This window comes from Oreochromis niloticus, linkage group LG14 (assembly GCF_001858045.2).
Source record: "Oreochromis niloticus isolate F11D_XX linkage group LG14, O_niloticus_UMD_NMBU, whole genome shotgun sequence".
NCBI lineage: Eukaryota > Metazoa > Chordata > Actinopteri > Cichliformes > Cichlidae > Oreochromis > Oreochromis niloticus.
In genome coordinates, this window is record NC_031979.2 from 2,326,900 (window position 1) to 2,471,078 (window position 144,179).

Genomic DNA, 144,179 nt, shown 5'->3' on the forward strand with positions numbered 1-144,179 from the left:
AGAGTCGCTCTTAACCTCAAGTGGGTTTTAAACTAACCTGCTAACATGCTAAGGTTGCTGTTCGGGGTAGATGAACACAAACAACAAACTCTTTAGACGCCTTTATAACAGACAACATTCTGAAATTTAAACCTATTGTGTTACTCTGGTCAACACAAGTGACTCAGTATTGGCCTGTGAAAGCCATCTCATTGGTGCCTCCATGTGTACCATTAGAGCTCCTATAGCGCCTGCAACCATAAGCAGCTAATGTACGGTGGTATAGTTTCACATCCACCAAATCCTCTCCCTAGACAATGCTGCTTCGCTTGGCTTGTTCTGGCTGCAAAGCAGCTTCCTATATTAAGAAACTGAGAGAGAGGGAGCACAAATGTCTGCTCATTCTCCCACTTTTCACGGACATAATAGCATTCTTAGAGTGAGAGAGCAATCTGGGAGAAAGTCGCACCCTCTTCACACTTCAGTGGTCCTCACCCCTTTCCCCTCCCTTGTCCTCTTCTTCTTCCTCCCCCCTACCTTTTTTCCTTCCCCTCCAGTACACACACTTTTCTTCTTAGAGGATTCTTTTGAAATCAGACAAGGGAGACGGTGAGATCAAAGGAAGCTAACTACCACACACAGCATTCCCAATCCCGGCTGTCTGCGTGCACGACACACACACACACACACACACACACACACACACACACACACACACACACAGTGTTGCTTTCATTTCCTACATACCAAGTTTATATTGTGACAGCCAGATATTTAAAAAACACTTTTATGTCGTTTCCCTCAAATGTCCATCTGTAGTAAAAAGTTGTCAGATGGAATTTCTGGAGTATTGTCCCCGTGTCCCAGCAGGACTGAGACAGATATTTAAGCACAGGACTGAGTTGTAAGACAAACCTTTAATAGTTAAGCCACAGTTAGTTAATAGTATGATAAGTCATCTACTTTCATTTTGTCACACACAGTAACAGGTCGAATTATAAGACATTATGTCTTCTTTTGATTGTAGCTGCTTTGTGCAGGTCCAGAGATTACCCTGTTACCACGTTGATAGCTCTATGATCCAAACATTTGGCTCAGCTCTACAGTGTTTTCACCTCCCGTCAGCCTGTTTAAACAGCTTATTGTTTTCATAGAGGTCTATCTCAGCTGATACTGGGCACCAGTTGAGGTAGAGCCTGGACAGAGTAAGAGATAACCGTGTAAACCTGGGAGGTAAACTGGGCTAGATCGATCCAGAAGACGATTTAAAGCAGAGGTTCCCAAAGTGTGGGGCACAGAGCGCAAATCACGGACAAACAGTATCGCACATTCTTGATTTTTAGTTCACAATCACTTCTTATAATGACTAACTACTCCTGAAATTTTGGAGATGTTAGCTCTTTATGCAGTAAAGTTACAGCGGGATACAAATAATATCAGGCTGATCCTGCCGTAATTTGTTCCCTCTGTTCAAATCATGGACAAACAGTATCCCACAGCTGTTTGTTTTTGAACACATTTTGCACAGAGAGACATTTTTTGAAAAATGATAGCAAAGTTGAATATTATTACACAGGAGAAAAACAACTACATGTAAAATAATGACATCATGACGCCGCTGCCTTTCTAAATGGAGGGACAGTAACTGCGTGTGTGTATGTAAGCGTGTAAAAACTGCAGATAGTCAGATTAACAGTATTTTGTCTCTATCCGCCAGAAATTCATCTCATGTAAACAATAACGTGGCGCACAGCGTGACGTGAAAAAAGGCACATACCTTTGACGTTGCCTGCATTCCTCGTCCACATGTAAACGCAAATCTCCAACCTGGCAGGAGTTTTAAAAAATCTCCGTTTTCGGTGATTCATGCCGTTTACGTGTGGATGAAAGGCCAAACGCATAGAAACAGCTGCGAAAAGCTGCGTTTTCAAAAATACCCGTGTAGGTGTGGACGTAGCGTAAAAGAGTTAGCAGTTTAATTCATTGCTGCCCGTAATTTATTGCAGTTTTCTCCTATTTGTTTAATTGTTTACAAAAGGTTTGAGGTTTGAAATAAACTTCAATGGAGTTTGAAAACAAAATATGGGCGTGTGTGTTTGGAGGACGTGTTTGTGCGGGGGGTTCAGGTGGTGGGGGGCATGAAGATTTTCTTGTAAAACAAAGGGGGGCCTAGTGAAAAAAGTTTGGGAACCACTGGTTTAAAGTAACTGTAATTGATGCATAATTTACAGTGCTGACGGTTTAAAGTAACTCCCCAAACAAACTGAAATATATTCATTTTGTGTTATTCAGATGGTATGAAAATACCAGGTGATTTAGTGCAGGCTAAATAGGTAAGTTGGCAGTATTGTGATACCTGTCACTGCGCTGGTGGAGAGCAGGCTGTGGGAGCTCTTAGGTTATTGGTTACAGTGTCTAAGAACATAAATTAGTTGTTCCATCCGTGTGTTCCTTGTGTTCTACCCTCACCCTGGTAAGTGGAAGGAAGTGGAAGGATAATTCTCATCAAGCACTCAAAGAACTTTTTACATTTTTATCCACGTTTCAATATCAGACTCCAGTGGGCGTGTCAGGGCATCAGCATCCTGGAAGCTTGGAAGGAAAAGCGACTGGACTTGTTCCACCGTTCGTCTGAGACACCTCTTCAATTCTTCTTCAGACCCAGGGAAACATGATGCTCCACCCATATTCAGTATTGTTATTAAATAACTGAACAATAGTATATAAATAAACTCCAGTAATTTAAAACTTTTAAGGTCCACTGTTGTCAGAGATGCAGGAGTGATGAACCGTATGTTTGTTGCCTTTGTCAGCAGTCATGTTAAATTTGTCGGCTGTCTTTGATGTTCAAATAAAAGGTTTTTATCAAAACAGTGATCATAAAAGAGCGTATGTGCCATGTTTAGTTATTTGCTTCTCTAATAACAGACTGTTGTCCAGTATTTAACTAACACATGACAACATATGATGCTAAAATACTTTATATTCACTTCAAACAGTTTCTCAGATTATTCCTTTGTCTTTGTCCACCAAAGAAAAATACAGATTTTTCTGTAGGTACATGCTGATCAGTCGCTCACTCTGTCAGTCGCACTTTTTTTAGTATTGTTTGCTCATCCTTTGAATTTCACGATGCAATCAGTTCAGCTGGTTCAAAGTTAGTCTTTGGTTTGTCCCAAACCTTAGATATCTGGGTCACTGCTGAAAAGCACAAAGACGGTTCATCACCTCTTTAGTCAGTCGTGTCATCTTCTGTCAAGTTTACAAACTCTACATTTATAAATTTACTCTGTTGAATGTCCACTCATTCTTTTAACCCACCTAAAAGTAGTGAGAGACACTCAGTGTTGGTTGAGCCTAGAGGGAAAGGGAGATTTGGGCAGAGTCCTCTCTTCTACATCCATTTCAGCAGCTAGCTGAGAAGAAGTTTGAGTTTTCTTTAATAACCTCAGAGACTATTTACCGTCTCTTTGAAGCGCTGTCATTGCAGAGAAATGTCAGCTGCTGATAGGCCGTGGCTAAACCTATATTCCTTCCTGTGTTCCTGTTCTATGATGAATACTTTGTGTTAAACAATGCACACAGAGCTCTTTCCACACTTCTGCCCTCCACCATCAAATGTGGAGAGAATCTAAATCTGACTTCACACCTGCTGAGACACCTTCTGATACCTGACTGCATTCCTCGGTCACTGTGTGCCACCTCTGCTTGTTAGAGTCCTCCCACTAGTTTCAGGGAAATGAGATGTGGCTCACAGACAGCTCGTGCTCCATGCTGGAGTTAGAGACCAATGTGATGTCTGAGTATGATAACAACTGAATCAAGTCCAGGCTGGAAACTCCTGATTGTATTTTAAGTGTATAATAATAATAATAATGATAATAATAATAATAATAATAAGTGCTTTAATATTACAAAGGGCTTTGATAGTCTTAGTGAGAATGAGAATACAGCTAACGTTAGCTCTCAGGACAACAGCGGCCAACTCTGAATCCCCCACAGCTGCCTTAAAAACAATCAAAATCCACGCCACTGTCATTTTTCTTTTTGATCCTCAGGCCGGAAATAATCATATGATGCCAACACAAAGTTACCAACCAAACAGCCAAAGCTTTGTTTCCAAAAGGTAAACAAAGTGGAGGTGAACAGTGAGCAGCTGTTCTCTGGGTGAAAACGTGTTGTTGATCTCAGGAGTCAGAAGCCAAACTGCTGCAATAAAATAACCACTCACTGCAACCAGGGTTTGGAGAAGATCATCTCTGAATGCACAAAACTCTAACTCTCCGTGAGCAGCACCAATCACATTTTGTCATCATTCTCATTTAGTATTCAGAGTATAGCACTGACAGAGCGTGCCCTCTGCACTGCAGACTGTAGGAGAACAGAGGGATGTATGAGTAACCAGGTCAAACAGTTATAATGAAGGTAACATTGCATTTGCTCAGGTGTGTCCTCACCTCGGGTCACGTGGGAGTCAGTGACTCAGTAGGTTTAACAAAAGAAGGTTTTTAAAAAGGACGAGCGCTCTACAGCCCCAAATTAAGATGTCACTCATGTCACGAGACAACACATCCAAATCTAAATTTGCTCTACAGTGAAGGCAAAGTACAAACTACACCTGAGTGTAGTTTGTACTTTGTAGCAATTCTCCAAATGTTACAAATGCTTATAAAGTTGTTGCTTTGCTGTGGAGAAGCAATGGCGGCAACATTAAAGGTGTGGTAATAGACACTTTTCCCCACAGCGGTCCATTTGACTTGTCACAGCAGGAAAAGAACACAAAAAGTAACTCTAAGTACCAAGTAAAGAATGAGCAGTTAGCTCTTTATGCGCCTCACTGACTGGATCAGAGTTCATCAGAACTGACATTAGGGCAGCATAACAGCTGTGCAGGTCATTTTGGAGTAACCATTATATAGTTACTAGTATCTACTTCCTAATATGTACTCATAATATTTACTAATATTCTATTATTATAACGTTATAAAGGAAGTGCTTGCGTGCAACACATCAGCTAGAAGATTGTCCCACATCTTCAGTGAGTGACTTTTGTGTGTCGTATTGTGAAGGCTTCTCTCCGATATATTTAATATATGTGATGATGATGATGATGATAGCAGCTCAAAGATCAGACAATCTGTGACAGTCACCGCGTGAAGATTGTTTCCATTTTTAAAGATGTTTCAGCAAAACAGTTAAGAGCAGCTGAGTTTTCCATCCTGTCTCTTGGAGCTGTTATATGTGTTCATGTTCATAAAGCAGAGCAGTGACGAAGGGTTCACAAGCTGCTTCATCTCATTACTGTAAGTCACCACACTCTTAGCTTAAAGGCCACACAAGGTCTGAGTGCATTTAATGCCAGATGTATTTTATGTATGCTTTTATTCTGAATCCTGAATACATTCTTCAACCTTTGTCTTCCATTACAAAAATAAATACTACATGATCACGCTTCTACTGTAGCCTGTTCTGATTCGTGTTTGCTATATTAAGCTCAGCCTAAGGGACTGCTGGAAAATGACTAGAGAGAGAAAGCAGTGAAACTTTAATAGGAACAGGCAGGAAGTAGAGATGGGGGTGCTTTTTAAATTCTATGCCATTTATTTCTGTCAAAAAATAAATAATAAATAATCAAACTAACATTTTCTTGATGACAGCAAATGGACACTGAGTGATGACAGTGTAAAGTAAATGGTCTGGTACTTATACAGCACCAACTCAATCCGAGCACTCAAACTACAATCTCACACAGATTTATGCAGTGCTTTTATATATGTGTGTGTGTGTGTTTTATCTCACAATCAAACTCCCATGGATGTGCTGTGAGCAGCTCGGGGTTCAGGATCTTGCCAAATGATGCTTTGACACTTGAATCAGAGGAACCAGGAATCAGTCCACTGACCTTCTGATTGGTAGACGACCTGCTCTAACACCTGAGCCACAGCTGCCCTAAAAGTACATATTAGCACTGTCAACACACTAACGCTAGGTTAAAATGAGAGAGGATGAAATCGCAACAAACCCTCTACTTCAGCGGTTTGTGTGTGACACGGGCAGAGAAAGGCAGGATTCTATTCTGAGCGCCGTTAACAGCTCTTAGCAGACATGTGAAACATATGTGCAAAGACTGTCAGACGCATTAAACTGCAAAGTCACACTTCATGTTAAAGAAAAATTCATGCTAGCCGCAGCATGGATTCGGAATAGAGTCCAGGACTCCAGAGAGGCTGCAGGCTGTTACTGCTGCAGAGATTTTCCAGCAGAGATAAATGCCTCTTCTTTAGTCATAAAGGACAGATTGTACATATCAGCGTTTCCCAGTCATTTATGGACCTCTCTGCTATATGGCTTTCAAATGGATGATTTAACACAATAGGAAGACATGCGTTACCTTTTTCGCCATTTTAAATGATAAATTGGTGTCTGACTTACTTAAAACATACGTAATCATTTACATTAATCCTTTACATGATCTACCTCAGTGTCAGGTGAACATTATTCACTCCAGTCCACATTAAATAAATTTATTAATAAATAGTAATGTCAGATTCATTTCAATTTTATTTATATGGCACCATATCACAACAGCAGTTGCCTCAAGATACCTGAAATTGCAAAAACGCTACAATAATACAAAGAAAACAGAAAAAACCCCAACAGTCGAGGACTCCCTGTGATCAAGCACTTTGGTGAGAGTGGAGAGGAAAAACTCTCTTTTTACAGGAAGAAACCTCGAGGAGTTCCAGGCTCAGTGTGGAGCAGCCACAGCCGATACAATTAAATTCTGATTCTATTATTGATATCAATCGTAAATTAAATTCATTATTGATGATTGGCTCTGCTTTGAGAGTGACCACTATTGCTAAGCAGGAAAGACGTTCATGCAAATTAATCGCACGTTTAAATGTTTGTTCAAGTCTTTGTTGTGATCACTATTGGGGTCATTACTCAAAAAAGTAATGACACATATTACACGAAACACTTTTCTTACAATGCAGTACAGAACTTCATTACTGCCAGGAGAAAGTAATTCATTACACTACTTGTTGCATTACTTTCAGGTTATACTGTAAAACAGGTTAAACACGTTGTCCCATGATCACCAAATAACAATATAAGCCTACAGGCTACAGCGCCACACACCAACACAAATCCCTATCCTGATGAAGACGCACATGTATCGTCTTTCTCTTAGCACAACACAAAAAAGCGATCACTGCAGTGATTCGACTTTAGAAACATGAACAGGTCGAAACAGGCTGCAGTCTGACAGCTCAGCAGTGTGTTACCTGTTGAAGTTCAGGGTCTGGCTGCTGGGGGTTCACTCAGATTTATCATCGCTCTGGGCTTTTGGGTAGCTTAGTGTTAGCATGCTGCCTGGCTAGCTTAGAATTAGCATTCTACCTGTGCAGATTTGTCCTTTTATGCAATAAAAATTGAAGAAATATTAATTTCCACACTTTAGACTGCACCACTATTTCCGTCTACCACCATGAGAACTGACATTAAACGATCGTTGCTCAAGTACAGCTGGATTGATGGACGAGCAGACTAACAGTTCCAAAGAACTGGACTACAGGGAACTGGTTCCCTACAAGAACTGGTTCTCACCCCTAATCACAGTAAAACAGGAAATAACCACAAGCACAGACTCCACACTAAACATAACAGAACAGTCGGGAACAGAGAAGATAGAGTGACATCAGAACATTAGAAACACCTGAAAGAATATTAAGAGAATCAAAACAAGAACAAAATAAAATAAACATTAAACTAAATCTCAGGACCATTATGTTTGTTTCAATTATATCAGTTGCCTCTTCAGCACATTTTGAGCACCATTTGTCATCAGGTCTATGCAGATGACATTCAGTTATATATTTCTTTTAAGCCCCAAGATGTTTCTTAGCTGCATATCAACTTAATGGAGAAAAAACAGAAGCTGTTTGTGCCTCTGACAGATTTGTGGCTGAGGCAATGAAAGCTCCTGGGCCCCGTCGTCTATCTAAACCTCTGTAAATCATCTCTCTTTGGGATAACTTTTAACTCTGCTCTCACTTTGGATGCTCGTGTCAAATCTCTGGTCCACTCTTGTTTTTATCACTTAAGAAATATTGCCAAGTCCTTTTATGTCATGCTCTGAAATGGAGATTGTTATTCATGCCTTTATTTAATGACATTTTGATAACTGTAAATCATTGTTCCTTTGTCTGAGGGGAAACTCCCTGAACATCTGCAGGTTGTTCAGATGCTGCAGCGAGGCTTCTGACTAAATCTCTCATATCACAGTGTCACGGATTCAAATTCATTTTAAGATTCTGGTTCTGACTTAGACTTCTTCATAGACAAGGACCTGCTTGCAGCAGTGAACTGTGACATCAGTACAGGTCCCTGACGTCATGTGATCAGGGAGACAGCGCTTCTGCCACCGTGTCCCCAGAATCAAATCTCTCGCTCTGAGCTTGAGATCTGTGGCTTCAGTCGTTTTTTTCAAGAAACAACTACAAACTGTTCTGAAGCACTTTGTGATCTTTGTCTCAAAAGGTGCAACAGAAATAAAATTAGACTCACTCACCTAGTTGCATTCTTAATCAATATAATCAATATATTTATATATATATATTTATTTCTTATAACTATAATTATTTGTGCCCTATATATAGAAAAAGTTTGGGAGTTTTTTATATATTTTGTATTGTCCTGTCACTTCATTGATAGATTTGCTGTCCTTTGTGTAATTTGCCAGGTTGTTTTGCGGTGTGTTGTGTACAGTCCAGTAAAGATTTCTTAGATTAAATCACATTTGAAGTCAAACCAGACAGATGCACTTTCCAAAAGCAGATGAACTCAGGCCAACTCTGTCAATAAGTTTTGCACTAATGTGTCATGAAAAGTGGCCGTTAAAGGTCTCCTGCATAGATGAATCGAGGTTGTCTATTAGCAGTGGTGACATTCCTGCTCCATAATAATAGTTATCGATCAACATCTGCTCTTTCAGGTAATCAGGAAGTGAAAACAGTGCAGTCCTTAATAAACTGAGAGTTTGTGTCACACTGCTGTTAAGCTGTGCTTGAATTTAAAATATTATATATGTGTGTGTGTGTGTGTGTGTGTGTGTGTGTGTGTGTTTGAACTTCTCACTTGCACCACCAGAAATCGGCACCAATTATGCAATAAGCTGAAAAGACACACGAGACATGTTACAAAACAACAGCACACATCAAACACGCGACGCTTTCATCACTCACAGCAGATCAAAAATCGTCTGTGTTAGCCGGGGGAAATGGTGTTAAAGCACAGGAAGAGCCATCTCAGCTGTCTAGACACACTGACAAACAGAAAACCCCGAGCTACAGAGGGGTAGATGGAGGAAGTCATTTGGAAGAATCATGGCTCCCCAGTATAAATAGCCTGTACGGGGCATGTGTACTGACAGATTAAACCATCTTTGAAGTCTGCCATACATCAGTTGAAACCTCCCTTCCCCTGCTCTTTAAGCTAATAAGCTTAAATCTTCCAGCAGCAGCCAAAGCTGCTCCTCCATAGAAAAAAAAAATATTAAAAAAGGACGAGAAGAGAGAAAAAAAACTTTTAATCCTGGCTTTGATGATACATTATGTGCTGCTGGAAAGAACACTCAAAGTTCCCCCTGAAACTTAAAAGTGACACGGACCCCGTCAGGCTATTCTGGATTGAGGAAGCAGCAGAAAGAGCGTCCACATGACAAAAGCTCCCGCAGCTGGAGGCAGTGTGTGTGTGTGTGTGTGTGAGTCTGTGTGTGTGTGCTGGTGGTGGCTGTGGGGAGGGATATTTCCATTCTACACTGTCATATTATCATTTATATTTCAACTCGTCCCACTCCTCAATACGATGGCGTATGTACAAACACAAGCATAAACTCGACATGACCCTGCTTTCTGCATGTGTAGCACTTGGCAGCTCAGCGAGCGGAGATTAAGCTTTGAGGAGAAGTAGTGTTGGGGTGGAGAGGTAGGGGGTGAGGGGAGGAAGAGGGGAGGGATGAAGAGAGCATTTTAAAAAAATTAATGGGGATGGAGAAGGAGTGAAAACAGAATCGTGGAGCGAGATGAGCTGCGAAAGGGTGAGAAACGAGAGAGAGAGAGAGCTGTGTAACAAAGATCTGCTTTCTGGTTTCTATGGAAACAGCAGGCTATTATCCTCAAACGTCATTTGTTATGAAGGGATCTGACTTCAACAAGGGTGGAAAAGACCGAATGAGAGGCAGAGGTCAGGACTCGTGTTTACCTTTGGGAGCTGAAAGTGATCGGTGAGGTCAGACGGGCCGAGGCGAAGCACAGCAAATACATCAAGTCACATTAAAGCATTTAAACCTGCAGCAGCAGATCAGGCTAATGGCATTCTGCATCTCAAACAAACAGCATACATGTGCCATGTAAATGTCAATTCTGCTTCCATAAATGTAAAATTACAAGTGCTGACTGTGTCTTATCTCCTGTTCCTAAAGACCAGGATGTGGGAATGACTCCTTAAAGTGCTGCATTTGTGTGTAAAAGAGATAACACAAAGGGACGCTTTCCACATGCACATCAGCCTTATTAGACTTAACCCAGAAAGATGCACTAAAAAGGTTGCAGTCAGATCCCACATTACACAGCTTCAAACTGCCGGCTCTCTTCTAAACATCGATGCTGGACCGATATTCTGCTGCACCAGCTGATTGTGTCCTCCCCTTTATGATGCTCTGCTGCCTGAACCACACGGCAGCGCTGGACTATTTCCTGCTACTTGTGGCCAAAACTCTGTTAAAAGCTGTTTTAGTTATTAAAGGATGTATGAGGAATAAATCGGGAATAACCTGATAGTTATGACTTCCCTAATAACCCCTGCTTCAGGACAGCATGGTAAGTAATGATAATTCACTAACTAACCATCTGATTGATATTAAATTACTGAATGATTTGTAAACTTTTTGTAATAATTATCTGAAAGTTGGTGCCATAATCTTTGATTCAGGCACGATTAGCTGCTGTTTCTGTGCCAAAAGCATTCTCACTCCGATACCTGAGGTAAAAACATTCGAGTAGTGCAGCTTAGCTGGCCTTAGCTTCACGAGAGCATGAAGTTTCACAGTACAGCGTGTATAGCACACAGTACAGTGATGCCGTCAGTATACAGTAGCGGCGACTGTTGCCGGGACCAAGGTGGAAATGATTATGGAACAGGAAGCAGCTATTCCAAAGTGAAATGGAGAGTTCTGCTCTTACTTAACTGCTAACACATAAAGAAGGAATGTTCACTTTACATGTAGACATGCACATCTAAACGGGTTTTGCTATTTCAGAATAGTGAAAAGAAGAGCTGGGTGCAGATAGAGGGAGGGGGTAGTGGACGAGAAATAAGATATGAGGAGGTGGGAGGTATTTGGGTTGGGATGGAAATATCTCCCTCTTGTTTTCCTCTCTCTCTCCCTTCACTCCTCCCTTCTGACCGGCTCCTGAGAGCGCTCCAGGTGGCCCTCTCTGGAGCCCCGCTCACAACGGCCAGGACAGGGCTTTCATGCCAGTCGCTACCTCGAGGTCAATGGGTTTGTTCTGGCAGGGCCTGTTGCAGTGAATGGGCATCATTACAGTTTCATTATAGCGGGAACTGGCTGGAATGAAAGCTGTATTTAACATCCAGAAGAGCCCCTGCAACTACTTGAAAGCTAGAGGGGAGAAAAGGAGAGACAGAGAGGGTGAAGCGAATGTTGATGGTAAATGAGAAAGAAGCTTTTCAGGTATCACATCTGGAGAGATCAGTTCAGCTGTGAATGAAGATATAGGCAGTAACCCATCACCAGCTCACGTGTATCACATAAATAATAATAATAATTTATTTATACAGGACCTTCAAAACACAGAGTTACAAAGTGCTTCACAGTTCAAATAAAAGCCGTACATTGAGAAACGTGCACATGTTAAAACACGAGGACACACTGACGACGTTCATCCCAGCATACACAAATACATGCACGCCTGGTTTCCAACCATGGTGACCAGTGTTGGTCGACTTACTTGAAAATAGTCATTAGTTACTAATTACTGATTACTTCTCCAAGAAACTAATCCTGTTACTTTATTGATTACTTATTTTCAAAAGTAATTAGTTACTTTATTACTTAGTTACATGAATATGTAATAAAGCAAAATACCTTTCAGCCCAATTCTATTTTTTCTGCATAATGCATCATATAAAACTGAATCAAGTGAAAAAGTCTCTTTTAAAAAAATTTTTTTATGAGTTTTAATCTTTTAACTTTAAAAATTAAACTATTTGCAACAGTCTCTGACTTGAAGAAATGTGTTTAACAGTTAAACCTATTGTGTGCATATTCCAGCATATAAAATGAAATCATGTTTTGTGTTTACACTCTTTCACATAGATGCAAGTAAAACAGCAGAAAATAAATAAAATCAAAGCCTCAGCAGCTCTGAGTCCTGTCGCTCTTAAATCTATTGTCAGCTGTTTAGCAGGAGTGGGGCGGGTGGAGGTTTGCCCACAGTGGTCATGTCAGTGGGGGGATCCGGGGGTTTCTCTGTGAATGTCACATTCCCGTGGCGGCGTGCTCGCTGCTCGCTCAGATTTGAAGTTTTCTTCCCACACAGAGTGAACAGCGGACGCTAATGTTTGTGTCACTTTTTACAGAATCAAACTCAAAGTAATGCGAGTACTTCCATGCTTTAAACGCTGCATGGTCGTACTGTCTCCATCACTCCATATTATCCATTGTTGTTCTGCACACGTCTGTCGCTGCCACGGACGTCGCTGTCATGAAACACTCACAAAGAAAATCACGGTTTAGTAACGCAGCGTGCTTACGGCAAAGTAACAGGAATCTAATTGCAATAGTAATCCCTTACTTTACTCGTTACTTGAAAAAAGTAATTGGATTAAGTAATGCGTTACTTGTAACAACCTGACTGACTGAGGAAGGCTGTTCCACAGTTTGGTAAATGGTAAATGGCCTGCATTTGTATAGCGCTTTACTCAGTCCCTAAGGACCCCAAAGCGCTTTACACTACATTCAGTCATCCACCCATTCACGCACACATTCACACACTGGTGATGGCAAGCTACATTGTAGCCACAGCTGCCCTGGGGCGCACTGACAGAGGCGAGGCTGCCGGACACTGGCGCCACCGGGCCCTCTGACCACCACCAGTAGGCAACGGGTGAAGTGTCTTGGACCTATAACCTCAAAGTGAGGTTAGTGAGGGACAGTTCTAAGGCCCCGGCTAGTTGATCGGAGAGCTGCATTGATAAGGTGTTAGAAGCTCAGCTAAATAAGCAGGAGTGTCCATGTAGCATCTTATATGTCAATAATAATAATAATAATGATAATAATAATAATAATGAATTCTGAATTTCACTGGGAGTAAATGAAGGGATGCAAGAAAAGCTGTAACATGTTAGCAGCCTTGCTGCTGCGGTCTGAACCAATTGGAGACGAGCTGTGGAGGAACGAGAGATGCACGTGAGAAGTTAATGCAATAATCAAGATGGGAGAAAATTAAAGTGAGTATTCAATGTTCAAGATGATTGACTCAGACTGGGTTCAAAGTGGTACCAAGGTTTTTCGCAGAGGGTTTGATGTTATTGGCCGATGTACTGATTAATTGCCAGGCCGAGTGCTAGAACCTGAGTTCTACCAGAATCCAGATGGAGGAAATCAGAGAACATCCAATCAGTAATGGCAGAGAAACATTCACTGAGGCAGGAGAGGCTGCTGAGGCTGTTGGGCTTGACAGAAAATATAACAGCGTGTCATCTGCATAGCAGTGGGAGGAGCTTCTTTACAAGCATAAATCAGTGGAAACATAAATAAACAGAATTCACCCAAGGACTGAGCCCGGGGGCACTGCACATATGAGCGGTGCATATGAGGACATACATCGATTGATGCGAGTTATATCTGTTTGATAAGTATGAAGAAAACTGAACACACTGGATTCAGTAAACACTAAATGAAGCAGGGCCGGAAACATGTTGCACTAAATTAAATGCCTTTGCAAATTCTGTGTCAGTGCAGTTAGAGGGATCATCAATATGTAAATGATCAAAATTACCAATAACAGATTCATTCAATAAATGATTGCAGGATTTGGGAGGTCGATAGATTACAATACAGTAAACTGGATATTCCTATTGAATTTTAAAGATAGTAAATCACAGGAGTTAAAAGAACCAGGATTAAATGGGACACAGTTGAGATAATCCTCATGAATCACTGCTATTCCCCCACCGTCAGCTTTAGGAGGCAAAGCTCTCGGTTCAGCTTTGAGTCTCAGTGACAAAGAAAATGTCTGATTTCTGAGAGGCGACAAAATTGTTAAGTATGAGAGATATTTTAGATCTGGATCTACTGTTAAAAAGGCCAATAAGTGAAGTAGAGACAGGCTGAAGAGGAAGAGGCTTACAGCACACAGTAATTAGATTACTGAGTCTGGGTGCACAAATATGGACAATATGAGGGTTTTTCTGTTTATGCCGTATATTCAGGTACATAAAGTCTAACACTACTATACATGGCTCACATACAGAGTAAAATGGTTTGTGAGGAGTTGAAAAGAATAGAAAATATTTACTTGTAAACCTTCCAAATAAATTATTAGTTAAAAATGTTCCTTCATGTGTGGTGGGCCCTGTTTGTGGAAACTCGATTTGTTGAGCTCAAAGTATTTTTAAAAACAAAAGACATAAGTAAAGAAATTATTAAAGCTCAAGAAAAAGGAACGTGTACATCTTTACGACATGTTTCTAGAAACTTGTTGATGGGAGCACTGGCAATGCTGGTTAGTAAACTAGTAACCAGCAGGCAGGCTGTCAGCCGACACATGATGTTCTTGAGACTGATTTCCTTCTAGTATTTATTTCATGTATAATTTAATCTGTAATTAATGAATCGCCTCGAGCTGACTGTTGTTATGTTTTGTCTGTATAAATGTACACACACACACACACACACACACACATATATTTATTACAGGAGGTGATTGTTATTGGGAGGAAACTGAAATAGGAGATTTTTTCTCTACATGAAAGTCTATATGTGGAATTTCTTTTCATCGTTGGCTTTATTAAATATATAAGTATAAAGTTTGAGCATTTCAGATGGTTCAACGCACTCGAGGTCATTAAATTCAATTCCAGCATCATACATGCTCAGCATTTCTTACCACAGTTCTTGCAGTTCACACATTTGTTGTGACTTTCTATCATTTTATGTTCTAATATACTTACATGTCAGCACGTGCTGAGAATTATGAAGGTTTTCTGTCACAGTTTCTGTTGCTCCTCAACATCCCTGCAGTGGCCTTTACAGCCTGAACTCAGAAGCTTATGTGTTCTCCAATATTTGATCATTTCCAAAAGTAAGAAATAAAGTCAGTGGATGGTTTAAGGAAAGAAAAAAGATCCGATTTAATGACTGATTTAATATCTTTGGAAACTATTTCACTAATATAATTTTTCAAATAAATTCCCATATAAATAAATTATATATAACATTTCTGTGTATGAAGGAATATGAAATGTTAAATATGGAAAGGTAATTAAGTGAAACAGAAATTAGTTCTCAGAAGAAAACATTATGATCACTAGATCATAACAAAAATCTGAGAATTATGAATAACTTAATAATGTAACACTTGGCACAGTTTAATCAATTAAAACATAAATTTATACAACAAAGTTTGATGCTGCACAATTCAGCAGTTTTTCTTTCTTTCTTTTTAAGAATATTGAATTTGTTGAAAATCATTTAATATTTATAAAAATGTTTATCTTAAGATTTAAAAATTAAGACTATTTTAATAAAGGCTTAAAGCTTTTTGACCTGATAATTAGACACAATTAATGTTTTTTTCTCCTGTAAATTTTGTTGTAATAAATCAGAGTTAATGTAGGAAAACAGTGAAATGATCAAACCTGAGCATTTTAAGCTGCTCTGTTCGTTTGAGCTGTTTGAGCCTGTGGGAGACAAACAGACGGCACTCAGCTGTCTGATCTTTGCTAAAGTTAACAGTTGATCCCACCGGACGGATGTTTCCAGATTCTTTGTTCCCTGAAATTAAAATACATAAAGAATGAAGCTTTGATGCTGTAATAAATGTTACTGAGCTTGAACAATAAGAAAAAGCACAAATATGTATGTAGATGATTTTTGACTTTTGTCCAGCAGCAGAAAATCTGACGACAAATAAAAAGAGTTTTAATTTTATAATAACAGAAGTTAACATAAAAAGGACACACACATACTCACTACTGCTTTACTTTACAATTAAAACAAACAACAAAAACAAATATAATGAATAGAATAATATAGTAATAATATATAATGAAATAATAATAATCTAATCGAATGCATTTTATTACTTTTATTATTGTATTGTCTGTGTGTTACAGTATAAAGCCCCTCGAGGCAGCTGTTGTGATTTGCACTATATAAATAAAAAACTGAATGCTGTCATATCCTAGTTTATATAGTTTGAATGTTTTAGATATTGTGTTTTATTCAGTTATTTTTATTCAGATATATTGTGGGGAATTTTCTTGCCACACAATGAATTGTTATATCAAACTGTTAGAATTAAAGAAAAAAACTATTGATCTAAGTGAAATAATAACCGTCTGTAGAGTATTTATAACAAAAAGATTTTTTAATATATTACATAATCTGATCAGAAGCAGCTAAAAATGAACGGGACTGAAAGGTGCACGAACGACAGACTCATATCCTCCCTCATGTAATGATCCCTCCCTCGCCCCGTCTCTCCCTCACCCTGTCCTCAGATGCCTTTTGGCCTACTTTCGGCTGCAGAGAGCTGCAGTGTGTGTGAGCCAAATCTCAGCGTGGATTTACAGGCAGAGCGTGCGAGAGATGGAGGCAGAGCGAGAGACAGCGAACCGGGTGACCAGAAAATATCATGTCAAATAAGGTATTCGGCTCTGGGCTGTCGGGACGCTCGCTGTGCCTCCTCATATTTGTTCCAGTGGTCACGGCTGACAAACAGATTTAATCAGCTTCTTTGGTGCAACAGTCCTAATCATCTTTGAATCATTAAGACATTAGAATCAATACCACGAGAAATACATTTGATAAGATGGTAATCTGTTTTTGATTTTTCCTCATTTTATATTAAAAAAATGCAGAAACTGAGCCTCAAGTGACAGTTTTGGAAAATAAGCACGACTCTAAAACCAAACGTCAAAATATCCTGTTAAAAATCATGTTTTACAACGAATTTCCACTTTGCTGTTTGTTTTCTATAATTCAAGTGTTTCATGGCAAATCACAGGACGAGTGTTAGAAGGACTCACGTGGAGGTGAGAGGGTCGGGACATCCAAGTGTGGAAACAGTGAAATACGTCCAGGTTTGAACATCTCAGGTAAGTTCATCAGGATTGACATTAGTGGCTTTCTTTACATGCAGAGTCATTTAAAGAACGAGTATCTGACAGCTCACACACACTAACTGTGAGCAGAAACCGACATGATTCATTATTATTGGCTGACTCTGGCATTCAGCTCACTGAGAAAAATGTGTATTTACAAATGTGATGTTTCTTTAAGAAGTGAAAATGAAAAGAAGATGCATTAGTGCGTCACTTTATTCAAAAGATTATTTCAATGAACACACAAAAAAAATGTTTCCTTTATTCTAAATCGAAATTGTTTGATTTTCCCAAAAAATACATTATTATTTACAGCATCATCTTCCCTGTGTGTGTGTGTGTGTGAAGCTATAGCTATGATCGGATTTCACCAACCATAGGATGAACTCTGGAGAAGGTACAGGCCCAGTGTACTCTCATACCATCTTTGCACTCACTAATCCTTTTGCAAAAGAAGCTTTATGTGTCCATAATCCGTCTCGTTATCACCGTCCAATATTAAACCAACAGCTATGTGGAAGTAACAAGTCCAGACTGAACTCTCGGGGTGTTCAAAGTACTTCTTGGAAATGTGGTGAATCAGTAAGGATGGGGAGGCAGGATGAGGTAGAAGGAACTATGCTGCATGGACCGGTGGAAGTACTAGTACACTGCATATATTTTAGCAGTACCACTTAAAGATACTGTGTTGCATTGTGCTTAAACCGGACTAGACATTTTTTCAAAGTGTATAAAAATTTACCACGTGTGGTGTTGGACTGTTAACCATGTTAGTCTGACATGCGACCAAAGATGCTGGGGTACGTTAGCACTGATATCTTAAACACTGCACAGCTCACAAAATACTGCATGCTAGTGTTTGCATGCCAACAATTATACTGAAGTTTGAAGCAGAAAACTAGAAATCGCCCAACACAGTGAATAAGTTTCATATGTGAATAAGAAAAACCGTTAGCTAACACTAGCATATCTGTGTTAGCATGCTTCATTTGCCATAAATGTTAAAACGTTGGTACATTTCATCAAAGAACAGAAAACAAGGACATTTCATTAATACTTTATTTACATGTTTATATTACAGAGACATGTGAAGCATTAAAAAGCAGCTGCTACTGTCACAGATCACACACATGTCCTGGTCAAACTATAAGATATAAAACAAAGATGTCTACACGGTGTGTGGGCAGCTGGTTGTTATATGCGTCTCATGTTCATCAACTGTTCCCCGACATGTCCTGACCTGGTCTAAAAGGCTGCAAGAGAGAGAGAGACAAAGTCATTTAGAAGCTGTTACACAACGAAGGCCGAGCACCGCATGTAAAATACAACCGCTACACTGAAACCAAGAATGTGCTGATTTTCCTCTAAAAGCAAGAAAAAAAACACTTATTGATATCTGCACACTTTTAATAAACCATCCAAACATTAATGTAGGTCCAGTCAGAAACAGACTCATGTTTCACAACAATATAAAAATGTCTCATTTAAAGACATATGGACAGAGCTGAAAGAAGACTGACATCGTCCTCGTCAGCTGTCTTATCTAATTTATTGTTTTTAAGAAGATCCTGTAACACGTCTCCATAACTCACAGAAACAAAAACAACAGTCGGAGCTTTAATAGATCTATGAAAAAAAGAGTATAAAAATACTCCCAAAGATGAAATAAAAACACGTTAGATGGTCAAATCTCACGCTTCACACAGAGCTTCTATTAATAAGTGTAAGAGTTGAAAGAATTGACAATCACGTGAAATGACAGCAGTGAGGTTTTATTTAGACACATAAGAAGGAAAAAACTTCTATATTTATTCAGAAGAAACTGAAATATCTATATGAACAAACGTGGCGTCGGTTTGAAATAAACAAATAATTCCACAAACTGAGATAACACAGGAGTTTACATCAGAATATAATATCTAAAAATAGCACAACTGGATCATCTGGAAATATCCAAAAACACACGTGTGTGTGGATTAATGGAGCACATTAACCAGTCGGAAAACTGGGTTTGGAGAAAAAATGGTGAATTGAGTCACACGAGACTGCTGGGCAGGTCGTAACAGGCTCTGTACAGTATGTCGAGCTGCAGTGCTGTTCAGTAGCTTGGCTTAAATCTGAGAAGCAGCATGTTTCAGTATCGTGTCGGTTATAAAAAAACGCCGGCTTTGTTAAATGATCTAACAGGAAATTCACACATGATACAAATTCTGCTCTTCGCTTCGTTTCCACTGGAAGCACATTGTGAAGGCTACAACAAAAGCATCACAGCCACCACAGATGAGCAGAGCAGCATGCAGCTACAATACCAAGAAAGTTCACTGAGACAGGAATTAGATGGAAGTTTATTGCACCTCAGACAGCTCCAGTACGCACTGGGACAGAGTTTTAAGCTTTAAATCGCGCCCTCTATTTCACATTGAAGGTAACAGACGCCAAAGAAGGATCGCAGCTCTGAATGTTCTTCATGAACACACGTCAGAGGACACCTGTTCAGTTTGAACAGAAAGTCGAAGGTGCCTCGTCCAGGTCGGCGCGTACATCCTGCAGATCCACATCCACTGCAGATCCTGCAGGATTTTCTGCTTTAAAAGAAAGAATGAAACGATTCAGTGTTTACAGCATGACTGTTCAGTTTATCTTAATCAATAAAATGCTTCTGTATGTGTGTCCGCTCTGATATGTGTTAGTGTTGTTGTTTAAAGCTCTACAAAATAAAAGCTTCTGCTTTAATAACATTCTGAAAAGATTTTCACATTATCGCTCAAACAGACGGAGTTTTTATGACTTTTATCGGCTCCAGCTTCAGAGCACAGACTGAAATACAGGACAAGTCATTTTTACCGTTATAAACAAAGCTCACAATCACTGTTATGTTGTAATAGGAGGCTGCACTGATTCATAGAAGCAAAAGCCTCAAATTGTGTGTCACAGACTTGATCTCATCCAGACCCAGCTGATGCATCGCTCTCCCACCAACAAATATGTTTCTGATATCGTCTCCCCGACCAATTGAAATAAATATGTTAACAAAAAGAAATGATGAGCACAGCTTTCTGGTTCGTGTGCTTCAGCATGTTTTCCTTCAAATGTACAAAAACCACCAAAAACACACAAAGATGATGATGATGCACAGGAGGGTTACACGTTGACTCATCGGGGGATTTCCAGCCTTTCTTTAAATCCAAAGTGACCTGCAGCAGGACGACACAGATGGGCTCTGCTGCTGCTCCTCACTACCTGGCTCTCTATTGGAGGAGCTTTTTAATGCACAGACGTGCGCCTGCGTGTGTGTGTGCCTGTGTGTGTGTGACTGTTGACATACTGTGGGCGACTCTCAGATTAATGAGGTTCGTTAGTCTGTAGTCTGGTTAATCTGCTGCTGTAATGCGGCTGTGCGTAAAGCTCCTTTAAACTTGCCTCGTTCACACAGGCTTGCGCACCAACACACCCAGACAAACGACAAGTGATGCTGAAAATGCACCGGTCCATCCCACCAGCGCATTTCAAAGCCGCCCAGATGGCAGACAAAACAGCGTACAGTTTGGCAGTCGGTGCCCAGACCGGGCGAACAGAAATGAGAGAAACAATGAAAGCTCTGGACGTGCCCCAAATTCTAAATCTTTGGCCAAGCTGCAGAGCCGAGGAGAGCCTCAGCAATTCCAGCTACGCGGTGAGAAAATCGGCCCCAGGTGTGCAACAGTTAGAAAAAAGCAAAAAAAATGCCCTCTGCTGCTTTCAGACGCCGTGGGTAGCGAGCATTGGCCGGCACGGGGGGACCCACGTGGAGCTGCGACGCCATCTTGTTTCACCGACAGACTTGGAAGGAAGGGGCAGCGATCCCCTCTGCAGTGTGGGGAACACACACACACACACACATCACATTACAGACGTGTTGACTGATAGTGTAGGAAGCACACTGGTTATTGATGAATGAGTTTCTCCCGCCTGCAGCAGAGAGCGGCTGTGTGTCGAAGGGAGTGGCAGAAAAAAAGCTGCAGATTGGCGAGCGAGGCTGATGCAGAGGGAAACCATCCCCGCTGCCACAAAGAGGCTCATCGCCAGCCGTCTGTCGCCTACGTCGATGCATTTTCACAGCGTGCCGATCGAGCCTTCTCACTTTTACTCTGAAATAAGCTGACTCGATTTTCACGAGACGGTTCAGGCATAGCCAACAGACCGTCCTCACAAACCCACACCAGGGTCGGCCTTCAGCAGTCCGTCTTAACGGAAAGCTCGTCCACATTAAACAGGATTACAATCAACTGTTGCCATTCCAGGCTGAATTTTGCGAGTCTGAAGACTGAAACTAGACTAGAGTAAATCCCTGGGATTGTGTGGTGCAGCAGCTTTGTAAGGCACACGTTATTCCAGACCACCACTCCAGACTCTGCTGTGGAAAAGCAAGCACAGAAACACATTTTGTATAAAGATCCTAACGTAATCTGGGTGATGGAGCAGCTTATCGTAGCTGGTACATGCCCAGCAGTCACACTGTAAGTGTCTGTCCTCCACGTCTGGCTCAGCTTTGGGGACACAGTGTACAGACAGTGTGCAGAGGAGCCGAACAATGGACGGCACAAGCCTGCGGCTCCTTTGGAGCTTAGCGGCTAGGCGCTAACTTGCTCCAGGTTAGTGTGCGCTCAGTGAGCTGAGCGAATCAAAAGCGATTTGGAGGCAGAGAGAATGTAGAAGAAGAGACGGATGGGGCTCACAGAGGCGTTACATAAGACAGCAGGGTTCAAGCTACAGTCCATGTTGGTTCATCAACAACACGATGGAAGCTTCTTCTGATCGGAGGCGATGCACTGAGAGGGTGAAGCTCAACACATCAGCACATTGTACCACATAACTGTCAATGCAAGAAACACAGGTGAAGTGGAAACTGTTACACTGAAGCATTTACAAATGAAAATAAGTTTAGCATTAGGGTCACCACCGTACATCGACCCTGCTAATTACCTTGCTAAAATATGAAATGCACAAATCTAGCACTGAACCTTCTGCATGTGAAGGGAAGTATCCATGGAGATAACTTATCATCGATACCCTGCTACGCCCCATTAAAGCCACGACACGGTGGAGTAGGAGTTCAGGCAGATATCGAAGAATCAGGTGGTCAAAGAGCTGCTGCTGTGCTGCAAACGGGTATCGCGAGAGCGACCTGCAGGGTGGCATGGATGTGCAGATCTCACCCATTAACCAGTAGGTGGGTGAGAAATGAAGCTCGTGCAAAAAGAGCCACCACGTGCCTCTACGACCAAGTCAGCGGGTAGGATCCTCGTTACTATCGATGACAAAGTGTCGCAGCTAGACACCAGAGTCCAATCAGAATCGACTCAGCAGCTGCACCGTTCATTCATGGATCGCGGTCGGTGGCGGTATCATCGTAGTTTAGAAATGCCCCGGAGATGGCTGCTAGCCGCCTGCCAGTGTTTTCACGTTGTCACCTTTGCTTTGCATTGGCACGCGCGAATAAGCGTTAATGTTGGCGAGGGTTTGCTGAGGTCAAGCACATCATGTACAGAGCTGTCATAGTCACGCTCTCGACATCCCTCTGTGCTGCTCTCAAGTCACGGAAGCCGAGCAAGTATCCAGGCCTGCTGCAAAAACCAGGAAAAAAGGGCTGCAAGACTTATCGCTGTGCACATGACGAGACTGACACCATCGCCACGGCATTAGCACCATCCATCACAAGCTACTCAGCAACACCTATTGGCTTTAGCAGGAACATGTATTGGTTTTAGCGAGCATTGTTAGCTTCAGTGCTCCACCTGAAGCTGTTTTTAAAAAATTTGTAACTAACAGTTAGTATTAGTGATTATTAGCCATTACAGCTCTGAGTGGCTCTTTTTCAGACCACGTGACACGAAAACTCAAACACAGAATCCTGCAGAGATTCATCGACATGCTACTTTAGCGTAAAGCTTTTCTATGCGGTCCAACATGGTGCTTGTGGTCCATACTGCAAGAATCGAGCCTCAGCTGTGACAAGATGATCGCTTCCTGTCACCCCTCTGCACACCTTTAGCTCAGGCGGCCTCAGCTCTGTCACATGACTTTAATAAAGCGTGCACGATGCTACACTCCCATCAACTAAAGCCCAGATATTTGACCAGCTCTACTTGATTTCATGTGCTGTGAAGCAGCGAGGTGGCAAAGCGGGCAGACGGGAAGAGCGAAAACTCCAGGTAACAACATTATGCCGGGGTGTGAGCCAAGCTGAGAAGTGTGACATGGTTAACGCCTTAGCTCACTGCGCCACGGCCTCCCCCCCCCCTTCGGTCGCCATTGTTGGAGGCAGGAAGGTGCGGGAGATAGCGCTGTCTGTGCATCTCTCTCAGCTCCCGAGAGCCTAACCCGTGGACATGAAAGCACAACGTCACAAGTTAGGGTCTCAGGGATGGAGAAAGATACGTATCCTAATCGAACTCCTCTCCCTCGTTGCAGAGCTGCTTTAAACCCTCTTGGAAATCGTTCGTATTCCTGCACAGGAATAACCTCCGTGTGCTGGACTTGCTTCTAAGTCAAATGAGGACTCAGAGCGTCTCCTGCATACAGAGCGAGTTCTGCCTCGCACAGCCTCCGAGGCAATGCATTAACTGCAAGCTCCACAGCCCCCTATGCATTTGTGAGCATACAACAAGTGCAAGCCTCAGCCAGACACAACACTGGCCAGCCCCCCTCCCTCAACTATCTCTCTCCCCTCCCCCACCTCGGCTGAACAATACAGCACTTTAAAAAATGCCTCCTGCCATCAGGTACAGAGCCTGCTGCCATACTGTACGTCCAACGATCTGCGAAGGTCTACGTCTGTCCTTTATTGACCATTACTTGCAGGAGATGCACAAGACAAAAGCCCCGCGTGGATGCATCGACTTCAGCATTGAAATCTGCAGCCAGACCAGCGCAGCATCTTACAGTCCATCTGACACGATGACTTGCACGCTCGTCTGACCGACATGCCTTTTGCCCGGTGCAACAAAAATCGTTCAGCGAACGCTCAGTGCTTACAAGTGCACATCCCTGTTCAGCACAAGCTTCCCAATCCTCCCGAGAGGCTGCGCAGGGAAAAAGACAAGCCTGATGACAAAGCTCTACAGTTCCTTCGTGCTACCATGGTGGTCTAAAGCGTAGGAAACAGATGGGGAGCGGAGAGGAAGAGAATTTGTTGGTATGGACTCACCCTCCCCTTTGGATCCAGGATGCCCCAATCGCTCGCTGCTCTCCGAGCTCACTGCCTGCTCAGGGAGGGGAAGAAAGAGGAGACAGAGAGAAAGAAAGCTCAGATTTAAACTTACAGCAAGCCAGCGAGGCTCCGGTAATGGTCAGAAAAAGAGATTTCCTTTTATTTTATTTGAAGAAAAAATGATGAGAGTGGTACAAAGCCGAGGCCGGTCAGTCCTGCTGGAGCTCAGGCGGAATAAACAGCGAGCGGCACGGAGACGAGAAAGATGAGGATGGGTGGTAGGACTGAGCCGGAATGAACCATGTGCACATTCCCTCTCCCTCTATCACTTTGCTCTCGCTCCTCTCTCTCTCTCTCTCACACACACACACACACACACGCACGCACACACGCAGTCCGGTCAGGACAGTCGCTGAGACCGTTTCCAGGAAAACAAAGCGCTGCAAGGATGCAATAGTTAAGGTTAGATAGGACAGGTAGGCGAGGAGGGAAAGAGAGGCAGCGAGAGAAGGAGGTAAAAGAAGAGAGCTGAGCCTCAGAATCAGCGCTCGCAGTCAGTGAAGCATGCCAGCTTCTGCCTCACCGACGTGAGGAGGGGCGAGAAAGGGGCGGGGGTGGGGGGGGATGTGCGCGCACACACACACACACACACACACACAGCCTCTACTTACTTTGTATCCAAACCTGCAGGTCCCAGGCGCAGGTTGGCGACAAAGGGGGAGGACGTGCACGCACACCCAAGTTAAGGGACAAAAACCAATGTGCCTGCTGATCTCTTGTCTCGCTCCGCTTTATCTTTCCAATCACATGCAGAGGTGGAAAGGAGGGAAGACAGGAGAAAAAGAAAAAGCATACCTCCCTCTCCCTTCTCTTCCTTCCCAGAGCGTCTCCCTCAGTCTTTTTCTTTCTCCTGCCCGTGCTGATCGAAGGAGAACGAGGAGAGAGGGAGAGATCATCCATTAATTTGCCTCACAGCTGTAATCGCTTACAGCCAGAGGCCCACTTTTCCTCTGTATCAGACGGGGTAAGGGGGTGGGGGGCGGGGGTGAGGTAGGGGCAAGAGAAAGTCGTCCTTTTCCCCTTTTTTTCTCCCACCTCGCTGCTGTCCATTTTCCAAACAGAAAACAAATCCCCTCTTTTGCTGGCATGCAAAGAAAAACCAACAAAAATCCACTTTTCCCGTCTTTCTGTCTGCTGTCTTATTCTGCGCCTCACACCAGCCGACCTCTTTCACACTATCCTCTCAGAGAGAGCGAGAGGGGCCATAGAAACATTGCTACATGATGTGCTTTGGCTTATACAGGCTACATTTAATCTCCACTGGCTCCCCCAGGCTTTGGTATGGAGAGAGAGTGAGAGGGAGAGAGAGGGAGGGAGGAGGGAGGGAGAAAAAGAGGAGAGGTGATGGGGGGAGGGACAGATGGAGCGAAGCGAAGGAGAGCAGCGACCTACAGCTGGCTGCAGGCTCAAATCAGCGACGGGGCCCGGAGAGGCTGGGAAGGAGAGAGGAAAAAAAGGAAGAAAAGAAAAATCCCCGAGACCACACTGCCCTCTTGCTTTTCTTCTGCGAGCGATCGACCGACTGCATCTGCAGCCCGGCTAATCTCCCGTCTGGCGGAAGGCACGTCATGCTGCTTCGCAATGCAGCTGCAGTAGAAAACCGAGCATCTGGATCTGCAGCACGATCCACCTCCGTAAGCCGGCCGTTGTGAAAAATAATCATGCTACATATTTTACAGTCTCCCCGTTGACACGTTCGCGTACGTGCGCACACGCAACACACACACACAATGCAGCAATCCTCATTTATCACCTGCTTTGTGTCCAGATAGAGCCAGTCTTCTGTGAGGTGCTAATATTAGCCTGCTTTGATGGTGAGAGCCTGCAGCAGGCAGACAAAGGCGCACACGCGTGCACGCTGAGGCATGTAGGCTCAAATACAAGTATGGTTAAACTTCACACGCGTGTGGATAAATGTGCAAAAGGCAAAATAATAAACTCCATCCACCTGGCTAATGAAACTTTGCATCCAGCTCAGGTGCCACCCATCCCATTCCGCTCTCTCCAAGTATTTGTTATCTGCTGGTAACGGCCAGGAATCTGCACCCGGCCAGCCAAGCGGTACGTCAAGAGAGACCCAGATCTGTCACGCTGTAGCCCACGTGCACGACAACAAAGCAGCAGGACTGCAAACAAACCTGCAGCAGCAGGTCTGCAGAGCCTGAAACAAACACGGCCGCTGGGTGGGGCAACGACGGGCACGACACGCTCCCGGCCGGAGAGCTTGATTGACACCTGTCACATCAGACTGTCGCAGCTGAGGTCGGGAGGTCGTTGCTATGGCAACGGGGATGGCGAAAAGAAAGGTTCAGGAAGAGGACGTCTGACCTGTGCTGACTGGATTTCTGCGAAAATCATAAATGTTCAACTGGAAACGGTGCACAAACATTTTGTAGTAATTAGCACCGTCAGAAGGTTTTTCTGTGTGATGTCAGTAACCTGATGGCGTACTGACCCAGAGCAAAGCTGGCCGACAGTCGTTCTGCAGCAAAGGCAGATGCAGAAGCATTAAGCGTTGTGTGAAATGTTCCTAAACTACTCACCAACACAGTTAAGATGTGAGATAACATTAAGCACAGGAAAATGCTGAAAACCAATAACGAACATGCTCAGGAGCAGCACTCAGCAGTGAACACAGCTCACTCAGAAACCATCGACAAATGCAAGTTTGAAACCTCTCATGCATAGAAAACACATAAATAAATATGATTCAGAAATGGAAGCACTTTATTTACTGAAAAACTCCCTGTGGTCTGACTAATTACAACATCTCTGGAAATTACAGATGCTGCATTCTGTGGCCTGAGAGCCAGTGAGCGCTCATCACTGCAGGCTCACGTGTGAAGGCACCGCGCATGCTCAATGATGTACACAGTCTGTGGAGCGATACATCTGCAGCGTTTCTTTGTCACTGAAAGTCTTGCTCATTTCAGCAAGACAGTGCCGAAGCACACTCTGCACTCAGATTTAGCCTTGAAATGATTAAAGTACCCACAATCAATCTTGTTTTCATTTCACAGAGCATACAAGCTTTTGTAGAAACTGAGTTTTCGTGATTTTAATCCTGATTTTATTTTTTATTTTTATCAAACCTGATAACAAATAAAAGCTTGACTAGAACAGGTCAACTAAAAAGGTGCACATATACTCTTGACTTCTTTAATGTATTTTTAAAAGTGTCAAATTCTGCAAAAAAAGATGGAAAACGTAAATAAAACTTTCTCCTGGGACTGCCCACTGATGTATGCACACATGGTCAATGTAAAAGCACACATGCATTTGTACAAATGAAATTATTGCAGTCTCCTAACATGAGGTGGAAACTTCACATGGTTAACCAACAGGGGGCAGCCTTATGCTCCTCTGCTGTAAACATATGCACTTGTAGACGAGTGCCAGGCCTCAGAGTACTGTCAGTATATAACATATGAAGGCCAGTGCGCTCATGTTACTGCTGCTGAAGTGGGAGTGTTGGACGCTGTAAATCCAGCAGGTTCACTGCTGCCAGCAGAAAAGAAGAAGAGGCAAAACGTCAGCTAGCGTTAGAAGAAAGCCGCAGAGGGAGGAGACGGAAGAGCTGCTCGGTTTGCATTCATGATTAGAGTTCAAATATTCCCGTTTTGATTTCTTTGCAGATCCACTCCAAGGCTGGAGAAGCCAGCCCAGAACCATGAAAATATCTGTTTTGCTGTGCAGTAATCATTTCAATCAGTTTATTTCCTGTTCCTCCCTGACTGTCACAATATTTCACATGTCACACAGAATGACAGCAGCAGTCTGCATCTGCCGATTGGAAATATTGTGACAATAATTGTTGAGGCTGACAGCAGACGTTACTGATGGCGAGCGGACTGGGACGCTACCGTGACGGGCTCCCGTTTGAATCCCGTGCTTTTCTCCCCTTCGTATCCATCATCGCACAAACAGCAAGAGCGAAGCAGCCGGCCTCCTTCCACGCAGTCATCAGCACTAATGAGGTTATCGCCATTGCCTCGGAACGGAAACCCGCTGACGCTTCGGTGCACGTCAGTCCTATCGGCCACGCAACAATGCAGCATTTCTGATCTCACAGGCCAACGCTGCTGCCTTCACATCAAACACAGAGTACAGATCCCCGCTGCCAGCTGGCACACAAACAGACCGGAGTCGGAAGTACACAAAAAAATACAGGAAGAGATATTCACACGTTGGCTGTGGACATCCGTTACACTGCAGCACAAGCAAAACATGTCAGAAAATTACTGGCAACAAATTTTGGGAAGAAATGAAAAAAATGTTTCTCAGCTTTTACTACTGAACACTTTCTGTGACTTTTGGATAGTTGGCGAGACAAAATAAGAAGTTTATTGAACCCAAAAGAAACATCAATGAAACCAGAAAGAGGCATTTCAAAATATTTTCCACAAAGGTCCCAATTTAATGCTTCACAATATTAAAATGCAAACGGGCATCTGACTCTGAACAGCCCACAGACCAACTCGTGATGTGCAAACACACACACACACACGCACACACACGCACACACACACGCGCGCGCTAACAGGCCAAAAAGTGTCGGGAAATGTTATTGACTACAGTGAGTGTGCGGTACCTCGATTTAGCACGCGTTAAATAATAACAGTGGACTATATTGATCCAGCTGTGCAGAGTGCCGTGCATACCTCAGGGAAAGCTAGGAGGTTGTACAGTTATCTCCCGGGGTGTAATTCTCAACTATACAACCTACTACCTCAACCTGGGAGCAAGCAGACCTGGCCAACAGGGCTCAATGGCGACAAACACGTGAGGCAGGAAAAGGAAGCTGCTCGTGGGCTCAAACAGTCGTATTTCAGTCTTATTTGTTGGTGACATCACTCCATCCCATCTGTCTTGGCAGTGCAACTTTGTATCTTAGATACGGTCTCTATATACAAAGCAGATAAACATGGCTTACTCCACAGCTTCTCCAAACCCCTGTCTTCTCATTGACCCTCAAACACACACACACACACACACACGCACACACACACACGTGCACGCACGCACACACGCGCACACACACACACACCTCTGCCCAAATGCTGACCAGATTGTTAAAGTCGCCTTCGAGTCAGAAATGTTGCATCTCTCGCTGCGTTTGGCCATTCGAGCTTTCCTACGCAGAGAGGAAAATGACACTACAGTGTATACATGACAGTGACATCACAGCTGCTTTAGCAGACTGAGTCCAACACGAGACCTGAATCCATCAGTGCACACACACACACACACAAACACACACACACACACACACACACACACACACACACAAAACGGGCAAAGAAAAGTACTGACCAACAAACCCATAATCTGACTGGTCTCATCTGCAGATGTCTAAATGACCTCGATTACATCAACAGTGACAAAAGAAATCTCGAAAAGGCCTCGTCCATGATTTTACACACAGCTGAAAAAAAATTACTGTATGAAGGAACTACAGAAAAATATTTACACATTTCTTCTAATTTATATTTCTGTAAATTCAGATGCAGAGAAACAGTCTGTTATTTAAAGGTTTTCTTGTGAGCTAATTTGGAATTTTTATGGGTAAAAACATCAAATATAAATCAGTTCTTGAAGCAGTATTTTACATTTTTCTGGGGGGGGGGGGTAAGAAATTAAAAATGCTTCCTGCTGCTCTTTTTTAACTGTCAGCATATGAGAAGTAATGGCCATTTGTGAGAAAACAAGCATTACCAACTGTCATCTGTATGCATTCTCTAATTGGGCCAGCGTCTTCTTCATTAACACCAGGAAGGCCACACCGCAGCTAATTGACTGCTGACTGAAAAAAGCTGCTGAGTTTTCTGCAAGCTAACATTTGAAATGCACACAAGCTGTAATTACATTTTTGCTTTTAATTGACTCCTTGTTGGCTTACTCTTAACCTCTCAAAGTCCCATTTCTTCTTCTACGAAGAAACCATCTCAGCTCGGAGGACGTGTGAGGAGATTTGTTGCACAGTTAAACGGTGATTCGATGTATTTAGAGTAAGAAGTTAGAGTTCAGCTACAATTCAACCCCGGGACCGTGTCTGTGACACAAACGGTTAAAGCTTTTGGGAGCCCGTGCACAGCCCCCGCCGTTTTCCGCTGATCCTGCTTGGGGTGGTTGGAGCTGCACAGACGCAGACCTGTAGATACAAGCTTGTGGTGTCACTTAACACAAGTTCGGATCTACGGGTTTGGGGCTGCGAGCAGATGACTTCAGGAATCCATCAGCGTGGCGACACGGAACAAATGAGCAGCTTTAATTATGGAAATCTTTTAGACTTATGGCAAACGTGTTTGTCTGCGTGTGTGCAACAAGTCTGATTGTTTCCCCGAGCAGCAGGAATCAGCTCGAAAGGCCGCAAAGAAGAGAAAAGCTCGATTCCACCAATTAACACGACTCATAGCTCCAAGTGTGATATGGAGCCCAATATTCAGCTTCAGCCTGGAAAAGTGATTCACGAGTGAGCAAAGTTTAGCCTTTAACAGAATACATTTAATCACTGTGTTTAATGCAAAAAAATCTACATAGAAAAAAAAGAACTGAAATAATAATTATAATTAATTTGACCACAAAAACAATCATAAAACCTTTATTTACGCCTCAGCACACACTGCAGTCACTCACTTTAGGCCCACAATGCACTGCATCACAGCCAGATACTTGAACCTCATATTGTCCTGTATTATGTGCTTACAGTAGTTACGCCAGCTCCTCTGTCCCACTCTCAGAAAGTCGTTTCACTGAGCGATGGCTGGAAAAACTCAAGCATGTGGCTGCTAACAGAAAATGTTCTAGCAGGAAAAGTGCTCTCTTCAAAAATCAGTTTTGCTTCAGAAATAAAAGCCAACCTGAATTTCTGGATTATGCTGAGTTCAAATGAATACAATTATAGACAAAACTTTTTAAGAAATGCTATTAAAGGTGTTCAATAATTGAACACAGAATTACGCAACAGATATTTATTATTTAACATTTGCTGGAATTACAAAAACAATAATTACAAAATATTTACAATTTCGATTTCTGGGAAAGAAAAAAAAAGGTACAGCTTTTAATTTTGCAAATGTTTTCCAGCAAATTCACACAATAAAAATGTGATTGCAGGTAAAACCCAGCGATGCACATTAAGATGACATGGAGCCCACATTTGAACACATTCCTGTCTAATGTTGTGCTGCACAAACACCAACGTCAGATTAGAAGAAAACAGAATGAGTTTTAACTTTCAGACATTTAAACTTCTTTCTCCTTTTCCCTCGGCCTGAATTTAAATGTGATGTCTGACTTTGAAGCTGTTGCCAAGTTGCTTAAAGTATGTCAGTGGGTCTTTGCCAGCGAGCTGAAAGACACCTTGAGATTGGCCGAACAAAGAGGTCGGCGGGGGCCGCAGCACCCTGCCAGCCAACGCTGCCGCACCAGCGTGCGTGCGTGCGTGTGCGTGCGTGCCAGAGACAAAACTAAAACGAGCAAAAGGCCACCACCTGCATTGTTCGGCAATGAACAACAGCAGTGGCAGCCAAACCCTGCGGTGCTATACGCCCAGTCTACCCAGCAACAGAGGTGGTGTGTGTGTGTGTGTGTGTGTGTGTGTGTGTGTGTGTGTGTGTGTAAGAAAGGAAAGGGGGCAGGGGGGTCAACAGAGGTGAAGGAGTGAGAGGTGAGGAAGTGGCATGTCGTTAGCACTTTGTAATATCATGCAGCGTAAACAGATATTCCTCGCGAGCCAACAGGTAGCATTAGGCCTGTTTCACCACAGCAAACAGCAAACGGTAAACACGACAGGAAAAATCTGCAACCACACTGCTCAACATTACCAGCCTGAAAGCAAAGAAAGGGAAAAAAAGGTCCGAGGACACTGGTAGCACGATGACTTACCGATTTGTCTTTACGTTTAGTTTCCAAATGTTTCTTTTCTCTACTCTGCAGGGCCTACGGTGCTTTGGCAGAAGGTACGGGCAATCATTTCCACTGTGGCCCATCGAAAAGAAGAACAAAAAAAGCCTCAAACATGCAACTACAGTAGCACGAGCACCCTGAAAGGCAGCTCGAGAAGAGGGTAAAGAAAGAGTGAGACAAAAGAAAAAAGGCAAAGGGAAGAGAAAGTAGTGAAGGGGGAGAGAAGGAGGGAGAAGGAGAAAAGTGAGCGATAAGAGAGAAAACCCAGTTTTTCTTTTTGGTGTTTTTACAATTTTGCTTTAGCGCGCGGCAGCAATAAGAACTATACGTAAGCGAGAAGCCTGTAAATTCTACAAACTGCCTCCCTGCACTACGAGCAAATGACAAGCAGCATCTGTTTGTAACACGGCCAAGATCCCAGCCCTACGAAAAAGAAATTAAAGTGAAAAAAAGCCTTGATTTTCCTCTTTTTCAGTCTTTATCTGCAAAACTCTCCTCCTCTCTTTGACTCCCTCCCTCGCTCAGCTGAATAAGGCAAAACAGAAAAGAGAAAGGGGAGTGTGGAAAAGCAGCGAAAGGAAAATGCAGCCATGAAGCCGTCCTCCTGTCACCCCTGAACCTCTCCCCCTCTCCCTTTTTTCCCCTCCTCTTCCTTGCACACTCCTTCCTCCTCTTCTCCTTCCTCTGCATTTAAAAGCAGGGAGGACAGGAGAGTCCAGGTACAGCTACTACTCACTCAGTCCTTCTCTTCCCAAAATGCCCTACTACTCCGACACAAACACTTGGAGACGCACACACACACGCACACACACTCACACACACACACACACACACACACACACGTATCCTCGTCTCCCAGAGCGTCACACACAGCCAGAAGCAGACTAACTTGCATGCACGTACACACTCGTGCATGCACTAACAAGAGTGCACATACAGAAACACACACATGCACGCACACATTTCTTGGAAAGCTTCCCCGCACCAAAAACAAATACCAATCTTTAGTTAGCCTCAGCTGCGAATAGAAAAGAAGGAGTCATTTCGGGACTTGGCTCTGGTTTACCGAGGCACAGATACAGACCATTTCTCCATATGCCTGCCTTTCACAGCTCGGGAACAGCTCCAGATTTCACTGTATCATAATACTGCAAAAAATGTCCTCTGTCACTGATATCTTTTGATAACATGCAGCTCCAGTAATAAGAGCGTGAGAGTGGCCGGCACTGGGCGAACACTGGGAACAGGGGCTTGTTTGGCACGTTTTTAGTCTCAGAATGATCAGGTGCAGAGGTGCAGCTCTCTAAATGTTGGTGACAGCACATACACTCTGGTCCATTATAGGACATGAGCGGTTAGCAGCTGAATCGATACGGCACTCACAGGCGGAGAGATAGTTTTGAAATATGCACTCCCAACTGACAGAGGGCTGCAAGTTTGGGCTTTTTGCCACAAATTAAATTCAGGTAGAAGATGCAGATATCTTCAAGAATTCAAATGTAACAGTATCAGCTCCTTGAGACCCACTGAAAGCTTACTTTGTCACTGGTACTCTTTGGTGTTACAGACTGGCTGTTTTGGTAAACAGCCGTGTGCTGCATGCTGACATCACATCACAGGAATTCTGGGTATTCAAGTGTAAGAAATAGATTGTCCGAAAATAACGCGTCTGTGGATCTGATTACACAGTTTGTGGGCAGATGCTCAAGCACTCGACTACGCCAAACTTTTACCAATCCGCAGCCATATTTGATTTTATCATAGATATCACCCTGAAATAAGTTTGGTCTATTTTAGCGTTATTCTGTGTTGTGCCTTCATTTGATGGGTTTTTTTCACTTCTGCAAACAGCGCTAGTTTGTGCCACAAGAGGTCAACATTTAGTCGTCTCGCACTAGTTTCTCTGAAATTAGGAATTACTTCCTGTCTTTAGAAAAAACAAACAAACACATTATTCATAAGAGTCAGTCGTTTCAAGGTGCTTTATATTGTAAAAGCCTACAGTAACAGAGAGAAAACCCCAACAATCAAACTACCCCTTTTGAGCAAGCAGCTGGTGACAGTGGGAAGGAAAAACTCTCTTTTAAAGGGAAGAAGTCACCTGGTATTCCCTCTCAGGAAGTCTCCCATCCACATACTAACCTACCCTACATGGCTAAGCTTCCAACATTAGACAAGACTGAAAAACACTGAAAATAAGAAAAAAGGTGGCCACACTGTAGCAAAGTGTTGTCCCACTTCTTCAAACCAATTACTGCTTAAAATGTGACCATATAAAGTCCACGTGAGGACCACGAAGACTGAAGGTAAAGTTGTAGCTGTTTTTTTTATCAAGTCTGTGTACCAACCAGCTTCCTGTGAAGGTATCCGGCACTCAGATGTTAGCAGCAAATCCAGCAAGTCACGGACGTTTAAAGTCAAAGCCATTGCAAATCAGCACATTCCCCAGTAACTTCTCCATAGTTTATCCCCGGTCAGACCACTGTTACATGCCAAGAGCACCCCATAAGCCTCTCCGGTAGTCTGGTTACAACCACTCGGCTGTAATCAAAGTCACTAAAGACTTTACAAATTCTCCCACGGCCTGTTCGGTTACTCTTTACAAGATATTCAGTGTTATCTGCTTCACATGTGAGTGGCCATGTTCTGGCTCACAGGTGTGTACTCTATAATTCTGCTCTGTCTTTATGGACCTGTGCATTTGCAACAAAATCTCCCTGCCTTGCCTCCTCGCCCCTCCCTGAGCCTGGTTCTGCCGGAGGTTTCTTCCTGTTAAAAGGGAGTTTTTCCTTCCCACTGTCGCCAAAGTGCTTGCTCATAGGGGGTCATATGATTGTTGGGTTTTTCGCTGTATCTATTGTACAATATAAAGCGCCTTGAGGCGACTGCTGTTGTGATTTGGTGCTATATAAATAAAATTGAATTGAATTGAATTGAATTGAAAATCTTCCATGAGCTTATACATGTAGTCAAACTTACACTCACATTTGTAGTTGAATGTCTGGGAAATCATTAAACTGGTGAAGCTTGTAGCCATTGACACTTTAAAAAAGAAGAACATTCATACTACAGTTTATACATTAATACTTGCTGGCAGTCCGCAACTGATTATACCATTTAAAGTTATGCTGGAGGAAAAAAAAATCTAATTTCCACAGAGAGAGACTGCCTCAGTGAACACAATGTGCCTGTATTAGCATGGCTAATTTGCAAGCACAACTTTACATCATTTTATCAATTAACTTTCAGTTCTGACCAGACAATGAACGGTGGAAGATCAAATGTTCCTAGCTTATGTTTTACGTGATACCTCAGTAAGTTCGTTACACAGAAGGATACACTGTGAAGCTTGAACCTGTGGATATTCAATAACACGTGCTCCCATGGTCAAAAATAAATCCCCACGGTTTTGAATCAGGAGCACACAGCCACAGAAAAGCTGCCCCTCTGTACAGCATTTCTGTACTGTAGAAGAATTAAGGACATTAAGAAAGGACCCACAAGTCTTCCACTATGCAGCTATTACTGGATCTGAGAATCGACATCAGCTGCAGTCGTTTCTTTGGGGAAGCTGTGACCCAGCAGCTACTTTTTTGTTTTTTAAAACATAGTTAAATCTTCATACGGGGCTGCTAAATTTCCTAAATAAGTTTCCCAACGTACCCATTTCAGACCAGCGTTAAAGCCAAGCCCAGACAGGATAACAAACAAGCCAAGAACACAAGGAGTGAACCAGCTTGTTGTGCCCTCTGAGTGAGCCTCGACCAATTTGTCAGTTTCTGCTCTAATGATCTGCCGTCCATCCTTCGGTGGCCTCGACTTACCAACTTCAGTCCAATCTCTAGCATACAGATAACTAGCATGAAGTTTCCTTCAGGGAATAAAAACAAATATACACTTTCAACTCAAAGTAGATCTGCAATAATCTTGCTATAATGAAATTTGACTGTGTTGAGTTCATAAGATGTGTTTGCTGCAGTCCTGGTAATCCTTTCAAATTGCTTTTCATGCAGAAATGAAAGTTGTACGGTGCCATTTCAGAGATCGTGGATTATGGGTTCTGCCTGAAACGCACCTGATGAACCCAGGCCTGAGTCTCAGTGTCCTGGACTTCGAGCGCAGCTGACTGTAGCAGCTCTGCGCACACTTCAAGGTGAAGCGTTTTCACTTAAACAGCTGCTAATAGCTTCCATTCCATGCAAATTAGGATTCGGTAAGTATGCCGTTTTACATCTTTGTTCAACTTTACTGGCACTTTCTTTCATGCAACATGAGCCGAGAATATCGCCTTTTCCAAAATTCTGCGTCTGTACCCCTTCTGTCTTCTCTCCTCTCTTCTCCCTCCGTCTGATATTCTGCTCACGCACAACTGCGGCAGCCCTCCTCCAATCGCTGGCATTAATCCACACCTCAGACCCCCCAGACACACTGTCTGCTCTCCCACAATGCACCTCAGCTCCAAAACTTTCCCAGACACATTTGGCCTTCTCTCTATCACTTACCTCTCCCTCCCTCTTCAACCCCTTTTCTTTCACTCGGTCTCCCCGTGGCTCTTCATCGTCCAGTTTCATTCGCTCTGGCTCTTTCTTTCTCGAACTCTCTAAATTTCCCCTTTCTTTCCATCTATTCAGCCGCAGCCTGTCTGACAAAAGTATCTCCTAATCTTCCCCAGAGTCCGTTTGACATGAAATGGCGGCACTGCAACAGTCCGACACTGGCCGTCCTCACACTCGAGTAGAACTCGTCCACCTTGCTTGTTTTTTTCAAGTTTTAGATTTCACATTTGAAAAACATTTCAATGTGACGGACGTTGAGCAGACCGACAGAAAAAAGTCAGGTGCCATTTAAATGAGTTAGACCAAGATAAAATGATAACTAAGAAATTGCTTTTACATTTCTATTAGACTCAGTTTAGACAACAGCAATGAGTTTGTCAGAATCTATGAAAGGTTTATGGTTATGACCACTTTTATGATTGATTCTTCTCTTTATGATCCCCATAAAGAGAAAAAATTTGGCACAAGTTCTACCAAAAACAGATCCATCATAAAGGACACATCAACAACCAGAACATGATGGAGCCAAAACATCTCTCCAAACTAAACACAGAGGAATCCCTTTCTGAAATAAACGGAGGTCATGCAACTCTCTCAAAACAACATTTTTCATAGTTTTGATTTTCTGGCATTTGTTCAGTTATTTATTTAGTTTCCTCTTTCTGCTCTTCAAACCGACCAATCCCACCTGCCGGATCACCTGGTCTTCGCGTCTGCTCACCTGTTTGCACTCTGCGACTCAACCCTGTGGTATAAACCAGGACGTCTTCATGCCTTTGCTCCTTTTTTGTAAACCTTTGCTTGTACTTTGAATTCGGTCCTTTTTGCATTTTATAAATTAAGCTCGTCTGTTGCTTTTTACAGCCTGCCTTTTGTGTTGCTCTCTTGGGACCGATGAATGGAATTCCTATAAACTGACAATAGACGACAATGTTATTCACCAATGTGCTGAATGCCCCATTTTACATTTGTTTAGCGGCGGACTTGTGGTGGTGAAGAGAGGACGAATGTACAGGGATTTATTGGAAAGCCAGAAATAAGACATCAGCAGCTGTATCATAAAGATACAGAAACATTTATTTAAGAGATGTGAGTCAAAGTGTCTCCTGAGGACCATCAGGAATGAACTAATCAACTGTTTTCCAAATCCTTATTGGGATGCCAAGCGCCTTAACGCTCTTGCACTGCACGGTCACTAATTTACTAATTACTCACTCATTTTTTCTTTGGCACTCAGTAAAGAAAGACCCCTCTGCATTACTCAGCATCTGTTGGCTTGGCCTGGTAATCTCCCCACTGATGGTGTTTACTTCATACGGTTTTAACGTTTGTGTGATCTCGTTTGGCTCCGGTCTTGGGAATCTCGTTTCTTGCACTGGGAAGACAAAGCTAAGAGGATTGAAACCGAAGCTGCAGGCAGACATGATGGGAAGTGTAGATAGAAACTGGAATGAGTCAGTCCTCCTGAGAGACAGAGATTCATCCAAGACACAACTAATAATGAATGAAGTGAATTTTATTGTGATGAGATTACGACGGGCCATTCTGACCTCACCTTCACCCAACTTGGCCATAAAATATTTAAAAAACAAATGATGGATAATGCAAAATGTTACATTTCTGGCATCTGGTTTCATAAAGTTGTATAACTGAATTTGCACTCAAAGATTAAGACTCTCATCTTTTATAAAAAAGGACTTCTTTGTTTTCCTGGAAGAAGAAGAGAAAAAAAAGCTGGCTATCTGCCCACTCTGTCTTTGGCCCAGAAATTCCCAACCAGAGCATCCCTATCAACTATACAGCTGCATCAGTGTTAAATGATATAGTCTGCTCTGGGGTGACGAGGAAAAATGAGTTTTTAAGAGGAAAAAAAATCTCTCGTGCACACAGAAAGGTATTCACAAAAGCACGATTCGGTACCGCACTTTGTACTAAGATATAATGTAATGCAAACGAGCCGGATCATATCTGTCATGTTCGAGGTGGATGATGACTTGAGGACATCTGTGTCTATACAGCCTTTGTATATCAGCAAACAAATTCATGGGCCTAACCCTCCCGCACAGGCTTTGTTTGCCTTTCTTGCCGTCCTTTTGTTTCCTTCATCGTACCAAACGCTCCCTCGTTCTCTCCTCCTCCTCCTCCACCCGCCCCCTTCCTCACAATGATTTTCCCCTCTCTCCATCGCTCTGCCTGCCCTGCAAACATACTCCACCCCCTCCCTTCTGTTTGTGTCCTCATCTGACCCTTCTTGGCCTGGATCCCTGCCAGTGCCCATTCGGATCGGGCACAGCTGGTGCTGCCGCTGAAAGCCGAGCGCCGTTACCGCCACTGTGTATTGTCTGACAGACATCTTCATAATGCTTATAGCCCTGCTTCGCTCATTTTCACGGTCTCAGTGCATTCGTTGTACATATTTCTGTGTTACATTCCACATAATGATCCCATCCTTTCGAGGGTGAGCTATCTAATTGGATCTGCTATTCCTGAGGAAATGTGACGAATTAAAAAAGAGAAAGAAAATACAGTGAGAGTGAAATAAACACAAATGTGTCTGCCATTGCAAAAAAGGACAATACAAAGACAAGATGAGGAGAAGGGGCATTTGCACTCCTCTCGCTTCAATCGGTTGTCATGGGTCGATAAAGACCAGGAAGTTGAGGGCGTGTGCTTACGGCTGATTGGACAGCTCGCTTGGTGCCGATAAGCTCAGTGAAAGCAAAGGACTAAAATCAAAGTGTGCTGTGCGGACGAAAGCACAAACAAGCTGAGATAACACATGTCTGAAGCACAGTAACATCAAGTAAATGCTCATGTTAGGATCAAATGCAACAGAATGGTGCATGTGCACAGGTGATGATGATACGGTGATAATATGAGAATGTTTAGGCTGTATTGATTCTCAAAGGAAGTGCTATTTATTATGCTCCGGGGTCCATCCATGCCCATCAGCTAGCATCTGCAGCTCGAGCCTGTCAGAGAAACATACTAGACGTATGTTTGAAATGATAATTTAGTTTGTGATGCCAACCAAAGGAGCTGTGTGGTTCAGCTGGTTTGAGTTTTCCTCGAGTCCCTGAGCTCACTGAGATCAAGGCTTTCATAAACCGGATCCATTCTCAACCCGACCTCCTTCACATCCACAGAGAAAATAAAACACAATTAAGGTTTTCAATTTGAAATTTAAAAAAAATTGAAAAAGGTGACGCTTGAGGCCAGATAACAGGAACAGTTCTAAGACTTGATGACACTTCTTTCATCACAAATCACTGAGAATTCACAACCCTGATTGGCTCATGGATGAAAATTAGCTCGTGGTTTAGACAAAAAGTGGAAACTAACCACTAGGTCTGGGCCATATCATACCGTTCACGGTAATACCGGTATAATGTTAGGCAATGATAAGAAAATGAAATATGGCGATAGAATATGGGTAAAACGCGCATGCGCAGTGCCTTTGTTTACATACGCACATGGTGGAAAAAGCATGGCGGCGACGGAGAATGAGAAGGGCGAAAGTGGATCGTTGAATGAAACAGATGAACCAGAACTGGTTTGTAAAAATGCTGCAACTTCACTGGTGTGGAACTGGTTTGGCTTTCGTCCGTCAGATACACAACAAAGCACATTTTTTTTGTAGAACATGCAAGCGGGCCGTCGTTATTACAGTATTTTCCACACTATAAGGCGCTCTTAAAATCCTTTAATTTTCTCAAAAATCGACAGTGCCCCTTATGTATGAATTCTGGTTGTGCTTACTGACCTCAAACTGATTTTATGTGGCACACGGCGCTCAAAAATCTGTCAAAGTTGTTTTAGTGCGACTTTGCTAAGCTACGAAGCTGCACCGCTTGATGGATTGTCGGAGCATTACAGCTACCGTAGGCAGGAGCCTCGCGGAGTAATATTACCGTATTGTGTGTGTATAAGGAGCCCAAAATGGGTCCTGTTAAGAGACATGCTTGCGGTCACGCAGTAGAACATGGGAATAGAGCAGCTGTGAGAGAATTCAGCATTAATGAATCAATGGTACAGAAGTGAAGGAAGCAAGAAGACTGAGTTGAGTAAAGTTCGACTTCTCTGACTGTTTGGTTTTGCTTAATGCGCCTTATGGTCCGAAAAATACGTATTTGACTTATTTATTTGGCACACTGCAGTTTCATGTTGCAAAGCAGCTCTTTTGAACTTGTGTGGATATTATACATGGTTATGCTGAGGACATGTCGGCCCGTTTCCACTGGAAATGCCTTTTGGTTAAACTGTCAGTGAGGAATTTGCACTGTTACATTTTTATATAACTTTAATGGACATAAAAATCAGCTGCTTGTTTAAATAAAAATGAAATGATGGGTTTTTTGCACTAATAAAGTTGTGGAGTTCTAAAGTATTTTGTTTTTGTCTCGCGTCAAATATATCGTCAGCTATATCGCAAATTTTCAAATATATACCGTGATAAATATTTTTGGCCATACTGCCCCGCCCTACTAACCAGAGCTTTAAGCTAAGGTTACAACTATTTTAAATCTGGGCGTCAAAATAAATTAGCAGTGTAATGGGTGAAAACATAAACACATTGATAAGTCTGCCTCATGCTGAGAGAGCTGAGCAACGTTGGGCTTGATTTTGTAAGAAGAAGAGAGTGCAGAAACGGGAAGACGGCACAATACTGCAGGGCTAAATGTGGTCCTTTCACACCGAACGATCAAACTCACAAACATGTCTGAACAGATTGGACAGATCCCTTCAATGCAATCTACGAGGATGGTTAAATGTTTTCAGCCGCTCCAGGCAGTGTGAAACACAGTTTGTTAAAGGTTTAAGAAAACTCCTGTATACATTATTAAAATCATTTCATTCAGAAAATGAGTCCAACAGGTTTCAGGAATCAGTGTTTGGTATTTCCTAACAGAGGACGGAAATGTTGTAAATGATTCATATTTAATAAAAAGGGGAGAAACATGCAGGTTAAGCAGATTTTAGAGAAATGACAGCGTAACGACTTAAATCTCCATGGGTTTGTTTTTAATGATTGGCCAACAAAGTTCACATATGTGGACAAATCTGCCTGAGAGCAGAGCCGCTCAGACACAGCTGTATATGACCAATCAAATCCCGTGGTGGGTTTCACCACTGTCCAATGAATCAAAGTGACTACGTTTACTGTGGAGCCTGTTTCTGATCAGAAGTGTAACCGTGTGCAGAGTGAGATCCCTGCAGGTCGCAGTCTGGCGTGACAACACATCCAGCTCCTCTCCTGTTGAGCGCCTCCTCTGCACCCCTCAGCTGTAGCCAGCGGGTGCATTTTTTTTGTTTAACACAATGGGAAATCTCTCAAATTTCACCCAATCACAGCAGCTTTTAATTTAATGCATTTGGGGTTTTGGGGGTGGGGTGGGGGGTGGGGGTGCAGATCCTGAAAAACCCTGATATGTGAATTCCCATTAGTATGACTTACTAGTACTTTTGAATCATCAAATAAAACAAACATGAATAATGCCCTTAATGATAGACAACGATGCAGAGTTCACTGCTGTACCAACACTCAGCAGTCATATCTCTGTATCACTGCAGCAAGATGGCAGCTTCAAACATGGTGGGACCAACGCTGGAACAATTCACTCTGTTTCAAATTCCTACAACAACACATTGCTTTTAATTTAGCTTTACTGGCTAATTGGCTATAAAATGTAATCTAAAAAGTGCACATTTAAAAAAACCCTCACATTTTTGGATTATTACTACAAAGCTGTACTGTAACAGGAGTACTGTCTGCTTCACAGTTCATTCTAACTATACAGTATGCAGGTTTATTTCTATGTTTTACATACAGACCAATCACAATGCAGTAAACAACACACACACACAGTCATTGTTTTCTAGCTGCTTGACTAATAAAAACAAAACAAAACAAAGGACAAAAGACTATTTTAAATCTTATTGTAATTTTCCACACACAAAAGCAAACTGAACATCAGACTCTGTACCAGCTGCATGCGAGTCTCAGCACTTCTACTTAAAGTGGAATTTGAGCAACTGTAGCAAGTGGATGAAATATGTTTGCAACATTTTAAAAACTTCTTCCTGATCACACATTGTTGAATGTGTCCCCTCTGCAATGCTTTTCATGCAGTATGTTGAATTAAATGCAATGTAATGCAGTCACTCCACAGAAGAAACACTCATCTCTTCCACAGCGATTAGTTAAACTGATGCTAGTTGTTTCAGGTCTTGCATGTATAATAATGTTACCAGAGCCCAATGCACGGGTAGTAACTGTCAGTGGTGACAAAGATAATCAGTGTGCTGTTCCTATCGTAGCGTGTTTGGTTTGTGTGTGCTACAGTAGGTGAAACATTCCTGTGTAATGGTGTTTATTATATATACATATTTTTTCCTGGATTGAACATTTGTGGTTCAGTACATCACAGAAATGTTACAGAAATACAACACGTGTAATGAGAATGGTCCTAGAACATTTGTACTGCATTACATCGAAAGAAATATAGATTATGCATTTGTTTTATTGATTTTTTTTTTACCTACTTAAGATTAAATCAGTTCAACCCCCTGAGAAAGAGAATCATGGTACTACTGCATTAATATTTTGCAATGCTTTTCAGGGCTCGCAAAATCGCTAGCCCGACGTCCCGGGGCTAGCGATTTTTCCAGTCGGGCTACCAAAGTCTATCTCAGCCCTGCCCGTCGGGCTATCATAGGAAGGACAAATATGTGTCAATGCTTTTGCATTCTTTCGCAAATGTAGCTGAGTAATTATGTCATTGGCATCGATGAGCCACTGTCAATATGTGAAATAGAGTTTGAATTTGCGCTTCCTTTTTTTGGTTTTCACTTTCACTTTGCGATCGCGCAAACTGTGTATAGAGAGCGGCAGTATTGATGGTCACAGATTAATTGCGCACCAATTCCTCTGACATCGTCTTATCACTCATTAGCTACTATTCAAACGTGACAAGTGAAATCTCCCACAGCAAGCTTAAACATGTGAGAGGTTGATTGTGCAGAGAATCGCTGACCGTTATGTGAGTGCGTGTGTAAAAGCAGCAGGATATATATTTTAGTTCTGCTGAGCCAAATAAGACAAGTCAGGGTGAAGAAGGGGCAGCCAAAGAAAAACCGACCACAAAACGGAAAAGTTATGACAAATCAGACTATGAGGCAAAAAGAAAGCTCAGCTTTATGGTTTCATGGACAAAAGAATTTCTGTGGCTGGAATATGACGAGCTAAATAACATCATGTTCTGCCGGGTGTGTCGTGAGTTTCCCTCGATATCTGAGTCGACAAGCGCCTTTGTAACTGGGACCAGTAATTTGAAGAAAGACCCCATCAGAACCCATGAGAAATGCAAGAAATGCATTATTGCTCAGTCTGCAGTATCTGTCCCAGAACAAACAGCAATTGCAAAAAATATACTAAAAATAAACTAAGCACAAGAAGAAGTCCTGAAAAATCTGTTTAGAACAGCGTGCTATGTTGCAAAGAGTGAACCACCATTGGCAAAATTTGGCAGTCTTTGCAAACTTCAAAAAGCAGACGTCCCCGATCTTGGTTCCACTTGCCCAGGACTTAAGCGGAAATTTCAGATTGAGGATCTGACACAGACTGATTCATGTTCTACACAGTTCTTGCAAGGTCATAGAAATTTCTGTTCAATTAGAACCAAGTATTTGAGTTGATGATTGTAATTTTTATACAGTTGTCGTGATTGATGTTTTGTTTTCTTTACAATATTATACCTTAATGTATATTACTGTAAAGGAAACAAAACATCCATCAAAAAATTGTTCTCATGTTTTTTGTGGGCTACTTAAATTTATTTTGGGCTACCAAAAACTGAAGAGTGCCTGCCCGAAGGGCTACCAGGGATTTTGAAATTTTGCGAGCCCTGCCTTTAAATGTAAGACAAATATCAGTCATTAAAAATATTAATTTATTAAGGGACAATTTGGATAAAAAAAAACTACTATGCGTATAAAAACTATCTATATAACCTGCACTAATGTCTTTAATTGGTTATAAAGTTTAAAGCCCTGATTTACTAAAAACGTCAGCGCTGCACAGACCAATCATCTTCTGCTTATTCTGGCTGCTCTCTTCTCTAACGTCCTCCTCTGTCACACCAACTCTCTGCATTTCCTCCTTCTGTACATCCACAATCTTCCCTGTGGTCGTCCTCTTTTCCTCCTGCCTGGCCCTATACTCAACATCCTTTGTCCGACACATCGACTGAACACATCCAAACCAGCCTCGCCTCTCTAACTTTGTCTTCCAACCACTTGACCTGAGCTGCTCCACTGATGTACTCCATCCTTATTACTCCCAACCCAACGAGAACCTCAGGATCTTCAGCTCTGACCTGCTGCCTTTTTGTCAGTGCCACAGTCTTCAAACCATCCATCACAGTTTGTCTGACCAACATCTTCTTTTAACAATACATAAAAACAATAATATGTAGGCATTATTTGGAAGTAGAGATTTTCAGCCAGAAATGCTGAATTCAAACCTAATTTCAAACTCTTGAATGCTCTGAGACTACAGATGCTTTATGTTTGACTTCAGTCTTTGAAGGAAAAGCTGATCAGTGCTTGGAGGCAACAGAAAACAAGGGTTTTTTTCAGTGTGACCCAGTTGCTGTGTGAATCTTCCTTTTTTGTAGGATTCAGGATAACATGAAGTAACCGTGCCCTCCTCATGCCCTCCTCTGTTTCTTCCTCTTCTCCTCTGTCTTGTCCATTTACCAGTTCCCCCCTGTGAAGGACGGCTGCTGTGAGCTGACAGCCTGGCTGCCTGCCATTTGTTACTGTGTCTGTCGATTTTCCAGCCGTCCACCTCCCTCTCGTATCTACGCTCTGACAAATGCATGATGGGTATTAGCAGGGCGGTCACAAGCACAGTCTGCTTTGCTGCACAGCAAAAAAATGAATGCACGAGAGTGTATCTTTGCTTTTGTGCAACAATATGCTTGAAGATGAGGTTTGTCTGTGGCTTTATGGCCCTATTCTAAAGAGCGCGAGTTATCGCTGATTTGCACCGACATCTCAAATCTGTACCATCTTGAATCCATCTCAAAGTATAAAATAGAAAGATTCCACCAACAATCAGCAGCAGCACTGGCATTCATCAGAAAATACAAGGTGACATTTGGCCTACAAGTATGCTGTCAAAAATTCCAGAGAGCCAACAGTGAGGCAGTCTGGCACTGACCCAAGGAGAAGCACAAAGAAAAGTCTGATCATCAGCAAGGAGAGATCAGCGTTCTTTCAAGGCCATGGTACACTGTAGTGAGCCAGAGAAAAGGGTTTCAGAAAAGGAGGCAATCCGTTGATGCTATAACCCAACTAAGTGACCAAAGTGAAGCTTTAGGAGCTCTTTTTGTGTAACTATTTTGTTGGATGTGTTCTGAGATGGTTCTGGTGACTTCCAGTCGTTTTCACAGCCTCAGCGTAGTCCTACTGGAGGCTACGCAAAAGCTGGAGGAACCAAGATGAAGTTGTCTATCTGCACATCCTCTGATGATGTTAGTAACTTCCTCATTTTCCTAATGTCTGTTTAAACTCACCACGTTCACTTGAATGCCACCAAAATACCTCTGAACTGAAACGTACTGCAATCTAACAAAACCTTTCGGGTTAAAAGCAGATTCTTTTTTTCCAAACTGTCACTTTATTGCTAGTTTGTATTTGTCTGTCTTCAGAGCATTATTGATAGAAACAAAACAGTAGCAGTGAGTTTTTCCAACCTAATCAAACAGCCAAACAAGCTGGTCCTGGTCAAAGGAGCATCGATCCCAGACCTCGACAGGACTACTGTTACAATACAATTCAGCATCATTTGAGTCATGTGTGAATGATCCTGATGCTGTTGTTAGTACATTTGTAAATAAATAAATTAAAAAATAGATGATTCTAAAAACAAAAGTCAACTTTGGGCAAAGGAATAGAAACTCATCAGCCAAAATCTTGGAAAGATCAGGATAAAGTGAATGACACCCATGAATTCCATGTAAAGGTAAATGCAGCTGCCATGACATCAACATTGGACATTGGTTAGTTAGTTAAGTCTCATTAAGCCTAAAGAGAAGGATTTTCACCCGTGCATGGAAGGAGTCAAGTATGGCTCTTACTGTGGGGATACTGCTCTCTCTTTGGATGGTGACATCTCAGAGACTAAAACACACTTTGTATTTATATCGTTTTATGTCCAGTTTTCCTCAGTTAGCCAGTGAGGAGACTATCTTACATAAGATGCTATAATCAATAAGAGTTGAACCTAACAAATGAAACCATAAACTCATCAGGACAGTGTTTATTGATGTCATACTGCAAGGAACGTTTCTGCATTCAGATTTCCAAGTAATACCAGAGGAGCTGGCCCCTACTAGCCATGAGAATTATGATACTCCTGCATTCATGTTTCAGGTCTACAGTAGATACACCCTCTAATTAAACCTCAGATTTTATACTGACGATGTGGCACTTCCTGACTCGGCACTGAAAGTAGGCATTTGTAAAGACGTCACCTCAAAGTTGTTAAATGACAGTTTCACCATTCATGATGGATCATTATTCATCAAACGCTTCATAATGGGCAAAGTCTGTGAAGTGCCTCCTTTGGTGTATGCAAATCAGATCTGCTTTAATCACACTGTGATAAAGTAATGACTTAGTGGAAGGCTCTCACTAAAGCCTTGCCAGTAGCTCAGTGCTTCGGGCCACAGGATGTGCTGGGAGGTTGTCAGTGCACCAAACAGGTGGCCTCTAAAAAGAAGAGGAAACGAGGGGGGAAAAACACAGACGGCCAATTATTTGATGCTGACCCAAAACATCCAATCATGGTATGCTGCATGTCTTTGTAAAGAATTTTGTGGTTGTTTTAAACCTTTTTTCAAAGGTTCATGGCTAATAAGGACCATTCTGAAATTACTGATGATGCTTTAATTTGTCTAGTAAAACCTTCTAAACCTTGACCTGCAATTTTCTGACCTCATGTGAGGCATGATAATACAGTTCTGTGACTCCCCCAATATAATAAAACAATGCCAGCTTCAGGTGATCATCTTGTGCACATTAGACCATTTCCTGTGGCTGCTATTAGTCTGTTGTTCTGACCACTTGCCCATCTTGTGCGATTTTAGGATCCAAGTTTGAGGGTAACAATTAGGGCTGCCACAAACGATTATTTTGATAGTCGACTAGTCACTGATTATTTTTGCGATTATTCGACTAATCAGATCATCATCCATTGGACGTAAAACGTACAGCTTATTTCACCAGCAGCATCTGCTCTTATATAACTATCATTAGCTTACAGCTTTAAGTGTTTAAGGTATGTGCTAACCAAAAATAAAGACAAGATGATAGTTTATTAAATTTTAATGACATTTGTAGTTTGTTTGGTGGAGTTTACTCAGCCGTCTGCTCCTTGCTATCTAAAATATAACAGGACACCGGAGTATTTTCTCGAGCATCTCACACTTCTGATTCAGCTGTGTAAAAACTATAACTTTCATCTCAGCCAAACCAATTTACTCAGGAACAAATAAAATACTGAAAAAAGCCAAACAATAACATTTTTAAGTTATCTAAGTGACTTATATATCATGTTTAACCTGAGTAGCGAAAGACGGCGGTGGGTTTGAAAACGATTTGCCGAGTCTGGTGTTCTCACCAGCTCTAGTGAGCCCTCAACCCCGGCTCGCTATCGAGCTGGTGGGTAACAGACGTCTCCGAAAACGTTTTGAAAATATGTGATGTCTTGATAGACTGAGCAGATATTTGAGGTTTACACAGCTACATTCTTGCCTGAAAATATGTTAAACGTTTATTTTGTGACCCAGAAAGAATAATAAGAGTAATATTAAAACTAACTAGCCGCCGCCATTGTTGAAAACTGAGCAGGGCCGCGCTATGAATTATGGGACATAGCTTCTTCTTCTTCGGGGTTTAACGGCAGCTGGCATCCTTGTACATGCAGTGCTGCCATCTTCTGTTTCAGTCTGTCATTACACTCTTAAATCCTACTACTTACTCATGCGTCTTTTGGGATCTTATAAAGCTTCAAACGACGCGTCGACTATTAAATTAGTCGTCGACGTAATCGTGACTAGTCGACTAATCATGGCAGCCCTAGCAACAATAATCAACTTCTCTGAGAACTGAACCGACTTTGATGTGGGGTTAATCACCTGTGACGAGAGCTGGATTTCCAGCTATAACCCAGATGCCCAAAAGACTTTTCAGTACACGGTTTCCAAGCATAAAGACAGCACATTGTGGCACATCCCATTGTGCGCTGACAACAACAGCACATAAAGTCCATACCAACACCATCTTCACTCAAAAACCATACTGGCCCAGTATGGCCTAGGATGGTGACTGCATCTTCTGCGTATAGGGTAGAGGTAGAGGACTTGTCCCGGGTGCAATCTGGTGGAATCTGTCTCCACCTTCAGGCTTCTGGGCACCCACATCTCCGCCGATTTCACCTGGACCCACAACATCAACAGCCTGGTAAAGAAGACCCAGCAGCGGCTGCACCTCCTCCGTGTCCTGAGGAAGAATAACCTGGACCAGAAGCTCCTGCCGACCTTCTACTGCTCCTCAGGAGAGAGCGTGCTCTCCTCCTGCCTGTGGCCACTACTGAGAACAGGGCAGAGGGTAATTAACACCACCCAAAAAACAATGGCTGCTGTCTCCTGCCTCAGAAAAACCAAGGCCATCACAGGTTACGCCTCGCACCCCGCCCACCACCTGTTTGACCCGCTGCCCTCAGTCAGGTCCCACACCTCCAGACTCACTAACAGCCTCTTCCCCGGGTCATTCGGACTGTGGACAAACACTATCGCCCCACACCCCACCCACCCCACCAAGCTGAGCCACGGTCTAAGTAATCCTCATCACTCAGCCCACTCACACACGGACTCTGTTCAGACCAAGTCTTTTCTTTGCAGCCTGTTCTCGAATGTGTGTCGTTCTCTTGTTTTGTACATTTCTCCTGTTTACTTTTCATTCCTGATGACTGTTATTTATATTTTACTCACACAGTTGGTGTGGAGCACTGACAATAAAGGGCTTTTCTACTCTGTTCTATTCTAAGCTCTCACAACAATCATGCACTTGATGAATCTGATTTTAAATTCTGTTTATGTTCTACAATAATACTGACCAACAGTAGTTTGAAGCCTAATATCTGGGCATTAGCATATGTACATAGGTCACTATGTTATTATGCTGCGGGACTGAAAGTACTGACTTTACCTTACTGTGTGTGAATGTGTGTGTGAATGGGTGAATGACTGGTTGTGTAAAGTGCTTTGGGGTCCTTAGGGACTAGAAAAGCGCCATATAAATACAGGCCATTTACCATTTACTGTACAACCAGGTGAAGCTGAACTTCCCTCGGACAGCTTTAACCAAACTTACAGCCAAATGTTGATATTACAGAATCTGTAGGCCTCACCACTGGCACTGATGCTGAGGTTGTATCTGCTTGTAATGATGCAGCTGAAAAAGCAATGATGCAGTGAATGATGCTGATGGTACGGGCAATGACTGACTAACTCCACAACAAGGTTTCAAAATGTATCAGTAAGACAGGCAAACTTCAAGATGTCTCTGTAAGCCCACAAGAACCAGCGATTACTTCCTGTGAATCTGCTGCAGCAAAAACTGTATCACTCAGATCAGAATCAGAATGCTTTATTAGTTGTTATCAGCTTTTTCAAATTATTCCTATATTTTCTGCCACCAATCCGTTTACAATACTTTTAGGCACAGAAAAAAATTAAAAATCTGATTATTTAATTATTTAACTGCTACTATGAGTCCACACAGGTGTGATAGACGTCTGAGATGCTAGCTTTACCGGCACGGTCGACATTAGATTCATTTTCGTTAATTATGTAAAGAACTTCCATACAAAAGCTTTTATTAGCTGTTTATATGGTAACATCTAATCCCGGTCTGACACCTGGTAGTTTGTGGTGCACTCATCTATTTTTGTTTGTTAAAGGTGGTCAGCAAACAGGTTTCAGGTGCATGACTGCCACCTGCCAGCAGTAGTGATGTACTGCATTCTATTAGGTACTGACAAAAAATGAAGGAAAATATATATTTTACACAAATAGTAACATTTATATAATAAAAAGAATATCCCACCTATCTAGATTTGAACTAGTCTGTATGAACTGATATCAGAATCGGAATCAGCAAAGGACAAGAGTCTGTCATCCGCGTTCATTTGACCAATCATCGAGCGGGCTTTGAACTTTATTTTTTGTTGTTGTTTTTCTAAGCTGCTCAAAAGAAATCAGCTATTTTTCTGAAATTTCACTGTTTCACTTCTACCAGCCAACGTTTAAAACAGCAAACACCATCTATGTTTGAAGTTAAAGAACGTTAAACATGAGTCTGTAATAATCAACAGCAGGTCTAGTAAGGTTATAGTAGCAAAACAACAGTGAGTTATGTTTTCTTTAAAATAAAGCTCTTAAGTTCTAAAAATAATATTTTTATTTAAAATTGTTCATAACATTATTAATTACTAATAATATTAAAATCTACAAATCAAACTATGAGACGTTAATGTAAAGTTTTCAGGTCGTATCCCTCCATCGCTGCATTCGACCACACAACTGAAACACTCGGGTCATACTCATGTTTACCTTTCTGTCTTATTTTTACTTTGTGCTGTAAAGCTTCAGTGATTATAAGTTAACCAATTCAAAGATTTGAGTTGGTTTGTAAGCTACAGCCCAAATAATGGCACAGAGTCTGTTTTGTATTGTTTGTTATGGTGACATGGGGATATGCTATATTAATTATTTTCTGTTCTTTCTGAGTTAGCTGGCTGCCGCTACAGTCCTTCCTGGTTCGGGTGAAAGCGGAGGGTGAGGGTGGGGCTGGTTTAAATGCAGAGGCCAATAAAATGGACTGAACCATCTGTTGTGACCACGCAGGGGGGAACGGGGTTCTTCTTGAATTATGGTTAGCTATCATCTCTGTGGTTTTCACCTTTGGTGCACACAATGGTTCTTTCGCTTGCTGTATAACTGGAGCTGTCTCGCGTTTGGGCAGGTCACTTTGCTGAGTTGTGTTTTCTCCCGTTGACCTCATTTATGCGCTCACTTGGTTCTTAAAACAGCTTGTTTGAATTTTTGTAATAATTTTGTCTTTTTTGGGGTGTAATAAACCCTTTTTTGTTTTTGAAGATTACACCTGTGCCTGTATGTGAACACTTGAACACATGAACACTTCTTTGCGTTCTTTCAATGAATCTCATTTGTTGAGGTAAAACATTGTGCAGTATAGCACCTTTGGACTACACACACCAGGTCACATGGAATTGGTACACTTTGTTTGTATCACGGACTTTTTCTACTTCTTGAGGGCAGATTAAATAAAAAGCTTTGAATATTTCACACCAATTGCAAATTAAGATTTTACTCATCATTTACAATTTCCTAAGTCTACAAAACTCTTAATTCTCTGCAATCCTGCAAAGAACAGGACAAAATGCAAAATGCTTCTGAAGGTTGTGACTCTGACAACGTTAAGAAAATAACTAAAGGTAAGTGTTTGCATTGCAGACCTAGACTGGTTGATTTCTCAGTGGCACAACATTCCTTTGTGAAAACAAGATGAACAAATACAAAAGAGCTCGGACCTTCTCGTGGTGTAATTTACAAATCTGTAATATTAGTAATATTAGCTGAGTGAACTCCAGTTTCATGTTGCTTTGCTGTAAAATGTGGACTCCATTTAAAAGGATAATTTATAAGGTAAATTTGGTAATGAGTAAAGCAATAACAGGTAAAACCTTCCCAGCGACTACTGCTTTTGCTTTTCATTGCACCCTGTTATTCTGTGTGACTCAGTGGAAAGCACAAACTCTGCTCTTTTCCCCAATTTTTGTCAAGTGTTAGCAGGTGTTGGTTGAGACGTATTCTGGGTAGGACAACCGAATGTCTATGCTTAAAATTATCCCTTTATTGTGCATGTTTTTCATGAAGAATGAGTCAAAGAGCAAAGAAAAGACAGATTTAACTCTGTATACACCGTCCTCTAACTGCAAAGAGCTGAAAAGAAATGTGGGCAGTTTAGCCGAAGTGAGAAAACCATTGATTTTCACATGTTTGTATGAACCTGTATTCAAAATCTATGAATACTGCACTTCCAGGACTGAATGCCTACATGTCTCTGGATCACGTGCGAGCTGTCGGGAACGGCTCCTCCGCAAGTGTCACGTCAAAAGAGAAAGGAGACTGAGATAAAAAGCCAAACAGATTTGCAGCCATTCAGTACAGTGAATGTGACTGGCTGACCTTTTGTGTGTCCTCTCACGGGCCTTCAGGAGCGAGTTCTTCCACGAACACTCCTGTGAACAGAAACAATGGCAGAAGCTGAGCACAAAAGGAGACACCACACAAAACTGTCATTTTCTCCCACTGCCATCTTTCACATCCCAATTCATTCTAATGTTAGAAACTAACTGTACCAACTCATATCCATAATAAAGGAAAAATGAGATTTTCTTAATGACAAAGACAAACGTAGAACGACATTTTGGATGCGTGTGAAGGCCAAAGGAGATCCTTTGATTAAAATTCCTTTCTGATGTTTTGGAAGCACTTGACCTTCAATTGGCGTACAGAGCTCCAGCACAACATTCACTTAGCTCACCGATGCCTCGATCAATTCTCGACAGGTTCAAAAGACTCCGAGTCAGCCTTTCATCAGAGTTCATTCAGCCGCCACCCATAATGACACCAGAGAAATTCCTCAATAAAGCAGCAAACAGACTCTGCTCTTCTTTCTACAGCTGCTGCAGGCCACACAGTCAAGTGTATTATGAAGACTGCATTTCAGATTTATTATGGAGAAAACGAGAGAGGTCGATAATGTACGGCAGGAAAACGAGCTTTTATTCACAAATTAGAGAAGCTGGGTAAGTGTGTACGGCATCTATTAACCATATGCACAATTAAAATGAGCTTTCCAGTGTTCTACAAATAAGCTGAGTTCCCCGTCGTCTACTGAAAGAATTAACATCTCGGTCACACAGACATAGAGATTGGTTGCCATCAGATACTTGGGAAAAACGAGTATTCCCTAACCTGTTGCTAAGCCCCTGTAACACAGACTGGTAACCACTGATTACTAGGGAAGTAGATATCTGCCCAGAGGGTATAGAGTGAGACAAAAACTCCATGCACTTCCTTTGGTTGCTGGCAGATTGCAGCAATTGGCCACAGACTTGAAAGACAGTGAGCGGTCTGCAAACACTTGAAAGCTGCTTGCTAAGAAACTGTGATACTGTAGAGTGCAGAAACTGACTGTTCACCTTCAAAGTAAAAGTTGTGCCTTGTGCTAAAACCAGCTTGTTTCTAAAGGTGCAACTTTTACAAAGCAGAAAATTTGGCAATTTCCACGCAAACTATAGGAAACCCCTATAATCTGCTAATCACTAAGCAATCACAAGGAGGTCTTTGCAACCTACCTCGCCCAGCAGCCTTCACCAGCCAGTTGGGGAAAAACCATTTCTGTTGGTTGCCAGGGGTTAAATAACTGGTCTGTGGGATAAGGTCACTGAGACCTACGACTCAACTAACAAGAAAAACATCAACGGGCAATGTCAAAGGCAATGCCTGCTGCCTGGGTCTGTATACCGTTTCAGCTTGTTCAGGCAAATTTATTTAATAGTGTAAAATGTCATCAGCACTATGGCCTGGCTTAGGGCGGCTTTGGCAAGGTGCCCATGAAAATCCACACAGAAAGCATTTATTCTTCTGGGGTTTTCTCCGCATATATTAGTTGCGCATCCATCCATTAGTGTTTCCCTTGATGGTTGCAGCAACACTTTCCTTGTTGACCAACAGAGGCTACTTCAAACTAAGATGGGATAAAAATAAATCTTTCCATCGGGTCTGTTTAACGTTCATGAACGTAAAACTTTCATGATCAAACGATTACAGCAGGGAAGTGAAAACCAGTATTGCTGACAGCTGCGCATCCATCAGTGGTTTTGGACTTTACAGACATGCTTTATCGGGTCTTTTTGGGTCACATTAGAGTTTGTTTTTTCAGTTGCATTGGGTAAATTAGCATTGGCGAGTGACCGCTCTACATCCAGAACTTGTTTGCAGCAAGCCTTGCTCTGAGGCTACTCTCAAGGGTTTCCAGGATGTTTGCTTGTCTTGGATTCTTGGCACAACTACAGAAAAGTGTCTAAGAGAAATCTTTGGGTCATATTCTGCACACTTGCTGTGACAATGATGTCCACATACCGTGTTTTTCCATTTGATTCTCTGTGAAAATTGGCTGGCCTTTTCTTGACATGAATGATAAAAACTACTCGGTGTCACGAGGCAACAGAGAATTTTGCTGCGAACACCAGCTCTCCTTTTTTCCCCATTAGACAACGTTTAGTTTGAATGTCACGCCACTCTTCGATTTGGGTTAAAGGCCAGAAATTAAGTTTTTTCTCACCTAACAGTGCTAAACTTGCTTCGGAGCTGCCCCTTGAAGTGACAGCATTAATAATAAGAGTGCCACAAAGCAGTGGCCATTATACATATTAAAGCAGATAGAATGAGGACAAGACGCAGTACAAATCCTGTATATTCAGGATCAAACAGAAACAGTGATTTTTTTTCCCATCACAGCTAAAAATACTGCTCGGTCCATTATTGAACCAAGTATAACAGGAAACAAACAGTCCTTTTAAGCCCCTGTAGAACCACTCGTCTATTTTATATTTCAAGAGAGCTAAATGAACTTTGCTGACTTTGTATCCTTTAAGAAAGCATCAAGTGGAGGTCAGCAGTGGCATGCTTTCTCTGTTCCCCTTTCCCTTTAAAGACAATGACCTGACCAGCAGGGCAGCTTGGCTGGAGATGAGAAAATAGTTATTTCCAGCAGCCTCCTCATTTATTTGTGTACGTGTTTTAAGAGACCCAAAGCAGCAGGCTGAATGCCTGGGTACCATGCTGATAAAGCAAGAAGGGTACTTTGCACTTTACGCAGGGCCCCTCGGTGACTACAGAGGAAGTATGGGGCTGGGGGGCACTCGGACAGGGGGATAAGGGCTCTAAGCCAGACGGATACACTCGGGTGGATAACATGTCTTTAATGCTACTGATGGACTGCCCAACTGGCGCCCTGGCTAGCTGGCAATACGCCCAGCGTTCTTCCACTGGCTGAGCTGCTGTATAGCTTGGATGACTGTTGGGAGACAGAAAGGGAAAGTCAGGGGTGACAGACAGGCAGACCGCAGACAGAGGCCAAAGGCAAAGACAGACTGCAGACGAGGGGAATCGATGACAAACGGGGTGGAGGCCACCGATTTGCACAAAGGTTATTGCTCGTATGTGAGTATTCAGCTCACACAAAAGTATATCTCGTGTCAGGTATGTTTTATATCGATGCAACGCAGCAATCGGTGTGCCAATATACCTTTAGATATATCTCATATACGTGTACAGGTGGGAGTTCTATCCAACCAAACCTCTGCTGATGTGCGACAGAGCAGGCTGGCTGATAAAATATACAAAAGAGTCAAAATAAAAGTCAAAATCTTCAGAATACTGTATCTACATGTAAAGGTGAAGTGTTTGATCAGTGAGCGCCGCTAAAAGTGTCCTCTTCACAAGCTCAAGAGCACAAAATCACAGTTGGTTCAAGCAGGACTTGGCCTCTGTAGATTAGCCATTCCACATGGCTTCATACCCTTCTAGCCATTGAATTGGCCAGTGTAAAACTCTGCTGACTGTCCTCAGTTGCTACACATCTGTAAGCCACTTTTCAATGCACCTTAGCATCAGAGAAGCTTGAACGCGTTCCTGGAAAGAAGGAAATCTGGAATACCCTATTTACTGCTGCTACAATGGACGGTAATGGTACTTTTACATGGAAGCATCTTCCACCGCCCAGTCCACCCTTTTCCCCACCCAACTTTATCACAGCAGCAAACAAACTCCATGCTCCTGATTTCCATTAAAGATCCTGCACAAAACCAGCCTGTTAGAAGAGGCTAAAGGAAGCTACACGATCACTCTCCTGCCAGGGCTCGCGCTTAATGTGCTCAGTCGGCCTTGAGCTGCAGTCTGAAATAACAAATCGGAGAAAAATTGGAGGGAAAATACAGGTTTCAGGGCTTTGAATGCCATGTATCAATTGCCTCGGCTCGAGTGAAACAAGAACCAGTAAGGCTTACTGCGACAATGTCAAACATTTCAGCTTTCAGCAAAAATATGAGTTTGTTATGGTCCAATACTTCATCTGGTCTCTGCTTCTACTTAACACAGAGGTCAGCCAGCATCGCAGTACTACTCACAGTACTGACGTACTACTGGACAGAGTAAATGGCCTGTATTTGTATAGCTCCATGCTATGTATAGCATGCTCCATGGATAGCGCTTTACTAGTCCCTAAGGACCCCAAAGCACTTTACACATCCAGTCATCCACCCATTCACACACTGAATGTACATTGTACATGTCACCAGTGGCTACATTGTAGCCACTGGTGACATTGTACATTGTACATGTCACCAGTGGCTACATTGTAGCCACAGCTGCCCTGGCGAGGCTGCCGGACACTGGCGCCACCGGGCCCTTCACACAACTTCACAAGACACTTGCCCAAGGACACAACGACCGAGACTGTCCAAGCCGGGGCTCGAACCGGCAACCTTCCGATTACAAGGCGAACTCCCAATTCTTGAGCCACAATTGCCACGAGTGAAGAGCTAAAATAACTCAGTATATCATGACGCAGACTCCATTTTTATATAGCATGGGGAATTTTTAATGATTAACTGATTAACTTCTACTGCTTTTGCAGTAGAAGCCATTTTTGTGTATTTACATGTTGCCAACAGGGGCGATTCTAGGATTAGAGCTTTGGGGGTGCTGAGCACCCAGAGAGCTGCCCAGCCAGGCAAGATAAACTTTACACGTCACGATGAGACTTCTTCCCTGTCTCTGTCAGTCCCTGCATCCTTAAATGTCTCCAGTTGTCCCGAGTTCTCTCTGACTGTCCCGTGTTTCTCCCTGTCGTCATCATCTGTTGTCTTCATCTCCGTTATCAGTCATCATAATTTTACCATCTCTGTGCAAGTCTGCAAATTTCTTTCTTAAATCATATGATTCTTAAATTCATCAAGTCTCTCTGTGCCTGGGTCCTCGTCTCAAAGCATGACATCACTGTTTTGTACATTTTAACACAATTTAATCCCCACAATTGTGAAAGAAAAGCAAAACACTTTTTTGTCTGTAACAAAACCATCATATCTGATAAAGGTTATTTAAATGCTGCAAAAGAAGAATGGACTGAAATAAAAAAAAACATATCCTAACCTTAATTACTGGGGGAGAATAATGAATGATGCTCATAGTGAGTAAGAAGTAAACTGAGTGCATTTTTTGGACAGAGATTCACTTTTAATGTGTTTGTATAATATAATACAGATACATAAAAAACACTCCCAAAACAGAATAAATTATTACAAATAAAAATCTTTACTGCAGATACTAATTTGACTAATTTAATAATACTAATTTTGTGCTGTAAGATTTATGAGTTTCATGCTTTCATAGTGGTACTTGGGAGAGCTTGACATTTTCCCAATGGTACACACTGTAAAAAGTTTGAGAAACACTGATAAGTGTATGTGTGCTTTTGGAAAACATTTAAAGCTGCAGTACAGAATCTTTGAAACAAGCTTAAAACATTTTTAGAATATAAACAGAGCATCTGCTTCTCTTTACAGCTCCTCACTCCACCAGGGCTGTTTGGCACTTTCTGATACTGTACTGCAGCAGTCATACAGACAACTGGACGGTCCAAAAGTTGGCCTACCTATTACTGGCTGAGGTTTTAGTAGAGTTGTGGCTGAACCACATAAAAATATATCATTAATTTTAATCTCCCCCAATCAATGATAATGTTGGAATGTTGTTGAAGAGGGTCAAAAATGTTTCAACAAGTTTGTTTAGCAGATTCTGTATAGCAGCTTTAATATAGGGAGACACAACTTCCTGATTGTGTGAGTAAAATCAGGTTTTTTCTCTTTGTCAGTTTAACAGTTTCTGTTGTGCCTGTCACTGTTCCCTGTCTGTTTACTTACCTGCTTCTTCCTGACCTTCTACTTTCTCCTCACGTTCCCTCTTTCCTCTCTCCCTCTTTGGACTGACAATCATACACAAATAGATTGGATTCAATTAGATGAAAAATTACATTAATATGAAAAAAATACTATTAAGATCACTAACAAAAAGTCCTCTCTCAGTGTACTTTCAACCAAAAGGCAAATAACCAAACCACATGAACATCTAATAAAAGATATAAATATTATATAATATTAAGATATAATATAAACACTGAGCCAACATTATTCTTGATTGACGGATGATTTGATTTTACACTTTTACCTGAATGTGGCTCCTTTTTTTCAAAAAACTTCCTTATATCCCTTATGAACTTGGCTGTCTCTCTGTACACAAACACACACACACAAACACACACACACACACACACACACACACACACACACAAACACACACACCAGGAGTTATAAGGTTAAAGGGCATCCAGTCAGTTAACTAGTTAGTATCCATTTCAAACAGGACAGTGGTAACAACAGAAGCTACGGACAATTTTAAGTTTCAGATTTTAAACAGGCTGTATACATTTCAATGGGAGCAACAGGACGGTCAAATGTCGCTGATTTTACTACAGAGCAGGACGGATTGTAGGGTAGCAAACATCGTCGGAAAACATGTTTTGAACACTGCAGGTTACCTGGTGTAATGTTTTTCAGCTAAAAAGAAACATGACCTGACTCCTACCTAACTATATAAAGAGTAACTGAAGGTTAAGCCAGGCACTTACACCTCCGCTCCGCTGCGTCTCAGCCACCATCGCTCTGGCAGCAACAGCGCTAGAGCCAGAGTAGGGGAGAGGCGAGCTGGAACAAACCATTTGTGGGGGGGGGGTATCTGTACCTTTGTTGTTAAAATGTTATGTCTCAACCATTTACTGTATGGTTTTTATATTTCTAGCAGTGTGTCACACAAGCAGCAAATATTGTCCAAAAAAAGTAAGAAATCTTTGGGGGTGCTTTGATTCATTTTGGGGTGAAGCACCCCCCAAAATGGGCTAAAATCGCCCCCGGTTGCCAATATTAAGCACATATTTTTTCTGCTGCTGTGAAAACCCAAGGCGTCCAAAGGACGTAAGATTAAGAAAAAAGAAGGAAACTAAATTAAACGTTTATTACTTTCACCCCACTGCATCCAGTAGAGTCTCCACACATGAGAATATTTCATTTTACCCATAAAGAATATTTTTTGTGACAATAAAAAAACATTCCCATTTTCAGTCAGTAATAGTTCAGCAAGGGCAAAAAATAAGAAAAATGTTCATGTTCATTTGGTAAAGTAAATCCGTTGGGCATCTTTCTTCGCCTTTAGACAATAATTCTGATGGCAAAAGAACCAAACGGGACAGGTTAAAAAAAAGGAAAAAAAAAAAGAAAAAAAAAGAAAAATGTTCATGAGTGAGAAAATCAAATCTTAAATCAACTAAAATTCTAAAGCAGAAATTAAAAAACATAATTATACATTAGGGCTGCCACAAACGATTATTTTGGTAGTCGACTAATCAGATCATGCATCCATTGGACGTAAAACGTACAGCTGATTGCACCAGCATGCATCTGCTCTAACTATCATTGGCTTACAGCTGGAAGTGTTTCAGGTATGTGCTAACTAAAGATAAAGACAAGATGATAGTTTATTCAACTTTTAATGAAATTTGCAGATCTAAAATATAGATGCTATCTAAAATATAACAGGACACTGGAGTAAACTCGACCATCTCACACTTCTGTTTAATCAGTTTTCTGTTTGATGTTAAAAACTTAACATTTATAAGTTATCTAAGAGACTTATATATCATGTTTAACCTGAGTAGCCAAAGACAGCGGTGATCTGAAAATTTGCGGCTCTAGTGACCCTTGACCTCCCGGTCAGTTATCGAGCTGGTGGGTAACAGGCGTCTCCGAAAACGTCGGAGCGCTTTTGTAAATATGTGATGTCTTGATAAAGTGAGCAGATATTTGAAGTTTACACATTCTCACCTAAAAATATCTCAAAAGTTTATTTTCTGACCCAGAAAGAGTAATAAGAGTAATATTAAAACTAAGTAACTGCCGCCATTGTTGGAAACTGAGCAGGGCCGCGCTATGAATTCTGGGATAGGTTGGGCCATGAAGGATACACCCGACCCATCCTTCAAATCTGGGGAAATGAAGGATGCATTTGGAGGAGTCTTCGAATTTGGACAGCCTTCATCGCATTGCTGTGACGGAATCGGCCTACAAATGCAGCCTCAGCAGGATGCGGCCCCCTTTGGACACAGCTATGATACCGGAGACAGCTTCTTCTTCTTCGGAGTTTAACGGCAGCTGGCATCCTTGTAGATGCAGTGCTGCCACCTTCTGTTTCAGTACGTTATTACACTCTGAAATCCCACTACTTACTCCTGCGTCTTTCAGGATCTTACAAAGCTTCAAACGAAGCGTCGACTATTAAATTAGTCGTCGACGAAATCGTGGCAGCCCTTTTATACATATATAGCTTTTTTATGTCTACTTCAGTACTTGTGCATGGTGAAAGCTAGTAACTACTACTAAAGCCACTGGATGTAACTTGTACAAATGATTAGTAAGACTAAAAACCTGATGCCAAAGAATACTACAACCTTTAAACAAGTTGCTTTTAATTTTTTAAAATGAGGTCTAAGTGTTCTGCTAATCACAATAACTATGCACAGTGACTTGAGGGTGTAGATACTGTCTGCTGAACAGTTTTTTGCTTCCCGAACCAATCTGATGTTATTTTCCTCTTATATAAAAACAGCTGCACGCCGTGTCTTTTAAATATTCTGGTTTCAGCTTCCACAACGATGAACCACAGGCCAGAAGGTTCAAAGACCCTTAGACCGCCTATTTCACATTAGTTTAGTGCAGCGTGAGTGCTGTTGGTGGTATTTTATAGTGGGTTTTTTTTTTACTCGGGCACTGATTAGTTATTATGGTAAAATATATTTCATGTGAGATTGAAGTAATGACAGGAAGAGATTCTTAGTTTGTGGTTTTGGCGGTTTCCTTCATGGGCGGGACCACACTCCAATAACTCCCCTCTCTCTAGAATGTAAACAGGGCATGTTTAGGAATGAAACAGATGATACCTGCTGCTCCACATGCCAACACGCAGCTTCTGTTGAAATTATTTGCTTATGACTGTCCAATCGGCAGGAAACTTTATTTAAATTGGGAAGAGTAAATATACTACATACAGTCAGCTCTAACAGGATGGACTGTTTATAGTTGGAGGGCTCTTAAGGAAGTCAAGCTGTGTTTAGATTAGAAGACGTTTCGACTGCACAGTTATTTAATAAATAAACAACAGCGGTTCAGGGTCTTAAATTCTGTTTTGTGTTTCCTTCAGCATCCTTTAAGTGGTCTGGTTAAGCATTTACCATATATTATAATAAACTCCCATCCCAGTATAGATCAGGCACGTGTTTCTATTTGTGTCAAACTGCAGTTTCATCTTAGGTAAAGCAGTGCAGTTCTTTTTTATTTCTTACTAACAAACCACAAACAAGAGTCATGTTAAAATGATGATATCTTTATAATTTTATAAGATATTTCAATGTTTCATTTGTGTGCATCTGGAGAAAAACAGAATGTGATGAAACAGTGGTCAGATGGCTAATGGTGAGGGAATCTTGCAATGTCAAGACAACAAGCAGCACATATTGAAAGGGTGTCTTTAGTTTGCCAGTGTAGGAAAACAGATGCATCAAATTGCTAATTAGCTTTATCATCACAGAGTTTAAAAAGCAGATGACATGCTAACTGTTAACTTAAAGTTTGCAATTACTTTATGGAAAAAATATGCAAATAAGCTCCAGTGACAGGTGGTCTGATCTGATAAAGTACTCGTGAACACCACCCAATGCTAGACTGGACTGTCTGGTTGGGAAAGGACAAAGGTTGTGTGCTACTGAATTTCTAAAACCATCTAAAACCCAACTGCAAGTCACTGCCCTTTGCTAATTCTCTCTCTGATACTGTAAGCAACTTAGCTGGTTTCCTGGACAGTTCTTTTAAGCTTGATAAACAAATGTCCTCCGTAAAACATTCTAGTTTTTACCAACTACGTCAAATCTCTAAGGCTAATGGTGCGTTCACACCGAACACGATAGAGGCGGCCAGAGCGTCAGGTTTACATGTAAAGTCAATGGAAAGAGCGCGATGACACGTGATTGCACGTCCGGCGAAAATTCGGAAGCAGATTTGCGTCGCGAAAACGCCAAAACGTGTGAAACGCACGTCAGTGTACCGCGTCTGGCGCGTTTGACTCGCGAAAAAAACCACGCGCGTGAGTTTTTGTGTTGCATTTTGTGCATACGCGTTTCGCCTCTACCGCTCGAGTTGGAAAATCTGAACTCCGGCGTCAATTCGCGCCGCGACAACCAATCAGGAGGCTGGTGACGTGGCTCTGACCTAGGTACTGACGCGTACTGTCCCGCTATTTTCCCACTGATGTACAAATACCTTTCCGCCAACAAGATAATGTGTTTATTCAGAGGACATCTGCAGGAGAAAGTGGAAGAGCCTCAGGGACACATATAATAAGGAGAAGAGGACAGAGAAGGAGAAGAGGAGTGGGTCTGCAGCAGGATTGGGGAAGAGATGGAAGTTCTTCGCGGTCATGGGGTTTCTGGACCCCTTCCTCACCCCGCGGGAGACTAGCGGCAATATGGTGCGGACCGTGGAGAACTTCCCCCCCGAGGACCAGGGACAGCCCGGAGAGGCAGCAGGGGAGTGTCAGTCAGAAGGACAAGGTTTACAGTGAATTAATGTAGGCAGTTAATTTATGCGTGTTGTCATATAGGAATATATTTTGTTTAGTAATAAAACAGTATACAGTAGTCCCGCTGTTCACCCGTCACATTTCGCTGATTTTTGTTATTGCACCGTACAGCTTTCAACAATGCGCATTGCATTCTGCAGCCTGATTGACAAATCTCCTCCGTGTCGTGTCTCCTGCGCTTGCCAAACTTATCATGTTTGGTTTTGATAACCATCACGTCCAATAGAAAAAACAGCACAAAAACACTCATAACTATGGCCCTCATTCGGAGATACACACCTGCACTGCGAGGGAAAAAGGCGCACGAAAGTGGCGCGCAGACGGAGAAAAAGCACAGTATAATAAAACTTCCTCCCACATTCCTCCCACATTTCCGGTTCACGCGCGTCAAAATATGCAATTTTGACGCGCGATGGATTTTTCTTGGACACGCGTTGAGGTGCGAATGAGCACGCGTCAAATTAGGGGCGTTTGGGGCGTTTTCGCTCGCGTCTATCGCGTTCGGTGTGAACACACCGTAAGCCTTACACACCGCACAAGGATCTTGAAAAACTTATCTATGCCTTTGTTACTTCTAGATCAGACTACTGCAACTCCCTTTACTTCGGCCTCCAATCTGTCAATCTTCATAGATTGCAGCTTGTTCAAAAGGCTGCGGCACGCCTCTTAACTGGAACTGGAAGGTTTGATTCTATCACTCCAGTTCTTGCCGACCTACACTGGCTTCCTATCAAACACCGTATTGATTTTAACATTTTATTGCTTACTTTTAAAATCATAAACAATATTGCGCCTAGCTACCTTATTGAACTCCTCAGCGTGTATGCCCCTAGGAGAACGCTAAGATCATCGGGCCAAATGCTCTTGGTGCAACCTAGGTCCCAGCTGAAGACCAGAGGTGAGCGTGCCTTTGCTTTAGCCGCACCCAACCTCTGGAACAACCTTCTAGCTGCTATTCGTGCGTCTGAATCTATCCAATCTTTTAAATCGCGATTGAGAACTTATTTATTTAACTTAGCATTTCCGGGTAGTTAGTGTTTGCACTTTGCAACTGCACCTCTATGTAATCTTAATTTATATTATTGTATCACTGGAATAACCTTCCAGTTGATGTTTACGTGTATGAATTGATTTCATTCTTAAATTATGTTCTGATACTTATTTAACTTGCATTACTGGTTAATTAGTGCCTTCCACCTGTCAGTGTACTTTGCACTTTGCTATCGCCCCTATATGTAATTTAATTTTAATTTATTGTATTATTCAGAAGCACTTCGGTTTTTAAATGTGCTATATAAATAAAGGTTGTATTGAATCATATTTGTTTCTGTAAAACTTTGCTTTTATTTATCAGTGGTGAAAAATAAAAGCTACATTAAGAAACTGCAAATTTTAGCTCAGGAGGTGGTGCCATGTTGGAGATGTCTGCCGAACACTCCGCCCTCCTTCACCTGCCCTCCACCCTCTGCAAACATGTGAGAACTGAGCCTTTATATGTAGAAGCATTATAAAAAAAAAAAGTTTAAATTTGAAAAGACGTCCACGACGACCACATTTGGACTACAAACAGCCGAACAGTACCAGGATGTCCTACCGATGACAACGCTAGACGTCAAAAAAAGATGTCGCCTGGCGCCTTTAGTGGTTTGGTGCAAAAATAAGAGACGTCACTCCGGAGACACTTCGTGTAGCAGGAGTTGCAAACTGGATTGGTTTTGGTGTTTGGATGCATCGTTTCATTGCCTAAAGAAAGACTTGGAAATATTTTTGCATGATTTATTTTCATTGGAAAACTACAACAACACGACCACTGACAAATATGCAACAGTTGGAATTCTGTTCCTTCTAACAGTCGGGCTTGTTTCTCCCGAACCGAGCCTTGCAGGCTGCAGCCGCTAACAATCACCATTAACTATGGTGGTAATGTTAGGGTTATGCTTGAATTTGAAAGCTGCCTTACTCCTGGAAGGAGGCCTTGGAGGAAGACGACAAATGGGTCCCCGGAGTTTGATAAACACACTGTATACTGGAAGGATCCCAGCTGGCTCTGCACTGCCATGTTTTCTTCAGTATGGCATATGCTAACTGCACGCAGCAGAGTGACAGCCCACTAGCAGATTGCAATGCTTACTATTTATTGGAAGACTCACATGGGCTTAATGGAATAAATGGGGCCGGGACCTATTGTTGCCATTGTTACTGCCGGGGTTACGGCATGTAGCTGGGACCAGTGTCTGCTGGTTGGTCAGTGCAGCTGAGAGGCAGTCCCAGAGCCATGGGAGTGGCCGAGCCCAGATGGTCGTCCTATACAGCCCGGAGACTCAATACCTTTCCTTCCCCCTCCCTCACAGACCAGATGGAGACCATTACAGTGGCCTGAAAGACCTCAGAGAGAAGGACTGAGTGAAAGTGCGAGGAAGAGGTGGGGTTGGTGGCGATGGGGTGTCTCGGCTTTCCAAAAATCTCTAATTACCGCAATTGTTGAAATCTTTTCAGCCTGCTTTTTTCTTGCTTTTCTGATACAAAATGCTCCTTCCCAACATGCACTGCAAGCCCTCCTGAGAATTCCTATAAAAGGCCAGACTGACTCACATAAGACAGAAAGACAGAGAGAAATAGGAGAAACTAGAAAAGGAAAGCAGAGGAGAAAAAAGCACATTAAAGATATGCAAATCTGACTGTCTGGGGTGAGGAGTATTAACCAGCGTTAGTAGGATAGCTGCCTCTATTTTTAGTCTTTGCCTGTGTGTGTGTGTGTCTCTCTGCTGAGGTGTGTGATGACTTCCTTAAGCCCGGGCTTTCATGTTCGAGTAAGACAGTCTGGGCGTCGAGATATGTCGGCAGAAATATTCTGCCTAATTGAGACGCTTCACAAATGAAGCTGTCAAACGGAGGCTTCAAACAGAATACACAGCAGCAGTTAAAAGAGAATTTCTAGGACAGCAGCGTGAAAGAGTGTCTTTTTCTCTCTACAGAAGTACAGTGCATTAAATGATTACAGGTTGGCTTTGGGACAATCAGAGTTGCCAAAGATTTAAAAAAAAAACAACCTTTGATGGGAGTCAAAAATAGCAGCAATGCCAATCATATCTTCAGAAAGTCAAAATAAATAAGTCAACGGGAGGGACACGTCCGTCTCATTTAGTTTGTACCGCCGTCTGAAATTACCCAAGACCGACGCAAAGCCACCCGAGGCAGACATGTACATGTACTCACGTACAGCAGTATCTGCACATACGGACACTATGGTTCCAAAACTGCTCCCCTCTCCGCCCACTCTCCTCCCCATAGTTCATTCAATGGCGGACAGCAAGCTGCCTTTGGGCACAACAATCACCAGCAGTTTGAGAGCTTACTACAGGAAGAGTCTTAGAACTGCTACAAATTCACAGAAAAGAATTCAACCGCTGAAAATATTCCAATCCATCCCAGGTGTCATTGGGCAAGAGGCTGCCTACCCTGAACAGGATACCGGTCCATCACAGGGCTCGTACAGTTACTAGCTTTACTGGATTACTTCAACATTCTCAGTATACTGTCGCTCAATATAAAGCCTGACTGGTTTAAAACTGATGTCAATACTGATATTTTGTGATATACAAGTCCAATATTCAGATATTAAATTTGATTTAATATCTGATACACAACACATAAACACATTTCCCAAACATTTGCTACAGGTACGTGCAGTTATTAATTTACTTGATTATAATCTGTACAACCCTGTTTGGATCAGCTGGTCATTGGGTTTATCACAGATGCAGAGTGTCCTCTGGTCGACACACTAAACAACATTAATAATAATAATAATAATAATAATAATGATAATAATAATAACAACATTGATGAAGGTGTTTCTCCAGTCTCTTCTTAACAGATTAATTTTCATTTATCAGCTGTTATAAACGCCAACACTGACATTTAAATCAGTTAGTCTGTAAGTCCTCATAGAAATCAGTGACATCACTTATTTTAGATTTCTACACAGACCCACAAACATCCATATAAAGAATTTTAAAACTGAAGAATAATTAATTAATTATGCAAAAAAATATAAACATTATTTTACAATTGTATTAATTTATTATATTTAATGATATCTACTTATTAAGACATTAATATTATTTTTACATACACTATTAGTCTATAAACAAATAGTTCAACTTGAAAAACTTCATAAAAACTTTATTTACAAGAAAAAATTCAACTTCAAAATTAAAAATCACATCTTCTAAATATTCTATAAAATTGCAATTTAAAAAGAGAAATAAGTAAATGGATCCAAAAATCGAATCAGGAATACAGATTTGTTTTTCTGGAATTTAAACTGCAGATTCCGTACTTCCTTTCTGTGACTCTTGGACTCCTCGGAGAAAAACGAGAATTTGCCATGGATTGCTTTTTCACTGGTTGGAGCCCCAGGCTGGCCCGGGAATTATCTACGCTGCTGTTTGCTCCATTAACTTTGCCCTGCTACGGAGTTAAAAAGTGTTTGTGGCGAACTGAACATTTCGCCTTGGAATCCAGTTTCTGAAATGTCCAATATTAAGAAAGTGAAAGGACTCTGCAGTGAAGTGGAGCCCTCATCCTTCAAGTGGAGTCATCCTAACCACCTACAGAGGGTAAAGTGCTAACTTTGCTAAGCTACCATCACTGCATGGTGGCTGCTGAAAACACTCGTGTAGGTAAAGTTACTTTATGATCCTTCATAGTTCAAAGAATTGATGCAGAGTGATCGCCGAGACTAGAGACGACACGACTGAGACGACACTACGCTTTTATTTTAACTACGCAGGTAAACACGCTCCCTCTCAAGTGAGAACAGGTGACCATCAAGGGCAACGATTTTTGCGAGTTTTCCTTATTAATGCAAATCGTAAATGAACATACAACAGTTGGAATTGTATGAACAGTTTACTGAATCTAATCTTGATGCATGCTCAATCATCCAGGTACGGAAAACCTAAAAAAGTTGTTGGGACTAGCAATTAAAGGTTTGGTAAACTTAACGTGAGTAAGTTGTCTCTTTTCTACAGTCTTATATGTGAACGGTGAAACTGGCCTGCAAATTTTTTTTGCCAAGTTGTTAATTTTTCAGAATTCATTAGCAGCTGTAGAGGTTATATTCAGAATCAGAATCAGAGAGACTTTATTTGTCCCCAAGGGCCAATTATGACCAAGGTGCAATTAAGAACATTAAGAATTAAGAATATATTAAATTAAGAATATTGATTGTTTCCTTGGACTTAATCCCTTTTCCCTTGTCTGAGAGATGGCCTAGTCCTGGACACAAGGACACAAACCTCCGTGCAACAACTTCACCACAACGACTCGTCAAGATCAGCCAGAAATCTGTCTGATGAGCAGAGACCTGTGGCAGACGGAGCCGTCCCATGTCCTGTTTGAACTGATAAATCCAGATGTACAATTTACAATAAGAACGTTTTCTTAGGAAAATGTCTGTCAGAAAGAAGACAATGAAATAACCATTTTTAACTTCATGTCTTTGCTACATTTAGGCTTTTCTGCACCTTTTACTTTAATCTACTCAATAAAATGTCTGACATTTTATTAAACAACAATCTTGACTTCAGTTCACTCTAGCTGACTGTGATGTGCTGTAAAATAAAACTATTCAACCTCTTCAAAGGTGACACTTAGGTTTGATTCCCACCAGGTCAAAGTAATCTCAGATAGCTAGGAGAAATTAAAAATAGGGCTGTGCAATATGACCAAAATCTCATATCCCGATATAAGACATCTATCGTCCTGATAACGATATAAATCACAAAAATGTTACATTTTCTGTAAATTCTGTGAATCTCGGGCAGCTCGACTTGCATGAAGTGTTTTCAGCTGGGCGTCGTGTACCTGGAGTCGAGTGTTTTGACCGATACATGAAACTATACATTTTTAAACAGTTTATTTTATTTATTTTGTGACACCACGAAACAAACGATAGCGTAACATGAAACGATAGACGTTTTCATATCGTCATCCGATATATAACGATCTTGCAGGAAATCTGCGTGTTTGACTTGGTAAGGACTTTGTCGGTGTCTCTGGGCTGTGGACCAGCATTAGGAGTACACTGGCATTATACAATGGTTTGCAGCGGGACAGTCGTATTAAACACCTGGCACAGCAATGCTGGAAGTGATATCGCAGTAAAGTCAGAATTGCATTCTTTCCAGTAATGAACGAGTAAATATAACAGTTACTATGTGACATTATGGTAAAGGATTCATCATATAGCATGTGGAGCACAGATGATAACACAGCATTATGTTCTGCTCTGCACCTCACACAGTTTTGAAACATGTTTCTTATGTGGGAAACATGTAAATGTTGACATGATTTGATGCATCTGGGTTCCTGTAATACCGACGGCAATAACATCAGGTTACTATGACAGTCTGTATCATGGTAACAAGCTCTGTGACCTCACTACTGAAGCATACACCATTTGACTCTACTTAAGAGAGTCCAATGCACTCAGTGCATACATGTTTATACACTGTGGTTTGGAACAACTTCATACTGGGAATATGACATATATGTTACAGAAATATACCTCCTGCACAGGTGATTCCATCAATTACTTAAACTGGCACCAGTAGGTTCATATACCATGCAGGCAGAATGAATGACTTGGGCTTCATTTTCGATATCTGCAGGTCGTTTAGGCAATGATTAAGTATACTGAAATATTTCTCTGGTTCATGTCATCCTGCCAAACGTCCAATTAATGTCGTTATCAAAGCTGATATGTGCCATTTCTCCACAACTTTTCAGGTAAAGTGAAGAATGCCAAGCTAGGATGACTGAGGTTACTCCATCAAGGAAGCGGCACACAACTGGGTTGAACTTTGACTCCTGCGTGGTGGTCATACTTTTGCGCGATTTATTTCAAGGCCGAGGTGCAGGCAAGAACCTGTGTGCATGCACGCACATGCCCACAGTGTTTTATGCAAAAACGGCAACCACAGCGAGGAAGATTAACTTGAATAGGAATCTGATAATGACACTTAAATACATTCATGGGAAAACGAGCTATAATTAAGTTTTGTCAGTAAGCACAATGACAGCAAGCTTTCCAACATGTGACATCCCAAACTGTAACCTTTTCCTGACTCCCACTGCTGATATTTTGGTTTGCAGACCTTATTCCAACAGCACTGATCAAATTCAGAACTTTTGTTGTTTTAAAGTGGAAACAGACTTTGTGCGATATGTTTGCATCAGCTTTTTTCAGATGGTGCATTAGGAGCGTTTAGTGGGACATCTTAGACGTGGACGGGTCTAATGAAGATGAATTTGTTTAGAGGAAGATGCAGTGGAACAACAATTTTAGTTTTCCTGCAAACTTTGAAAGAGTTTTATTGCACTTAAGCACTGTCTCATTTCATTGCCCTGCTTGCCACTTTTTGCAGAACTGCAGACCGATTTCAAAAGAAGCCTTGTGTTTGGCGCTACTGTGATGGAGGTGCACAGCGCATGGAAAGTGGATCAGTAAAACAATATGCAAGTGTCTGCTCTGAAACTTTCATCATGAACTCTAATGCTTGTGTTTGTCAGTGGAGTCATTGTTTGGACAAGAGGAGCCGAGCCCTGAGAACAGCAGGCTACTGAGGGCCTGCCGCAGAGTGTGATACCAATGGCTGCGGATAGCATATGGCATTGGAACTAGATACAACCCAAACAAACACAGCACAGAGGGATGGGCATGCACAGACGATGGAATTACATAGGCTGCGTATTCCAGGCGTGTGCATGGTTTTGAGTGTATGGATGTGCAGCTGAGCATATGTGCTATACACTCCAGCTCCAGGTGTCGGTATTTTAGAAACGCTGAAAAGATGTCGCTGTCGGGTTCGGCAAGCAGGGAATCGTTCCAGCAGCTGTTCTAGCGAGGACAAATTCCAATACAGTGTCACCTCCACGGAGCATAAACAGTGTATGTGGAAGGGGACAGGTAAAATATTAATGAGAGCTCTTTTAGTAGACGCATGGGCCCGTGGCTGGTGACACTCGAATGCAGTTCTTGGCATCACATTCCTAATGTGCACTCAGTAAAGGTGTGGAGATGTAATAATGGACGAGCAGTGCAGCCATTTTTATTCATCTGTTTTGCTGCAACGGCGTGACAATGAGACATCTGTGAGTCACGGCAGATGGCACCGCAGTGCAGTTTAACCAAGCAGCTAGCATAGCTTAATACACCCAACCACAGGGTGACATCACATGAAACCAGTATTTTACAGCGTCCCTGATTAAACCGCTGTGATTGGTCAGTTACAATGATGATGTCGCAGGAATCCAAACATGCCAATATCACATACTGGGAGTCTTGTTGGCGATACCACCAATTCACACCAATGGTGGAGTTTGCATAGTTTTTCAAAAAGCAAGCACGTAGATGCTCCAAGTGTCGGTCTGCTCAAATCACTCGTGCAGAAAATGGAAGTTTTTTCTTATTTCTGGAAGTACGCAGCTTCTCATGCCAATGGCATAAAAAACTGAAAAAATGACAACAGCACTGCTGCTTGAACTGGATCGTATCCAACTAAACTGATGCCAGGAGCTAAATCAAGTCCAAGCAAAATATCGAATCTACTATTACTGGTGGCTTCTTTCTGTTGTTCAAGAGACGGTCTGTATTTTTATCTTCCTGCGACCCTTTCTTCATGCATCTTTGAATATCGGCGTATAAACGGAAAGAAAAAAACGAGTGCAGCTGTGCTAAGGAGCTGTCAGGAGAAGGATTAGCATTAGCTGGAGCAGAAGTCTACTAGATGGTAGCCAGAGGAAAGGAAGGCGAGCGGGATCTGACGAAAGGCAGGAGGCCCAAAGTCAGCCAGGCCTGGGGCGAAAGCTGCGCTCCACAGGGATGTAAAAACACTGGAGTGAAGCTCAGACTTCGCTTAATAAACATTGAGCAAGAAAAGGCACACATGTGTTCAGCACACATGAAAATACATGCAGCGCACAGTGTTTGGAGGAGACGCTGCAGCCACGGGCCCGATGTACAAAAGAATCCTTTGTTCTATTACAGCAACACACACACACACACACACACAGCACACGCACGAAACACACGAGCGCTTCACGCACACCAGACAGTGCAGGACGCTGCAGGTCGAAGACCGTTGGGGACTGGAAGTCAGAAAGTTGCATCCATCTCAGACTGTGTGCTGCCTCGCTGGAGCTCCACTGCACATACATCTTCTTTTTTGTGTTCGTGTGTGCACGGTGAGATAAAAACTGCCTCCTGTGTACGCGCTGGTTTACAACACGCTCTTTCAGGAGGTGCATACAGACTCGAACCCGTCAGTTCAGGTCAAGGTAACACTGTATTTAAAAGATGTCAGTGTGACATCACCCACTGGTTTTGGACGCAGCATTTTAACAACTAACTTACCCAAGTTATCCAGAAACTGCACAGGTTTAATGCACGGGCACATCTTTGCTTCAGTTTTGGTGAGTGAACCCTGCTATTCTGTTACTCTCTTATTCAGTACTTAGTAGTAAGGTGGAACGTGCTCTGGGAAGCGTGTTCGGGTTAGAGCTCGCATGCGGTGGGCTTTCACCATCGGCGACCCTCGCTGTTTAGGACCTTACTCTGGCCTCAAACAGCGTTGCCTTCTTCCTGTTTACCCGACGTCATCGGAGCATGCTCACCGGACGCTGCTTTATTGGCCGCTACGCCGACGGGATGCGAGGGAAGGTGGAGTGAATATAAATAATCTACAACTGCTGCCTGCCACCACAGATGGACAGAGAATTAATTTAGCTCTCTTAAACACAAGATCGGTATCAAATAAAACTCATGTTCTTCGAGACTTTTTCGATACGTATAAATTGGATATCATGCTCCTAACCGAGACATGGCTGCGCGATGGGGAAGTGGCACCCTTGTTGGATCTGTGCCCCACTGATGCCAGCTTTTTCAGCTCCCCCAGGCTGTCTGGGAGGGGAGGCGGGGTAGCCTCTATCATCAAAAGCTGTTTTAAATGCAAACAGATACAAAGTCCTGGTGTTTTTACCTCATTTGAGTCCCAACTCCTGATCTTAAACTGTCCTATGGTTCTAATTATAGTCATCTATCGTCCACCTAAATATAATGATTTGTTTATCTCGGAATTCTCAGACTTCTTGACATGTTTTATTGTTCACTATGAAAGGATTCTTATAGTGGGGGACTTTAATATCCATTTGTGCTGTGAGGATAAACCCCTGGCCAAAGATTTCTTAAATATAATTGACTCCTTGAACTTTACACAACTGATGTCTGGGCCAACACGTATGGGCCACACCCTAGATCTTGTCTTAGGTTATGGACTGAATATATCGATGACTGAAAACTGTCTTCTACCTATTTTAGACCACTCAGCAATTTTATTTGATATTCTAATCCCTAAATCTCCAGCTTTTGAGAGGGGAAAACTGCCCCTCAGATCATCTCGTTTTATTAGCCCTGAGGCATTGCTTGGAGTTAAACTACATCTACCTGAGGTGTCGGACCCCATTTTTACCCAGGGGTTATGTGTGGACTCTTTGACTGTGAACTTAAATAATACACTTCTTGAGCTACTGGATTCTGTTGCTCCCGTGAAGAAGCTAAAATGTCAAAAAAAGAACCCTATGCCTTGGCTAAACGAGGAGCTCTTGAATCTAAGGAGAAATTGTAGAAAGGCAGAGCGTCACTGGAGATCTTCCAGATTAGAAGTATTTCTTCGGGCTTGGAAGGACTCCCTGACTTCTTTCCAATCAGCGATGTCGACAGCGAAAGCAAATTACTTCTCAAATCTTATCATGAGTCATAAACATAATTCAAAACTATTATTTAACACAGTATCACAACTTACAGAGAGCAAGTCAACTCTCTGCTGTTCTAACTTGATGGCTCATGATTTTCTTGTGTTTTTCAGTGATAGGGCGGACACACTTAGGAATCAGATTATTCCTTCCTCAGGTAGTTTGTCAGACTACTCAGATGTCTTGCCTGTTGCTGCTGATAAACTGTTCTCTGATTTTAAGGTCATTTCTCTGTCTGAATTAACCAAGGTTGTAAAAGCAGCTCGTAGTACAACCTGTTCATTGGATCCTTTACCAGCCTGGGCTATAAAAGAACTGTGGTCAACATTAGGACCCTACATTCTGTTTCTTCTAAATATTTCATTGATGACCGGAGTCTTCCCTGAATGTTATAAATCAGGTGTGGTAGTACCAATCTTGAAAAAGCCTGGACTAGATGTTGACATGGTTGCAAACTATAGACCCATCTCACATCTGTCTTTCTTGTCTAAAGTCTTTGAAAAAGTGGTTTTTAAGCAGCTCACTGAGCATTTGTCAACAAACAATTTGTATGAACCATTTCAGTCTGCTTTTAGACCAAATCACTCCACAGAGACAGCTTTACTAAAAGTGGTGAATGACCTGCTGGTACATGCAGACAATGATCGTACTTCAGTCTTATTACTACTGGACCTAAGTGCCGCATTTGACACTGTTGATCACGGCATTTTATTGGATAGGCTTGAACATTTTATTGGAATTACAGGGAATGTTTTATCATGGCTGAGATCTTACCTGTCAGGGAGGTCTCAGACTGTTAATTTTAATAATGTTCTTTCTGAGACCTGTGTGGTGAGGCATGGGGTCCCTCAGGGCTCTGTGCTTGGACCACTGCTGTTCTCTATGTATCTGTCGCCTCTTGGTGCTCTTTTACGTTCTTTTAAAGTAACCTTTCATTGTTATGCTGATGACCTGCAGCTCTATGTTCCTCTAATAATTGGAAACTGTACTGAAATCTCTAATTTGGAATCTTGTCTATCAGCAATTAAGGGCTGGTTATCGGATAATTTCCTGTGCTTAAATACTGATAAAACAGAGTTGATGGTCATTGGACCACCTAAATTTCAGCACTCGTCCCAAAATTTTACCCTGAGAATTGATGATAGGGTCATAACTTGTAGAGACAAAGTAAAAAATTTGGGCGTGTGGTTTGACACGGTGCTCTCTTTTGAGTCTCATATAAAAGAAATAACAAAAACCGCCTTTTATCACTTGAGGAACATAGCTAGAATTAGACAAGTTTTGTCAAACGATACTGCAGAGATTCTTGTTCATGCATTTGTGTCCTCACGCATTGATTACTGTAATGCTCTTTTCTCAGGGCTACCAAAGAAAAGTTTTAAAGGTCTACAGATGGTGCAAAACGCAGCTGCTCGTATTTTAACAAGAACTGGAAAATTCGAACATATTAGCCCTGTTTTATATTCTCTTCATTGGCTACCTTGTCCGGTTCGAGCTGATTTTAAAGTCCTGTTGCTCACTTACAAGGCTTTAAATGGATTAGCACCTTCGTATCTCTCTGACCTTTTACACCGGTATATTCCATCCCGTGCTCTCCGATCTCAGGACTCTGGTCTTTTAAAAGTTCCTAAAGCCAGGAAAAAGAAAATTGGAGAGCGTGCTTTTTCTTTTCGTGCCCCGGTTTTATGGAATAACCTCCCTCAAGATATTAGGCAGGCATGCTCTGTCGAGGTTTTTAAAGCTAAGCTGAAGACACACTTGTTTACCTTATCCTACATGTCTTAACTCTATGGCTTTTAGGTTTTAAATGTTTTCTTCTTTTTATTTTGTTCTTAATTTCTCTTTTTTCTCTGTTCTTAACTTGTACTGTGTTTCCTATCTGTAGTGCTATGTATTACTTTTAAACCTTTTTAATTTCAAACAGTTGTACAGCACTTTGCTTGAAGGTGCTTTATAAATAAAGTTATTATTATTATTATTATGTACTGGCTGTACCACACAGCAGGCCCTATTAGTTTTAATGTAACTCAATGAATAATCATCTGCAGCACACCAAAAGCAAACACGTGGGGAGGGTCGCTCCACTGAGTGCAAATAGTGGAGCTGAAGTCTAAGCAGCTACATGTGTCAACATTATGGAGATACAACTTCCCCGACTCCAGCTTCTGTTTGGATAAATGATTACAAAATAGAAAAAAACATCATCAGTCATACGGGTGGTGTCAAGAGGAAAACTGTCCATGGAGACTGGGGGTTTTAGCATTTCCAGGTTTGCCTCAGTTTTCAGCTCCTGCTTCTTGGTCAAATCAAATTCAGCACCTACAAAGGATGAGGTGAAAACAGTGATGAAGATGTGGTAGGTGAGAAGGTTTGTTGCCTTTACAGCTACTGCAACTGCTGCTCCATCACTTAAAATGACTTCAGAACCAACTAAACTAAATTCTTTGGAAGTTTCTAAACATCACAGAACCACCCACAGGTCAGGTGTTTGCTACCATACTTAATTAAGCAAGATCCCAATCAAGTCAGCTTCCATGGGTCACTGAATGCTAATATGTTGGTCAGTTTACTTCCCAACACAGGAAGCTTGTAGTAAGCTCTTAAACAACCACACAAACAAAGCTGCTAATTGTCTCCATCAGGACTATCGTGGTTGTGCTAAAGCTACAGCTAATCATGAGCAACAAATATGTTTCGCCCCAAACAATCAGTAGGAGTAGCACACTCCCTCCACCTGACACCAAAGCCAGGTGACACAGAGGCTGTAACACCTGTGTGAGCAACAAAAGGACTCAAACGGTTGACCCACATACGCTCCACAGTGGAACCACACCGTTCGATTGGTGAGGGATCTTTGTTGTAGGTCAAAGTTCAAAATGATGCTGGGCAATATGGCAAAAAATCTTATCACAGTAATGTTATTCACACCAGGAAATACCGATATTTATCCCAATATAAAATAAATCAGTATTTCTGTCAAGCTTAAAGCTTCCTATCTGGGGCCCCTCAATTACTGTTAATACTGGGATTATACTGGGATTATCCTGGGATCACTGATTCAAGACAAAGTTTTATTTTATTTTCCAAAGTTTTTATATTTAAGAAAACTTCCAACTTTTAGCTACATGTGAAATGACACACGTGAAATTTGACTTTTCAAAAGCTTAATTCTGAGTTCGTACGTTCAGTACGTAGTCACAAACGTCTGAAGGGGAGATTCCTATGGTGCATTCCCGAATAAGTCAAAAGTCAGAAATTCCAAGTTCGCAGTTGGAATGAGATTTCCCAGAAGGTTGATGCAAACAGCGCAGAATGTAGGCGGCGCAGCAGCACATGTGTTAATGTTTGGGTTTCTACATATTGGTATGAGAAATGTGAGCAGGATAAAAATCAAAACAAAAATTGTTAACAGTGTGACTGAACATGAACATGTCAGGTTTGTTTATTTTTGTACCGAGGATCTATTCAATATCTTTTTGTTCGTGTGATTGTTTCCCAACAACTTTAAACAGTTTTTTCAATATAAAAAGAAACGAAAGAAAGAAAGAAAGAAAGAAAGAAAGAAAGAAAGAAAGAGTGTACGGGTAGCTTCTGATATCTTATTTTGTATTAACAGAGTTCGTATTTCTTTGGAATTGATCAAAGAATTTAGGTTTCCAGTTCGATTCTGTTCTTCTCTAACACTTGACACTTCTCCCTAGTCAGAATTAAGATTTGACTTTTGTCATATATACCCACGTTATTTACCTAAGACAAGTGTTTGTTGCTGCAGTACATTCGGTGTCCAGTACAGAGATAACATTTCTGCTGTTCACAACCTTCACAATGAAACTTCTAATGAACCTTTTAGCCTTTGGAGGCCGTTTACTGCTTTATTCATTCCATCAAAGCATTGCATTGAGCATAAAGAGAGCACACTATAAATTTGTCAAGCATGCCGAGATAGAAACGCTGCACTTTTCTTCATTCATACTGGAGGCAATCGGTGGACCCAACACATATTTGAAGTAAAGCGTAAACACGTTCTATGTGAACAGATGGAGAAGTGAAACTGAAGAAGAGGCAGCACTGGGTGAAAGCCCAGACTTAATTTAATAGATGAGATGAAACGATAACAGCTCAATGAGCGCTTTTGCTTTTCTGCATCAAGAGAAAAACATTCCAGTAAATATTTTTATAATAGGTTCATACACTCATTGGAGTCTAAAAACATGTTTGTTGCATATGAAATAGAAAAACTTTAACCATGTTAACCCTTTACAGCAACAAAACTGGATTCTGGACTATGGACCAAAGACATGTTGGTGACAGGTGGGCGTCATTTTCTTTTGTTCAACACTGTACCAAAAAAAGTTAGCTAGTAATTTGTGTGGCAAAGATATTTTGGTTAAAACAGGTTTTTATAGGCAAAATTATAAACACTATTTAAACTAATCATAACTCCCAGGTTATACTCTGATCCAAATATGATACACAGCAAGGAACTAAAGACCAGCGGGTGTTCTCCTGGTCAGCATGCCCATCTTTTATATAAAGTGTGAAATAAGAAATCATTAGCTAATTAATTAATTAAATTACAAGTCATGTTAATCGCTGTGTAGAAGGAAGCCATCACAACAAGATTACATAGCGATTGAGTCAGGAATCAGCATCCTTCATTCTAGCCAAAGTTCTGTGGGACAGCTCTAAACCACACCTCAGAAGGGGAAACGAGGCTAAACGCTTCGGGTGGGTTCAGATATATTAGCATTTTAAAACAGATTGTGAAAAAGAATCTCATTTACTGAGTAAATGGTAAATAACACGACTGTGTTTGGAGGGACATGAGAATGATATATTATTATCTAATAGTATAGCGTTGGTCCAAAGCCACAGTAAAACACAGTTTGACAGTGTTTGCTACCATTACTTTGGATACCTGCACCAAAATGGTTCCACCTTGACCAAAGAGAAGGAGCACAACTCTGCTCAACTTCTGAAGAACTACTTAAAGACCAACAAAGACCAAGGAGTCATGAAAAAAGATCCTTAAATCTAAGGAATGGACGGGTACTTACATAGCTCTTTTTACCCAAAGCATTATTTTTTACTACAATTCCCATACACACATACACACACCTTCATACACCAAGTTACTTTTTGCACAAAGCTCAGTCTTTTGCACATTTCCAGTGCACTGTTGTGTCTGCTCTGTCTTCGTTTTGGTTTTTTGGAATTTTTGCACTTTATGTCGTCCCGTGTTGACTGTCTGTCATACGTAGCACCGTGGTGTTGGAGGAACGTTGTCTCGTTTCCCCGTGCACTGAACCATGGCACATGGCTGGAATGACAATAAAGCCACTTCACTTGACTTGATTTATATAGCGCTTTATTGTCTGCCTTTGAGAGCATCCTCGGTGTCTTGGCCACACTCTCATTCCGATGGAAGCGTCAGGGAAAATTTGGGGTTCGTACCCTGCCTAAGGACACTTTAACCAATCAGGCTGGCAGAACACGGGATCCAACCATTGACCATCTCATTAGAAGATGGACCACTTTACATCATGAACCAAAGACACAAAACATACATATGCATGTATATATATACATAAACATATATATGTTTATGTATATATGTGTGTATATAAAATATACATATATTTGAGCAATTTCATCTAGCAACATAAGCAAACTACTGCAACCACAGTGGGTGTGACAGGACTTTAGTAATTGATGTCACAGTGACTGTCAGCAACCTTCAGCAATAATTTGCAACTGAGTTTTGCCTAGCAACCAAGAGAGCCAAGGGGGAGGAGCCAAGGATTCCAGAATATTTCCCAGACTTGAAACTTTACTGTTAAAAAAAAGAAGTCAGATACATTCTTCTATGCTATTGTCTGCAGTCATCCATTATTATGGTAGCATCCCAAGTGCAGATATCAGGGAAGCCTCTGATTATGCAGAAGTATATCTTATGTATGTTCGAGTTAATGAGGTAATGAGTTGTAATGTGTCCACATGTGCACTACCAAAGAAAATATCGTGGTTAACAATGTTTCTCCTCTGGAAAGTTTGGCCAAAAGAAGTCTAACTCCGCTGTCTTGGACTGGACTACAAAAATATTTCATCTCAGGATGGAAAAATCAGTTTTTCCAGTTTTTGTTGTTTAGTGGTATGAAAAACCTCCAATTCACACAGTTACTTTACATTAAGTATTACTTACTTAGATGACTTCAGACGACGGACTGAGACAGGATCGTCTCAGGAACTGTCCACATATAATCCCCAAACCCAAATGTAGAATTTCCCTTCAGTGTTTCACTGCTACAACAAAAAAGCATTTCATTTTTGCAATTTAACCTTTTTTCATTTAAGCGCTACGTGTAAATGACTCGAGCAGACTGAGTGACTTCAAACCGTGTCTGATGGTTCAGACAGGAAATCAATCCATGTTGAGCAGGAGCTGTTTCATTCGATCAATGATTCAGCTGACAAATACTGCACGTCTCCTCCGCTCGCACTCATCAGCACAGAATCCTCTTTTCTCCACAGTTCTGCATGAAAAGTTTGCTTCTTAACTTCTCGTGTTATTAGATTTGACTAGCTCATTTTTCATCTTGACAGCTTCATTAAAGCACCCTGAAAAGACTGAAAATATTTGTGTGTGTGTGTGTGTGTGTGTGTGTGATCACAAAGTTTCCCTCATATCTGTGCGTCCCCAGCTCTATTTCAAAAGCAGTTTTTACCTTCTTCCCATCTCCCCCTCTTTTAACATCTCCCTCCTTCACGCCTATTGTCCCTCATTTCTCCATCATCCATCTGGTCCTTCGTCATTACCCTTCAGTTTTAGTCCTTTTTCAATATTTTATTCCCCCTTTTCTCCAACCTTACTGCTTATTTTTTCCTCCTCCTCCATCACTCTTTGTTTTTTCATCCAAAAGATGAAAAAAAGGAAAACTGTTTGTCTGCTGGATGTCAGTTTGTCTCCAGCCTCTCCAAATCTCTCCCTGCTCTCCTATTGGCTGGCTGGACTATCTGCTGTATTGGTATTGGCTGGTTCCAGCAGGTGAGGCATAGTTGTGCCACTTAATCAATGCCCTGCAGTGGGGGAAGCATGTGCCAGACACAGTGCAACAGCAGCAGCAGCAGCCATCAGCGTTGGCAGCTCTCCACAATGCTGAGCGTGGGGATGGTGTGACCTTCAGACGGCCGGGACCAGTGGGAGAGACACACGTGCACGTGAGCACAAACTGCACTTTTTCCTTGCCAATCATGTTCTGCCCCAAAATGTCTGCAGGCCATGCGTAGCACTCCACCTTTTCTCTGCAGGAGCGAACGTTCAGACTCTCACAAAGGAGCTGTGAGTGTGGCGAGCAGGCATTACTTTGTGAAGGTCAAGAAGAAGCTCGGATAACACACGCACACACAAAATGAGGCCGCAAAGCCTGCAGATGCATGAAAGAGCTCTGAAAAACATGCATTTTAGCAACAAGAAAGACACTTGAGAACAAAACCAAGGACACCTGACCGCCGCCATGAAGTGTTTTTACATTTACAACCCAGCTCATCTGATCGAGACCAGGAGGGAAAAAACGTCCGGTTCGCTTCTAATTCACGCTGGCACGTTAAATCACTGATGCACAAAGAGACGATGTTGTCAGTACTCGTAGGCCATAACTACAGGCTGCAAATTTCTCACACATTGCTATGAATTATGGCAAGCAGGTAGAGATGGAATGAAAATATGGAGCCTCATACAAAAATGTTCTGGGGCATATCAATGTCACAGAGACGATACAAACAACAGGCCACAGTCAAATGGATCAAAATAAACTCTCTGCCGTCGCAGCGAATCACAGACTGCGGCTGCTCCATTATGTCTGAAATCCTGCAATAGGGATTTTTCATCAACCTCATCGTGCATTTGTGGGTGTTACGTGTCCTTACCGGAGATTTCCTGTACTTTTTTTTTTTTTGCCAGAAATCAGTCTCAGGAACAACCGCTGGACTCTGGAGGACCCACAGCCTGAAAGTGGGAAGTCCAGGCCTCGGGACACCATCATGACAGCTACAGGAAGACTAATGAATAGAAAGATGCAGTCTTTGTCTTTCCCAAAGATCCTTCAGTAGGCTCACTTCCACATGGATGTTGTTGACAGCCACTCCATGATCCTGGCTCTAGCTGGACTAAACTAACTGAGCTTGGGTCACTAATGTAAAGATAGAAGCCTTGCTCAATTTAAAACAGGGCAAAACAAGAGTTTGGTGTGAAAATGAAAGTAAGTCAGTTTTGTTCCAGGTATCTTAATTTCTTTTTCAAACATTAGAAATCAGAATTAGCACATAGATAGCTGGAAGTTACAGGTTAGCTGCTGCACTCTCCTTCACGTGCGTGAAATGCGTTTGGAAATTAAAAATGGTCACTGACGGTAGGAAGATTATATTTTGAGGACAAGTCAGCCAGACTTGTGGAAGTTGAACTTTCATCACAGAAACTCTGAAATCAGTTTATCATGTCTGATATTACACTATAGCGAGCTAAACTAAAAAGAGTTTCTTAAAGCTCTCATATGACAGAAGGATCCAGTTACTGCTGCTAACAACACCTGAGAAAACTGTAGATGTCAAAGCCTTCAGCGCATGATGGCTGGACGCCAGCATTTCTACCTGTATCGGGGCATGTTATATCACATTTTCCTCATTGTTACTCACTCGTCAAATTCCCCTTAAATAGCAGCAAACAGGCCTCCTGCCTGTCCGGATAAATCGAGGTATAGCTCTGGTTTCATGTAAAAATATTTCATTCTTTTTCCAACTTTACAAATATTCTACATCCTCAGTGTGAAGTTTATTACTCAGTCAGCTGAGCTTTTTTTTTTTTTTGCTGGATGGTCTATCGTAACGAAAGCCTCGACGCTTTTATTCACACGTGGTTAATACACAGTGTTTAGTAAATGAGTTCTTTAATAAACTCCCAATATGTATCCTCACAAATGTAGTTTTACACAACCACTCGGGACTATTTATAGCAGAGGATGAACACAGACCTGACACCCCTGCTCTGGGATTGTCTCAGTATAAACTGTAGTCCCCACTACGTGGATTGCAGATTTAAATAGAAATGACCAATAATCCACTCAGTTCGAAGCAATCCAGCCCCACTCTGACCTTGATCTCTGGAGCTGTGATGTGTGATGTAGTATATGTGATTATAGAGTGGATTAAAGTGAACCAGCTACATGTGGAGCAATATTACTGCAAAGGACTAAAGTGCAGGTTTTTGTGATAGAGAGTGTGACTCGGTAACTGCTAGAGCTCTATACAGCTGCCACTTGCTCTTCTCCTTATGCAACTCTTGGTAGGACTTAATCTTTTTATGATCCATAGAGCTGCTTTATTTTTAATCCTTTCATATTTACAGTTTAAGTTGCACTGCTGAATGTTAGAAAGAGCACGTCATCTAGACTGTGGGCTTTGGAATACTGGTGACAACCCAGGCAGTATGTTTCCACGGTAAGGATGTGCAGGAATAGTTAAGCTTGAGAGAAAACAATTCCTCTCATCCACTGATGAGACATCATGTTACCAACAAACCAAAGGTTGTAAACCTCACGTGCTTAATGAGATATGATGTGTCTGTGGACAGTATTAGAGCCATGATTCAATTCTGTTTAGTTTTACTTACACAGCACCAAATCACAACAACAATCACCTGAAGGTGCTGTGTGCTGTAAGCTAGACCCTACAGTAACTGACAACTAGTTTTAGTTCTACAGCAGTTTGCACTGGAAACAGATTTTATACAGAATACAGCAAATACAATGAAGAGCAGCTTGACCCGTGCAATGTGAAACCACAGTCAGTAGAGCCTGTGCTGCTACTGCTAGCACTGCTAGTGTTAGCAACACCCTGCTAAGACGTCTGGCGATGTGATGACCAGCAAATCAGGTTAAATATCATCTGTAAAATATACTGTAGCTTTTGTGTTTGAGAGGAATTTGAATTTCATCAGTAATTAAAATATAATTAATATGACATTGAAATATGTTCATTGTGTTCATTTTCTAGGTCTAAATATTTCTCAGTATTGTAGAAGCACGCTGCTTTAACTGGCTGCAATCAAGCTCAGTTTCCACCTTATACAAACATTACAAATATGCACTTTCCTCAACAACACCTCAGAAGACTTAAGTGGCACTATAACATTAATAAAGCAGTAGCTGAGTGTGTTTGGAGTTTTTGTGCTGTTGGCAAACTCAAGTTGAAAAAAGTGGCGTGGTATAAAAATGAACAGGTTAATCAGGATTAGCCCATTTTTGTGGGTCATCTCTGATGCTTAGGTCCGGCTCTACTATATAAATGTCATTTTAGTGTATTATTAGGTGGTTGCCAGCATTAAGGCATCATAATATACAGCGGGATGCAAAAGTTTGGGCAACTTCATTATTTTCCTGTATAAATCGTTGGTTGTTACAATAAAAAATGTCAGTTAAATACATCATACAGGAGACACACACAGTGATATTTGAGAAGTGAAATGAAGTTTATTGGATTTACAGAAAGTGTGCAATAATTGTTCAAACAAAATCAGGCAGGTGCATAAATTTGGGCACCACAAAAAAAGAGATGAAATCAATATTTAGCTGATCCGCCTTCTCTCTAGTTCATTCAGGTTTGATGGCTTCCGAGCATGGACAGCTCTCTCTAACTCACACCACGGATTTTCAATAATATTCAGGTCTGGGACTGAGATGGCCGTTCCAGAACGTTGTACTTGTTCCTCTGCATGAATGCCTTCGTGGATTTTGAGCAGTGTTTCGGGTCGTTGTCTTGTTGAAAGATCCAGCCCCGGCGCAGCTTCAGCTTTGTCACTGATTCCTGGACGTTGGTCTCCAGAATCTGCTGATACTGAGTGGAATCCATGTGTCCCTCAACTTTGACAAGATTCCCAGTCCCTGCACTGGCCACACAGCCCCACAGCATGATGGAACCACCACCATATTTACTGTAGGTAGCAGGTGTTTTTCTTGGGATGCTGTGTTCTTTTCCTCCATGCATAACGCCCCTTGTTATGCCCAAATAACTCAATTTTATTTCATCAGTCCACAGCACCTTATTCCAGAATGAAGCTGGCTTGTCCAAATGTGCTTTAGCAAACCTCAAGCGGCTCTGTTTGTGCTGTGGGCGGAAAAAAGGCTTCCTCTGCATCACTCTGACATACAGCATCTCCTTGTGTAAAGTGCGCCGAATGGTTGAACGATGAACAGTGACTCCATCTGCTGCAAGATGATGTTGTAGGTCTTTGGTGCTGGTCTGTGGGTTGACTCTGACTGTTCTCATCATTCGTCGCTTCTGTCTATCTGAGATCTTTCTTGGTCTGCCACTTCGAGCCTTAACTTGAACTGAGCCTGTGGTCTTCCATTTTCTCAATATGTTCCTAACTGTGGAAACAGACAGCTTAAATCTCTGAGACAGCTTTCTGTATCCTTCCCCTAAACCATGATGGTGAACAATCTTTGTCTTCAGCTCATTTGAGAGTTGTTTTGAGACCCCATGTTGCTACTCTTCAGAGAAAATTAAAAGAGGGGGGAAACCTACAATTGACCCCCTTAAATACTCTTTCTCATTATTGGATTCACCTGTGTATGTAGGTCAGGGGTCACTGAGCTTACCAAGACAATTTGAGTTCCAATAATTAGTTCTAAAGGTTTTGGAATCAATAAAATGACAACAGTGCCCAAATTTATGCACCTGCCTGATTTTGTTTAAACAATTATTGCACACTTTCTGTAAATCCAATAAACTTCATTTCACTTCTCAAATATCACTGTGTGTGTCTCCTGTATGATATATTTAACAGACATTTTTTATTGTAACAACCAACGATTTATACAGGAAAATAATGACTATTAACAAGGTTGCCCAAACTTTTGCATCCTTTTGCAAAAGTTTTTGCACTTGAATATTTGTATAATAACATATTCAAGTTTTGTGACTATAAATTGCATGCAACTGTCATGAAATTATTGTATTCAAAAATGACATTTTAACCCATTCCTAGTCAATATGATGATACTGTATGTTAGATAAGAACCACCAGGGTCGTACGATGGATGTTGCTGTGTAGTAGGAATTTGCAGACAGACAGAAATGTGTTGTGTTACAGTATTTAACCTGTTAGCAAAAGCAGCAATGCTTCATCGTCTACTCCACTGACCGCACACATCCATCGCACGTTCACTACAAATCCTCCACCTCTATCCATGTAAGCATCGTGTTGACATGCTCACCTTTCCCCATCTTTACCATGCATCCTACACAACATGATGTTACAGAAAGTCTGTTTGGGAGACGTGTCAACACAGAAATGAACAGGGTTATTTGGGTGCGTACATTTTTTAAAAGCTGCTCAGACAGCAGCTCTTAGATGCAGATACCAGTGTTGCTGTCATGGTTACAGTGACATCAAAGCACAAACCAGGAAAAAAAATCCATTACTGTGAAAAACGGCGTTAATGGGGAGAAAAAAATATGACACAGAGTTTAATTGACATTAGTCCTCCCCCTCTCCCTCCCCGTCCTGGTCCTCCTGTCTTGAACACTCCTCCCACACCTTGCCCTCGTTCCTGACCCCTGACCTCCCTTCTCATGGGGCCTCTGCAGAGCTGTCTGGCCCCCCATGTCGCGGGCCTATTAACAGGCCTCGGCTCACTGTAATGATTCCTCTCCTTATGTCTGTGCAGCTGCTGCAGCGCTGAATAGAGAGGATAAATCTGGGACCTCAACATCCGCATCATTGTTTCACTGCCACTCTCTGCTGTCGTGTGTGGCAGACAGAGCAGGGAAGAGCTGCGGTTCGCTGTCCCTCCCTCCTGTTGACAATTTATTTTCTCTGATTCAACAGATATGCTGCTTTTGCCAGCACGTGTCGCAAATGTCATTAAGCAAAAATCGTGAAATTTCCAACTCAAGGACCTGATTTTTCAAGAGTCAAAAAAGTTCTTTGCTAAGCTGGAAACTGACATGATGGATTTCATCCCATCGTGCTGAAATTTAAGATTATTGTGACCAAAACATCAGGTGAAACGTGTTACAGTAACTCAGAAGTCCTCCAAACGCTCCAAACAACAAACGCCGCATGTGCTTGTGAACATTTGTATCTGTGTGTACAGTACGTGTCATGGGGCAGCAGACAGCTGCTGCAGGCTCCATCAGTCAGCTGCTGTATTTATAGGGTGATGACCACAGAACACCAACAGCTGCATCACACGGGGACAAACACAGAAAGTGAGAGAGAGGACGCAGGAATCTTTTCAATTTCACTGCTGCTCTAAATGGCTGGAGTAGCCAGTTAATGCCCAGCCCAGCGCTGAGGCATAAAGTGCTGTTCTGGTTCAACTGCTAAACTAGATACGACTGATCCACAATGGCACATTAAGCTAAAACTACATGTTAAATCAAACAAAGGTTGAGCTGCAAAACTGCAAAAAAAGTCTAATTTAGACGCTTGTGAACATGTTAATTAAACTTTTCTACATGTCAGCAGCCAGCCGTGCCAACGCTTTGTTTAAGTGAGTTTCAGATCAAATGAGTCAGACCGAGTGTTTTACTGTAGTACTATTCTATGACTGCAGATGAGACAGGATGCTCTAAAAATGCAATTAATAGTTTATCTGATATGCAGCAATGAACGGTATGGCATCCCGACCCCAGACCACCATCACGATGTTGAGGACAGGGCTCTGTGGGGGCCATACCATCTGTTGCAGGGCTCCTCCATGACTCCCCGATGATAATGCACGATAGACGATAATCCAAACTGATGACAGCTTTTGCACAGTCGTAGAGATCGATCTGCTTCGAGGGCAGTAGGTGTAAGAGTTCAGATAAATCCCTGTATAGAATTATCACGCTTGAGATTCCAACCAAAAGTAGAAACAGCGTGGAAGTGCCGAGAAATGCAGTTGGTCTAGGTCCTGAGTCCATCTCCACAGAGTCCCATGAACATCATGAAGCATGTTTACAGTCTGGTAACAAGACGTGCAAATTATCCCCGACAGCAGCAAGCCATGATGTAATAGTCAGGTTTAAAGTTGTTCATGATACAGAAACAGTCACTTCAAGCCCACAGCAGCGTGTCTGAATGAAAAGCATTTATGCCTCCTGGTCTCCGTACAGTCAAAGAGCCATGTCAATGTTATTTTTCATGTTGCTCAAGTTGGCAGGGTAATGCTGCATGTTGTTATATGGGTGTGATTTGTTGGGATTTTTTGGGTTTTATTGGCAAAAAGCAGAGTTACGTTTAGGCACCAGCTGTCACAGTGAGTCAGGCCCTGCAGAGACCAGACGTGTGGCCAGCGTTTATACTCACTTGTACCTTAAAGAACGCTCCTACAGATTGTTCCAGTTCACAGTGGAAGATCCTAGAAAAGCTCATAGTGATATTAAATATCTGTTGGTTTTCAGCTCTGCTAAAAAAAATAAAACAAAGACAGCTGGAACCAATCAGTGTCTACTAAACTTCACCTCTGCTCATCTGAACTGGACTCTTTGACTGTATATGTACTGCTGGAAGGGATGTGGTCTTTGTAACAACCGTCTAGGGTAGGTGACCAGCCTCGTTTCCAAATACGATCACTTCTGGCTCCAGAAAAGAAATGTGATGATGTCCAACATATCAGTGTTTAGTGAAGCAGTTTCAGGGTCTTGGTGTTTGTGCATCAGGCTCATGGCACGTAGTGTAAGTGAACCACTTTAACAGAACCACCCATGCTTTTCCTGCTGCGACCGGTTAAAATCTTTGCAGTGAAAACACTGCTGATCCTAAAGGGGCTGCACACCCACATAGGTGTTTTCACTCATTAGACTAATTAGGAGTCTGCTGTAGCTGGAGGTGGGCAGTCCCATGCTGCATTTATGTGTCGCTAGCAAGACAAATAAAATAAGCCGCAGCGACGTATTACCAGTCAGTGAGTATTTGCAGTTCTCCATTCACTTCTATTCAACCCTGTTCAACAGGTATATTAAAACCTCATTAGAGTTACAGATTATGGTGTTGCTTTCCAATGCTCAGTTAGTGCACACACTGTTATTGTACACCACAGCTCATTTCACAGGTGAGTGCAGGTTAATTCAGTTGGGCAAAAAGAAAAACAGGTGTAACCAAACCAAGAGAACAAGCACGCTAACAGAGCGCAGGCAAAGTTAAAGCACCTGGTTTACTGTAAGTGTGAGCACTTCACTGCTTTACCATCACATGCAAAGAGGAATTTAGGAAAGTTCAGCAAGGAAACAACATAGAAGTAAATCTCTGATCTCAGGTGGACCTTCAAGCATTATGATTTGCTTTTGCTTTCCAGACATGACGGACAGCAAAGGATTACAGGCCATAAAATGATTTTGTTACCATTTAAAGTTTGAAGAAACTAACTTTGTAACTTTTTTATTACAGAGCAGAATGTGAGCAGAACGAGAGCTTCTCAGAAAGCAGAGACACATCTGTGTTACCTGGTAGCATTAGCTAACAACGGCAGTGTTCACAGTGACAAATCTCTACTAGTACTGCTGATGACTGTCAAATCATCACTTACCCATTACTGCCAGGAGTCACCTGTGGATCCAGGGCTCTGCTTCTGTCCTAAGGATGGAAAGACGAGACAAGTTAATATTGATAGGCTTCTCTGCCATCACAGCTGCAGAGTCTGAGACACGGTGAAATCCAACTAGGAATGGTTGATCTGAGCTGCCTGGACGAGTAAACTTAGTTACAACTAGTCTCAAAGCACCAACAAAACAAACGTTTAAAACAGCTGAAAGTATATAATCAGTGCATGAAGCTTCTTTAATAGTTACGGTTAAAGTCAGAAAACTCTTTTTTTGTTTTTGAAGTCTATCAAAGCTTCTGACAAAAAAAATGCATTTATTTGTACACACAAGTTTTATTTAGTATCATATTTGGTACAGCTGGCATGTTTCTGCAGTTTTTTAGCTGTGTAATTATTTAGGCTGGGAGAGCTGGTCAGACAGTAAGGATTTTAGGACCACAAAGATACTTAAGGGAGAACAAAACCAGGAAAAACGTAAAACTGAATTTATTGAGAGCTGCTAAAATGTTTATGGTTGTAACAACGATGTCCATGTGGGAAAAAATCTCCAGGTACAAACTGTGTGACCTCTGGAGACTGGATTCATCGTGGTAGAGCCCATAAACTTCTGATGGGCTCAGGGTGGTTGTGAACACGACGAGTGATGGTTTTCACTCAGGTTAAACAGAAGGAGACAGAAACTGTGCCAGCAGATGAGGCTGCAGCGTCCTTTGAATACAGACTTGATTTGACTTGATTTGTTGTAACCATGACTTTTATTTATTAATGGAATTGTTTACAAAGGCACCCTTTCATGGAGAGTCCAAATCTGACCAGTCTATGCTGTTTTATCACGCATGTGAATGATGCAATCCAATATTGCTGTTAGCAGTTATAGTCATCAAGTCATGGTAATGGCTTTTAGCCCCCTTACGTAGCCCTACATCTAAGGCTACGTTCACACTGCAGGCGAAAGCGCATCAAATCCGATTTTTTTGCCCCTATGCGACCCATCTCCGATCATGGTATGACAGTGTGAACGGCACAAATCCGATATTTTAAAATCCGATCTGGGTCACTTTCGTATGTGGTACTGAATCCGATACATATCCGATGTTTTAGAAAGCGACTGCTGTGTGAACGGTCATGTCGCATTAAATCCGTCTTTTACGTCACTGACACAAGACAGACGCCAATTATCAGCGCCCGAGAAGACATCGTGAACGCTTCCTGGCCATCCCGTGTAGATGTCAGTGAAACTGTTGGGAAGACAACGTGAACATTTTATTTGTACTGTATAATCTGACACTATCCTTTGAAGCACCGCTCCTCTAAAACAGCAATAAGGATCATTATTAGGCCATATGTAAATAACAAAATAACTTTATAACTTAAAGCAAAATTGGGAAACGTAAAGTCAGAAACAAGTCTTTATATTAAGGGCAATCAGCCAAACAATATTGTTTGCTCTGGGTCTAAACAGAGCACGTGTGTGACGTCTTCTTTTGCGCATGCGGGCCGCTTTGAGGGTTCACACTAGAGCGCGTTTGCTGTCACATTTGATTTGTAGTGTGAACAAGCAGACAAAAAAATCGGATTTGATCAAAAAAAATCAGAAGTGAGCATTAAGACCTGCAGTGTGAACGTAGCAAAAATGATCACATGCAGTTTGATGTACAGATATTAAATCTAGGACAAAGAAACCCTGGTGTTTGATTTGGACCGGGCAGATTCCCCGATTTCCCCGGGATTACATCGTGAATGTGAAGCAGCAGTTTTATATTATGCTGCAAAGCAACTGTAAAGCGTCACTGCAAAGATAAAGGTCTGTGGAGAGTCACGGGCCTGCTGACGCTGAAAGGACGTATCTGTAAGAGGAAGGTAGATTGTGTGTCTTTGATCATTGCCCAGATAGCAAGACGACATTGAATCTATGTTGATTTTTCATCCGAACCGTCGTATATGGTCGGGGTTGAAATGCCAATGTTGTAACAACATTGAAATACTGTGGTAAACCGACGGTCTTACTATAGAGACGTTGTAACGATGTTGATTCACCGTTGTTTTTTTGTCATTGATATTTGATCTATTTATAGTCGACCAGGTGACAACAACAACGTCGAGAAAACATCTATTTATAGTTGACGATCATTCGGCTCCGGTCACCATCAAAAACCATCGATTTGTAGTTGAGCATTAAATTGCATTGCAACTGATCGGGTATAAAGTACCAGAGAAAGTAGATTTATTGTTCATTTGTTATCAATGACTTGGTCTAGTTCACCAGCTTTAAAAAATCGTGTCTACGTGCAATTTATGTATAGTTGACCGGGAAATTAAAGCAGCGATCACTTGGACTATTCCGCAGCACCCCTCTCACATTGGTACATCCCCCCAGGTATTCATTGTCTTCTACAGTAGAGCGGGACATTTGATTTGCTCTCAGCGGAATTGACCGGAGAAGGCATCAGTTCATGCACTGCACTGGCCTGCACCACGATTAGTATAAGGTAAGAATGAATGATTTTTTTTTCCTACTCGTTATTTCCATGTTTGCATTTGAATAACAGTAAAAAACTCGTTAATGTTGTACGAGTTTTTTTTTTACTGTTATTTACGTTACTCCCAAAAAATGTGGGAGCCCGAAATTGTGTCTACTTCTTACAATCCGGCAACAAATAAATTGCACTGCGAACAAAGTATATCAACAAAGAAAACATTTTCGTTTCATAATTTCTTCGTTATATTCCCTTACAAAGCTAGCTTTAACGCTTCGAGTTTTCCTTTGTTCTTGCCGTCGCCTCGGGGCTTGACCCAGACTTTCGCTCTGTAGTTGCTTAACATTCTAAATCTGTGATATATGATTGATAAACGTAAAGTTAACTGTATAAACGTGTTCAATGACTTTGTTACTTTTGATGATTGGAGAGCACTCGCTTCAATTCGCACACGAAAACTTTAGACTCAGTTTGAATGCCCACGTGACTGTACGTTGCACGCGTACATGACTTTCCGTTTGTGCCTTGAATAATGAATAAGGCTACATCCACACGTACCAGCGTATTTTTGAAACCGCTGATTTTTCTATGCGTTTGCACCTTTTGTCCACACGTAATGTATGTCTGGCCGTACATTGTGTTTGTATTTCCAGGCACATTTCACGAAGCAGAACGCAGTCTCAGAGATATCCACGTGAACGCTGTGATACGTCTGACCTTCAGTCCGAAGAAGAAACACAGACCAGTCTTAAAAGAAAGCACAAGTAAAACCTTTTTATTCCCAAACATATCTTTGATTGTTAAGAATTTATGATCTTGTCTTTTATACATATCTGTGATGCTTGCATACTGCAATATCACCACATAATATAGTCCAAAAAGTGGAAGTTTGTAAACTTTTTAAAAATGCAAAGCCGTGTACACTTGTGCACTTCAAAAATTCATTGTATACTGTACCTTCTTGCACGTCTCTGTTTCCTCTGTGTGTTGTTAGAAATCAAACTAACTTTAGGAAACAATATGCCAAAAGCATATTTACAATTACTTAAGACCGTTTTTAATTTCTTTTCTTTAGACCAAATCCCCTGTACACATATATGGACTCAGAGGATGAGCAGCCTACAAAAAAACGGTTTCCCCAGGCCCCTCGAGTGAAAATACCAGGTAATAAAATACTGTCTAGTGTCTGTGTACATATCTGTGTCTGACACGAGGAAACTTTTTTGACAAGTTGTCTGTATTCTTAAATACTTAAAAAATTATCTTTTTCTAAACAGCCCTCATCACTCCGCAGTCTGCCCCCCAGCCCACTGATAGCAACCATCATAATGCCCCACCCAGCTTCCGGCACCTTTCGCCACTCCGGCACAAACCGACACAGCTTTGCGATCTCGCCAGCATGCAGAGTCTGATGTCTTCCCTATAGATGGTATGCTTTCAAAAAAGCTTTAAAGCTGCATCACAATGTCATTGTACTCTTATCTAAAAAAAACCCCAATTTATACTCCTGAATGTCATCTTGTTGTGATTTTTTTTTTTTTCTGTAGATTCCAGAGACTCTGTGAGGCCACTATTACAAGGCAAGTTTGAAAATCTTGGAATTTCACAGTTTACATGGTATAACAAATATATGTGACAGGCAAAAACTAGTAAACACTTTTAGCAGTTACAAGAACTAACAAATGAATATCCAACAAAAGGGAATAGAAATACATTGTACTGCCAATACTTTGGTTTATTCTTTGTATGACTTGAAAATCAGGCTTTAGGGAAAACTAAATGACATGTTTCTATCATCAATTACATGAAGTAAACACACAAGCACTTGCATACACATTTAAGACATGAGACATGCTAATTCCATCTCTTAAAATGTGTCTATAGGTGAGACGCTTTGCGTTGATTGGTGCTGCTGGACCACACTGGAGGTGCGAGTCCGCCGTGTAATGGTTTATGCCATTACAAAGGAGCTGGCCTCTGTACTCAACTGGGCAGGGAAAAAAACCAAGGACCAGACAAAGCAAAAAAGGGCATTTAAAGAGACAGCGCTGTGCAGATGCGTATTTGGTAAGTTTTAACATTTATTGTAGTTTTATGAGCCTAAAGTGAACAATAAAGGGATCAATTGATGTGCTGGGTGCGTTTCACATTTCCTATGTCTGGTTTTTGCTATATTACTTTGTCTTTCTTAATAAGACTTTCATGTCCGGTTAATCTGGAGATTGAGTCTTTGGTCTTCGGCTTGTTTTGTCCTCGGGTTGTACACTTTGTACAGCCCGAGGACCCCATGTTTTCTTTTTCTTTTTCTTTTTTTTAAAGGATACACGGCACACCATGCTAAGACATATCACATTTTCAGCTTATAGCTCTTTGGGAATCAAATGCGGCAGTTTGCTGATTTCCGCCTGGTGACTTTCATGTTTATCAGCCTAGGAGTTTACATACTTTCTCCCTGCTGAAGACAATTAACAAGAGCTTATTCATGTACTCTAATTCCCTTTTTTTGTCTTTGTTTTTTTGTGTGTGTGTCTATTTTTGTCCTAGATGGCCTGGTGCAGCAGGTAGGGGCGAACTCTATGTCTGAGTTGGTCTTTGCTCAAGCAGTCCAGAAATGGCTCAGATATGCTCCAGATCGTACGGGTGGCGCGCAGGACGCACATCATCCATCCCCATCCCGGAGTAAATAATAAAAAGTGACGTGAAACATAGAAATGTAAATAGGAAACTTTGTCTTTTAATAAAGTATTTTGCAAATGATACATGTCTATTGACCTTTTTTGTTTTTTTTTCAATAAAAAGCAACTGCGCGAAAGAGGTGGAAAATCAATACCATAGCTCAACAGTGTTTCAATATCAGAATCTGACATTGTTTCAATGTCAACAGTGTTAGAAAATATAACGTTGAATCAATGTCAGGTTTCAACATTGATTCAACATCAAAACCTGACGTTGTTTCAACGTTAAAAATGGGTGCAAGAGTGATGTTGGGTCAACGTCACACTTCAACGTTGCTTCAATGACGTCGCCTGATATTGACTCAACATTGTTTCAATGTTTCCTTGCTATCTGGGTGGGCTGCGACACTGATTTCTAATGACAGGCCGCTCCTCTGTGGAGGACAAAGCCTTTTAAAATGAGTTTGGCGCCTTGTTTACAGCGTGTAAGGGAGCTTTAACGAGGCCCATTAAAGACACCTCGCGGTGCTGAGCGGCCTGACGAGAAAATGACGCCGGCTTCGGTTTTCCGGTCGCATCCCTTCCCGGTGAACCCCATTAAAAGCGCGCCGCATCTCGTCGCACGCGCTCAGTCTGCGCTGCTTCATTTCCGTACGGCTTTGAAGCGTTTAAAGGTTGGCGGGGACAAAGAGGCGAGCGAGCAGGAGGGAGAGGTTCATCCCGAGTTTGAGCTCAGCTGTGATGTAACTGTGGACGATGGCTGTGCCGCAGTCAATTTCAGAGGAGATATCCTCAAACGACCTCGCCTCCCTCCCTTCTAGCCGTCTCATCCTCTCCTCTCTCTCTCCAGCCTGGTGTCATTTATCTCCTCCACGCCCTGTCTTTCTTACATTTTTTTTTTTTTTTTTTGCTACAAAAAGCTCCAACAACCCTTTTATACCCTCATGTGGGCTCTAATATTATCTCCTCTCTTGCTGTCAGCTCGTCCATGCATCACTGCCTCTGCTCTCAGGCTCCAGCACTCACACACAGGGAGGATAATGTCTCCCGCTAAATTCATTTTAGCAGGATTCGAGCAGCACGTAGCAAAACGTCCAACCCCACGGTAAAGCTGCTCGCTGGATAACCTTACCGCTTTTAATAACAGTATATCCCCCAGACGTATTTAGTGCTACTATATGTTTATGGGCCCTCTGCACATCTCCAGCGCTCCCCGCGCCGCTCTCATCATCGCTCGCCTTTTACGCTTCCCTCCCTGCCTCGCCTCTCCCTCTCCCTCTCCTCATGTAGCTGAGATGCTACTGCCATTACTAATTCACATTTAAGCTGATTATTTGTGAATATCAGATCATTTTAAACCCCTTTTGTGAATGCTGTGTCTCCACACACCTATATATGTGTGCATGAGTGTGTCTCCTCTCCTCTCCCTGAATGATGGAGGGTGGGGTAATCTGCAGCCCCGTTGCCATGACACCAGACAGCCCTTGCTTGGCGAAGGCACGTAGCTTCCTCTCTGCTCTATTTCCCCAGAGCCCTCTGCTCAGGAGCATGTGTGCATCAGTGTGTGCATGCGTGTGTGTGTGTGTGTGTGTGTGTTCTCTGAATCTGGGAGAGTCATATATGATGCACATGATGGAAAAAAACCCTCATATTTACTGTCTCAACATGTGCAGCGGAGGAAAGGATGGAGGGGAGGGGGAAAGCAAACAGGACCCATCTAAAAGGCAAATAAAGGATTTTTTAATGCAAATATTTGAGCTAAAACCACTAAACTCAGGGTTAGGATTGGAAATTATTAGTCTACTCGACATTCCTGTGAATTATAGTCAGCTTCATCCGCTCCTCTGCAGGCTTCCTGCTGCAGACGCTCACAACATATGCCCACTGCAAATCTTCTTTTACGAAGCGGGTCGGTTGCCCCTGCAGCCATGTTTCATTTCTATTCGCCCTGGCTGCGGCTGAAGCAACTCACTCTGAAACCCAAACTGAGGGCGCCTTTTTCAGTCCACACGCAGTGACCCCAATCACCTCACACACAGTCACGAGTGTCAGAATATGGGATTAGGAAACTTGCGACTGTTTTTGCGCGTTACCCTCTGCATGAACTGAAAATGAATCGCTGCCGCTGAAATATCTGAGCATGCCCAGAATTCCTTGTCGAGAGACAATGATGGCTCCAAGAAGTAAAGCGAAAGATGTTTTCTGGTCTAAAGAAACTCATTTTTATGCTTTGCAGGTTCTCTGTGTATATCTGTCCTTATTTTGCTTTTTTAATTTAAGACTTTAGGTTGAATTGCTGGGCCGTGACAGCTGTTCCCAGACCTGACGCAATTACTTTTCATATAGTCTCAAAAGGCAATCACAGCATTTTGAAGCACTCTCTCCTCACAGCTCTCGGAATCCTAATAAAAGTGTCCATGCCAGCTCCGATCCATCTCTCTATCTCCAGACTCCAGCCTAGATGAATAATTTAACAGGCTATATTTCCAGCCATCTGCTTCTCTCTCTCTCTGTCTCACTCCCTCGCTCGCTCACGCTCCCGCCATCAGTCTTCTCCTTCCCAGTAAAGTCCCTCGGATCGAATTCTGCTCCCTTTCTTATGCCGGCGTAACGGTTGGTGATGCGGTTCCACATGTTTAACTCAAATTAGAAAATGTATTTTTCATTATTAGGGGTTTCTGCTCTCACCACCATTGTTTTGCCCTTTATACCTTCCAATTAAAATGAAGATATTTAGGGTCAAAATAACTGCATTTACATCACAGATGCAGATTTCGCTGCATGCACTGGATAACCAATAAGGAGGAGGGTGGATATCAAACATTTTTTTTCTCAAAGAACCGCTGACTTCTAATTCACAGCTGTTGCTGCTCCTTTGCTCGCTAATCTTGGGGAAATGTTGCAGACCTTCTGGTTTTCACTCAGCTGTCAGTAAAACAGGACAAGCACATGATGACTTACACCGTCTGTGTGACACGTTTTGAGTGAACAGAAATCAATTCAGGGGTTGATAAATGAAGCTAACTGAATGTGTGCCACTGGCACAAACAGGTGAAACATGCACGTCTGAGCCTGTTATCAGTCAGTGCGTAACTCAGTCTCACCTCTTGAACCCAGCAAACTGTGTAAACTGTGTCCACGTGTGAGTCAGCAAGAGTAACATTAAATGAGAAAAGGTGAACATGATGATTTAAAGGTAATGCAGAACACCTGATCGCATTATAGCCCAGTGTTTTCTGGGCTACAACACGTGTCCACCATAAACTGATGCATAAAAATTCCCTTGAATGCAAGAATGCACAAATGAAACCTACACCCATCCCTTATACACTGGACTACATGTAAGAATACTGCCATCAAGTACATCTGTAGATGCTCTTTGCTGGGTAACAGGACGCAACTCTAAATCATCTCCAAAGCCTCTCTGTGGGTAACTGAAGCCGGAAGAAGCTTTGAGAATACATATACATCCTGCATCAAGTCATTAACGCTGATCAACATCTGCAACAGTGCCTGTCAGAGCCCAGCAGAGGTCAGCCAAGTTCCTCTTCCCCGTCTGCATAATGAGCAAAACGGCCACATGTTCCTCCACCAGCATCGTTTTCATTATCTGCGTGCAACAATTACACCGCCCGGGTAATTGATGATCACTGCCGTGCTCACAGCCACGGTGCGAACAGCCAGGCAACACTCACAATCTGAGTGAAAATGATCACATAATTACATATGGAGCGAAACTGGCTGATTGCACAGCGGCTGGGATTTATGGAAGCAAATAAAAGCAAATCACTGAGGAGAAGGCAGGAAGGAAGAGACGGGCAGGGAAGAGCGCCAGTGAAGGTTAATGTTAATGGAAGGGAGGACCACGAGAGACGACTGAGTCATGCTGATGATGCGGCTGATGATGATGATGAGAAGAAGACGATTTTGTTTCCTTGTTAGAAGCAGACAAAAAGGAGCGGACAACCTCAACACGAGTGTGCTTCCTAGTGTTGGAGCGTAAAATCTGTGTTAATGAGTTTTGGCCAAAGTGAGTTCATTTTATTTTCTGCACAAGAGCATTTGTGGCTTTTGTCAACAGTACTTGAACTCATATAAGCCACAGATGACAACATGTCTCTGCATACTCGTCAGTCAGGCTGTTTATCACATGATGGCTGTGAGCTCTCATCGAGCTCTGCCTTTTTCTTTCTTTTCTTTTCGGTGACATGTGTTTGCAATGCTGTAAATGTCGCATGTGTCCCGCACAGCTAGCGCTGTATTTATGACAGACCACAACTGACAGTAACACATCAATCACTGACCTGAATTTCCACTTCCTGTTCTTGGAGAGCAACTGTAATACACTCGACTCCTGGTTGAATCTCCAAACATGCTCTGCTCTGAATCTGATCATATTTGAGAGACTGGATGGTTCAGACAGGAATCATCTCCAGTCCTGCATCTTTGCCACAATTAGCTCCAGATACCTTCAGTTAGGTTTTCCCATTTCACGATGCTGTGATACCGCATTCTGTCACATTACTGCTTGATTTAAAGACACGCAGAAGACCTTTGACTTCTGACACTAACAAAATCTGTAATTTTATTAAATGCTGACAGGATCTAGCACATCAGAAATGATAATCATGCTCTGGTATACAGACGAACGACTAATTAAAAACAAGGGGAATCATCACTCCTCCAAAAGATATTCTCTTATTAAATGTTTAAATGATGGTAGTGGGGAGTACGACCAATTCCATACAAACTGATTCACATCACTGTCATCCTCAGTGAGTCCTTTTGCCCTCTGGATGGGAGCATTGCCATCCTAGAAGCAGTGGTGGTACCAACAGGCTGGCAAAGAAAACGGTGTCTTGCTTTTTATTTATTCTTTTCCTGCAATGATGCTGAAATACAACAAGAAGTATTTTGAAAACACCCCCCTGGCTGCACTCCTGCCTGGAAGAGATCTCTCCCATCAGGATAGAGAAGTCTCACCGTAGCATGAAGGTGATCACTCAGAACTTTGTATTGATTTGATTACTCTCTATGGCAGGGATGTCCAACTCCAGGCCTCGAGGGTCGGTGTCCTGCAGGTTTTAGATCCAGGTGTCCTTGATCCAACACAGCTGATTTAAATGGCTTCAAGTTCTCCAAAGGCCTGGTAATGAACCAATCATTTGACTCAGATGTGTTGACCCTAAAACCTGCAGTTTCCCACCCCTGCTCTATGGGAACAACTGGACCCAAACCACCACAGGATCTCCTCACCGTACGGTTCATGAATTAAGTTACATTTTTATTTATGATAGAGTATGATAGATTTGATTAACAGTGACAGATACAGTTGCACACCTAGTGAAGAGTAGTTTGCGCTCTTTAAGAACATGTTATGATACCTCTGAAGTTCAGCCTGCTCAGGAAAGGACATCACTGCTTCTTCTAGCACTGCGTGCACTGACACTCACACTGCAGTGCACCTTACTGCATGATCTATCAAATGATTCCATTCAAAAGTACAGCATCTGTAGTTTGCACCCAGGGGGGGTTTTAAAGGGGGAATTCGGTTTGCATGCTAAACAGTGCCTCCCATGACCTGAAAGAGCACCCTGAAACACATACACGTTCCCTCCTCTGATCTATCTATATTCAGGATTTTCTGTTGCCTGGCTGCTGACCCTGTTGATCAGGTTAGCTGGCAGCCGGCGGGGACACGGCTGTTCCTGTGTACCCCTGCAGCACAAGCAGCATCTATTACAAATACACAAACAGTCTCTGATTCCCCCAGACGTTTGCATTCAGCCCGACCTCCAGTGACCGCCTGGATGTATTTATGATCTGCTCTATGCTCCAGCAATTAAACCCTGTGAACCTCTGCACGGTTAAAAAGCCACAGTCGGGTCAAAACTGCAAACACCACATGTCTGCTCTGGCCACCTTGTCACCTCAGTAATCAAATCAGCTAGTGGCCAGATGCACTTGTACCCCCCCCCCCCTTTAGTTTCTAGTTGAATCAGTGAAGTGAAGCACACAAAGACAAACCATCCGTCGCTACACAGCAAAAAGACTGCAAGGTAAAGGGAGGAAGTAAGGAGAAAGGAGAGAACGAGGGGAAAAGAGAAGAGGAGGAGGAAGATGAAGAGCAGGGGAGGCACAGGAGAAGGAGCGAGGCATGGTGGGGGGAAAGAAAAAGAAAAACGGAGGGAAGGGGCTCTGGAGGGGAAGCAGGAAGGTGTGGGGAGGTAGGGTAGGGGGCTGCTGCTGCCGCTGCTGCTGCCGGAGCACAGCGCGGCCAGGCTGAACCGAGTGAACTGCAGTGGAGGTCAGGGAGTCCAACATTCCTCTGGAACACTGTGTTTACACTGCGTAGCAGAGGAGGGAGGGGGAGGTGGCAGGGGGCTGGGGAGGGGCGCGAGGGGGACGACACACAGGGAAGGAAATCATCTCCCGGAGACCCTCATTTAACAGCGCGCGCGTGTGTGTGTGTGTGTGTGTGTGTTCCTGTCTAGCTATCTTTGTGAGGACCGAAATCTGCATTCTACTATACTTGTGAGAACCAGCAGTCACTTGTGAGGACACAAATGTGGTTTTAGTGTCAGGGTTACAATTAGGTTATGGTTAGGTTTAGGTAAGGGTTAGGGTTAACCATTCATTTTTAATGGTTAGGGTTAGGGTAAGGGGCTAGGGAAACCATTATGTCAATGAAGGTCCTCACTAAGATAGCTGTGTGTGTGTGTGTGTGTGTGTGTGTGTGTGTGTGTGTGTGATGAGTCGTAATGAACCCTTTAAACTGGACTATTTTACTGTTTTATCATTTATATTTAGATAAGCTGTGTATCCCCATTTAAATTCAAGGAAATATGTTTAAATACACAGACAGCTACTTCTTTCCTTAACAAAAACATAACCATAGCATTTAACTACATTATTTGATACTCGTTTCACTGGTGGCAAGAAAAGCCAATTATATGTTCATTTTCTGCTTTTCTTTAGTGAAAGAATTAGTAAAGAACCTCCTTAAAAAAGAAAACCATCAACAATATCAACAACAGTGTTGCCTGTCAATCAAAGCGACGGCCTTGGTATCGGACCACAGCACAGAGACTGAGCCCTGCAATCATCCCTCACCATGTGGCTGCTTTTCACTCTCATTTATCCCATAAACACGTTTCCTTTCCCCATCTGCTGGCACAACAGAGAAACTGCAGTGGAGCCGGTGACAGCACAGAGCGCTCGCTCTGCTCTCAGACACACCTAACTAATTCATTTCAAGTTAGCACTTAACGCCTATCCAAGGCATCTACTACAAAAGCAAACATCCTTTCAGACTCATGCATGCAAGTCTCACTTTTTGTGTGTGTGTGGCAATATGTGCCAGACAGTTATTGTCCAGACCATGTAAGTGTTAGCGTTCACATTTAGGCGCTGACTGTTTTGACTCGGTAAATATTTAGTGTTTACTGTGGGAAGTATCACCCACAGCATCAGTCAGAATGGCATTTCAGCAAATCAAAGCAGAGCCAGAGACAACTGGCTGCCCCGGCTTTCAGACTGAATAATCAATGTGTCCCCAGACTGCTGCGTAGCAACACTTGGTCGCAGAGCGGCAAAATACCCAGAAGGACTAGGCTAAAGTTTAGGAATGGCAAAACATTTAAGGAGATTAAAATCTTGCCCGACACATCGATCGCTTTATTCGTCAGTACTATCGATGTATGGCAGGAGCATCGGCTTCACTTCCCCACTTATCATTCCCACAGAGGCCAGATCAGCTTCAGTTTGACATCAGGTGTCAGCTCCACTTTGTGCTCTTCAGTCAAGTCACAGCGTTGAACTTTTTACCTTTGAGAGCCGACTGTCATTTGGCAACAGACTGACTAAGACTTGACCAGGACTTCCTAAAACCTTTCAAATCGAAAGACCGTTGCGCAAACAGACTGACAACGGGAAGTCGTGTTACTGTAACCTTGTCAAAGCACGGGGATCTCCAAGCTGCATTCAAAAAGGAAAAGACCAGGACTTTCATCTACTGTAGATTTATATCCTCTTCACTTGTTGCCAACTGTCAACACTTTACATGCATACTACCTCTCATTATTAAAAATATGAAGATTTTTGTTCTATGGGCGACAGAACGTATACTAGCTAATGAAAGGTCTCTTACTCACAGAACCAACATTATTCTGTTTGCCCTCTAAAAATGACAAAAATCACCCCATCAATAACCACAGCAAAGACATTTCTCAAGCATGTGGAGTTAAGTGAGAGAACAGTACTAATCAGCTCCTTCCAAAGAGTTAGAGTTAAGGTTATACTGTCTTTAAAGTCACCATCGATGATTAAATCTAACCTTAATCTATCTAATCTAACCTGATCCTAACTTTATGTTTTGGAGAATAACAGAAGTCACACCTCACTGAATGCCAAGGCTTGGGAGAACAACCATCACAGCACAGGTGATGTGATACCTCAGGGTTCGGGTTAAGACTTCACATCGTAAAATTCAGTTTACATGCTGCTCATTTTCAGGAAGTTACAGGCCAAACTGCATCTTTAAAAAAAGCATTTTCTTTTGAACTGTACTGTATAGTAAAGTACAAGTATCTTAATACTCATGTACATGCCTTACTTAGTTACTTTAATTACTTTTTTTGGTGACATCACTCAAGAGCACAGAAGCAAACTTTATCCTCCACTGGACGCTCATCTTTCCACAGCAGCTCACTCCACAAAGAAAATGAATCACCTACACTTAACCACTCCAAAACCTGAACCCTGCCGGAGGCACCCGAGCCCGCTGTGTGGCAAGAACCACGAGCATGCCGCTGAGCCTCGAGCCACTGCGGTAAATGGTCAAACAGCTTCATGCCTGACATCTGTCGCATTTCCCCATTTTTCCCTACAGTCTCCATCCCTCGCTCTTACAGCTTTAATAAAACAGAAAAACCACATGGACATTAAAGGAAATCGGAGACAGAGGAGACGGGCGAGGTAGGGAGCAAGCCCAGAAAACAACAATACATAGCCCCAGCTTTGACAATGCCTTTCCAACCCTGACACCCGGCCACCCCTCCACCACCTCCCGAGAGCCAAGACCTTTGCTCTTTCTCCATGACAGGCGGCATTCTTTTGTCTGAGTTCGCCAGACTCTGGCCAGAGCCAGACAAAGGCAAGAGCAGAGAGGGGACAGAGAGAATGACAGAGCAGACAGAGGGGTCGGCAGAGGGGTGGAGGGTGAGAAAGGGAGGGATAAATGAATGGAAAGGGAAAGATCGTGCTCACCTTTTGTCTGGCACACTCTCCCTCTATGTGCTTTGCATTTTCCCTTTTTGTTGTTGTTGCGCAGTAATCCTCAAATTATTTTTTTTAATGAAATGTGAAATTATCATGAATTTTTCATACCCCCTGCGCACACACGCACACACACACACTCCTGCTCTCGTCTGTGTTGTCCAGTGAGGTCCACTTCAGTCCTTGCTGGTAATGGCATTAGAATGACGGAGGGGAATCAGGTGATGTTGTTTAGTCGCTGTCTCTGTACTCCTCTGTCTGCTTTACCACCCTGTTACATCATCAAAAGTTGCCTCACTCCTATGTAACCTCCCTATTCTGCAGACTTCCACTTAAAGTGCCATCCATCCATCCATCCATCCATTAATCCATCCATCCATCCATCCATCCATCCATCCATCGATTTTCTTCTGCTTATCCAGGGCCGGGTCACAGGAGCAGAAGCCTAAGCAGAGAAGCCCAGACCTCCCTCTCCCAGGCCACCTCCTCTAGCTTGTCCGGGGGAACACCAAGGCATTCCCAGCCAGCCAGAGATGCTATTTTTCCAACGTGTCCTGGGTCTGCCCTGGGGCCGCCTCCCCGTAGAACATGCCCAGAACACCTCAACCAGGAGGTGCCCAGGAGGCATCCTTGTCAGATACCCAACCACCTCAAATAGCTCCTTTCGATGTGGAGGAGCAGCAGCTCTACTCTGAGCCCCTGCCGGATGGCCGAACTCCTCACCCTATCTCTAAGGGAGAGGCCAGACACCCTTCGGAGGAAGCTCATTTCTGCCGCTTATATCTGCGATCTCCTTCTTTTGGTCACTACCCACAGCTCATGACCATAGGTGAGAGTGGGGATGTAGATCAACTGGCAAATCGAGAGCTTCGCTTTTACGCTCAGTGTTCTCTTCACCTCGACGGACCGGCACTTCAGGCAGTAACTCGTCCCCTCCAGAGATGTCCACTCCACCCTTTTTCGGGTGAGGACCATGGACTCAGACTTGGAGGTGCTGATTCTCATTCCCGCCACTTCACACTCACACTGGATAGAACCACTTCAGTGTGAGCTGGAGCCCACCACCTGATGAAGCCAACAGAACCACATCATCTGCGAATAGCAGAGACAAGACCATCCAGGCCTTCCACCATTTGGCTAAGCCTAGAAATTCTGCCCATTAAAATTATGAACAGAATCGGTGACAAAGGGCAGCCGTGGCAGCCCCCTGTGGGAATGAGCCTGACTTATTGCTGCCTATGTGGACCAAGCTATTGCAATGGCTGTGTAAGGACTGAATGGCTCGTAGCAACAAAACAAACCCTTCGTACTCCCAAAGCACCTCCCACAGAATAGTTTGAGGGACACGGCTGAATGCCTTCTCCAGTCCATAAACACATGTAGACTGGTTGGGCAAACTCCCATGAACCCTAAAGTATCCTCGAGAGGGTAAACAGCTTGCTGAGTGTTCCACAACCAGGATGAAAACCACATTGTTCCTCCTGTATCAGAGGTTTGACTAACGCATGGACTCTCCTTTCCAGCACCATGGCATAGACTTTCCCGGGAAGGCTGAGGAGTGTGATCCCCCTGTAGTTGGAACACACCCTCCAGTCCCCCTTCTTAAAGATGGGAACCACCACCACTGCCAGTCCAAAGGTACCTCCCCTGATCGCCATGCAACATTTGTAGAGCTGTGTCAACCAAGACAGCCCTACTACCTACAGAACCTTCTGGAACTCGGTGCGAATCTAATCCACCCCAGGGGCCCTGGCACCAAGGAGTTGCCTCAGTGACCTCACCCCTGGTTATGGACGAGTCTTCCCCCTCGTCCCCAGACTGAGGTTTCTCTACGGAGGATGTGTCAGTGGGATTAAGGAGGTCCTCGAAGTATTCCTCCCACTGCCCAACAGTATCCTCAGTCAAAGTCAGGGCACTCCACGTGCACTATACACAGTGCAGGTAAAGCACAGCTTTCCTTCCTGAGTCACCTGACGGTTTACTAGAATCTCTTCGAGGCAGTCACACACCCAAGTTTTTGCTTCAGCCACCGCCCGAGGTGCGTTTTGCTTGGCCTGTCAGTACCTATCAGCTTCCTCTGAAGTCCCACAGACTAACCAAGCCCTATAGGACTCCTTCAGCCTGACGGTTCCTTTTCCCTCTGGTGTCCACCATGTGGTTCAGGGATTACCACCACAACAGGCACCAACCACCTTGCGGACTTAATAAGCAAGTGAATGGGATCGGGGAAACCAAACAACCTCTAGCGAAGCGGATGGCACAACACAGAAGAGCTACCTCGTCAGGCCAGGACTCTGCAGTCTATTTACACCTACAGGCCAGTGGACACTCTTTCAACGATGAGGATGTACACATCCTGGACAGGGAGGAACGCTGGTTTGAGCGCGGAGTCAAGGAGGCCATTTACGTGAAAAGGGAAAGACCATCTCTGAATCGAGGAGGGGGCCTAAGGGTACATCTGTCACCATCTTACAACGCTGTGATTGCAGCCATTCCCCAACTCTCTGTGAATGGGACTCATGGCCATTGATCAGTGTTCTTTGATCAGTGGGTTTTGGTCAGTGATTGTTGATCAATGGTCATGGGAATTTGCATAATTATGATTAAGGAACTGACCTCACAGCCCATTGTTCCTTCAGTGGGCTGGTTTCAGTCATTATGCAAATGTACTGTTTATAAGGTTTGGGGAAACCTGCAGTCAGCTGAGACTGAAGAAGTCACTTGGATGAGTGATGAAACGTTTCTCCCACAAAACGCTACGTCCAGATGAACAGATTCAACTTTTGGAGAAGCAAGTGAATGAATATTTCTGAGGCCAAAAGTGGATCTTTTGTAATTTGTGCCAGTTTGACCTGGAAAAAAGCACAGCTAGTCCATTATATGCTATTAAGCAGATATCCAATAACTCTTGACAGATACTGGAGGATGGTGTCAACTGAAATCAACTCAAATAAACATTAAATGTCCCTTCCCCATTTGAGTGAAAAGATACAAAAAGACCATCAATACTATTATTAAAACAGAAAATCCAGAAAATATTTCAATTGCAAAGTTTAACTATAAGAGTTGTTCTTTCTAGGATTCTCACAGTGAGCATATATTTAATGAAATATCCATATTGTGTCAATAATGCATATAATGAAAGAGAAATTACACAGTTATTTACCATACTTTGGTGCAATTTTGGTCACAAACTCTCTGGCCTCCTCTAGGCATTTATATTTAAAGTGAAATATATTTGCTACAAAGACAACACAATAAAGTAATGTCACAGTTTTATTTGAGTGATATCAGATTGATTGATTTGATATCACTGCACTTTTCTTCGAAATTTTCTACAGATAATTATCATCACAAGATTTATACTATAATGTAGTGAAAATCATTGTCAAAATCACTCAAAAGTCTATTTTCATGACTGTTAAACAAAAACAAAAAATGTAGAGATTATACTTTGAGGTGATCAACATTTAATCACTCTGTGTTAAGCTCCAAGTACCTTCAGTTCCAGATTTCTTGTGGCTCTAAACACAGCATGAAGGTTACTGACCAGAGTTCTTGATGCAGAGTGGGACATGCTGTGCTGAGTCTTACTGATGATTGCAGTCATTCTTTCACAAGTTGCACTGCACTTCAAATTTATTTTTGTTCTCCAAGCACTAATTGGGATGTTCTCAAACTAGATCTCACTAATCTCATATTTACACCTAACAGATGAAAGCGGTGTCAACAGATTACTTATTAGATTACTTACTTTTACTTACTTAGTTTTGGTTAGTGCACTGATTAGTCCACTGATACGACCTGTTATTACTCAAACACATTCTGACCAGATTGAGTTCATGGCTAAAATATAGATATTATAGTTTGGGTTAGTTTCATTTACAGCATTTAGTCACCATGTGATCAAAACTAATTGTACTCAAAACAAAAAGTTAAGAGCTAGTAAGACGTCAAGCCATTGCAACAGGTTAAAATTCAGATTATTTTACTTTAGTACAACTAAGGTTTACTGAAAGCTACTAAATATATTATCCAACTGTGCCGCTCTACAGAAAGCCTGGCTTAGCCCCGTACATGTCTACTCGGTACATGGCACATAAAAACGTTAGCTAATGGAAGAAAGCTCAGAGACAATTAACCAAATATCTCAATCAGCTGAGACCAAACATTTACCCAACGTGGAGTCTAAACGCAGTTAAAACACATGTGATAATAGTCTTATTAATACTGTTGTTAAAACCACTTTGGAAACCATTTAAAACTCTTCAATATGCAAAATAATGACATGAAATGTGAAATTTGTATTTTTATACAAAAGACATGCACCTTTAGATGTTCTTACATTAAATATTTGATATACACACAACACTGAAAAAACACTGATACAGGCAGTACGACTGCTAAAACATGTTTCTCTGCATTATTGTGAGCTGAAATAGGAATACATGTTTTTATTTCATTTCAACTTATTTATATAGCTCCAAACATAACACCAGTCGCCTCGAGGTGCTTTATATGTTCATTAACAGTCTAAAGTCAATCAGCGTTACCATATAGAACTTGGGGGGCCGGAGGACAGACGCATGGGCCCCACAGGGCAATGCTACACACTGTACTCACACACAGCTCGCGTACACACCCACTGCCACTACTTTTAGTACATCGCTGACAGCTCTTCCTCTCCCCCTCGTCTGAGCATGCTCCAGCTCCGAGCTCTCTCACAGGGCTATAACTCATGAGGTTGCTGTAGTCGCCAGTGTATACTGCACCTTGTGCTGGGGCACCTATAGAGCAGAGCAGAGCTTGTTAACGGCTCGGCAGAGAGAGGAAGTCGAGAGGAAGTACGTGCGCCGCGTGCGTGAGAAAGAGAGAGAGCGAAACAGGCAGATGGACACGAGAGGACGTTTGCCACTGAAGGCTGTAAAATAAATAGAGATGGCAGTCGAGGAGAAAATGGAGTAACACGACACGATGAACCCAGTGAACTTCAAGCAGAAAATGGCCGTTTCCAATATATCATCCAGCACAGAGAACCACGAGGAGGAAATATTTCCAGAACTTCAATTAATCTAAAACCCCTCATTTGTGACCAAATGTATTGTATTTTAGCAAAGCACATCACATAATCTCCAAACATACTGTAAACATAAGACGCAGGAGACGAAAGGAGGAAGAAACTGAGGAGCAGAGATACTGTAGTGCTGAGAGATTAAGATGTCTGAAAGAAGGAAAATGAGAGAGAAGGAAAACGAGCTGTCTGATGCCCAGAGGAACTGAACGAGCTCCATACTTCTAAAGTCTTCACTTGTACACTATGTATTATTTATGTCCTCCTCTGCTGCTCCCTACCATGCTGGCTGGGGGCCTCCTTGGCTGGCTGAATCATGACTGCCTGAGCAGATGAAACACTGACTGGCTGGACGACCTGACTGACCGGCTGATGTGTGATGTATGATTGACGTCTGGTGTCTGCCTCACATTCACTCATGCTAATAAAGACGCGGGCTTCCGAGGTTCTGCATCAGCCACATACTACATTTACACCGACAGCTCTTTAAGGGCTTTGCCCTGTGAGAACATTACACTTCCACTACCTTTTGGTGTCTTTTGCTGACCCAAGCTATTAACCAGATATAGTTGAAGCCACATTGTCTATCATTTATGAGACTTTGTAAACGAATTTGTTTGTAAGATGTGTGTGAGCCGGCCTCATAAAAACAAGGCTGAGAGTGGATCAGACAAAGGCGGGGGCAGAAATAATATATTTTGCATGATGATATTGTATCAATACAGAAACACCAAATATTGATATTTAATACTAAGAGGGATCATCTCATTCATCACCATTCTGCATACGGCAGCGGTGTCTCTCGACCTGCATGTGTGGAGTTTACCAATCACGTTCACAACTGGCTACATTTCTCCATAGTAACGGGTGGTTGCCACATAGTTTCTCTGCACCTGTTTAAATGGGTCCTAAAACTATCAAAGTTGCAGCAGTTGTAAGTCTGAGTGTTGTGTGCTCAAACTTTCACCCCTTAAAACGAGCCATGAACAGTATGTTAGAGAACACAGCACGAAGTAGACGTTAAAAACACTAAAGTTCTGATCTGTAGATGAACATCTCATCTTCATAACTGCAAACATTACTCACTAGAATTATGCTGCTTGTATATCAATGGCATGTCCATTAGTTCTGAAGGTTAGTAAAATACATATAATCTGTTTTTTGCACCCTCATTAAAAGTATTCCATAACACCTGAAGCTTGATGCTGGCTCTTAATTTGCAAATAAGGAGGAATCATTTGGGCAGAGGAAGCAGCAAACTTGTAGCAAAGTCATTTTCAGTTTTTCACTTACTGAGTGGAACACACATGATCACTATCGTCAAAACCTGATTAAGATTCAGGCCCTTAAAGACTGTCTGTCTATTTAGACAAGTATTACTTTTTGCTGTACTCTGACTTTTACTTTTACATGTCACATGTAACCGTCTTGACACGTTTGTATTCATAATTTCAACATTGGCTTGACTTTTTGCATATTTTCTTTTCTGGTTTGACTTGTAGGACACCTCTGCTTGACTGTGTATTTGCATTTATATATAACACAAAAGAAAGAACAGATGTCACTGCACCTAAATCATTTATGCCTGCCGAGCCCAAGGCTATTGTTTGACATTTCCCCCTGGGAAAAAAAATCCCCAAACTTAGTAACGGCTGCAAAACTATGAAGCCAAAATGAACAATCTTGGGCTGTAGATAAGGAAAACTTGAGGAAAGCTCCTAATAATGCATAAAATGTACAAAGGTTGGTGCAACAGACATGAAAGACAGCAAGTGATGCATCCAGTTTAGTCACAGGAGCACCAGGTGACCTACTCATCATGTAAAGAGTTGCACTGACTGCATTATTATGACAGAAAAGAGCTCCAGGATGAAATGCCAAAAATGCCACAAACTTTATTTTAGCACAAACAGGAACTATAAAAAAGTAACGTTTACAAAGTATGCCTGTCTCATTGTTTGGGTTTATATAATGGATTCACTTATTTAAAGCTTTGAGTGAAACACGATTCCTGCATGTGTTCCACTGACATTCAGCCTGTCCAGCTGAAAACAGGAAAACCCTTTTCTGTCTGTTATTGATGGGTGATTAAAGCACTAATTATTCTAATGTAATAACGACCATGAAGTGCTGATTCCATGCAGCGTTGGTTTCTATCTGTGCTGAACGATCAATACAACAACATAAAACCATGATGGCTGCAGATGCTGAGGTATGTCTGCACCCTGCTCGGTGCCTCTGTGGAAATCTAATATATCCCATGTTGGGAAGAAATGAAATATATGTGTTGAGAGGTATACTCAGGGTATACTCTCCACTGAGAGTATACCTCGGTTGGCTCAGTGGAGCACAGCTGGTTTATTCTCCTGCCTTTGCTTGGCAGTTTCCAAGGCCTCAGGTATGAGCAGCGTGCTGTACTTCTTAGGCACCCCTGTCTTCATCCCACCTTTCTGCAGCTCCGATACTTAGCTAACCTCCCTCTGCTGCCTTGGTGTTGGCCTCTAGTCTCCTTCTCCATGGATGACTGCTGCTGTGGTGTAGATCAGTGATGGCTGCAGTATGGACTGTCCGTAATGCTGCATTAACATCTTCTTGTACAGCGATCCCCAACCCCCAGGCCACAGAGTTGGGGAGCCATTTGGCCGTGAGAGTTGAGTCTCGCGTGTGAAATTTATGGTTTTCAGCATTTTTATTGGTTTCTATGATTATTTTTTTTATCGTTTTTATCGTTAACTCGGTTTCCCTGCATCTTTTCCCGTGTGTTATGAATGAATCTTCTTTTTTTTGGTACCGGTACTGGTTTTATTTTGTTGTATTTATCTGTGACACCTTAAAGGCCGGTCCGTGGACAAAAACCAGTCCCTGGTGCAAAAAAGGTTGGGGACCGCTGTTCTAGTAGACCTTCAGAGGGTACTTTAAATAGGTCTTGGTAACCAGCTACCAGTGCCCAGGCTTCCGGCTTCGCCATGATCCCGTCTTTCAGGTCAGCTGCTCTTCTGTCGTACTTGGGGGGTGATACCCAATCTCTACCCGGACCTGACGTCCTGGCTCCCCCTTGCCGTAGCATCTATGTTGTACCTTATCGATACTCCACCTCTCATAGCAGATTTTAACCAAACACAGGATAAACATTAATCTAAAAGCAGACCAGCATGATCTTTATGAAATTTACATTTGCAGTACAAAACTGCTGAGCTAGTGCTTATTTCACACATTTTTCAGCCTGTGACCCCCCCATCCCGGGTAGGCCCCCTTAGCTGTATCCAACCTCTCCTAAGACGTCCTGCTGCCTGCCATGCCCTCCTAAGCCCTCCATTCTGCCATTATGCACAAAGTTAGGGCAGAGCCTCTGAAGCTCCTGGCGAGCACCTCACATCACAGCATGGATGCCCTACATTTCTCTCACTTATCTGGGCTGGTTGTGCACAGATGGCCCCCTGAGAGGGAGGGAGGCTTTGGGGACATTCGCTGGCCGCCAAAATAATTACCTGCCACACAAGGCAATAGTTTGTGGTGAGAAGCAGTCATTTTTACACCATGAAATAAAGCAGTCTGGGGGATAGTGTACTTATCCCCCCTCTACAGCTCTGCCTTAATTTACTGCAGTCTCATTCACCTATCTTCCCTCACTGCACTTCCTCTTGCTGTGCTGGTCTCTCACATTTCTCCACAATTCATTACCACCTGTCAATCATCTGTCCAGTCAGGCAGGCTTAACCATCAAACACTCAAACTGCAAGAAGTGAGATATACAGGGAACTAAACAGGATTCAGCACGGTCAGATTAATGATTCCTGCCTGTTGTGTAATTCAAAACCAACCTCAAACTTTCACTTCAGTCTTAAAAACGGACATAATGTCCTTTTCACCTCATACTCCCTAAAGGTGCAAAACGTCATCTCCACACTACTGTTGGTAGAGTTTCTGAGGGCAGTATATATTATATTACAGTGCACTGTCATAAGTATTGCATTTCATCCATTGTAACACTCACAAGGTGTCAGTGATAGCATCTTTAAAGACAAAAGACAAGACTAGCATTTAATAACTATGCACTTAAAGCAAAAACCAGGAAAGAAATGTGCTCCAGTTTTATCCATACATGAATCAGTGATAACACGCGGCTGATTAAAAATCTCCACAGAAAAAAATCATCTCTAGTTCATCACTTTGCAGCTTTGCTTGATTAGCAGATCTCTAATAATTTACAGGGGTTTTTTGCATTTGAGGTTAGCTAACTTAGCTGTTATCAGTTAACTGACCAATTCAGATTCGGAAAACCAGGTACACTATGGCCTTCAGTACAGAAATACATAAAACTGCAACCTTAACAAAGAAAGTGTAAGACAAAGGTAACATAGACAAATCTAACATAGACAAATCTAACATAGATAAAGCTAACACAGACAAATCTAACATAGACAAATCTAACATAGATAAAGCTAACATAGACAAATCTAACATAGACAAATCTAACATAGACAAATCTAACATAGATAAAGCTAACATAGACAAATCTAACATAGATAAAGCTAACATAGACAAATCTAACATAGACAGAGCTAACACAGATAAAGCTAACATAGACAAATCTAACATAGACAGAGCTAACACAGATAAAGCTAACACAGACAAAACTAACATAGACAAATCTAACATAGATAAAGCTAACATAGACAAAGCTAACACAGATAAGGCTAACATAGATAAAGCTAACATAGACAAAGCTAACATAGATAAAGCTAACATAGACAAAGCTAACACAGATAAAGCTAACATAGACAAAGCTAACATAGACAAAGCTAACACAGATAAAGATAACATAGACAAATCTAACATAGATAAAGCTAACATAGACAAAGTTAACACAGATAAAGCTAACATAGATAAAGCTAACATAGACAAAGCTAACATAGACAGATCTAACATAGATAAAACTAACATAGATAAATCTAACATAGACAAATCTAACATAGATAAAGCTAACATAGACAAAGCTAACACAGATAAAGCTAACATAGACAGAGCTAACATAGACAGATCTAACATAAATAAAACTAAGATAGACAAAGCTAACATAGACAAATCTAACATAGATAAAGCTAACATAGACAAAGCTAACACAGATAAAGCTAACACAGATAAAGCTAACATAGACAAATCTAACATAGACAGAGCTAACACAGATAAAGCTAACACAGATAAAGCTAACATAGACAAATCTAACATAGATAAAGCTAACATAGACAAAGCTAACACAGATAAGGCTAACATAGATAAAGCTAACATAGACAAAGCTAACATAGATAAAGCTAACATAGACAAAGCTAACACAGATAAAGCTAACATAGACAAAGCTAACACAGATAAAGATAACATAGACAAATCTAACATAGACAAAGCTAACACAGATAAAGGTAACATAGATAAAGCTAACATAGACAAAGCTAACATAGACAGATCTAACATAGATAAAGCTAACATAGATAAAGCTAACATAGACAAATCTAACATAGACAAAGCTAACACAGATAAAGATAACATAGATAAAGCTAACATAGACAAAGCTAATATAGACAGATCTAACATAGATAAATCTAACATAGACAAATCTAACATAGATAAAGCTAACATAGACAAAGCTAACATAGATAAAGCTAACACAGATAAAGCTAACATAGACAAATCTAACATAGATAAAGCTAACATAGACAAAGCTAACACAGATAAGGCTAACATAGATAAAGCTAACATAGACAAAGCTAACATAGATAAAGCTAACATAGACAAAGCTAACACAGATAAAGCTAACATAGACAAAGCTAACATAGACAAAGCTAACACAGATAAAGATAACATAGACAAATCTAACATAGATAAAGCTAACATAGACAAAGCTAACACAGATAAAGATAACATAGACAAATCTAACATAGATAAAGCTAACATAGACAAAGCTAACACAGATAAAGCTAACATAGATAAAGCTAACATAGACAAAGCTAACATAGACAGATCTAACATAGATAAAACTAACATAGATAAATCTAACATAGACAAATCTAACATAGATAAAGCTAACATAGACAAAGCTAACACAGATAAAGCTAACATAGACAAAGCTAACATAGACAGATCTAACATAAATAAAACTAAGATAGACAAAGCTAACATAGACAAATCTAACATAGATAAAGCTAATATAGACAAATCTAACATAGATAAAGCTAACATAGATAAAGCTAACATAGACAAATCTAACATAGACAAAGCTAACACAGATAAAGCTAACATAGATAAAGCTAACATAGACAAAGCTAACATAGACAGATCTAACATAGATAAAACTAACATAGACAAATCTAACATAGACAAATCTAACATAGATAAAGCTAACATAGACAAAGCTAACATAGATAAAGCTAAAATAGACAAAGCTAACACAGATAAAGCTAACATAGACAAAGCTAACATAGACAAATCTAACATAGATAAAACTAACATAGACAAAGCTAACATAGACAAATCTAACATAGATAAAGCTAACATAGACAAATCTAACATAGATAAAGCTAAAATAGACAAAGCTAACATAGATAAAGCTAAAATAGACAAAGCTAACACAGATAAAGCTAACATAGACAAAGCTAACATAGACAAATCTAACATAGATAAAACTAACATAGACAAAGCTAACATAGACAAATCTAACATAGATAAAGCTAACATAGACAAATCTAACATAGATAAAGCTAACATAGACAAATCTAACATAGACAAATCTAACATAGACAAAGCTAACACAGATAAAGCTAACATAGATAAAGCTAACATAGACAAAGCTAACATAGACAGATCTAACATAGATAAAACTAACATAGACAAATCTAACATAGACAAATCTAACATAGATAAAGCTAACATAGACAAAGCTAACACAGATAAAGCTAACATAGACAAAGCTAACATAGACAGATCTAACATAGATAAAACTAACATAGACAAAGCTAACATAGACAAATCTAACATAGATAAAGCTAACATAGACAAAGCTAACATAGACAGATCTAACATAGATAAAACTAACATAGACAAATCTAACACAGACAAATCTAACATAGATAAAGCTAACATAGACAAAGCTAACACAGATAAAGCTAACATAGACAAAGCTAACATAGACAGATCTAACATAGATAAAACTAACATAGACAAAGCTAACATAGACAAATCTAACATAGATAAAGCTAACATTAGCATAAACAGCCATATATTTAATGCTGATAGTTTGTGCATAGGAAACAATGTTCATCTTATTTAGTTATGACTTTGCATTGTAATGCCAACAGAGGAGTTGTACCCTCTGATGGATAAACTGTGTGATGTCATCATAGGGGTGCTTCTCGTGTCTCCTTCACTTTTTACATTTTCGTTTAAATGCAGAGTTGCTGATGGTTAATATACAATTTCCTTTATCTGATATCATCAGTCAGGCTCTGGTGCCAAACAAACATATGTAGCAAACAACCAAATCCTACAAATCCTACAAAGCAGCAATCACATTTGGAAAAAAAATATCCAAAATCTAAATCCTGAAATGTCTGTTCTGAGTCCTGATGACTGAAATTCTACAGGACAGACAGTGGGAGCAGTGCCAGAGGACAGCGAACATTTACTCTACTTCACATGCAACTCTCACACACCTCCAGACAAAACAAACACTGCTGAGCTGCTGCCCCACACCAACATCCAAGGATAGGCAAACCCATCTCTCCATGATCGCCATCCTGCACTGCGTCACAGCAGGACAGTTGTACTCAAAGGCAACATTTTGGCCAATCACCTTTCAAGTCATTTATTAAATTGCAGCTGATCACTACTTAGGGTTTGCCAAAATACCATTGCAATACATTTATACTCTGCATTTTGTGGAAGGTTTCATTTTGCCCAGACGTCTGTAAAACACCTAACATGTGCCATTATTGCTTCTTTACAGTTAAAACTATGACTGATTCACAAAAATGAGTGAAGACATGTAAGTCAAGTGTGATGAGTGTAGGGATTAAAAGGGTTTTAAACAGGGCTGGGCACGATGGCCACCACTGCAACAATCTCAAATCAATATAATAAATATTTAAAAATGCAGGCTTACCTCTATAATAATTTATTTTTAACTCAGAGATGATTCATAAAGATGCAGTGCAGGAACATAGATGTTAATATTGTAAATAATTTCATTTGTGTGTTTTGTACAATTCTGGTTACAGACTCTCACGTTATTCACATCATACACCACGTGAGACTGCAGAAACATCAGGGATGGACCAAGTTTAGATTCACTGCAACTTTGTGGGCTCTGCCAATCAGCTTCCAGCGCTACCTGGACTGAAAGATGGAGAAAAACCTAAAATGCCAAAGGTGCTCCTAAATATATTAAACTGCACAATAACCACTCGGCCTCACGTCAAAAGAAAACACAGAGACAGGCGGCAACAGAGTGAAGCATTCAACAGCTAAAGAGACAAACTAACAAAGCTAACGTGTACGAGAACACTTATACTCCTCAGACAGCGTCCACATGTCTGAATGTATCAGCCTGGTTTTTATTTAACGTCACTGACAGAGCAGGAGGAGGAGGAATCTTTGCATAGATGCTGTAACACAAGTGGTCAAATAATCATCAGTTGTAACAATCATCTCCATGGCAGATTATTTTCATTAACTAGCCAGCACCAAGAGTCATCTTCAAAGTGGAAAAATAGGAGCTGAAACTCTGCAGCACCGATGGCATCTGAGAGCTCAGCCCTCAAACCACGTCCAGTATCGATGGCAGTGTATTCACAGTTTCCCACAACCTAAGGCTAAATTTGTTTCCATAGTGTCTCTGCACAAGCAAAAATAGACAACAGTCATTTTAGAAATCTGTCAAAAACTAAAAATTACGCTCAATTCAGATTTTTAGCTAGCACATTAAACCCATATATCTGTTCAGAAGTGCAAGGAAATAACTGCAAGTTTGGATCTTAATCAAAGAATAATAATGTGCTTTATGAATCTTTTTTATAAGACAGTGAATTTGAACATTAATCACCTTTCAGTATTAAAAATATTGTTTGATATTTAAAGATTTGTACGCGCTTGCACACACTGGTGGATTAACCATCAGAGAAACATGAAAAATGATTTTGGTAATTACCAATATTGTCAACATAAACCCTACATTGTTTGCACTGCACATTAGAATGGCAGTAAAAAGGATTTTTATATGAACTGCACGCACCTCCCCGACTCCGTGACACCTAATACATCAAATAAATACGTGTTTATATCTAAAATGCTAGAAGCTCGATGGACTGTGCTCCGATCATAACTCCCTTTACCAGTGACTAAAAAGTATGGCTGAATTATCAGCCTTCTATAAATCTGCCAACACTGTTTGTTTTGTTTTTGTTTTTTTGTTAATCAGCTGAGTGCACGTAGCTGCTGTCTCAGACCTTCAACTGCATTAGCTGGAAATAGCCATCTGCTCTCTCCAGCATCACCGCTGTGGGTGGATGTTGACAGCAGTTTGAAAAATAGCACCTCTCATGCCTTTGTCTTTCCTGATACGGGACACCGAACAAGAAAAAGTGTCACAGTGTAACAGGATCAGTAGATTGTGAAGCGTGCACACCTCTGTCAGGGCTAGAAGCTTGGCTGCAATTAACACACAGGAGAGATTTTGTTAACATTGGACGCTTGATTTCCCGTGCAGCTGCATTTCCATTCCAATTAAAACCCAGATTCCTCGCCTGCTCCACATGTCAGAAACTCAAATTCTCCTAAAAATGTGACAAATGCAGCTCGACCTCCAGCTCGCACAAGTTTCCAAGGACACAAATATTTGTTTTTGAGAGAGGACGACAGACCTCTCTGTCTCTGAAAGGGAACGGGCGCTGAGTTTTACTCAAGGTTACACACACATTCACCCAAAGTCTATTCAGAAGAATCTGTTGATAGCTTAACAAAACTGCTTCAAAGCTCTCAGTCCGCAACCTTCAGAATCACATTTTACTGCACAGTTACTCAGAGTGAGATTTCATGTCTAATTTGTCCTTTTTTCAGCGCAAGTGAAAAGAAAAACAAATTGTTTATGAATCGAGACGCATAATTGTGACATAATTCAGGAAAATTGCCTTTGATTGCAGGGCACGGCAAAATGTTTAATCATGTTTATCAGGCTGAGTTGGACGGAGCCACAGGGCAACATTAGAGACGAGCCTGTTTTGAGCTTTACAAGCACATAAACCAATAAGGTGTTTCTCTGTCCAAACATACCCTGCAACTGCATCAAAACAGTAAAAGATCATTATGGAGGAGTACAGAAGATCTGCAGAGGAGAAAGTGCCCGATGGAGGAGACTCGCATCTTTCCATTCATTCTAAATTAGAACGTTTATCCCCAAATCCTTCTGCTGAGACGTGCAGTATCACAGTAGTTTGTATACTATTTAAAAAAGATGGGCTTAGGATATAGCTTAGGAATCATCCAGACTCTCCAGAAATAATGACACAACTTTACAAAAGGCATTAAAAAGCAACACTGTTTAGGGCTGGGCTATATCATACCGTTCACGGTAATACTGGTGTAATTTTGGGCAACGATAGGAAAATGAAATATCGCGATAGAATGTGGGTAAAACGCGCATGCGCAGTGCCTATGTTTACATATGCACATGGCGGCGACGCAGAATGAGAAGAGCGAAAGCGGATCGTTGAATGAAACAGATGAACCAGAACTGGTTTGTAAAAATGCTGCAACTTCAGTGGTGTGGAACTGGTTTGGCTTTCGTCCGTCAGATACACACCAAAGCACTATTTTTGGTAGCGCATGCTAGCGGGCGTCGTTATTACCGTGTTGTTTGGAAAATACGGCGCACTTAAAATCAATCCTTTGATTTTTCTGAAAATCGACAGCGCCCCTTATAATCCCGTGTGCCTTATGTATGAACTCTGGTTGTGTTTACTGACCTCAAAACGATTTTATGTACACGGCGCTCGAAAATCTGTCAAATGTTTTAGTACGACTTTGCTAAGCTACGAAGCCGCACCGCTTGATGGATTGTTGGAGCATTACGGCTACCGTAGGCGGGCGCCTTGCGGAGTGATATATGGGCAGAAATCTGTGCCATCAGAAACTGAATTTGAATAAGTTAAATTTGAATTTGAATTGCTCAGATTGAATCTGAATTGTAACTTGAATAAATGCTTTTGAAAACTGAATTTGAATTAGTCTAATTTGAAATTGAATTTATGGTTTGAAAATGATCATCACTAAATTGAAATTGAATTTTATATATTGAAAATGAATTCATTTGCTTTGAAACTGCATTTTATCCTTTAAAAATTCAGCTCTCGAATAATTTCAGTTTCACTCTCACCATTCAGTTTCAGTTCTACAATTCAGTTTTTTGGAACTTACATCCGGTTCCGGTTCAAGAGTAAACGAGCGCAGATTAATAGAACTACGTTTTACTAGCGGACCGAAAGTGTTACTGACGGGAATCTACAGCGTCTTGAGCTGAATTAAGACTTCAGAAGTCATTCGTCATGTCGAATGACCAGCGGATAAACTCTCAGGTTGGTAATAAATGTATTACATGTATAAGAACAAGCGTCATGTTAACAAATGATATCCGTACAGTAACCTTTATGCTTATTGTAGCTGTTAGCTAAAAACGCTAATTTAGCCTAGTTTGCCCTGGATTCAGCTTTGACAAACAAATATGATCGACTGTTTCTAGTAGAATTCCAAAGTTGTCATCTTGTACCCTGTCAGAGCCCTGTATGCTTGCAGAGACCCCTACAGTAGAGAAACATGCAAAACGCTGTCCAAACCTTTGTATTTGAGCTTTATTTATGTCTTACACAGCATCCCAACTCTTTAGCTAACTTAATAACTTTAGCTAAAGTGAATAGTTAGTCGAATTCATTAGTGCAGCATTACTGGATCACCTCCGTTTGAAGTGATATATGTGACTATCACTGTGTTTAACTATCATAATAATTCTTAGGGTACTGAGTGCATGCTTAATTAGGTTTTTTTAAACATACTGCTCCATTGCTATGTTTGACAGGCTGAAGTTGTCGGGTCACCTCCTAAATCGACCATCTTTTACAGGTGTTTTGTGCCAGAAATGGAGTGTCCACTGAAGACTGAAGATACTGAATCTCTACGCCTTGCCATTGATCCCTCTTGTGCCTTCATCTAGACAAGAGACATTAACTTAACCACTCTCACATGCTCTGTACCTACATCACCTTCCCTGACAGTCGTAGCTTGGCTCATCTGAGGGTGAATTATAAGAATGTGTTATTTTGCAAAGTGCTCTCTAGGGTTCCTAAATAAAATATGGCATTGAGGTCATTTCTTTTGAATTAATCCCTTCTTCTGAAATATAAGAACCTCTCCTGGTTTAAATGGCACTTTGGATTTCCTTACTTTCTGTTCCACTCCCAACCCCAAATAGATGCTGACACAGTAACATGGAAGAGGGAAAGAAGTTGGAAAGGACTACTGTAAATAAACCTAATGCCTAACAATGAAAAATGTAAAGTAAGAACAATAATAATAATAATAAAGATAAAAGATGAAGTAACAAGTTTTTAGTTTTTAGTTTATTCCAAATGATCATCCAGATGTCTGTGACATGTGATGACAAACACCATAATGGAAGGCCTTTGTCATCACATGCTTAAACTCATATATTTTTGCATATGCTGAACAGGCAGTCAGACATGCTGTAACTGTGGGGTAGAAAACTGCATGAACACCATACGGCAGGGGTCTCAAACTCCAGTCCTCGAGGGCCGCTGTCCTGCAACTTTTCCATGTGTCCCTGTTGCAACACACCTAGTAGGTCATTAGCAAGACTATAGAACTTGAATGCATGCTGAGTTGACAATTCAGCCATTTGATTCACGTTACAGCAGCTCATGAGTGAATGAACATGGTGCAATAAAAGTATTTTAGAAGTATATGTTTCCAAATACATATATTTACTTAAATTTACTTGAGTAGGTAGGGTTAGGGGTTGCCACCTCAGCATGCAGTCAAGTTCTATACTCTTGCTAATGACCTACTAATTGTATTCAGGTGTGTTGCACCAGGGACACATGGAAAAGTTTGCATGACGCCAGCACTCGAGGACTGGAGTTTGAGACCCCTGTCATACGGAATATGACAGGTGTGGTTGAACTGCATGAAGACTCTGAAGTTTCTCTTCTCTTCTGGCAGGACAGGAATGTAGCCTTGTCCTGTGAGCCACCGTAAGGATGTACTTGGAGTAGAACTGGACTGCCACCGGCCTCAGGCTCTTCACCTTTTCAAAGACAAAGCAGTCATTTAGATGAAATATTAGATATTGTTTACCTGTAAATGCACAAAGAGAATTTAGAAATGTAATTATTGTCAAGAGTGAAAAAGCACTGATAGTGTAATCTACAGCTGTGGCCAAACGTTTGGAGAATGAGAAGTGTTGTTTATTTACAAAGTTTGCTGTTTCAGTGATAGTTGTATATCATATTATATCACTTCAAACAGAGGTGATCCAGTAATGCTGCACTAATGAATTAGACTAACTATTCACTTTAGCTAGTTATTAAGTTAGCTAAAGAGTTGGGATGCTGTGTAAGACATAAATAAAGCTCAAATACAAAGGTTTGGACACTGTTTTGCATGTTTCCCTACTGTAGGGGTCTCTGCAAGCATACAGGGCTCTGACAGGGTAGAAGATGACAACTTTGGAATTCTACTAGAAACAGTCGATCATATTTGTTTGTCAAAGCTGAATCCAGGGCAAACTAGGCTAAATTAGCGTTTTTAGCTAACAGCTACAATAAGCATAAAAGTTACTGTATGGCTATCAATTGTTAACATGATGCTTGTTCTTATACATGTAATACATTTATTACCAACCTGAGAGTTTATCCGCTGGTCATTCGACATGACGAATGACTTCTGAAGTCTTAATTCAGCTCCAGACGCTGTAGATTCCCGTCAGTAACACTTTCGGTCCGCTAGTAAAACGTAGTTCTATTAATCTGCGCTCGTTTACTCTTGAACCGGAACCGGATGTAAGTCCCAAAAAACTGAATTGTAGAACTGAAACTGAAATTATTCGAGAGCTGAATTTTTAAAGGATAAAATGCAGTTTCAAAGCAAATGAATTCATTTTCAATATATGAAATTCAATTTCAATTTAGTGATGATCATTTTCAAACCATAAATTAAATTTCAAATTAGACTAATTCAAATTCAGTTTTCAAAAGCATTTATTCAAGTTACAATTCAGATTCAATCTGAGCAATTCAAATTCAAATTTAACTTATTCAAATTCAGTTTCTGATGGCACAGATTTCTGCCCATAGTGATACGTACATAATATTCAACATAATATTACCGTATTGTGTGTGTATAACCTCTTTGTAAGTTTTGTGGATATTATACATGGTTATGCTGAGGATATGTTGGCCAGTTTCCACTGGAAATGCCTTTTGGTTAAACTGTCAGTGAGGAATTTGCACTGTTACATTTTTATATAACTTTAATGCACATAAAAAACAGCTGCTTGTTTAAGTGGAAATACATTGATTTTTTTTGCACTAATAAAGTTGTGGAGTTGTAAAGTATTTTGTCTAGTGTCAATTATATCGTCAGTTATATCAGTATTGCAAATTTTCAAATGTATATCGTGATAAATATTTTTGGTCATATCGCCCTGCTCTAACACTGTTCTTACAACCAGATCTGCAGGTCACCATCTACAACCATGTTCAAACTTTTCTAATGACTCTTTTCGAGGTTGTTTCTCTGTACAGACAATATTAAATAATTAACAAACCCAACTAAAAAAGGTCCAGAGAAGACGACACGCAGACTTTCTTTAAAGGTCTGTCCCTGTTCTTTCAAAGTTTGGGGTCTGCTGTGATCTCACAGTACAGATGAGGTTATTTTCCCAAGTCTATAAAACCTACAATAAAGCTTGTCTGACCTGCCGTTGGGCACTGCTAGCACACCTTGGAGAGTTCCACTTGTGTGCTTTATAGTTGGCAAAGCATTTTAAGAGATTATAATTGTACAAAATAAATGTAAAGTCAGTTCAAATGCATAAGGCAGAAACTACGCATTAGGGGATGGGTGTTGTAGTCTTTAGAGTGTATCCTGGTGCACATCTTCATTTAATGATGACTCGTTGGACAGCAGGGTGGCAATGCTGGCTGTCGAGTCCCCCAGTCCAGAGTAAATATCTCAACAACTATTGGATGGATTGAATCTTACATTTGCATTAGTGGTTCCCAGAGGTTGGTTCAGTGACTTCAGTGATTTTAATGTTGTCTTTACCACGATCAGGCCGGGTTTAATATTATCCGGTGAAACTGGCACCCACACGCCTAATGGACTTTTTCCCTAGTGTAACAAACTAGCAGTCTTTGTATTTTTAGATAAAATAAGGCAACATCGATTTTAGTAGAATCGCTTTTTTACTAATTTGTTAAATGAAATTGACAAATTAGTAAGTTGTTATTAATGTTCTCCGTTTCATCTACAACTATTAGGTCAAAATATGGATCAGCCCAATACTTGATTTTCAGCAAAGGTTAGCATGTCAGTAAACTAAACTCAGATTACTGGTTAGATTACTGGTTTTGGTCAAAGCAGCAGACAGACTCCTGTCATGTTGGAAGCATTGTGGTTATGCTTAAACGACACAGCACTTACTCTAACCCAGTGGTTCTCCTTCTTCCGGCCTGCATGAGACCGAGTCACAGCTTACAATTTTATCAATCATTTACAATAAAAGCAAAAAAGCCTGATGGCCTCAGCAAACTGTTTTCTTTATTTTCCCCTGAAAAAAAATCATTTCATTGAATTTAGATTTTTTTCCTGGCCACACACTCGGAGAACCATCGCCCGAAACATTTGTTTTATTTATTCAAATATTTGACATATCCCAGCATCAGCTGACTTAAAAATAGTTGCGGTCTCCAAAACACAGCGACACAGAATTTTGAAAAATATAAATTTTAAAATCATCTAAGAGTAGAAATCAGATTGCTCAAATTTCCATTTGATGGAAAAAAAAGGCTTTTTAAAAAAAAAAATTCTGGCATAAACTTCAAAAAGCCACCATCAACGACAAAAACCAGACGCATCTAAAACTACCTACTTTTAATCCAAAAAGGCTTTTTGAGTCTTGAAAATACTGGCTTTGAGGTTAGAATTAGGGTAGCTGCTTAGACCTCAGAAGGAAACAGCACAGTATTCATATTAAAAACAACATAATTAAATACAAGTGAGCTGCTGGTGCTTCAAACAGCCAAGTCGTCTCCACAACAAATCTATGACTGATGGCACAGTGTGCCGTAACCCTCGCTGAGCCTCGGGTTTACCAAGTCCACCGAGGTCCAGTAACACCTACGGATTCTGGCCGTACACAGAGCCGTGCAGCCCGAGGCGAGGCCGGGCCAGTCTAGCTCAGTCCAGCCCAAGGCTAGACTCACTGGGGAATTTCAGCTAAATTCAATTTCACCTCTGGCCTCTGTCACAGCAGCTCGAGCCGGCGCTACACAAAGGGCCAAGTTTCACATTGAACGTGAGAACCCCCTCATCTCCTGACCCCTATTACCATACGAATGAACCTGAGAAATGGAACAGAGAGCAGCGACACAGAGAGACACGAGCGAACGAGCAGAGTGGCACAAATGGCACCGTTTACAGCACTTTGTTAACGGAGCAGGAATGTGTCTCTGTATGTGCTGTTAGCAAAAACATGCACGCACATGAAAGGTCATTCAGAAAGAATATTATAGTATCCTGATGCTTCAGCTTCAAACCTGTGACCTCAGAGGGACGAGCGACTTACCTCTTTGCCAAGCATTCCCAGCTAAATGGCTGGGATACTAACACTTCTACGTCTGATCGACTGCATGTTCATCAAATGCATTTAAAAAGAAATAAGTAAAAAACTTGAGCAGCTCAGTCCGAGGATCAGCACCAGCGTGCCGGGTTAAATGAACTCTGACACCTCACATCCCCGTGGAGCTTCTTTCTCTTTCACTACAGTTGTTGTTCTTTCAGTATTTGTCAGCACTCGCTGGTCCCGCTTCTCTCTTCAATCATCACGAGTTCCCACCGACAGATAAGGAAAGAAGACGTGGCCACGGCAGCGTCTGGGATTTTTCCCCAGTTTCAGCCTGAGAAATATGTTTTCATGCTCTGCTAACAGGCCTAAAGCAGCCTAATTATGTCCTGATAAAGAAGTGTTTGGGTTGGAAATGGTCTTTGTATTTTATCCAATGCCAGGAATACTATCCGGAGTACTGAGCATCATTTAAAGTGTTAAAGTTTTAGTGATTATTCGAAATCTGAACCAAAGGTTTACAGCCTTTAAAAACCCAGTATATATATTTAATTTTTAAATTAAAAAGTCAAAGAGGGATAAAAATGGTGAATATAGCCCCTCCTTTTCACTCCACAGAGCAGCACAGCAGGTCGCTCAGCATGTTTGATTGGGCAGATTTTTATGCTGGATACCCGAAAAGGATTTGTGTTTGCTCCTGGGATTAAAGCAGGGATAGTTTGCTTGTTAGGCAAATGTATAAACCACTATGAAGTCCATAAATAAATAGAGTCAATACGAGCAGAAAAAAATATTTGGCCTTTCCAACAATTCCATTTTCCAAACGGTAGGTTTGTGTTTTTTAATCTAAATGCAGCCGTTTTAGTCTAACCCTGCAGCACAGATCGCGGGGGGCAGGAGAAAAGAGGTGAATGTCAATGCTGGGTGTGTGGAGAGCAGGTGTGAGGATGAATAAAGGTGGTGGAGAGGAGGAGGAGGAGGAGGCCGTTGCTGGGGGGAAGAGAAGAGACCAGGAGGAGCTGCGAAAAGAGACAGTCAGCACGGCGTGGAGCTGCAGCCACACACAGGGAGAACTGAGCATGCTCCCTAACCACACTTACAGTGAATGGAAGGTTTTTAACAGACAAAGTACTAAATGAGATTTTGCAGTCTGATATGGTTGGGACTGTTAGGCACGACTGTTGCCGCTCTTCTTTGTCCTCCGGCGTAAGGCCACAGCTGAAGTGTGGCAGCCAGGAAGGGACACTTGATCTATAACTGCAATAAAAAGATAAGGGACCGACAGCGAAGGGAAGAGCACCGCCAACACTGCAAGCGCACCATATGTTCCTATTATCTCTGATCTGCAAGACAAGCCGTCGAGTTCACTTCTGCGCCGCGGCTCTGACTCTGCTGCACACACAAATATCACAGCGTAGGACACTACACTCCATATACCTGACGCCAGCTGACATGTTTGAACGACTGGGTTAGGGAGTGCGTGCACTAAAGTTTGGTTAACCACATTTCACACACTCGTGTCTATGCAGAAATCCTTTCAACATAGATTCCATGTAGGCGCAATACAGGGAATATCTGAGTGATGAAGCAACATATTTTCACTTCAGCTCACACGTACACCTCACAAAACCACAAATGTTCGTCCTGTTGCGTAAAAAGAAAAAATCACAATGATCTGAGATGTTTTTTGGGGAAATAATTACAGCCACACCTAGTTAACACTTTCATTTAAAACATGCCTGATTTTATTACTAAAAAAGAAGAAAAAACATTTGCAAACTTGAACAGGCATATGTGAAATATATCTTTTAAAAGCAAGCAGCACACAGCTATAAGGAAACATAAACTACATGGCTCGATGGCTTGTGTCATGCTGACACTGCATCGACTACTGCACCAGTAAAATAAATAAAAGATGCATAATGATAATACACGAATATATTCAGCAAACACTGAAGCAAACTTTCTGCTGTTTCATTTCACGAATGATCAGATGCGGAGCGAGCGGCCAGACAGACCGCTGCCTCTCCCCTCCTTCCTCCTCCTCCATCAGAGCCTGTGGTCATTATTGCCCTCCAGACTGCTTTTATCATCTCTATAAATCTCTACCGGCTCAGACGCCGCGTAATGAGGAGACCTGCAAGGCTGTCAACCTGCGACTCTCACCCCCGCTGAGGCACGACGGAGAGGGGTATGAAAAAAAGAGGTGGAGGGAGGCAGACAGAGATGAAGAGAGTTAAAACAGAGAGCGAGGGCAGGAGTGTCGGTTAGAAGCACGCCCACACACACACACACACACACACACTGAGCACAGCTTTAACATTACATTCTGCTTAGAGGCTCGAGTCTCAGTGGAACAGCAATCATCCTTCACATAAAAGCTTCTCTGACACCTTCATACGACTGTCTGTTTTCCTGTAACTGCATACATTCTGCTTTGTTTACAATATACAGCAACAAGTGAGGACTCAGAGAATCAAAGGAGAACGGATCAGCTCTCAAACTGACAGGCTGTTTCTGAGAAGGGTGGTATGTCACACAGGTGTCAGCAGGGACCTCATCTGGAGTCAGCTTCAATCAGCTGTTTACTTATTTGGAGTCACAATTACTAGAATTTGTTAGCTCCAATTACATTTATGCTTCATTCTTTCCCTTAATTAACCTGCACCACGAAGGCCATGCAATCAAAATCAAACCAAATTTTAGTGACACAGAATTTTCAAAATGATCGGGATCTGGGTCATGCTGTAAAATCAAACCTACAATAATACAAAGGAACCCCAACAATGAGACGACCACCTATACTCAAGCACTTTACAACAGTGGGAAGGAAAAACTCCCTTTTTAACAGGAAGAAGAAACATCCAGTTGGGGCGGAAGACAGGACAAAAGAGATTATCATAACTAATGCAGAGTGGTGTATTCATACACAGGGATGTGGCATTACATCTTCACAAATAAATATAAATACAAATTATAGAAGGAGACATACTTGCTGTGTAGTACTGATCGAGAGCTTCCCTGAACAGGGCACAAAAACAAATGTGGTGCAGAGAAGCTACACGCATCCAAAACCATCATGCACTGTCGATCTGTTATCACGAGGTGGGATAAAGTAAGAACAACCAGACGTGGAGCCAATGTGATATAAATACATATTTGTTCTCTCTTTTTTACACTCTGGGAGTACAGTAAGAATAATAATACTCCTCAGAAGTCTCCAAAAAAAGAATTACTGAAGTGTTCATGTCAGTGATGTTCAGCAGCTCACTTATTAAATATTTTCAAGGGTTAACTTTAAGCAGCAAGATTAATATTAAATGAATAATACTTAATGTACAGCTGCAGTTTCCATCATGCTTATGTAGGCTGTAAATAAGATGTGTGCACAGATCAAATTTAATTTAAAATGTTGCAGAAACATCTGTCAGTAATACAGGACACACTGATGCACTCAGTGTTCAGGGTCAGCTTCATGTGTCCTCCTGATGCATTCACTATAATACAGTTTTATGTTGATCTGGGATGTTCTTCACATTCAGGCCCAATCCTTCTCTCTCTCCTGCTTCTATTTTAGGGAAATAAATTCACTGTAAAAGCTTTTTATTATTTTATGATTACTAGGATATCCGCTCATAAAAGCCCGAGCGCTCCAGGAAAACTTCACTGCAGCACCTGCACAATAAAAGCACAGACTAATTATTGTCCTTTGCAAACAGACACTAACAGATCCGACAAATCAGCCAAACATTTTCTACTGTAATTTTACAGGAATCGAATCACTTCTTATAAATACATTTAGCAATGTTATATCTTCACATCAAACAAAGTTACACTTCAGAATGAAGTAGGACGTGGTAGTGGGTTCAAACTTTAATTATTAAATATTTAAATAAATATGTGACATTGTGGGGGTGTGGTGTGGGTGTTCCACCAACGGCACATATAGAAATGTTTACTCTGTAATGTAGGTGCTGCGAGACGAGCACATGGGAAAGGTCAGTAAATGATGTTGCTCTGCACCAAAAACCAGATATGAGTGTTTGTTCTGTTTTCCTTCCTGTCTGCCACCACGATCAAACACCAGGCCGAATTTCACTCAAATTGGCAAAATGACGACGACGTTAGATTTGATTTAAATCTGTTGTTTTGAAACTGAAGAACTGGGCTGTGGCTTTGGCAGATAACAGACTTTTAAGTCCTCTTGTAGTTGGGATGAGTTGGCACTGTTTCTTTCTTTTAAAGCCGACATCTGCGGGTAAAGGCTGCAGGATGAATACCAACCATCGCCCATTAAGAAACACGCTTCAAAAACACCTGCTAGTCCCCCAGCTGGACGCCGCACTCAACTCATTGTATATTTACTACAAATTCAGTAAAATAAAACGATACAGTAAATACAAAGGCTAGTGACTAATAGAGGTTATAATAACCAGCAAAAATAGGTGTGATTATCAGTTTGGCCACAGTTGAACTGTCCGACTTCTTGTGCACTAAAGCTAGCCTCTAACCCAAACAGGTTAGTTCCTGCGTCGTCCTTGTAATTTTAAAGCCTAATTCATTTCTGCAACAAAGACCCATTTTATCTGATCTCAGCAGCTTTACAAAAACAAATCCAGGAGAGTCGTGTACCTCAGAGAGGTGTGAAAATAATCAATGCTCCTACAAACCTGCCCGACCTGTCAAAGATGTACTCGGACACTCTGCGTGTCCCCAGCAGCTGGCTGGTGCAACTGCTCGAGGGAAAAGTAACAAACAGCTCCAAAGAGAGACCGGCGTTGACCTCGGTGACTGTGTGTGTGTGTGTGTGTGTGTGTGTGTGTGTGTGTGTGTGTGTGTGCGAGAGAGAGAAGGAGTGAACCCTTCTACCTCTCCTCTCTGATGTCAGACAGAGGAGCCTTGCGTGTGTGCTGACGCCCGTGCAGCCGGTAAAGCAAACACACTTTCTGACAGCTGATACGTAGTATGGACTTTGACCTAAACTGAACCTCAACAACAGCCTAGCGTCAGCCCGGCGCTTCCTCGGGTCCGGTCCGATGCCCTCCCACACTGTCAGGAGCCGTCTCCAAACCACCCACACTTTCTTATGTAAAGGGATAATCCTGTGCAGTCATTTCAATGATGCACAGCGCAGGAGGTGTAGCGCTGCATAACTATTTGATGCCCGCGGTGAAACCAGTGCATTAACGTTTGATAATCATAATACCTCGCAGCAGATTATACCTCCTCGTGCTGCCCAAAAATTCCCCTTCTCACTCAGTCCTCTGCATCCTGCACTGCATGTAAAGTACAGAGGAATATTTGAAGAGCTGCAGCTCCTCTGACACTTTAATGACCCGCGCCTTTCCAGACTCCCCGGCTCTTTCTCAGACATCTCAATCACCTTCCCCTCTGGTTTAAAAAAAAGAACTCATTTCACATGAACGCTCGCTGTGTGGGTCCTCCAGCAGAAACAAAAAGGCGGCCTCTTCGTGATCCGGCAAACCATAAGCTTGCCTTTATCTTCCCTCCCTCATTAAACTCTGAATAACTCAGCAGAGAGGCAGAAAGACGAGAGAGAAAAGTGATTGAATTCTGTTGGAGGAATAAAAGCCCCTCGAGGCTACCGTTTTGAATGTGTGCCATGTCGAACAGGCTGAATCCAGAGATCCTAGAGACAACAGACCCTGGAAGAATAGTCTATAGACACAGCTCCAGGGCGGCCCAGCCACTGTAGATAATGTACCGCGGATGCCGTGTCGTTCTGCCGAGAGGCAGGAGTCACGATGATGACCCGTCACGACCTCGGAGGGAGGCGGAGGAAGGAGCTGCAAAAGGGAGGTCAGGGGGAAGTCGTGGCACCGAACTCGATATCTCTATTCAAACGCTGCGCTGGCAACCTGGTCGCACTGAATGCGGCCCAATTATTTCAATACACCAGCAGTCCTGGGAAGGGAAGGAGCAGAGAAAGGGGACGCACGAAAAGAAAAATGAGTTTGACATTCAGGCGAGCTGGCTGAGGGAGGTAACAAGTTCACGGCCCTTTCAGAAAACACGGCCGCCTGGTGTGTGATGGATCACGGAGCCTCTGACGGGCCATCAGGGGCGAGACCCGGGCAGTTACGCATGGGAACCCAGTCTCCGAGGAATAAGGGAGTCATGGTGCTGGTTAAATAAATGAAAAGATGGAAGCTGCCTCAACTGCTTCCTGAGCTGCTCCATGTGGAGCCACAACGCTGCTGCTGCTCAGAAATGACAGGAGCAATGCTTATAAGGCCTCAACAATGCACTCGCAGCATTTAGTGCATTTTGTTCTTGAATAAAAGAAGAAAAAATAGAAACTAACAAAACTACGTTTCCCATAGTGCTCCTCAGTAGAATTGTTAATTAAACCACTGCCCTCATACTCCAGCCGTCTCAGCCACGCTAGCCTTTAGAGTAAGAGTCATACAGGCCATGGGGAGCAAAGTGAGCACTGTGTCTATGGAAGGTCCTGTTAGATGATGATACTCAGTCCAAAAACAAATCTTTAGAATGAAAAGAAAAGATAAACGAGCTTCACACCAAGTCCCAGCTCATCATTTAGAGGTCCTCTCACTCTCTCTGGTCTAAACACCAGCTGGTGTGCAACAGAAGACTTTAGGTACTAAAAAAATACAACTGTAACTAATAATAATAATAATTATAATGATTTCCCTATGGACAACAGGTTCTCAAATCTTTTTTGTCATGCAGCCTCCTATTCAGAAGCCTGACTTTTTATCACTCATTGAACTTAAAAAACGGATCAATTATGATTTTTAGTGACTTAAATTATTTTTGGGGGGGGGGGGGACAGGACATATACTGTTTTGTTTGGTGTCCTGGTCATCTATCACCTATGTCTTGTCCACAGTTGGACATGGGGGAGCCCAAAACCAGAACCAAAAGAGACACAACACTGGATAAAACTCCACTGGCTGCTTCAGGTAACAACAACCTGATGTTGCCTGCACCTGTGTTGCTTTGTGACTGCAGAACATGTAAAAAGTTAGAAACACTTTAAATGTGCAGACAGCTGGTTTCCACGTGAATAAAACCAACTGCAGGACAAAGAAGCAACCAAATTAATCTGAAGTCTGCATTTAAAGGGACAGTTCACCCAAATATCACGTGTGCATGTTTTTGCAGGGCTTTTTCTCCTTTCTGATGTTTCTGAGTGAGAGGCTGGCTGTCTCCATCTGTTTGCTTTGTTTGGCAGAGTCATGTGATTGGTGCATGTAATGCATTAGAAAGAAAATAGTTACAACATAAAACTGCTGGGTTTTTTTTTATGTTTTTTTTTTTGGGATGTGACATGAATGTAGTTTTGTTACATTAAAGCATCAACATCTAAACATTGTCGATAAATAAAGCAGAAGAAAACGTGCACATCTGATCTGACCTCTCTCCGATCTCTAGCTTCTATATTTAATAGTAGCTCTGCTCTCCACAGATCATTGCTGAGCCAAGTACACAGATAAATATCAGTTGTGTTTGATTAACATGTTAATTGTGACCAGAAAAAAGGCACTAAATCTAAAAGCACAGGCCAGCAGAGGAACATTCTGCTGCAGCACTTCCTGTAAATCCCTAAATATCTAAATGGGTAATGAATCTAATAATGGACTTCAAGTCACAGAGTTAGCTACAGCATGTCTGGTATGTCAGAGACGGCAACAACAGCCACTACTCCTCTAAACAAAAGTGCAGCTTATGACTAACGATGAAGGATTGCTTCATACTGGAAAACCCTGAAATTTCCACAAAGGAGAAATTAGACATTATTATTCAGGAAACACATATTTTTTAAAAATTCACTGATTGGTGAACATGCTAAGGTATATTCTATGTGATAATAATAATAATTTAATAAATATTTTTCAGCTTTCTGACAAAAGGATTCATTGATTAGTAAATAAAAGAACTGGTGGTTTCAGCTCTACTTTCAGTCTTACGTAACTGTAGCTCTACTTGGTGGGAGATGACGCCGGAGATGCCATCATTGACAAAAGGTACATATGTGATTATGTACGACGAGTGTCTGAACCACCTCGGCTGATCTAACAAACACATCCAAGCATCACAGGAAGGGCTTCTGTCGAAAATCTCTTCACTAAAGGAGAAAATTCATCACATCTTTGTGCTCCAGCTCAGCGTGTGAGTGCCCGGCCAGCAGCACGGCTCTGTGATTTCTCCCTTATTGTAACCACGTGGCTACATTCGCAGAGTCTGTCCTCCCTCAACACGTGTATGCATGTGAACATCTGAGCTATAACAGTTCCCATGTGCAGCGCTAAAGGGAGCAGCTGGAGTTTCTGTACTTTGGCTCGGCTGCGGGCGACACCGGTCGGACGGTGCTGAGAGGAGACGGTGCAGAGGCTGTCAATCAGTTGCTCAATTCCCCACCAACACGCACGCACGCACACAACACGGGTAAACAAGAAAAACACTGGATGCACACTGCTGCAGTTTGCAAGCATACAAACTAAACAAAGCGAAAGAGCGAGCGCTTGTTCAGTCTTTTCTGGGCACTGACCTGGACAGCACAGCAAGCACAGCGCCGGTCAGCCTCTCATCTTCTTCTCTCCTCACGTTTCACACTCCAGCTCCCTCCTGACTGCCTTTTGAAGTTGGTCCCTCTGCTCTTTTTGAGGTAAAACTCGTTGGTGGAGGAGGGAGCGGGGCAGAGCAGGAGAAACGTGGGCTCTGTCTTGCCTTTTTGTCCCACTTCTTATCCTCTTCCTCCTATTTTCTTTACTTCTCTTCTCCCTTGTTGTGTCTTTCTCTAGCTGAAATTCTGCACCTCCTCTTGCTCTTCTATAGCAAAACGCAAATCTCTCCACACACACTCACTAATGGAGGGAGGAGGGGAAAAATAATATGTTGGGAGAGAGAGCGAGGGCGAGCGGGAAGGAGAGAGTCAGGGAGAGAAAGCAACAAAAGTCTGCTCAGTCACCTCGTCTCCCTCCTGTTCAAATTTAGAGGCTGGATTTCAGGCTGTGAGTCGAACTCTACTGGGCATGCCCACAACCGTGGCACACTTTGTAATGAACACTCACTTCCTCTCTCGTTCTTGCCTTCCCCCACCTCTCTCACAGCCCTTTCTCTGCCCCCCTCTCCCTATAGCTCGGTTTAGCAGGGATCAGGGATTGCTCGTGCTAGTCCAAAGTCCACTCAGCTCCACGGGACAAGCCCCACTTTGCATGAAAAATATCACAACTTAAGCACAACTAAAAGTACTGGGACGGCTGCTGCGACAGAAAGATGACACTCTCTTCGATGATTTTGCTGCCAAAAATATCGTAGGCTTGCTGCACATTTCCAATCTATGTAATTCAATCATGTGCATATTAGAATCCTGTCTGGACTTCAGTTATGTCACATTTAATCCAAAACTAATGGACGTGTCACTCAGGATCACACACAAATCAGCCACACTCACTTTTGCTAATGAAATGTTTTCATATAAACAGTTTCCTGCGTTGCTTCTGCTCAAACAGCTCAAATATTATCTGGACCCGTGTGACATCCTATTCAAGGACTGCTCGGGCCCGGCTCCCTTGCGCCTTATGATGGTGATATTTGCAGACCTCAAGCAGAGCATTCTGACAGCTATGTGAGGTATGTGGACTCTGCCGTTCGAAATCTCTAAAGCGCTATTGTTTTCTCTAGACTCTGGACGGCAATGTGTGACGCATTTCTTCAGCAAGCCAGCCTCGTGCCTGTGCTATCTCTATCTCAGACTCCCCACACTGACCCAGATTCTCCCTAGCAAACCATCAGGACGCCATGTATCAAAACCAGGCTGTGGAATGAGGACAGCGAGTTCAGAGAGCGGCAGACGGGCAATGGAAGAGAGACGGGCAGAGAAAGTTCAGAGAAAATACTTTGAGATGAGCTGACCGGTTCAGGGAACATTTTTAACCGTAACCAGGGACCGGTGCTGTGTTGAGACAACAGTGTAATCCTGTGGACGGTTTGAGCAGAAAGTAATCCATCTGGAGCATCTGAGGGGTGGAGATAGGAGCCAGGTGGAGGAGGAGGAGGAGGTCCAGACGGCTGCAGGGTTGACCCCGAGAGGTCAAGAGGTCATGAGAAACAGCCAGTCAATATGAATAGAGGGGTCAATGCCATGGCTGGATAAGTCAGAGCCACATGTGCCGGGGTCGATTGATGGAAGGATAGAGCGTGGGGGTGGGAGCGGAACAAGATCCAAATTAAAAGCCGCAGAGGACGATAGACGAGCTTGACGAAACCACCGTTACTACACAGTTTGGGCAAAGTGTCTTCTGAAACCACATTCACAACTTTCTGCAGGCGACATGATCTTCCTCCAGAACTTGCTGTCTTTGTTGTCTGGAGATATGGACACGCTCTTTCAAACAGTCCCTCCTGGGAGGTATTTGCAGCGTCACACTCGGCCAAGCACATCAAAGCGACTGAAGTGTGAAGCATGTAAAAAGCAAACGTAGGACAGATTACTGCATCAGCGTTAGGCAATCAAGCCAGAACTTTGTTTTAGAACAACTGAATCCTTCATTTTCCCCGCGGATATTCAGGATACCCAACGGAAAATAGAAAAGGCATCTCAGCTGCTTGTTTGAAGTCCGCTCGAGTGTATACTTCAGTCAGGCAGAGTTATTCAACCTGCTCGTGCTACTTAGAGTTAAAACAGATCCAGGAAGAACAGAGTCTCCGAATGACATTCAAGACTTAATCCTGAACCCCAGTCGGGCCTTTGTCTAAACTCTATTCAGTCTATTCCAGTATAGTTGGGTTTGCACATATCAGCGTCTGCCCTAATACTCACAGTGATTCTATATAATCTCTGACCATACTAAACAATAACTCCTAATAAACATCACCATCTTTGTGATTTTTCCCTCCTTGAGGAATCTAAAGCTCAAATAATCAACCTCTGTGAGAACAGGTGCTATGTGCCAGCGCTGTGGTTCTGCAGCATCCTGCCCGGACTGAAACACACAGCATACATACACCGGCCCTCTCTCACACTGGCTCTCTGGTGACCTGTGATCCCAGCTATTGTCGGGCTCGGGTCTATCCCGATGAGAGACCTAGCAGCCAACAAAGCCCTGACATTAACTCCGGCTTGGCTGCCCTCTCAGACTTTGACCTGCAGCCCCCACGGCCCAGCCGGGAAAATGAAATAAAGCGGGTCAGACAAACTTTAACCCCTCTGACGACCACCCGCCCGCCGCTCCCGCCATCAGAAGAGGCCAAGAATGACAAGCCGTTTACAGGCAATAGATGAACAGTGACCATCCACCTGCTCCTGTGCAAACAGACGTGTCACATGTCTCGTTAAAGTGCGGCAAGTGAACACTAAGTGCGGGGGCGGGGGGGTTAAAAGCAATAATGGTGGCGAGTCAGTTGTTTGTTTTTTCGTTCCTCCAGTCAATAAACCAATAACAAGTAGCTAAAGAACACACAGACATGTTGAACTTGCTAAGCAGTGTGGTGCCGAGTATGCCGCTACCGCTTTTTATTGATCATATTTTACTGGTGCGAAACAGGAAATTCATTCAGTATCCTGTGCTGAAAATGATCACTTTTCCAACAGATGTGAAAAAGCAAGTACAATCACTGAGTTTACTGTTAAATCCTCTATCAAGCACTGCATTTTTATACAGCATACCATAGGCTACCAGAGCAATGGTGAAAAAGTTTCAGGGATTTTTCTTTTTTTCATAATTATTGAAGATAATGAACACGGTGGATCTTCAGGCCTCAGGAATCAGTTTTGGGTAAGAAAAGCATCCTATTATCAGACATTCGGTACAATCTATGGATTTAGTGCCTGTGCCTTTAATTAAATCAATGAGCTCGGGACTTTGTCGGATTGAGGTTTTGACATTTATTTCTAAACCTCCTAAAAGAGCTGAACTAAAAGCATGTAGCCAAAGGTCAAACAGCTGGTTAGACGGGCTAGTGTTAAATAACTCCCACTGATAAAACAATCAATTGGTTTTGTGAAAGTATGGATCTGTTCTTTCCAGCTGTTGATAAGCAATCTTTATTGACGAAACATTGACAGTATCAGTAGCAATAATGATATCTGAACACTGTCCTGTATCCTGGACTGCACACTATGATCTCTGTGTGTTTTTTCCATCTGTATGAAGATCTTCTACAGGCTTATCAGCAGAGAACTGACTGACAGTTTTGGGTAGATGTGTTGCAGGACTGAAGACTCGGAGACGGGATGGAGCTCAACATTTCCCTCTTGTGCTTTGCTGTTGAACCGCTTGTATGTATAGAATCAGCCAGTGTGTGGAGCACTAGTGCCTCCTTTTGGCTTTTAGGCATACTGCAGTGTACACAATCATTTTCTCCTCCAGTCATGAGTGTTTGTGGAAACAGATTACACAATTAATTTTTTTCCACTGTAAAAGTGAGAAAGGCATACTCGTACTTATTAAAAAGAAAGGCAGTTATCTGGACTACGCTGTTGCTGTAACAGTAATTGTGGAAGGTGTTGCAACCCCCGTGGCTCAGGGGGGTTGGGAAGCGCACCTGTAACCGGAAGGTCGCCGGTTTGATCCCCGGCCTTTCTGTCCTGGTTGTTGTGTCCTTGGGCAAGACACTTTACCCTACCTCCTACTGGTGTTGGCCAGAGGGGCCGATGGCGCGATATGGCAGCCTCGCTTCTGTCAGTCTGCCCCAGGGCAGCTGTGGTTACAACCGTAGCTTGCCTCCACCAGTGTATGAATGTGAGCGTGAATGAATAATGGCATTGTAAAGCGCTTTGGGTGCCTTGAAAAACGCTATATAAATCCAATCCATTATTATAACAGCCAAAGACAACAAAGAAGAGTCTGGGATATTTTGTGAATATCAATGAGGCTGTGTCATCACTTCATTCTAGAGGAGAGATTCAAGCAAGGCTAATGTAAGAGGAGATGGACTGGTACGTGTGTAGTGAATTTCTAACTGAACACTCGAAGCACTTGTTACTCCGAGCCTCATTCACTCAGTCATATTCATGCACACACTCACACTCTGACAGATGCACTGGAGCCAGTATCGTGCTTCAGTGGGGGACTTCAGTGTGCAAACTGGAGTAGCCAGGGACTGGACCAGTGACGTTCTGACTGATACACTCTACCACAGTCGCCCATAAGGAGGCCGGCCAAAAATGGAGAGAGGAGGTCAACTAACTTGACACAGGACAAACTGAAGGACAGCACTAAGCTCCAGTATGAAAAACGACTGTGAATCCTGCAACGCTACTAAGAGAAACTCACGGAGCTGGGAATGAGTTTGACATTTCAAAGAATATTCACACATTCTTATCCATCAATGTGTTTTACTCGTTTCCCCCCCACAAAACCAGCTAACTGTGGTGGCTGATTTCTCACAATTCAGCTGACCATCTACATACCAGAGTTAGCAGTGGTCGGTTTTCCAGTATAGGCAGATGTAGCCAGTTACATCCACTAACTGGAGTCAGTAAAGTAGACGCCTCCGCTGCTGTTGTGCCTTTTTTTAATGGGACTATCTATGAAATAATATGGCCTGCTGTATGTTCAGCATCTTTGAGATTGAGTACTTTTAAGTATATTTTGATCCTTAAATCGTTTTCATTATTACTTACAGAGGATTGTGCCTTTTGGAAAAGTAAAGATTCTGATAGTTGTTTCACCAAATTTACAGTTAAAATAAAACAACTTCAGACAGAAAGACAAACCTGGAAACATCCGTATTACATGTGATCATTTAGATGAAGGAGCCTGTTTTTAGGCGTTACACTTGAAAAAGTTCACAGAGGATCAATCAGTGATGTCAGCTGACTCAGGGCTATTATGAGATGATGGTAATAATCATAAAAACTGACCTTTCCGAATGTTGCATATCACAAAGCCATGACCGTACCTTCACAGGTCTGCAGTGTAACGGTTTCCTCGAGCCTTCAGAGCGCCACTCCGGTTAAAGCAGGACAGCAGCTTTGAGCTGCACAACCACACCGCCTCCACCTTTATAGCCTGGATCATGCTGCACGGTGCAAATTGAAGGAATAGATTTCCAGGACAAAACCTGCACCTCGATTGATCCGACCTTGAAAGAAATAAATACGTTGTCATCGATGATCCTCTTTGTTAATGCTTTTGTTGGCAGAGCGATTCACATCCAAACATCAATCGATGTGCCATTAAGAGACGCTTCTGTCATTATACACAGAAGGTTATCAGTTCCATGTTTTTGATTCTGCATCACAGTCAATATAGAGAAAAAGTGCAGCAGGACTCACTTGATGCTGGATTTGAGAATTGAAGTTCAACAGCTGATTGGTATGGACATGCGCCTGAAATTATGACACAGTCAAACGACTTGAGATCATTAAAGCTGCTTCCCAGACTACTGCACCATCCACCAGGTGCTATTGGGATTCCACTGTTTTACTGTGGGGAAGCGCCACCCTCTTTATTGGAAAGAAAGGCTACGATGATTATTCTTGCAGAATATCGAGCTGCAACAGCAAGCAGCAGAGTCTTTGAAAGTTATAGCTGCTTCGTACTTGGTGGTAAAAGAAGGGAGGAGGCCCAGCTCCCTCTAGAGACCCTGTCACCGATAATTAGCAATCAATCAGGAATTAGTTTAAAAGCTCAAAAAGAACACCGAGAGCACTATTAGATCACAAAGATTCACTGCTGTCCAATAATTGCGTTGGATGTTTAAAAGGGGCCAAGGTCCCTGGGTTTGTTTTATCACAGTGTCCTATTGCAAACTAGAGCTGAGGAGGATCAGACACAGAATGAGCTTTTATCTGACTGATATTCATAAACATCAGGCCTTTTAATGAGCCACAATGAACTGCAAATCTTGATCTAATCTCTTGGCTGGAGCTACAAATACACAGTATTTTTCCTCTGGGTTGAAGCAGATGGTTCTACACTGTAAAAAATACATTAAGGTTGTAACTGATGGTAAAATACAGTGACATACTGTGAAGTGAGTAAATGTTAACTTTGCTGTTCCACTTCTATTACTGTACAGTATGTTACTATCACCCATCTCATCCAAAGGATGGAGCTACAAATATTCCTTTCTTTGTTACTTTAACTCAGCATTGCTGCTCTTTTTGTGAGACTGAAACATCCATGGACTTGCCTTTGTCTTCCAAACCTTCCACAGAGAGGTTCACTTTGCAGTTTTGAGCAGATAATTAGCCTGTGTTTGGTTATCAGTGCCAACAATCTGTGTTTGATTTTTCTTCTATTTTTGATCATCTTTAATGTGATTCATACATTACTTCTTCATGTTCGAAATCTTCACTATAATAAAATTGCCGTTGAAACAATACAAAAGCACAATCTGCAAAATCTGCAAAACTGCTCAACATTATGAAAAAAGATTCAGTTTAATTTGCTACACAAAGGCAGACACTGCGACATGATGTCAAAATGGGCTCATTTCTATCCAGGCTGTAACCTTTTATATGCATTTTTGAAACACTCATTTATGTACAGCAGCAAATAACTGTTCCAAAAGCAGAGCAAAATGTTTTTGACTCAACCCAACAAGAAGGTAGCAGCATCATCTTTTAAGTTGAACTTATTGAACTACCTTGGATTGGAGTTTTACAGTGACATATAAACACTGTGTACCTCAGCATGTCCGCAGCAGTGTGGTGACATGCATGCATGGCTGCAGGTCTCAGGGATACGACGCAGTTCACTGGGCTGAGGTTGAGTGAGGCCACAGAGGCAGATCATCTTGTTTGGCTGCAAACTGGAAATACAAGAATATTTCATTACATTCTGCATTCTACTGTACAGGACTGTTTTAAGGTTATCCCGAGACGCTAGAATGGAAACATATAATACTCCAAAGGTGAGGTAGAGAGTAGTGGGTAACAGGCTGAAGGGGACTGCAGAAACTTTAACTGTCAGGTTAAGTATTATTTCCCATATGACGTCGCCTTGCACGAAGCTAAGATACCTGTAACAAATGTAGCATATTTGCAGCTCTGGAGGCCAGGATTACTGAATTGGAGACTCGGCTTCGCACCCTTCATTCACCCGTAGCTAGCCAGGCCCCTGTAGCTGGTGCAGCCGAAGATAGCGCAGGCCCCGCTAGCTGTTCCCCGGCAGACCCCAAGCAGCTGGGGAAAGAGGGCGGCTGGGTGACGGTGAGGAGGAAGCATAGTCCTAAACAGAAGCCCCAGGTACAGCACCAACCTGTTCATGTGTCTAACCGTTTTTCCCCACTCGGCGACACACCCGCCGGGGGTCAAACTCTGGTAATTGGTGATTCTGTTCTCAGACATGTGAAGCTAGAGACACCAGCAACCATAGTCAATTGTCTTCCAGGGGCCAGAGCAGGCGACATTGAAGGAAATTTAAAACTGCTGGCTAAGGGTAAACGTAAATACAGTAAGATCATAATTCACGTCGGCAGTAATGACACCCGGTTACGCCAGTCGGAGGTCACTAAAATCAATATTGAATCGGTGTGTAACTTTGCCAAAACAATGTCGGACTCTGTAGTTTTCTCTGGTCCCTTCCCCAATCAGACCAGGAGTGACATGTTTAGCCGCATGTTCTCCTTAAATTGCTGGCTGTCTGAGTGGTGTCCCAGAAACGATGTGGGCTTCATAGATAATTGGCAAACCTTCTGGAGGAAACCTGGTCTTGTTAGGAGAGACGGCATCCACCCCACTTTGGATGGAGCAGCTCTCATTTCTAGAAATATGGACCAATTTATTAAACCCCCCAAAATATGACTATCCAGAGTTGGGACCAGGAAGCAGAGTTGCAGTCTTACACGCCTCTCTGCAGCTTCTCTCCTCCTGCTACCCCCCCAAAAACCCATCTCCATTGAGACTGTGTCAGCTCCCAAACAGACAAAAAACAAACTAAAAACCAGCAATAAACAACTTAAACATAAAAAATCACAAAGAAAGAACAATACAGTATCCACATCTGAACCAAAGAGTAAAACAGTGAAATGTGGATTATTAAATATTAGGTCTCTCTCCTCCAAGTCTCTGTTAGTACATGACTTAATAATTGATCAACAAATCGATTTACTCTGCCTTACAGAAACCTGGTTGCAGCAGGATGATTATGTTAGTTTAAATGAATCAACACCCCCGAGTCATTCTAACTACCAGAAACCTCGAAGCACAGGCCGAGGGGGCGGTGTGGCAGCAATTTTTCACACCAGCCTATTAATCAACGAAAGACCAAGACAGACTTTTAATTCATTTGAAAGCCTGATGCTTAGCCTCGTCCACCCCAGCTGTAAAACTCAGAAACCAGTCTTACTTGTTATCATCTATTGTCCA

The 144,179-nt window shown here is 42.1% G+C and overlaps 3 long non-coding RNA genes across 13 annotated transcripts; 2 read left to right on the forward strand and 1 right to left on the reverse strand.

Moving 5' to 3' along the window:
- Positions 1-18,435: 18,435 nt before the first annotated feature.
- LOC106098841 (uncharacterized) lies at positions 18,436-91,453 on the reverse strand. 11 transcript variants are annotated; one of them, XR_003213796.1, is made up of 4 exons: positions 90,458-91,453; positions 53,448-53,500; positions 24,581-24,635; positions 18,436-19,976 (listed from the first exon to the last, which is right to left on the reverse strand). It is a non-coding gene; the product is annotated as an uncharacterized LOC106098841 (long non-coding RNA). The 11 variants fall into 11 exon arrangements; XR_002056423.2 differs by lacking the exons at positions 24,581-24,635; positions 90,458-91,453 and adding an exon at positions 59,252-59,283; XR_003213798.1 differs by lacking the exons at positions 53,448-53,500; positions 90,458-91,453 and adding an exon at positions 32,531-34,583.
- LOC112842133 (uncharacterized) lies at positions 80,658-84,902 on the forward strand. The gene is made up of 2 exons (XR_003213804.1): positions 80,658-82,106; positions 82,197-84,902. It is a non-coding gene; the product is annotated as an uncharacterized LOC112842133 (long non-coding RNA).
- LOC109194623 (uncharacterized) lies at positions 87,493-91,024 on the forward strand. Its single transcript, XR_002056424.2, has 2 exons — positions 87,493-89,836; positions 90,319-91,024. It is a non-coding gene; the product is annotated as an uncharacterized LOC109194623 (long non-coding RNA).
- Positions 91,454-144,179: the final 52,726 nt, after the last annotated feature.